The 144,179-nt window shown below is 39.5% G+C and overlaps 1 protein-coding gene across 1 annotated transcript; it reads left to right on the top strand.

Annotated features, from left to right (window-relative positions):
• Window positions 1-80,942: 80,942 nt before the first annotated feature.
• Window positions 80,943-140,410, top strand: SRD5A2 (steroid 5 alpha-reductase 2). Its single transcript, XM_061211427.1, has 5 exons — window positions 80,943-81,223; window positions 130,548-130,711; window positions 134,946-135,047; window positions 137,428-137,578; window positions 140,344-140,410. The coding sequence occupies exons 1-5, from the start codon at window positions 80,943-80,945 to the stop codon at window positions 140,408-140,410; spliced, it is 765 nt and encodes a 254-aa protein (XP_061067410.1).
• The last annotated feature ends 3,769 nt before the right edge of the window (window positions 140,411-144,179 follow it).

The raw sequence follows: 144,179 nt of genomic DNA, 5'->3' as shown, positions 1-144,179 counted from the left end.
TCGTTTCAACCCTCACACTTCTTGAAACTCCTCCTTTCCATCCTGACTTCCCTGGCTCTGTTTTGAGTTCCCATCGCCTCTCACCTGGATTAATGCAACAGCCCTCTAACTGTTCTCTGTCTCCACAGTGCTGCAGAATAATGTGTCTATGCTGCAAATTGGCCTGTCATGCTCCTGCCTAAAGTCCTCTGGTGACTCCACCGTCATCCTTGGAATGAAGCTTAATCTCTTTAACAAGGCCCTAGGGTCCTCCAGGGGCTGGCTCTGCCCTCTCTCCAACCTCATCTCATACTCTCCTTCTTGGCTTCACCATATTTCTTGCAGCTCTCCATACTCACTGACCATGTTCCTGCTTGCTCTGTGCTTTGCTCTTGTTGACTGCTCTGTCCCAGAGCCCGCCCAGGCCCCTTGCCAGCTCTTTCTTCCACCCTGGCTAACTCACCCCTTCATTCCCAAATCTGCTCAGGCTTCGTCACCTCCAGGAGTCCAGGATGGGTTTGGTAGCTTACCTCCAGGGTCCCTTAGTATCCTCCCTTGCAGCACTTGCCAATTTACAGTGATCTCCTTGTGTCTCCTAGCGTTTTCTCCCCATTCTGTGAGTGCTTCTCATTTTTTTTTAATGCCCACATGTGCTAATATGTGGAGAGGCAGTGTGTTGTAGTGGAGAGAGCACTGATCCAGGAGTCAGAAGTTTTGAGTCTCAATCTCAAATGCCAGTTATGTGTCTTTGGCCAGCATTCTGGATGACTTCATGGTTTTGATAACCATAAGAGATAATACATGGAAAATCTTTTGAAGAGCAAAGTACTAAACAGATAGAAAACCACTAGTTACTTCCTAAGTCTTACATTTAATAGCTTTTCCTCATGTCCCATCATATAAGCATTTGGCAGGCTTTTATTCATAACCTCCTCTTTTGTCTTTTATATGTTCCTATCTATTGGATGATTTTTCTCAGTTCTCTGGTTCTTGTTTTTCTGCCTGCATCCTAAATTTTCTGCCATTAGCTTCAAACTTTCCCTGGGGACCTCCGTGGCTTTAATTTCCAGATCTTTGTCTTCAGCCTTGACCTCTCCCCTAAACTTCACACCTTCCTTTCTAACTGTGTGCTTAGCATCTCCACCTATGATTTGTCCCTTAGGCACATTGAAACTAAGATGTCTCGAAAACAACTCCTCATATGCCCTCCATCTGCATCTTCTCCTCATGTTTCCATGAAAGGCACCATCCACTATGTGAGTCAAGCTAGAAACTTTGGACACATCTTTAGCTCTGTGTCTTCCTCAATGCTGTAGCAGTGTGAGGAAAAGAAGCGGGGAGAAATAGGGATGAGGAGCTTGGGAGGCAAATCCTTCAGTGAGACAATGAATACACATGGAAGCAGGGGGGTGCTGAGCGGTGAAAGAAGGTAGGCAGGGACCAGATCTCAAAGGGCCACATAAGTCATCTTAAGGAATTTGCACTTATGCTGGAGGCAACAGAGATCCATCCATTGGAGGGCTTTAAGGAGGGGGCATACGTGAGGAGCTTAATCTGACCGCAGTGTGAAGAATGGATTGTAGGGGTTCGGATTTGAGTCAGGAAGAATGTCAGGACCTGGATGCAGAAGGGGAAATGATGAGATAACAAAGAGGAGAAGATAAGGTCCTGAACAAAGGCAAGGTATAGGGGTGGCAAGATAAAGTTGGATTTTCAGTTGAAGAAAAATCATTGAAGGGTGGCTCCTTGGAGTTCCACTCCTACATCAGCTAGGGAGACAGTGAAAGGGACAGAGAGGAGAAGGCTGTGTGAGTGTGAGAACTTGGGAACAAATAAACTAGCCCATGAGAATGAGGGCAGGTCTGGGCTCTGACCCACCTTTTCCCCTTACTAGGGTTGGAGTTTATTTTGTCTGCTGAGAATATGAGAGAAATAATCAGGAGATGATGAATAAAAGTAATTTTGGAATAAACCACAAAGAACAGAACTTAATATCAAGAATTGGTGCACAACAATTGAAATAGGAACTGAAAGGAAAGGCTTACTTTCTCACAAACTATAGTTGTTGATTTTTTACAAGTTGTTAATTTCTTCAAGAAAGTGGATCAGTTTCGATTTCCAGCTGTAGTTCATGGCCCCAGTTACGCTGGTGAGTGGCTACAAGGGAGAGTAAAGAAAGCAGCAGGTTGTTTTGTGTTGCTCAAAAGTCCATCTGAATCATTCCCCAAAGATAAATGTTACCTCCAAAGAGGTAATGTTTATAAATTAACAGTGCTTGTTTCTTTATAAAAAAGTGAAAGGAGAAGCTGAAAAGTCAGGAAAGAGGAATGACTCGGATATCATGCCTCTGCTAACAGAGACTTAGAATTGTAACAACCAGGCAATGTTTGTCATTTTTTGTTGGGATTAATTAGAATAAGGGACGAGAGAAAAGCTGATTTCTTTTTCAGTGTGACCTTGGGACTGAAAAAGGGAGCTGTGATGTGGCTGACGTGTTAAGGGTCAGCTAGGTTTCCATTAAGCTCTTTTATGTTCGGAAAAATTTACCATGGGTGGAACTCAGGTGACTGGGGAAGAAACTGAAGACTCCACCCTCACACCTGTGTACTAAAGTGAAGGCTTTCCTATTATCTTGGTTAAGTAACAATAAGTCTTTCCTTAAAAAGTCAGTGTAAAACTTAGCAACTTTTTCCCTCATAAAACAGAGCTCAATGAAGATTAAACTTCATCTGAAAACTTTTCAAGTTCACATATGATCCTTGTTAGTGTATATCCAGACACACTTGTATTGTTGCATAGTTTCATGCCCTGGGCTTTAAGAATCATTCAGACACTGAGCTCTTTATGGCCGCATCTACCTTGCAGGTACAATGCAAGAAATGGATCCTTAGGTCTTAGGTGGTCACGTCATTTCAGCAGCTGGGAGTTTGCTGCTTAAATCACTCATAGATAGAAGCGTTTAAAGACAGCATGTTCATGTTCATAAGTTTGATGTAATTGTTCAGAACTAACCCTCTTGTTAAACAACCAAACTTTCTGTTTATTGACATGCCCTCCATAAATGCATCTAAGCAAACATAGAGAAATAGATCTCAAAATTGTCAAGTCAGGTGCTCTAGGGTAAGCAAAGAACACAAAGATGTCCTAATAGGCAGAAGACCTAGGCCATAACTCAGTTTAAAAGAGGATGTAATATCATTTAAAATGGGATCTTGATGGCCTTATTGAAGTACATAATGACGCTCACTTTTTTTTTTTTAACATCTTTATTGGAGTATAATTGCTTTACAATGGTGTGTTAGTTTCTGCTTTATAACAAAGTGAATCAGTTATACATATACATATGTTCCCATATCTCTTCCCTCTTGCGTCTCCCTCCCTCCCACCCTCCCTACCCACCCCTCTAGGTGGTCACAAAGTACGGAGCTGATCTCCCTGTGCTATGCGGCTGCTTCCCACTAGCTATCTATTTTACGTTTGGTAGTGTATATGTCCATGCCACTCTCTCACTTTGTCCCAGCTTACCCTTCCCCTTCCCCATATCCTCAAGTCCATTCTCTAGTAGGTCTGTGTCTTTATTCCCGTCTTGCCCCTAGGTTTTTCATGACCTTTATTTTTTTTTTCTTAGATTCCATATATATGTGTTAGCATTCGGTATTTGTTTTTCTCTTTCTGACTTACTTCACTCTGTATGACAGTCTCTAGGTCCATCTACCTCACTACAAATAACTCAGTTTCATTCCTTTTTATGGCTGAGTAATATTCCATTGTATTATGTGCCACATCTTCTTTATCCATTCATCTCTTGATGGATAAAGTGAAGGCTTAGGTTGCTTCCATGTCCTGGCTATTGTAAATAGAGCTGCAATGAACATTGTGGTACATGATTTTTTTTGAATTATGGTTTTCTCAGGGTATATGCCCAGTAGTGGGATTGCTGGGTCATATGGTAGTTCTATTTTTAGTTTTTTAAGGAACCTCCATACTGTTCTCCATAGTGGCTTTAGCAATTTACATTCCCACCAACAGTGCAAGAGTGTTCCCTTTTCTCCACACCCTCTCCAGCATTTATTGTTTCTAGATTTTTTGATGATGGCCATTCTGACCAGTGTGAGATGATATCTCATTGTAGTTTTGATTTACATTTCTCTAATGATTAGTGATGTTGAGCATCCTTTCATGTGTTTGTTGGCAATCTGTATGTCTTCTTTGGAGAAATGTCTATTTAGGTCTTCTGCTCATTTTTGGATTGGGTTGTTTGTTTTTTTGATATTGAACTGCATGAGCTGCTTGTAAATTTTGGAGTTTAATCCTTTGTCAGTTGCTTCATTTGCAAATATTTTCTCCCATTCTGAGGGTTGTCTTTTTGTCTTGTTTATGGTTTCCTTTGCTGTGCAAGAGCTTTTAAGTTTCATTAGGTCCCATTTGTTTATTTTTGTTTTTATTTCCATTTCTCTAGGAGGTGGGTCAAAAAGGATCTTGCTGTGATTTATGTCATAGAGTGTTCTGCCTATGTTTTCCTCTAAGAGTTTGATAGTGTCTGGACTTACATTTAGGTCTTTAATCCATTTTGAGTTTATTTTTGTGTATGGTGTTAGGGAGTGTGCTAATTTCATACTTTTACATGTACCTGTCCAGTTTTCCCAGCACCACTTATTGAAGAGGCTGTCTTTTCTCCACTGTATATGCTTGCCTCCTTTATCAAAGATAAGGTGACCATATGAGCGTGGGTTTATCTCTGGGCTTTCTATCCTGTTCCATTGATCTATATTTCTGTTTTTGTGCCAGTACCATACTGTCTTGATTACTGTAGGATGCTCACTTTTAAGTGAAGATTTGTTTTATAGTATTAATATTACTAATGCAGACAAAGTGTTCCAAAGATCTAGCTGTCAAGGATGGCAAGGTTCTAAATTCTAATGACTTGATCTTAAAATTCAGTTTAAAAAAATCAATGATTTTCATTAACTTTGGGAGAGCAGGCCCTCAAATGTGTCTTCTAAATTCTATTGCTGAGCAGTTGAAATTCTATTGATGTCTCATCTTGACATCAGAATTGTCCTTCATACATTTTTGTTCCTTCCCATCCTAATATACTAAAATTAATAAAAAAAAAAAAAAAAAGGAAAACTGAAGAAATGACACTGAATCAACAAGTCTGCTACGTCATGTCACTTTCTTAATTGAGAAACCAGCAGCTGGTACAATTGCCTTTCATGGGAAGATCAGGAGGCTCAGGTACAAATTTACATTCAACTATAGTCTTCTGAAATAAAAGTGTGATCATTTTTAACTTAATAAATTGTATATTGGCTGAATAAAAGGAATATTGGTAGCTAATCAGTACTTTAAATCATGCCAGTACTATGAAAAAGCTGAAGAAATAATGTGAATTTAAGAAAACCAAATTTTAACTTACGGTTTATTCCTGTAAGGATGGAAATTACTGCTGTATTTCTGAAATAAAGGAAAAGGGAATTCTCTTCCTACTTTTGGAAGAGGTAGTGGCTCCCACCAGTTGTAGGTAGTATAGACTGTCTGGTGGGTGTCAGGCATGGCACTGACTTGTTCTAGATGCTTATCGTGTTGTTCAGACTGTGTCAGAAGGTCAGACCCATGGAATCCTTTTGATCATTGTATTACTTTTGTATTGTCACTGTAACAAAATACCACCAACTTAGTGTGTTAAAACAATACACATTTATTCTCTTACATTTCTGGAGGCCAGAAGTCTGAAAGCACTTTCACTAGCCCCAAATTGAGGTGTTGGCAGGGCTGCACTCCCTCCAGAAGCTGATGGAATCTGTTTCCTTGACTTTTCCAGCTTCTAGAGTGGCATAGCTTGCATTCCTTGCCTCATGGTCCTTTCCTCCATCTTCAAAGCCCACAGAGTAGCGTCTTTAAATCTCTCTCTCTCTCTCTCTCTTTGCTGAGGTTGTCACATTGCCTTCTGTCATAGTATAATCTCCCTCTGCCTGTCTCTTGTAAGGATGCATGTGCTTATATTTAGGGCCCACCTGGATAACACAAGCTAATCTCCACATTTCAAGATTCTTATCTTAATTACATCTGCAAAGTTCCTGTTACCATATAAGGTGACATTCATAGGTTCAAGGGATTAGGGCCTGGATATCTTTGCGTGCCATTATTCCATTATTAGCCTACTATAGTCACAGATCCCCTTTTGTTCTTCCTTTCCTTGAGTGCCTATAATGTGTCCAATGCTGTGATGGTCCCTAAACGTATGTATTGGGTTGGCCAAAAAGTTCATTCGGATTTTTCTGTAACATCTTACAGAAACCCGAACAAACTTTTTGGCCAACTGAATAGATCAATGAGAATTTACCTCTACCCTCAAGAAACTCAGTTTAGATGGGGAGACATATATGCATATAATAATGACTGTAATGCATAGGCACCCCAAGAGAGGTTTACAAACAGGGTTTTCATGTTATTGAGGAGAGATGATTAATTCTTACTGAGAAACTGAGAAAACCTTAGAGATATGTCATATGAGAATATTTTAAGCTGAACATTAGCACTGCAATCAAGAGGAAAGTGATGAAGATGGTAAGGAATCTGGAAACTGCCATCTGAGGAACCATTAAGTAGCCTAGAGAGAAGAAAACTTGTTAGAGGATATTTATGGAACAAGAATTATTCTCCCTTTCAGTTGAATAGGTGAGAAGAACTAAGATTAATAGGTAGAAATAGTAGGGAAGCAGATTTGTCTCCACATAAGAAAGTGCTTCACAATACTTCTTCACAAGATAGTGCATGCCTATCACTGAGCATGGATAGACACGACAGAATGGTTGTCTGCTGGGACTGGGGCAGAGATCATTTCTGTTTCTTAAGGGACTTTGGGATAGATATCTTCCAAGGAAGATTTCTGACTTACACAAATCAAGAAGATTTCAACATAACTTGGAGAATTGATAGGAATACTAAATCAGTCATGATATTCTATTCAACGCTATGGTAACAAAATCACCACTAAATAGGTTTATTTCTTGCTCGTGTTACATATCCATTTCAGGTTGATAAGGGGCTCTGTCTTATATTGTCCCCACTGAGGAACCCAAGCTGACAGAGGCTCCATTTGGAAGTTGCCAGGTGCTGAAGCAGGGAAGGGGGTTGTATAGTGTCTCACACTGGCAAGTAATTAAATACTCCATCCCCCAAATTATTTCCCTATATTTCATATGTCCCCAAATTATTGTCTATAACCATCACATAGTCAGTTCTACCATATATCTTGAAGGAGGAAAACTAGATATATAGTTTCTTTTATAAAAATGTGCACTACAGCCCACTTTCCAGACACTACATATTTGGTTCACTCTTCTCCCCCAACATAGAATGCCTCCATCCCTTCCACAAGGGGGATGGCCCCCAAACCAAGGGTCTCTAGGTGTAGAGAATTAGAGTCTCTGCGTGTAGTCCATGTGTGGCTCTTGATTGTGAGATTTATGAACTAAAAAGACAAGTTGTCTTCCTACTGCTCCCTGCAACTCAACCTGTGTCCAATGGTGGGATGGGAATAGGATAACCACAGCAAACGTTTCCATTCTGAAAGGCGAAAAAATGGAACAGTAGACACTGATCTGTAGCAATTCTGAAATCCACCTAGCTAGATATTTTTGAAAGTCCTTTACCTGTGATGGTCCCTAAAGATACACAGATGAATGAGAATTTGCACCTACCCTCAAGAAACTCAGTTTAGATAAGGACATCCATGCATATAGATGAGTGTAATGCAAGAGAGGTTCAAAAATAATGTTTTCACAGCATCCAGGAGGGATGGTTAATTCTCAATGAGAAACTTGGGAAAGCTTTAGAGATCTGTCTTATGAGAGTATTTTAAGTGGAATATTTTTAGATTAGGCTCCCATTGGGCTCTCTGAGAGGGCTCTGTAGTCCAGTCACTGTAGTTCTATGCTTCACTCTCAGGGAAGGTTCTTCCCTTGATATTAGTCTCATTGGCCACAAATGAAGTGAAACATTGGGAAAAGGTATGAACAGTCTTCTTGGACTCTTTTCTATATGTAAATATTTACAGTCTAAGGGTTTTTTTGTTTGTTTGTTTGTTTTTTTAGTTTTGAGCAGTTGGAAACTTAGTCCAAGCCCGTGCTTCCTTTGGTAGTTCAGATATCTCAGAAACTTAGTAGCCTCTTTATCAATTTGATTAAAATCAATTTCATGTGCCAAATAGTCCTATCCAAAGTTTTTTTTAATTAAATAGTCCTCAGATTTTCTGTGTTTGCTTTCTCATCCTGATCTCTCTCTTGACTTAATTGCAATTGCATACACCTTGAGTTTATTGTATTTCAATGAGAGAACCACACTTTTAGCACCTTTTTCTATGAGTTATTTTGTCTAATTGCCTTAATCCATTCATAGGTGTTAACTCTCAGTATAATGTCTGTTGGTGCAGTTCAAGCCTGATTTTAAGTAAGTTTTGTTTCTCAAATTTATCTTTACTATTAGAGTTGAGAAACAGTTGCCTTTTCCAATCCTGCTAGACCCCATACCTTTTGTTCCAGTTTGCAAAAAACAAACACACAAACAAAAAACCCGCTCTCTTATGAGCTCATCTCTTTTTTGCAATTCTTTGACAAATGCAGCAATAAACACATACAACTTTTGTTCTGTTTTCAAATTATATATACAAGTTCAATGATAACATGATTGCCTCCCAAGTTACTGATAGCTACAGTTTTACCAAAAGATTTGCCATTAGGTAACTTGAGTTGCCATCTTTCCAGTCTCCAGTATCAGCTTCCTCACTTCCCACTGCATAATCTTTTAGCCAAGGCAACAGATTTTAGATTATTTTTTAGTAATATCCCTTATCCCTTCTGTTATCATTAACTGCACCAGTCAGAATAGGTTAGATTGTATTACAGCAATACATAACCCACAAATCTCTGTGGCTTAAATTGATAAAGATTTATTTCTTGCTCTAGCAGAGTCCATTGTGGGTTGGGAAACTCTCTGGAATATCTGTCTTCCATATGACATTTCAGCATTTTACCTCCATATCAACATTTGCTTCTATGATTATTCCAACAGTGGGACAATAGGATGGAGTATTGAGCCTCAGCAATTAAAGGCTTCTATGTGGAATTAAAATGTGTGACTTCTAATTTCTGTGGCTAGAGTAAGTCACATCTCACCTTAAGGAACTCAATAGGCCTGAAAGAAAAATAATTAGACATCCTTGATATCCACCACAGATGTTAACTTTATTTTGTCAGGTAAGGATATTACACACATACACACACACACGCATGCACACACACGCACACAGACACAGACACCAACACACGCATGCACAGCATCCTACCCTCTAAAATCACCATCATGTCTTTAAAGAAATTACATTTTAACATTATGTACAGAATCATCTGTTGAAAATTCAGTATTATTTTTTCTTTTCTATGTTCTTCCCTGTATCTCAGGGGCTGGAATGACATTTTTTCAGAATACGTGTCAGTAGGATTCTTGGTTATATTGTTTCAGTGAATGGCATTCACATGTGATTTGGAAGGCAAACAAAAGCTTTTATTGCTCCTAGGGCAGTGGTGAGCAGAGGGTAGGCTTTGGTGAACAGCAGATATGTTCTCAGAGGCCTCCTGAAAATCGTTCTACTTAGTGCTATAGACATCTGAGATTGTTAGTGGTAGCTTCCTGGGATTCCTGTACTTTCAGGACCACCATTTCTACATTTTGGAAAGGCTCTAAGTCTAAGATATATCCCTTCTTGCTTGAAATACGTAGAGGGACATTTCTGACAAAGTGTATGACACTAAGAAACACACCCTCAAATATGGGGATCAAACCTGGTTAGATTTGGATTTCATCCATTGGAGACAAACAGATACTGGTAGGCCGTGGCATATAGTGGCAAAAGAGCTACTGAAATTACCACTTACAGTTGCCCAGAATAAGAAGACCATTGAAGGTAAGGCTTTGGGGGACAAAGTGCTGCTTTAATAGAGTATTTTAACAGATATGAGGACCATAAGGACCATTGGGTGGGATAACTGCAACTGACTGCATTGGAGAAGATTCAAAAGAAAAAAAAAAAGACTCAGGACAAATTTCTTGGCTCAAAGCACAGTCAGAAATCCAGAGAGCTTTTATGACTGCCTTAAAAGAAACTTTTATGTCTTACAGTCATAGCCATAGTTGATGTATCCAAAAAATCAGACCCAAAATTTGATGTTGTAGATGGCAGAATTAGAGCAAATTTGGATTCATGGCTCACCAGAGCTTTTTGTAAAAGTTGGGACATTGACTGGAAAGAATGGGATGCTAAGAACTGGAAGAGAAACATCTAGGTGGATTTCAGTGTCTGGATTCTTGTAATAACCTCCCTTGCTTGAAGTCTCTGTAACGACCTTAACTAAGGTAATTTCAAAGGGATGCTTATTCACCCCAAGACTCATCCTAACACCTTTTATTACCTCCAGACCCATAATCAGAGTAGGCCCCAGGGGACAGGTAAAAACGTCTGACGTTGGAGGAGAATTACAAGGTTTTGCCAATTTATATCAGCCTGTAGAAGGGATGCAGTCCTGATGAAACCTTTTTTTAAAAAAAAATATTTATTTGTTTATTCGGTTGCACTGGGTCTTAGTTATGACAGGCGGCCTCCTTAGTTGTGGCATGCAAACTCTTAGCTGCTGCATGCATGTGGGATCTAGTTCCCCGACCAGGGACCGAACCCAGGCCCCCTGCATTGGGAGCATGGAATCCCATCCACTGCACCACCAGGGAAGTCCCAGTCCTGCTGAAACCTTGATTGTAGCCCTATAAAACCCATTTTCAGGCTTCTGTCCCACAGAAATATAATAAATTTGTGTTATTTTAAGCCACTAAGTTTGTGGTAATTTGTCACAGCAGCAATAGGAAACTAATACAGTGACCTACTAAGTCACTTAGTAAAGTAAAGTAAAGTTTTACTTACTCTGTATAATAAAAAATTCTAGGTCTGGTGAATAGGGAAATGTTTGAGTAGTCAATATATCACCTAAGTCTAAGACCTAAGCCAGGTCTCAGAAAGGAGCCTTTGAATGAAGTGAAGGACACATCCTCTTGAGGAAGGATCCTGTGGCCACCCACAAGTACGTACTGTAAATCTTTCTCCTAGTCTTTCCTAAAAGGTTTATGAACTGGGAAGTGGAAAATACCTAAACTTTCCTGGGGTTATTGTACAGCAACACTGACTTGACATTAATCCCTGATGACTCAAGTTGGTACCATGGTCTAACTGTCAGAGTAGGGGTTTATAGATGTCAGGTGATGCAGTTTCACCTGAGTTCAGATTACAGTGGATTTATTGATTTTCTATTGCTGCATAACAAATTACCAAAAATTTAGTAGCTTAAAACAACATCCATTGATGTTGTTTGGGCTGGCTTGGGATCTCTGCTTGGGGTCTTCCAAGGCCAAAGTCAAGTTGTCTGGTGGGCTGGACTCTTATCTAGAGCCTCTAGGGATCAATTTACTACCAAGCTCATTCAGGTTGTTGGCAGAATGCAGTTCCTTGTGGTTGTAGGATGAGGTCCCAGTTTCCTTGCTGACTATTGGTTGGGGAGGTTCTCCTCTGTTCCTAGAGGTTGCCTGCATTCCTTTGCATATGACTGCCCCACCCCCCATATTCAAAGCCAGGAATGGCATATCAAGTTCTTCTCATGCAATGAATCTATCTTTTCCTTTTTCCCTTATGCCAGCAGGTGGAGAAAGTTCTCAGCTTTTAAGGGCTCGTATGATTAGATCACACTCATACATTACTTTGCTACAAGGATTTTATGACCAGCTGGTCTAGTGATGTCCAAAGTATCTGGCGGAGATCTTGGTGCACACACACACACACCCCAACACACACAGCAAAGGGTATACATATATACATTATAATATACAATGTTAAATATTATACTGCATTATAATATATAATGTTGTTATACTACATTATAATATATACATTATATACACATTATTTTATATATATATAAAATTAGGCTTGAGCAAGCATTAAAAGTACAAATAAATTGTGCAAGCAAGTAGCTCAGACTCTTGGGGAGTTCCCACTGACCAATTAATGAATGATGGAGAAAAAACTGATTTAAAGAGTGTTCCACATGATATGCTGGCACCAGCTATGGCATCATAGCCCCACTCATGGGTGGCTCTGAAAACAGTATGGAAGGAATGGTCTATTGTTTACTTAATTATGTGCCCACTGGACGACAACTCCTGGTAGATTGGGGTGCTGTCCTACAAGATATGGTATATGCTCTGAGCCAGCAGGTTATGTAAGGTTCTTCCTTCCATTTTCTCCCATTATCCCATTCTCCACCAAGGGGAAGAGTGGCCTGGCTTCTCTCTCTACTGTACCTAATAACCCACTCACATATGTTTTGCTTCTCATTTCTGCAACTTTGGGCTCTGTTGAATTAGAAGTATTAGTTTCCAATGGAGGCTTACTTCTACTAGTGGACACAAAATGGTTCAACTAACCTGGAAGTTGAAAGTGCCACTTGGTCACTTTGGATTTCTCATGTAACTGAAAAAACAGCCAAAGAAGGGGCTTACTGTACTGTATGGAGTTGCTGATCCTGGTTTTCAAGGGGAAATAGGGCTGTTGTTACACGATGTGGGTAAGGAGGAGTATGTCAGGAACCTAAGAGATTCTCTAGAGTGTCTCCTCATGTCTCCATGACCAGTGGTAAAAGTTAATGGCATACTATAGCAACCCAATACAGCCTAGTGATTCAGACTCTTCAGGAATGAAATTTTGAATTACCCTATTAGGTCAAGAGACATTTCTAGATGAGGGGATGACTGAGGGCAATGGAACATGGAATGGGTAGTGGAAGAAGGAAGTTATAGATACCTATGATGGACCAGTTGTAGAAACAAGGATTGTAGAAGCTATGGATATTTTCTTCTGAAGAACCTCCAAAGTAGCTTCCATATCAGTTTCATTTTACAGATTAAAGAAACCAAGGTAAATAGAAGTTAAGTAACTTGCTTAAATCCACACAGCTGTCAAGTGGCAGGGCCAAGCTCAAACCAGTTCTGTCAGACTTCAAAGCTCATGTTTCTTCAATTATACTCCAAAGAAGACAAAGCAGGAATGTAATTTAAAATAAGGTAGATAAATGATTGGTATAAGGAAATGATGGTATAAGGAAAATGGTTCATGTAGAGTTTCAGTTACCTAAAAAAAAAAAAAAAAAACTCAGTAGGATAATTTTGCCATAATTTCAAATCCTGTGGCAGTGAGCACAGAAGGACTGCATGGAAAGGAGACTTTTAGTCAAGGAGCCTTCTGGTGTGAAGGGCAAGTGCACACCCACCCCCCCCAAGCAAACCATTTCTGTGCTTGTGATTGTTAGGGAGATAATACCATCATCAAGCCCAGAACTAAACGCACAGAAAAATAAAGCCATGTGTCTTTCATGCACTTTGCAATTCTCAAGTGCCATGCCATTGCTAAGTGAGTGGGAGGCTAAGTGCTTACTTAGGACATTGTGGGGCAAGACTTCAAGAGAATCTGTTAGGCTAAATTTTGAATTCTCTTCAATCTGGGATGGTGCTCGAAAGGATCCAAGACCACAAAGAGCATTTTTGGGTCTCAGCCCGCTATTGTTTGGAATCTGGGGCTACTCCTGGTGTTCTGGAGGATCTGGAGGGCACATCTGGAGGGTTGCCTAGACTGTTCAAAGTGCCCAAGAAAGCTTTTCCATTTCATCTTCTCATTGTGCTGCGGAAGGATTTCCCAAGCTTATGTGTGAATGGAGTGTTAATTCCAACCTTTATCCCTTTGGGACAGCAGAAATCTTGAAGCCCTCTTTAAAAGCACAGCATTCAGAGTGGAGGAACAGAAAAGTTTAAAAAAGGGGCAGGGGAAGTCCTCACAAAAAGTTTCTTTTGGAATGGGAGATGCTGCTTAGTAACAGTACTGAGATGACCTCGTCAAACTCCTGTTGCTCTGTGCAAGGCTGTGTTTTGATAGGTGCTCAGAGAACTGGACAGAAGGAAGACAAGTGTAAAAGGGAAAGTTCTGAGCTGGAAGAGAGTGGCACCACTGCTGTCTCCAGCTCTTCTGGGGTTTGCCTTACAAATTGCTCCTGGGTTTTCAACTGGGCGGGGGAGATGCCATCACTAAATATAGCCATCATTAGGGCAGGGTTCCTTCAGGGTTCTCTTGGATGACCTGCATCAGGGTCACTTGGAGTGACACTAAAAATGCAGATTCTTCATATCTAATCCAGACTCCCCTGACATCTGTATTTAGAGGAGATTCCCTTGGTGATTCTTATACACTGAAGTTGAGACCCACTTCTGCAGGAGCCTCTTCTTGTTACCCAGTGGTAACATCTATTGAATTCTAGTTATGTACCAGGCATTATTCTAAGAGCTTTATCTCTATTATTTCATTTAATCTTGACACTATTCCCTGAAGTAAGAACTATTATTATCTCCAGAATTTTTACAGAAGCTGGACCTGAGGCACAGGGGAAAATATATAACTTGTTCTAGGTCACAGAATAATTAGTAGAGCTAGGATTTGAGCTCAGGTAGTCTAACTACAGAAAGCATGTTCTTAGTCACTATGTTATGCCCTGTGAATTTATCCTTCTTTTTCTTACTTTGGCCAAGACAAAAGAATTTATCCTAAGAGATGAAGGGAAATTACGTTTTCAGAGGAGAATTGCTTTAACCCTACATCACAAGATGTCTGGGCATGGTTGGTTTGGTTGGCATAGCTTCCCCAGCACAAAGTCCTCATCCTCTTCCTGTCTCTAACTTGTGAGGAGTCACGTTGCCCTGACTCTGCTCCAACCTGCATTCCAACCCTACTTTCTGCTCCCTGTCAGGAACCTGGCTCCTTGTTGGCAGATCTATGTACTTCCTCATACCTACATCTTGGCCCAGTGTGGATGCTCTGGTCTTCCCCCCTGGTGAAGGACAAATGTAGTCTCATACAATCTTAAAGACCAGCCAGCTCTAATCCTCCTTTCTCAGAAACTACCAGGAAACCCACCAAGAACCTTCTTCTGCAAGGTCTCAGGCTTACTTTTCAGCCCTGGGTCAGCTTTCTGCGTTCTTTTCTTTCCTGTAGCAGGTGGCAGTACTGAGTTACCTCTCCTCTTGAAGCTTCTCTAACTGGGGGGGTTCTGTTCTGTTTATGACAAATGGAGTGTGGAACCCACTTACTTCATTGTTCTAAAGGGAGATATACAGCCTTTTTCATCTGAAGGGTTTTGATGCCGTTCATTACGCAAGCATGGCAAATTAAGCAATTTAAGGAACTTTATTTTTGTTGTTGTGCCTGGTGCACAGCTCTTTTTTCTTTAATTTAATTTCATTAAAAATTTTTTTAAAACATCTTTATTGGAGTATAATCACTTTACAATGGTGTGTTAGTTTCTGCTTTATAACAAAGTGAATCAGTTATACATATACATATATCCCCATATCTCTTCCCTCTTGTGTCTCCCTCCCTCCCACCCTCCCTATCCCACCCCTCTAGGTGGTCACAAAGCACGGAGCTGATCTCCCTGTGCTATGCGGCTGCTTCCCACTAGCTATCTATTTTACATTTGGTAGTGTATATATGTCCATGCCACTCTCTCACTTCATCCCAGCTTACCCTTCCCCCTCCCTGTGTCCTAAAGTCCATTCTCTACGTCTGCATCTTTATTCCTATCCTGCCCCTAGGTTCATCAGAACCATTTATTTTTTTAGATTCCATATATATGTGTTAGCATATGGTATTTGTTTTTCTCTTTCTGACTTACTTCACTCTGTATGACAGACTCTAGGTCCATCCACCTCACTACAAATAACTCAATTTCGTTCCTTTTTATGGCTGAGTAATATTCCATTGTATATATGTGCCACATCTTCTTTATCCATTCATCTGTCGATGGACGCTTAGGTTGCTTCCATGTCCTGGCTATTGTAAATAGTGCTGCAGTGAACATTGTGGTACATCTCTTTTTGAATTATGGTTTTCTCAGGGTATATGTCCAGTAGTGGGATTGCTGGGTCATATGATAGTTCTATTTTTAGTTTTCACAGAACTAGAACAAAAAATTTTACAGTTTATATAGAAACACAAAATACCCCAAATAGCCAAAACAATCTTGAGAAAGAAAAACGGAGCTGGAGGAATCAGGCTCCCTGACTTCAGACTATACTACAAAGCTACAGTAATCAAGATAGTATGGTATTGGCATGAAAACAGAAATATAGATCAATGGAACAGGATAGAAAGCCCAGAGATAAACCCACGCACATATGGTCACCTTATCTTTGATAAAGGAGGCAAGAATATACAATGGTGAAAAGACACCCTCTTCAATAAGTGGTGCTGGGAAAACTGGACAGCTACATGTAAAAGGATGAAATTAGAAAGACAATTTAAAACTAAAATCTAACAGCTAGATTAAGACTTTTGACTTGAAATGGAAAACTGAAAGTTATGTGTGATATCAGGGAGGTTTTTCCAGTCATCTATAACTGTTTCATTGATTGCTTGAAGAAATTTTCCATTTTACTGAGTATTTATTTAAGGGTTTACAAGCTAAATTCACAATATTATGTTTTATGGTTTCAAGTTCAGAAGACAATAGGAAAACTTTAGTGATGAGAGAAAGTGGCAACAAAAAATTGGAACAAGATACCTGGAAAAATGTGAGTTCTTGAAAAGTGAGAGTTCCAGAAAGAAGAGTGCCATTAGCAAAGGAGACATTAAATGCCTGCCACATGTATTGTGAAATTACTGAAACCTGAGCAAGCTTTAGATTTTAGCTGTGGTCTTTGAAAATCAACATTAAAATTTAAACACCAGAAAAATGACTCTAGGCATGATTTGCAAATTTGAAAATCTTGATTAATGAGGTAGCCAATTTTATCATTCAGGGACCACAGACATGTTTTTCAGAGTGATCCTGAGAACAATAGTAAGGTGAAGTGAGGTTCTACTTCAGAGAATCTCCTCTCCAAGCTCAGTATGGAGAGTTGATCCCATGAGGAAACTCGACTTTGGATCTTCTGAGGATACTTGGTTTAAACTCAATAAAGCTTAGTTGGTGTGTAGTCTCAAACTCAAGGTTTCCAAACATCATTGTCATCTTCCACTTTTTTCCCCAATTTTTTTTATTGGGTAAAATACGTAACAAAATTTACTACCTTAACCATTTTTAAGCGTGTAGTTCGTGGTATTAAGTACATTCATATTGTTGTGCAACAATTACCACCACCCATCACCAGAACTCTTCTCATCTTGCAAAACTGAAACTCTGGACCCATTAAACAACACCTCCCCATTCCCTCCTCCTCCCAGCCCCTGGCAACCACCTTTCAACTTTCTGTCTCTGTGATTTTGACTACTCTAAGTAACTCATATAAGTGGAATCATACAGTACTTTTCTTTGTGTGTCATCTTCCACTTTTAAAGCAGAGAAATTTTCTCTTATACTTTCTCTCTCTTGGGCTTTCCCCCTTACCTCTCCCTATTTCTCTATCTATATCAATATATAATATATCATGCCCTCATGTACCCTTTGTCTTACCACTCTTCTCTTTCCCCACATGCAAAACTTTTCAGAATGTTGATGCAAAAGACAGATTAAACACATTTTTGTTCTCATGAAACTGTCAGGGATTGTAAATCTTAATGCATATTTCTTAGTGGGGTGTTAATATTTTAACAGAAGCAAATTCTTAGCAAAGAAGTAAATCTCAGACATCAGTGAGTAAATGAAAGATATTTATATTGGGTGGAGAGGTATGAGTAGAAGCTTTGCATGTCCTTTTCCCTCTTGTCCCATGTCCTGCCTCTCCCCTCAAAAGTGAAAATGAATCTAGATTTTGATTTATCATGTTAATTAAATCTTTTCTGGTGTGGAAAATAACACTACTACAGAAATATGCATATATATAAGTGTACAACTTAAAAACTTATTGTAAAATAAATGTCTACGTGATCACCACATGGGCCAAGAAATAGAATATTGGAAGAACCTCAGAAACCTTCCTCTGCCCCTTCTTGGTCATATTCCTCTCTCTCCCCTAATGATAGCTATTAAATTTTATGGTAATCACCCTTTTTCTTGTTGGCTTTACCACCACAGTATGCATCCTTAAATACCATAATGTAATTTGTCTGTTTATGAAACTTATGAAAAGCAATCATAAAGTGTGTACCTTTTGGTCTGGCTTCTTTTTACCACAGATTGTTTATTTTCATTGCTGTATAGTATAACATTGTATATAATTGTTGATGGACATTTGGTTTGTGTCTCATTTTTGGATATTACATAAAATGTGGCTGGGAAGCACATGGCACACATGGGCAACTACTCCTTTATTGTGTGTAATCAAGAGTAGAATTGCTCAGTCATAAGGTGGACATATCTTCAATTTGAATAAATTATGATAAACATTTCCAAAGCAGTAAAACAAATTTAATCTCCCATTAGGAGTGTTCGAGAGTCCCATCTGCCCACAAACTTGCCAACATTTGATATTGTCACATCTTTTAATTTTATCCACTTTGAAATAATAGAAAATGTATATATCAGTCTCTGCTTCTGGTTCCTGGCACAGAGATGCTAAAACCCTTGTAATTTCCTAAGTGATAATAACCCTAGAAACATCTTTTGTTCTAATATTTGGTCTTTGACCCTGGTTACTGACACAGTGCTCCTAAATCTCTTGAAATTTCCTGGGTGATAGGATTGTCTTTTGCTCTAAGGAGGTGACTCTTGTTTGGCTCCTGAATAGCTTCATGATGGGGGCTGTCCACCAGAAAGGAAGCCATGATTAGAAAGTTGGAACTTTCAGCCCCATTCCTCATCTGCTGGGAAGCAGGGGAAGGGCTAGAAGTGGAGTTAATGATTGACCCTGACTATATGTTGAAGCCGCCACAGAAATCCCCAAAGTATGTGGTTTGAAGAGCTTCTGGGTTGGTCAACACATCTACATCCAGGGAGGGTGGAATAACCCAACTTCATGGGGACAAAAGCTTCTATGCATGTGACCTCTTGGGACCTCACACTACATATGTTTTCATCTGGCTTTTCACTCATATCCTTTAATATATCCTTTATAATAAACTGGTAAATGTAAATAAGTGTTTCCTTGAGTTCTGTAAGTCATTCTAATAAATTATCAAAGCCAAGGAGGGGGTCATGGGAATCTTGATTTGTAACTGGTTGGTCAGAAGTACAGGTGACAATCAAGAACTTGTGATTGATGTCTGAAGTTGGGATGGTCTTGTGGGACTGAGCCCTGAACCTGTGGGATATGACACTAACTCTGGATAGGTAGTGTCAGATTTGAACTGAATTATAGGACACTCAGCTGGTGTCAGAGAATTGCTTAATGTACGGAAAATCCACACATTTGGTGTAAGAAGTATTGTGTGGTAATGGTGTGAGAGTAAAGGAGAAACACAGGAGTGCTTTTCTTAGACAACCACTATGTTTTATGTGTACTGGGATCTCACAGTCTTAATTTCCCTGATTACTTAGGACATTTAGCACATTTTCATATGTTGATTGGTCATTTACATTTCCCTTCTTGTGGAGTGCGTGGTCAGGTCCCTTGCCCAATTTTGTAATGGATGAGCTGCATTTTTGTCATTGATTGGTAAAAATTTTTTACATATTCTTGTTAGAAGACCTTTGTTACTTATATGCCACTGATGTCTAAGTTCATAAATAAGACTGGCTGGGAAATTTTTCTCATACTATCTTTGTTAAACTATGGTATCAATATGATAGCCTCATAAAATAAATTTGTGAAAATACCCTCTGTTTTGAATCTCTGGAATAGTTTTTGTAAGACTGAAATGATATCTTCCTTAAAAGTATTGAAGAACTTGCCAGTGAAACCATCTGAATCTGGATTTCTTGTGTGTGCGTGTGTGTGTGTGTGTGTGTGTGTGTGTATGTTTCTTTCTTTTTTTTTTTTAACATCTTTATTGGAGTATAATTGCTTTACAATGGTGTGTTAGTTCTGCTTTATAACAAAGTGAATCAGCTATACATATACATATATCCCCATATCTCCTCCCTCTTGCATCTCCCTCCCACCCTCCCTATCCCACCCCACTAGGGGGTCACAAATTACTGAGCTGATCATCCTGTGCTATGTGACTGCTTCCCACTAGCTATCTATTTTACATTTGGTAGTATATATAAGTCCATGCCACTCTCTCATTTTGTCCCAGCTTACCCTTCCCCCTCCCCATGTCCTTAAGTCCATTCTCTACGTCTGCATCTTTATTCCTGTCCTGCCCCTAGGTTCTTCAGAACCTTTTTTTTTTTTTTTTTTTTTTTAGATTCCATATGTATGTGTTAGCATACAGTATTTGTTTTTCTCTTTCTGACTTACTTCACTCTGTATGACAGACTCTAGGTCCATCCACCTCATTACAAATAACTCAATTTCATTTCTTTTTATGGCTGAGTAATATTCCATTGTATATATGTGCCACATCTTCTTTATCCATTCATCTGTCGATGGACACTTAGGTTGCTTCCCTGTCCTGGCTACTGTAAATAGAGCTGCAATGAACATTGTGGTACATGACTCTTATTGAATTATGGTTTTCTCAGAGGATATGCCTAGTAGTGGGATTGCTGGGTTGTATGGTAGTTCTATTTTTATTATTTTAAGGAACCTCCATACTGTTCTCCATGGTGGCTGTATCAATTTACATTCCCACCAACAGTGCAAGAGGGTTCCCTTTTCTCCACACCCTCTCCAGCTTTTACTGTTTGTAGATTCTTTTAATATGGCCATTCTGACCGGTGGGAGGTGATACCTCATGGTAGTTTTGACTTGCATTTCTCTAATGATTAGAGATGTTGAACATTCTTTCATGTGTTTGTTGGCAATCTGTATATCTTCTCTGGAGAAATGTCTATTTAGGTCTTCTGCCCATTTTTGGATTGGGTTGTTTGTTTTTTTGATATTGAGCTGCATGTGTTACTTGTAAATTTTGGAGATTGATCCCTTGTCAGTTGCTTCATTTGCAACTTTGCTTCATTTTCTCCCATTCTGAGAGTTGTCTTTTCGTCTTGTTTATGGTTTCTTTTGCTGTGCAAAAGCTTTTAAGTTTCATTAGGTCCCATTTGTTTATTTGTGTTTTTATTTCCATTTCTCTAGGAGGTGGGTCAAAAAGGATCTTGCTGTGATTTATGTCATAGAGTGTTCTTCCTATGTTTTCCTCTAAGAGTTTTATAGTGTCCAGTCTTACATTTAGGTCTTTAATCCATTTTGAGTTTATTTTTGTGTATGGTGTTAGGGAGTGTTCTAATTTCATTCTTTTACATGTAGCTGTCCAGTTTTCCCAGCACCACTTATTGAAGAGGCTGTCTTTTCTCCATTGCATATTCTTGCCTCCTTTATCAAAAATAAGGTGACCATATGCATGGGTTTATCTCTAGGCCTTCTATCCTGTTACATTGATCTATATTTCTATTTTTGTGCCAGTACCATACTGTCTTGATTACTGTAGCTTTGTAGTATAATCTGAAGTCTGGGAGCCTGATTCCTCCAGCTCCATTTTTCTTTCTCAAGATTGCTTTGGCTATTCGGGGTCTTTTGTGTTTCCATACAAATTGTGAAATTTTTTGTTCTATTTTTATGAAAAATGCCTTTGGTAGTTTGATAGGGATTGCACTGAATCTGTAGATTGCTTTGGGTAGTATAGGCATTTTCACAATGTTGATTCTTCCAATCCAAGAACATGGTATATCTCTCCATCTGTTTGTATCATTTTTAATTGCTTTCTTCAGTGTCTTATAGTTTTCTGTATACAGATCTTTTGTCTCCTTGGGTAGGTTTATTCCTAGGTATTTTATTCTTTTTGTTGCAATGTAAATGGGAGTGTTTACTTAATTTCTCTTTCAGATTTTTCATCATTAGTGTATAGGAATACAAGAGATTTCTGTGCATTAATTTTGTATCCTGCAACTTTACCAAATTCATTGATTAGCTCTAGCAGTTTTCTGGTAGCATCTTTTGGATTCTCTATGTATAGTATCATGTCATCTGCAAACAGTGACAGCTTTACTTCTTCTTTTCCAATTTGTATTCCTTTTATTTCTTTTTCTTTTCTGATTGCTGTGGTTAACACTTCCAAAACTATGTTGAATAATAGTGGTGAGAGTGGACAACCTTGTCTTGTTCCTGATCTTAGTGGAAATGGTTTCAGTTTTTCACCATTGAGAATGATGTTGGCTGTGAGTTTGTCATATATGGCCTTTATTGTGTTGAGGTAAGTTCCCTTTGTGCCTACTTTCTGGAGGGTTTTTATCATAAATGGGAGTTGAATTTTGTCAAAAGCTTTTTCTGCATCTATTGAGATGATCATATGGTTCTTATTCTTCAGTTTGTTAATATGGTGTATCACATTGATTGATTTGCATATATTGAAGAATCCTTGCATTCCTGGGATAAACCCCACTTGATCATGGTGTATGATCCATTTAATGTGCTGTTGGATTCTGTTTGCTAGTATTTTGTTGAGGATGTTTGCATCTATGTTCATCAGTGTATTGGCCTGTAATTCTTTTTCATTGTGACATCTTTGTCTGGTTTTGGTATCAGGGTGATGGTGGCCTCGTAGAATGAGTTGGGGAGTGTTCCTCCCTCTGCAATATTTTGGAAGAGTTTGAGAAGGATAGGTGTTAGCTCTTCTCTAAATGTTTGATAGAATTCGCCTGTGAAGCCATCTGATCCTGGGCTTTAGTTTGTTGGAAGATTTTTCGCCACAGTCTCAGTTTCAGTGCTTTTGTTTGGTCTGTTTATTTTTTCTATTTCTTCCTGGTTCAGTCTCGGAAGATTGTACTTTTCTAAGAATTTGTCCGTTTCTTCCAGGTTGTCCATTTTATTTGCATATAGTTGCTTGTAGTAATCTCTCATGATTCATTGTATTTCTTCAGTGTCAGTTGTTACTTCTCCTTTTTCATTTCTAATTCTATTGATTTGAGTCTTCTCCCTTTTTTTCTTGATGAGTCTGGCTAATGGTTTATCAACTTTGTTTATCTTCTCAAAGAACAAGCTTTTAGTTTTATTGATCTTTGCTATTGTTTCCTTCATTTCTTTTTCATTTATTTCTGATCTGATGTTTATGATTCCTTTCCTTCTGCTAACTTTGGGGTTTTTTTGTTCTTCTTTCCCTAATTGCTTTAGGTGTAAGGTTAGATTGTTTATTTGAGATGTTTCTGGTTTCTTGAGGTAGGAGTGTACTGCTATAAACTTCCCTCTTAGAACTGCTTTTGCTGCATCCCATAGGTTTTGGGTTGTTGTGTTTTCATTGTCATTTGTTTCTAGGTATTTTTTGATTTCCTCTTTGATTTCTTCAGTGATCTCTTTGTTATTAAGTAGTGCATTGTTTAGCTTCCATGTGTTTGTATTTTTTACAGTGTTTTTTTTACTGTAATTGATATCTAGTGTCATAGCATTGTGGTCGGAAAAGATACTTGATACGATTTCAATTTTCTTAAATTTACCAAGGCTTGATTTGTGACCCAAGATATGATCTATCCTGGAGAATGTTCCATGAGCACTTGGGAAGAAAGTGTATTCTGTTGTTTTTGGATGGAATGTCCCATAAATATCAGTTAAGTCCATGTTGTTTAATGTATCATTTAAAGCTTGTGTTTCCTTATTTATTTTCATTTTGGATGATCTGTCCATTGGTGAAAGTGGGGTGTTAAAGTCCCCTACTATGATTGTGTTACTGTCGATTTCCCCTTTTATGGTTGTTAGCATTTGCCTTATATATTGAGGTGCTTCTATGTTGGGTGCATAAATATTTACAATTGTTATATCTTCTTCTTGGATTGATCCCTTGATCATTATGTAGTGTCCTTCTTTGTCTCTTGTAATAGTCTTTATTTTAAAGTCTATTCTGTCTGATATGAGAATTGCTACTCCAGCTTTGTTTTGATTTCCATTTGCATGTAATATCTTTTTCCATTCCCTCACTTTCAGTCTGTATGTGTCCCTAGGTCTGAAGTGGGTCTCTTGTAGACAGGATATATATGGGATCTTATTGTTGTATCCATTCAGCCAGCCTGTGTCTTTTGGTGGGAGCATTTAATCCATTTAAATTTAAGGTAATTATCGATATATATGTTCCTATTACCATTTTCTTAATTGTTTTGTGTTTTGTTATTGTAGGCCTTTTCTTTCTCTTGTGTTTCCTGCCTAGAGAAGTTCCTTTAGCATTTGTTGTAAAGCTGGTTTGGTGGTGCTGAATTCTCTTAGCTTTTGCTTGTCTGTAAAGGTTTTAATTTCTCTGTCGAATCTGAATGAGATCCTTGCTGGGTAGAGTAATCCTGGCTGTAGGTTTTTCCCTTTCATGACTTTAAGTATGTTCTGCCACTCCCTTCTGGCTTGCAGAATTTCTGCTGAAAGATCAGCTGTTAACCTTATGCGGATTCCCTTGTATGTTATTTTTTGTTTTTCCCTTGCTGTTTTTAATATTTTTCTTTCTATTTAATTTTTGATAGTTTGATTAATATGTGTCCTGGCATGTTTCTCCTTAGATTTATCCTGTATGGGACTCTCTGTGCCTCCTGGACTTGATTAACTATTTCCTTTCCCATATTAGGGAATTTTTCAACTATAATCTCTTCAAATATTTTCCCAATCCCTTTCTTTTTCTCTTCTTCTTCTGGGACCCCAATAATTCGAATATTGGCGTGTTTAATGTTGTCCCATGGGTCTCTGAGACTGTCCTCAACTCTTTTCATTTTTTTTTTCTTTATTCTGCTCTGCAGTAGTTATTTCCACTCTTTTGTCTTCCAGGTCACTTATCCGTTCTTCTGCCTCATTTTTTCTGCTATTGATTCCTTCTAGAGAATTTTTAATTTCATTGATTGTGTTGTTCATCCTTGTTTGTTTGCTCTTTAGTTCTTCTAGGTCCTTGCTAAACGTTTCTTGTATTTTCTCCATTCTATTTCCAAGATTTTGGATCTCTTTACTATCATTACTCTGAATTCTTTTTCGGGTAGACTGCCTATTTCCTCTGAATTTGTTTGCTCTGGTGGGTTTTTACCTTGCTCCTTCATCTGCTGTGTGTTTCTCTGTCTTCTCATTTTGCTTAACTTACTGTGTTTGGGGTTCCTTTTCTGCAGGCTGCAGGTTCGTAGTTCCTGTTGTTTTTGGTGTCTGTCCCCAGTGGCTAAGATTGTTTCAGTGGGTTGTGTAGGCTTCCTGGTTGAGGGGACTAGTGCCTGTGTTCTGGTGGATGAAGTTGAATCTTGTCTTTCTGGTGGGCAGGACCACATCCGCTGGTGTGTTTTGGTGTGTCTGTCACCTTGTTATGATTTTAGGCAGCCTCTCTGCTAATGGGTGGGGTTGTGTTCCTGTCTTGCTAGTTGTTTGGCGTAGGGTGTCCAGCACTGTAGCTTGCTGGTTGTTGAGTGGAGCTGGGTCTTAGCATTGAGATGGAGATCTCTGGGAGAGCTTTCCCCATTTGATATTACATGGAGCTGGGAGGTCTCTGGTGGACCAATGTCCTGAATTCGGCTCTCCCACCTCAGAGGCACAGGCCTGACACCCGGCCGGAGCACCAAGACCCTTTTGGAAAGTCTGAGGGCTTCTGCCTGCGTTCAGTAGGTGTTCTGTAGGGGTTGTCCACATGTAGATGTATTTCTGATGTAATTGTGGGGAGGAAGGTGATCTCTATGTCTTACTCCTCTGCCATCTTGAAGCTCTCCCCCTGGACTGTGTGTGTTTATGATTATCAATTTAATTTCTTGTGCAGTTATAGGAATATTCAGGTTTTCTATTTCTTCTTGGTTCATTTTATTTAAACTGTATATTTTTAACATATTTGTCCCTTTTATTTAAAATTTCAAACTCTTGGTGGAAAATTGTTCACAATATCTTATCTTTTAATTGTCTACACCATTTCTGACATTTTTATTTGCTCTTTCAATTTTTTTCTATCAGTCTTGTCAGAAGTTATGGCTTTTATTAAAAGTTTTTTCTTTTTAATTAACTTTTATTTTCTAACTTTCTAATTTATTTGGTGTATTTTGCTGTTTCTGTTTTTGTTTCTTGACATAAATTCGTAGCTCATTATTTTAAGACTTTCTTTTTTAAATATATGTATTTAAGATTATACATTTTTTCTACTGTTTTAGCTTCACTGTGCAAATTTTAATATGTAGTATTTTTATTATTCAAATGAAAATTATTTTGATTACTTATACTTTTACCTCTTAATTGTTTTTTTCTTTGACCCATGGTTAATTAGAAGTATATTTATTAGTTTCCAAACATATGTGGATTTTAGTATCTTTTTGTTATTGATTCAGAACCCAATTTCAAGGTCATCAGATAACAGAATTCGTATAGTTTCAATATTTAAACTTTTTTTAGATTTGCCTTATGGCTTAGTGTGCTTGAAATAATGTGTATTCTGAAGTATTCCATATGTGTTTATTAAGAACGTATTCATATCTTCTTTACAGAATTTTGTCTGCTTATTCTAACAATTACTGAAATACTGAGAGAGGTGTTAAAGTAGGTCTTTGTGATTTGAATATATTGTTTTCTCCTTGTACTATGGTCAAATATATATATATTTGGATTTGTTATATCTTCTTGGTGAATTCAACTTTCACCATTATGAGGTGATCCTTCTGATATCTAGTAATCACTGTAATATTAGAGTCTTTTTTCTCAAACAGGAAAACAGCAATGTCAGTTTCATTTTCCTCTGTATTTGCAAGGTATATATTTTCTAATTGTTTTGCTTTCAATCATTCTATATCCTCATGTTTAAATGTGGGTCTTTTAAAATCATATAATTGAGTTTTAAAACCCAGTCTGACAACTTTAGTTTTTGGAACACTTTGTCCAATTACATATTATATGATTCCTGGTATATTTTGCTAAAATTATCTTCTAACTTTTTATTTGTACTGATTGTTCTACACCTCTTTTTTTTTAATCTTCTTTTAGATTATATTTTTGTTCTTTGTATTTTTAAATAATTCTACTTTATCCTTATATTAGTTTGGAATAAGTACACTATATTCTATTCTTTTAGAAGTAACTCAACAATTCCAACATGAATTCTTGATTTATTAATGTGTAATGATAATCTTTACCTTTAAACTCTCCTCTGACAGTGTAAGGAGTTTATAACACTCAAACCTTATTTATTTCTCTTCTGTGTTATGTGATATTTTTGTGCATTTTAATCATAAATATTTTATTTTTCCATAAGACATTATTACTTTTTTTTATACAATGTTTATTTACTTTTACTCATATATTCATCACTTTCTTTGCTTTTTATTCCTTATGGCATCTCTGAACTTCCTTCTGGAATAATTTTCCCTCTGTCTGGAAGCATCTTTAGAGTTCATTTAGTGGTAGTCAACTGGATGTGAACTCTTTTGGTTTATTTATTTATTTATTTTTGTCTAAAAATATATTTATTTTATTATTTAACTTTTATTCTTCCAGAGTATTCTTGCTAGCATATAATTCTGGGTTGGAAACTATTTCCTTTCAGCACTTCGACAAAATCATTTCACTGTTTTTGACTTCCACTGATGCTGCTGAGAAGTCAGTGTAAATGAACTGTCAATCTAACTGTAACTTTTGAAAAGAATGTCTTTTTTCTCCATATGCTTTAAAAATTTTCTCTTTGTCTTTGGTTTTCTGAAGTTTCAAAGAAATGTGTCTAGTTGTGGGTTTCTTTTAATTTATCTTGCTTGGATTTGTTGGGGTCCTTGATCTGTCGATTGATGAACACATTGATGCCTTTTATCAATCCACAGATCCAAGGAGCTCAGCAAATGATACATTGTTTCATCAAATATTGTACATTCTCCATTCTCTCTTTCCTCTCCTTCTGAGAATTAAATATCTATTAGATCTTCTCACTGTATCTGTATGTCTCATATCTTTTATTTTTCATCATTTTTGTCTCACTCAGTTTTACTCTGTAAGAGTTGCTTCTAACCTATCTTCCTTTATGCTTGTTTTTATTTTTGTAATATTTAATTTGCTCTTAAACCCATTTAACTGAGTTTTTACTGTCAAGTTCAGAATTTCTATTTAATTATTTTCTAATCTACTGTATATCACTTTAAAAATATTTTCTGGTTTTATATTAGTTATCTGCTGGTACATAAGAAATTATATTTAAACTTGAACACTTAAAATGACAATTTTTATCACATAGTTTTCATACATCAGAAAACTGGGTGTAGCTTTGCTGAGTTCCTCTGCTCTATCTTCTCACAAGGTTGCAATCAACATGTTATATGGGGCTGCAGTCATCTCGAGGTTCTACTGAGAGAGGATCCCCCATTCTAAACTCACTCACGTGACTGTTACCAGCCCTTGGGTCTTGGGAGAATGTTGGCCGGAAACATCAGTTCCTTGCCACATGGGTTTCTTCATAAGGTAGTTCGTTACATGGCAGCTTGTTTCTCCAAACCAGGGGCTCTAATTGAAAAAGAGAGGGAGAGGGAGATGGGGGGGGAGAGGGAGGGAGAGGCTACTCTTCATTGCAGTGCGTGGGCTTCTCATTGTGGTGGCTTCTCTTGTTGCAGTGCATGGGCTCTAGGGCGCGTGGGCTTCAGTAGTTGTGGATCACGGGCTCTAGAGTGCAGGCTCAGTAGTTGTGGCACATGGGCTTAGTTGCTCTGGGGCATGTGGGATCTTCCAGGACCAGGGCTCGAACCCATGTCCCCTGCGCTGGCAGGCAGATGCTTAACCACTGTGCTACCAGGGAAGTCCCAGGGAGTGGGGATTTTTGAGAGCCATTTTAGAGGCTATCTATCACAAGTTCCATGCTGAAATCTGAAGCTTGACTAGCTCCATGAACATCGTAAACATGGTTATTGTATGATGTATGGTGATATTCATTTAGAATTTCTGTGGGTCTCTATAAGTTGCCTATTATTTCTACTGCTTCCATCTCATGACATCTTTTCTCCTTATTGTCTGATTATCTTTGATTACATGGATTACCCTACAATTAAAAAATATTTGTAGAAATAATTTGAGGCCCAGGAAGCTGTTGCCTTCCTCTAAATATGATTTTGAAAGATTGATTTTGTTAGATTATGGTGGTATGGAGGAGAAGTAGCAATTTGGATTCACCTTAATCCTATAGGATTCAGGGTTTGAGATTTTCTGTATTACCCAGGTAATTTAAAGCTGGTTTGCAGTCCATGTAAGGGCTTATTCATTTCTAGTTTATTCTTCCTCCTAAGATGCAGACTTTCAAGTTTTCAGTCCAAGATAGAGGGTTGTTTCCCAAAGTCCTCACTCTTTATGTTCTTGGATTCTGACATTTTTACTCCACTCTTTTTTTTTCTTGGCCATGTGGCATGTGGGATCTTAGTTCCCTGATCAGGGATCAAATCCATGCCCCTACAGTGGAAGCGCAGAGTCTTAACCACTGGACTGCCAGGGAAGTCCCTGTACTCTACTCTATAAAGGCTTCTCCAAAGCATGATTACATCTTTCACTTATCACTTCCAGATTGATAAATGTTCCCAGGACAAAAGCAGCCTGAGTTGCAGACCTCACTTTCCTGGGTTTGTTTTTTTCCTAGATCTTGGTCCAGTAATTTTTCTACCATCTTGTTAGCTCTCTGATACCTAAAGAAAAATTAAAAAAAATTTCACCACTTCTTTTTATCTGTCTTCAGTGGGAGGGATGGTCTGAATAACCCAGTCCATAATTCAAAAGCTGAAGTCCCAGTTTGTTTTTCTTTATGTTTTACCACACAGGTTTGTATTTTAAATGATATATTAAGTTCCTTTTAAAGTTCCATATAAAAACTTTTCATGTGGTATGTATTGTTCTGAAACTTGCTTTTTCACTCAACATTATGTTTCTTGGTGTCATCCATGTTGATGTGTATAGCTCTAGTTTACTCATTTCCACCCAGATATAGAATTTCATTGTATGAATATATCATTCTTTATTAGTTCTCCTGTCAATGAATATTTGGGTTATTTTCAATTTTTGCTATTATGAACAGCGTTATAATTAAATTTATCATATTTAATGAAAGTATTTGAAAGAAGATATAAGTAAATGAAGAGATATGCCATGTTTATGGATAAGGAGACTCCATATTGCAAACATGTCAGTTTTCCCTGAAATGATTTTTATAGAATTAGTTTACATCTAAAAAAAACCCCCAAAACCTCAACATATTGCATTCCAGTGAAATAATTTTTGCATTTAGTCAAAGATTATTGGTGGATATAAAACCACTATGTGAAAGTTGTTTAGTAACAGGATATTTACACAGTGCCAAGGTATCATGCCACAGCTTACTTACTAATTGCAAAGAAAAATATGTACTTTTACAATGGAGAGAACTGGCAGTCACTCTCTTAACCAGGGAGCAAACTCAGATTCATAATGATGGGATGATTTGTCATGATGTGACTTGTGATGTGACACAGTATAAAGTACCCACCATTAACTATGAAGTATTTGTGCCCAAAGTATTTAACCTGAATTTAGCCAAGTTTTCTAGCCAAATTTCCTATTTATAGGGAATACAAGAGATTGAGGATAATGTTAAGTAACGCTATCCAGAAGTAATCAGACAAATCCAGAATTTGTGGGACAGTCTATAGGACACCTAACCTGATAGCTACAAAAAGTCATGTCATGAAAAAAAATTGGTGAGGAGCCTCTTCTAGAACACAAAAGACTTAAGAGTTGTAACAATCAAATAGGATGTGTGCAGCTTGATTTGACCCTGGTACAAAAAATACTAATGTATAAACACATTCTTGGATAATTGTGGAAATTTAAGTGTGGACTGAATATGAGATGATTACAGGGAATTGTTAATTTTCTTAGATATGATAATGGCATTATAGTTATGGAGGAGGAGGCTCTTATTTTTAGAAAATTAACACAAATATTTAAGAGTAAAATGCAAAATGCCTATTATTTTTAAATGTTTAGAAATCAAGTAGCCTTTACGAATATATCCACATATATAAGTAAAGCAAATATGGCACATATTAAAAAGTACTGAACCTGGGTTGTGATTATACAGGTGATCATTATACTATTTTTCCTGTATACTTGAAAATTTCACAAAAATCACAGCAAAATACATCAAGTTAGATTATGAAAATTCCAGTGGTATTTTCATAGAATTTATCAAAATTTATATGGAAGGAATGGCCAAAAAAAAGTCTTTTTCTTGGAAAAGGGCCAAGAATAGTCAAAACTGTGTTGAGGTAGAACTAGGCGGGGGCATTTATTACGAGATATGGTAACTAGAACAGTTTGGTGTCAGCGAGTGACAGAAAAACAAACCAAAGATAAGTTTAGGGAGCACAGAACGTGGTCCTTACATTGATGTAAACTTCAGATATGACAAAGATGGCACTGCAGATCAATGGGCAAAGGGTAAACTTCAATAAATGGGCTGGGACAATTGGATACCTATATGGAGGGAAACGAAATTAGATCTCTACATCACATTACTCATACAAATCAATTCCAGATAGATTAAAAGTTTAAATGTGAAGGTCAAGCTTATAACAGGGTACAGGAGGATATATGACTTCAGGATAAGAAAGGCTTTCTTTAAAAAGATACAAAATCATTAACAAAAACAAAAGACTGAAATATGACTGTGTTATTTAGGAATCTCTGTACATAAAAAATCATTTAAAAATGAAGAGACAAAACATAAACTGGGAGAACTTATTTCCATACGTATAACAAAATTAAAGGATAACAAAAACAAAATTAAAAACATTCTAAAAATCAGTAAGAAAAAGTTCAACAATGCAACAAAAAGCAGGTGAAAGATGTGACTATTTGATAGAGAGATTGAAAGAGGTTGAATGAACATTTATTTATTCCACAAATTTTTATTGAGTATCTCTGTTCGGAGCCAACCATGAGGTTGTAGTAGTAAACAAAACAGACGAATAGCCTTGCCCTTGAGTGACTAACATTTTAGTGGGTAGCACTGGTAAAGAGAAATAAGAATTCACGACTGCAAAAGAAACTGTGAGTCAGTATAGTCTGGTGGAATGGAGCGCAGGCTCTGTAGTCCAACTCCTGAATACGATACCAGCTTTTCCTCCAACTAACTCTGGTGCCTTGGGCACGTTCTTCAATTCTCTAAGCTTCTATTTCCTCTTCTGGAAAATGGGAATAACAATAGTATCCACCCCATATGGTTGCTGAGAAAATCTAATGAGATGATGATACATGTAAAGCACTTAGCATGATGCCTGGTGAAAAGGAAAAAAAAACACAAAACCCTCAGTTTTTTTCTTTCTATGGAGGGAAAAACGCAGTTCTTCCCTACTGTGTTTCTCTCCTGTGTGTCTCCTTTATTTTTACATAGAACACTTCATTTCTGGTCACCAAATGTGTGGAAGTTTTTCTCCACATCAAGCAATTCTCTGTGACACCAGCTGGGTGTCCTGCAATTTAGCTCAGTTCTGACACTATCTACCTGGAGACAGCATCAGATCCCACAGGTTAAGGGCTCATTCCCACAAGACTGCCCTTCCCCCCAACCCTGCTTCAGACATCAGTTGCAAGCCCAGGTTATCACCTGAGCTGATTCACTGGCTATAGAACCTTTCCTCAGGTTTGATTAATTTGCTAGAGTGGCTCACAGAAGTCAGGGAAACACTTATTTACATTAACCAGTTGATTAAAGGATATGGTAAGGACACAGATGGACAGTCATATAGAGAGATACATAGGGTGAGGTCTGGGAGGGTCCTGAGCACAGGAGATTCTGTCCCCATGGAGTTGAAGTGCATCCCTCTCCTGGTGTGGACGTGTTCCCAGTGTGGAAGCTCTCTGAACCCACTACTATTGGGATTTTATAGAGGCTTCCTCACGTGGGCATGATCAATTATTGACTCCCATTCCAGCCCCTCTCCCCTCTTTTGAGGAGGTGGGGTGGAACTGAAAATTCCAAGCTTCTAATCATGGCTTGGTCCCTCTGGTGACCAGCCCCCATCCAGGAGCCATCCAAGAGCCTACCCAAGTCACCTCATTAGAGCAAAAGATGCTTCTAGTGCTCTTATCATTTTGGAATTTAGAAGGGTTTCAGGAGCCTTGTGTCAGGGATGGGGTGAAAGACAGGTGTTCGAACAATAGATGCTCCTGGTGTTCTTATCACTTAGGAAATTACAAAGATTTTAAGAGCTCTGTGCCAGCAATGGGGGGGCAGGCAGGGACCAATATATATATTTTATTTCACACCTGGTATATAATAATCACTCAATACATATTAGATCTTCTTCTTAATCTTCTATTATTATTAATAATCCACATAATGAGTAAAACTCAGTTAAATTATGAAGCCACCACTTCAGAACATTGGATCACACTTTGTACCACCAGTGCTGGCTACTCTGGACTCTGGATCCTGCCTCTGCCTTGACTGTCCCTGGAAATTCAACTGGTGCGATGTCAATTTCAGTTACTTGGGAAAAAAACCAAACATCTACTGATAGAGAAGGAAATTGATGAGCTCACTAGTGAAGACATATAGAATGAGAAGAAAACGTAGAGGAAAAAATGACTCCAAGAACGTCAAGGATGAACAGAGGCAGTGAATCCCACAGAAGACATTGAAAAACAGCAGCAAAGAGCCAGGGAGACAACTAATAGTGTAATGATTTGGAAAGTAAGGGAAGAAAGAGCTTCAAGGAGGGGGTGGTTAACAGTGCCCTGTGCTGCTGAGAGTTGAAGTAGGACACACACATGTCTTCTGGGTTTAGCAAGAAGGAGGTTGTTGGTGACGCTGCTGAAAATAGTTTGCAAGGTTGAGATGAGGGAAGAAGGGGAACAGAAGCCAAGATTACCACGGGCTGTGGAATTGGTGGGAGGCAGGATGGAGGCAATGAGTGTAGACAGCTCTCTCTACAACGATGGTCTGGAGGGGAAAGAGAGAACCAGAAGGACGTGGACTCAAGATGCCCAGGAAGTTTGTTTTCTTTTGCTTAAAGACAGGAGAGATTGGAGGATATTTAAATGCAGATGTGAAAGAACCCGAAGTAATGGAAAAGTTGAGGAATGGGTGCAAGAGAAGTTACTAAGAAAGAGGATGGAATGTTTATGGAGAATCTACTGCACTTGAGGCACCTAGAGACACACCAAAAAAGGATAGTCCCTGATGTCCACAAAATATCAAGTCAAAGCAAGTTGTTTTCTCTCTCTCTCTCTTTATCTTCCACTCTCTCCTCTTTGCCCAAAGTAGTAACTTTTTGCAATTGGAAAAAATAGAACTGAATTTAATAAATATTTTCAACTCGAAGCAGGTGTTATGCTATGAAGTATAAAGTATTAAGAATGTTCTAAACGTTCTAAATCTTGAACACTTTCATCTGAGAATTACACTCCCAATGGTAGCAAACAGTCATGAACAGAATTAGGGAGGGGCACACAGGAGACCGCAAAGCTAATAAGAATGCCGTTTTTCTGACAGTGGATGATAGGAGCAGAGAAGCTAGTTGTATCATTTTTCATTACAGTTATTCTACTGTATGTGCCCAATATTTAATGAAAGCAGTTTAAAAAACTGCTTTATAATAGAGCAGAAGATGTGTCCAGCAGATTACATTGCAGTTCTTAGGTTGGATGGTGGGCTTATGAGTGTTTGTTTTATATGCATACACATTATACTCACATCTATACTTTCGTATGTATCAAATCTTACAAAATACATCATTTAAAAATAACAGAGAAGGGCATATCTTCTGTAAACTTGGTAAAGATTATCAACCTGGAAATCTTAATTAGGAAATTCCTTGTCCTGTGTGGGGGTGGCTTTAGGGAGATCAGAAGGAACGAGTGGGAGGAGGTATTTGCTTCTGAGTCAGAGTTAAGCAGCCTTTTCATTGGCCTTTGTGCTTCACCCTTGGTTGCCACAGGTGAGGCCATGTAAGCCTTGGGTCAAGTGCTCGGGGCTTCTGTGTCCAGATGACAGGTGGGGTCAAAGGTTGATGTCACTTACATGGTTCTTACCAGGTCTCTCTCCTTGTTGTGCCCATTACCTCCCAGGAAACTTCAAGGCCCTTTTAGGCCCCAGGGTTGCTTTTTGGATGCCACCTACCTGCTCAGAGGCCCCTAGTCTTTCTTCCTGCAGACCTGGGAGACCAGCCTACTTTCTTCTTCTCTTACACAGCTCCCACCTTTTCTACTCCTTGATGTACCCTGCCCTGAAGACGGACTATGAAATGGGATGGGTTTCTCCAACTTCTTCCAAGATAACTTCCAAGTTCCCTTTTATTTTCAGCCTTTTCTTTCCTAATCACTACAGGCAAACAGGCAGGGGAGAGCCCAAATTCCAAGAATGGGAAGCGGAGAATCTCAAAATCCTGCAGCCTTCTTTTAGAGCCAGCTCCTGGTCTGTAGTTCCTGACTTCCCTCCGAAATGCTCTGTTTTCTATCTTAAGTTGAGATATGGTAGGTGGGGTTGATCTCCCACATCTTGATTCTCCATGAAGGCCCAGGTGGCTGCCATAAAAATGGCATGCGCAGATCCCCTCCTGGAGCATAAATGACTAAAGGCCCCGGCTGTTGGCCCTTAGGCCTACCGCTGCTGCAGAGCTCACGTTTCCTGCAGCCTCCTCTCTGTCAATGACTGCTTCATGGTGGGGTTACTAAGGCCAGCCCATTCTGGGGAGATGAGTCTCCATTCATGACTCTGGTTCAAGGATTCCCCACTGACTTTGCCAAATCTTTCTTGGAACTGCTCTGTAGTCTGAAACTCCTCCTACCCAGCCCTCCTCCCTTGCCTTTGTCCTTCTATGGGTGTCAGACTTGCATCTCGGCCTGAGGCTCTCCTCACCTCCTTGTGCGCCTTCCTCCCCTTACTCTCTTGCATTTCTAATCCCATCTTGATGTCTGATTCTTGGCAAACATGAATGAATGAATTAATGCAACCCTCTTTTGTAGCACAGAGGCCTATAGGATCAAGATATTTCCTCTAAAATTTAGGTCTCTGAGATGCTTCAGTGTGGGGCATACCTATCCCCATGAGCTCAGGTGGTGATGCCCTACCCTGGGGACTTTATCATACCTCTCTATGTATCTAGGCCTTAAAACTATCCCTCAACACTATCCCTCAGAGACCTTGAGACTAGAGGCTGGTGCTGGAAGTGGCACCATGGGCAGGTGTGGGAAGAAGCCCAGGCAGGTGTAGCTCCATCTCTGGGGAAGCTGGGGCATGGAGATCTGCCCAGAGAGAGGTTGGATGTGCAGGTTGCAGATAGAGGAATTCAGCAACTAAGCAGTATGCAGAGGTCTGGGCTGGTGGAAGATGGCTGAAGTGAGGGGTGTAACACACTGTGACCTCATCCTAGGGGATGGGGTCAAACCCAAGACTTTAATCTCTGAAGCCAGAGACAGGGTTGGTCCCTGGTCCCAGAGGAACTGGAGCATAACTGGAAGTAACCGGACACAGGTTGGAGCAGGATGCTGCTTGTGGTGCATCACTGGCCTTGCTGCACTAAGGCAGGGCTCCTTGCAGCCCTCCTGACTTGGACAGATGAAATCAGAGCCTAGGGTAGAAGGGAACCTGAGAGTGGGGTCAGGTGGAGAAGGGAGGGCGGGCCCCAGGAGCAGAGGGTCACTACAGGAGCAGAGAGGGTGGCCGGCTGGTTAGGTACCTGGCTGTGCTGTGAGCCATGTGAGAGGCTACAGCAGGGCCATGTACCGTGTTCATGGGGGGCACAGTGGGAGTCACTGGGCAGGCTTAATCTGGGGTATGTGCTACTTCTTGACAGTCACCCACATAAGGTCTGTGTTTGACAGGTGTGACAGGCATACGAACATTTTCCAAAGTGCAATGATTGGTTCAATCAGCCCTCTAGCAGTATTGTGAGCTGGAGAAGATTGAAGGGCCCCTGACAGTTGTTGGAATTCTCTGGTAATGGTATTAATGGAAAATGAGGAGATTTGATAACTGATTGTGTAACAGAGAAGAACAAACCTGACTCCATATTGGATCTATTCCTTTCGCTCTAACCTTTGTGCTCTGTTGCCTGCGCTCTGTACCTTTGTAAAAGAATGTTGCCTATACCCTGAAATATACATCATAGCCCATTCTCAAGGCTCTGCCTCCCAGACTTGACCTTTAAAGGTATAACACTTTTCCATTCATATAGAGATAAAAAGATGCATAACAGAGAATAACATTTGTCTTGCTGGAGGTGTATAGGAGCATCATGACCAGACCTATGTGGACAGCTGCAAGAACAAAGGATTATCACATCCTCTCTGGAATCTGGCCGGCACCAAGAAGTGTGCAACAACAAGCAGCCACACCCCCTTCCCTTTTAGTATAAAAGAAGCCTGAATTCTAACTTGGGGAAGATGGTTCTTTGGGACAGTAGTCCACCATCTTCTCAGTCTGCTGGCTTTCCAAATAAGGTCACTATTCCTTGCCTCAACACCTTGTCTCTTGATTTATTGGCCTGTCAAGCAGCGAGCAGTGTGAGCTTGAACTTGGTACCAATTGCTTTCCTTAGCCTTTAATTCCAGTCTCCTTTCCAAATCCATCTTCAACCCAAACTGCTACAAATGGGAAACTGACACGCTGAGCTTCTTCCTGGACTCAGGCTTCACAGAGGTACACACAGTCAGAAATCTCTAGAGGGGATGAAGGAGTAGCCACATCTTCATAATACAGATGCTGCAATGTCAATCCCCAAATATACAGAGCTGGCTGAGAAGCAGCAGAATTGATATAGGAACTGAGCAAACTCCAGGCAGCACACAGGTGCCAGGGGCAGGCAGCACAGCCAGCAGCCACCTCAGACCAGAGAATGAAGAAATAGGTGGCTGGGAGTTCAAGAGGAACTGTATCAAGTGCTGTTTCTCAGATTTGCCTCTTTGGAATAACCACTCCCCCAGGGTTTGGGGATGTATGTGCTAGTTAAATATTCAGATCCCCGTGTCTCTCTCCAGACTTGCTACTTTATAATCTCCAGATGATGACTTAGGTGTTTGTAACAAGCATGTTTAGGAAGCATGCACAGAGGAAGGTGCATCCTAAATCAGGGAATTTGGCCTGTTAACCTAATCCTCTATTGGCCCTCTGCTGAAAATGTTTGCTTTGATTTGTGTCTGGTGATTTCCATCCATGCTATGATTGCAGACTCTTTGGTAACATGTGGAGATCTTGCTTTGGTGGAAACATAGAACGTTATAACACAAAAGGACCATTTCAAGAGTCAGGAAACAGGGCATCAAGTACCAACTATTTTCTAGATATTGTGCTGGGCATTTTTACATGCATTATCTCATTGATTTCCTCAGAGCAACCTTAGGTAGGTAATTTTTATTCCTTTTCCATAGGAGAAAAATAACCTCGCATAGGTCAAGTAATTTGTCCCAAATTATGCATTTAAAAGGGGGCAGAGCTAAGGTTTACTTGAACACTCTTTGGTTGACACGGAAACCCTAACCTTTCCTCTAGAAAAGAAAGGTTATATTGCCTTTGAGATCAGCAAGACACCTCATTTTGAGGAGGAGGAGGCTGAAGCACAGGGGCATAAAGTGACTTGCTGAAAGTCACAAGGAGAGTTATGCATGGGCTCCCAGGCCCCCTAGGTCCTGCTCTGGGGCCCTTTCTATGAAGCCACGCAGGTGCTTGACGGTGGTCAGAAACCCCGATCCTCTGAGACCCACTAAGGTCTCCAGCACAGAGTTCAAGCTGGCAGAAGTGCCCCTTGTGGAGTTTGCACCCTGGACTGTGTTATGCACTTCTGGGCCTGCTTCACTGACCAAACTCAAGCCTGTGTCTCCAAGATCTCAGACCTTTATATTAGCTGTCTCTCATTTGCTATTTCCCATATATGAGAATAACTAAGAAAACTACATCAAAGCAAATGTTCTTAAGAGTCAGCTCTTTTAGATGAGCTTTTAAGAAAAGTTTCCCTTGAAATAGAAGGCAGGCTTTTTGTTTTAATGGTTGCCTGGGAAAACTTACCTTGTCCTCATTAATAAAGCAAAAGAGGAAGGTTGCCAGGTGGGGGCAGAGAATGTGGAGAGGTGACCACAGGTGACAAATGACTCAGTGGGCAGCAGGCTGTGTTCTTTGACCTGGTAAACAAAAGACACTCCCTCTGGGTCATGGTTTGTGCTCAGCAGCCACAAGACACAGGGGCAGGGGGCCGGGTAGCATGGACCTGCACAGTCCTTCCCCTCCTCCTCACTCCCATTCCACAGCCTCTCAATGTTCTGGGAATACGCTCTAAGCATTCTTCTTTCCACATCTTCTCTCATGAAGTTCCCTCTGTCCGGGATGCTCTTCTTTTTTTTTTTTTAAAGATTTAATTTTATTTATTTTTGGCTGTGTTGGGTCTTCATTGCTGCGCGCGGGCTTTCTCTAGTTGTGGCGAGCAGGGGCTACCCTTTGTTGCAGTGCGTGGGCTTCTCCTTGCGGTGGCTTCTCTCTCTCTTTTTTTTCTTATTTTAATTTTTGTTTATTTATTTTTGGCTGTGTTGGGTCTTCATTGCTGTGCGCGGGCTTTCTCTAGTTGTGGCGAGCAGGAGCTACTCTTCGTTGCGGTGCGTGGGCTTCTCACTGCGGTGACTTCCCTTGCAGCATGTGGGATCTTCCCAGACCAGGGCTTGAACCTGTGTCCCCTGTATTGGCAGATGGATTCTTAACCACTGTGCCACCAGGGAAGTCCTGGGATGCTCTTCTTGATTTTCTCTCTGATCAATTCCTATTCCTTCTCTAGAGCCAAGTTCAAATTCTGTCTGCTTCATAAAGTTTCTCATTCCTCACATAAAGATAACTGCTCTCCCACTTCAGACCTTTCAGTGCTTGCCGTCTCATACTGTTGCACTAAATGTTGCCCTGTTTTGCACTGACTTCCATTTCTGTCTTAGCTGCAAGATCCTTAAGGGCAGGGAATCCTGTCTTTCTCATCTTGCTCTCCTTCAGTGCCTTGCACAGTGCCTTCCAGGGCAACATCAGCGATTAAGGAACACCATACAGAACGCCCACAGACTGGATCTCCAAACATGGGGCCCACAGACAAACACCTGGATGGGCTTCCACCACCTAATTTCTGAGTGCCTTCTACCTGAAGAATCTTACAGTTACTTTTCTCACAGCCCTCAGCTTCTTCCCTTCTTTCTGTGGCTCTGCTTGGGGGAGAACCCTTTCAGCTAGTGGTCATTTTAGAACACATGGCTGGGTGTTGGGTTATAAAGAAATCCCATTTCTTTCTTGGTTAAGATCCATCTGGAATCCTGAAAGAGTATCTCCTGTCCTCTGTTGACTTCACTGGGGACTTGGATTTCACTGGGGTTGAAAGATACTGTATATTTCTGTGTCTGAAGCTGGGGAACTGGCCAACCTGAAGAGGAAGCAAAGGTAATAGAAGGAAGCCCCAGGGAGAGGGGAAAGGGAGGGTCCCTGAGAGGAAGGCTAGGTGCTTCCCCAGCTCTCCTCCCCTGATGACATCAGATGCCTTAATGGAGTCTTTGGGGAGATGGTTGCAAGGAGCTGTGAAGAAATGGAAGGGACTTTAAGAGAAATTTGGGGGCAGGCTAGGATAAAGGAGCTGACACCATAGTGGTTTTCAGAGAAGGGATAGTTTGGAGCAACCGAAACTGGAGGTTAGCAGTCAGAGATTTGATAATTTTTAGAGTGGAAAGTGGTGCAACCGCTGAGCTTGCCTTCAAAGAGAGTCACTGAGACCCAGGCAGAAAAAGCTTGACTTTCCGAGAGACAGAGAGGACTAATGAGAACATTTTGGCTTTGGACTGGAGGGTGACCTGGAAATGGGAAGCGCCATATAAGGTTATAACCTTGAACTCTGAATTTACCTAATTCAAAGTAGTTTTTACACCCGGTCATTTCCTAACAAAGCTGTAAAGTATCTTGTAGACCGCACAGTTGATTGCTGGAAAGAGCATGATGAAGGTAGAACTGAGGGAGACAAACACCCTGCAACTCTCACTGATGCAGACAGAATGTCACCCACACAGGAGGTGAAGTGACTTCAGGGCTGTCTGCATCTTGTCTCTGGGTGGGCAGCGTCAGGGCCAGAGCCGGCTGTGCTGGAATGAGATGAGCTCTTGAGGATCTGAACTGGAACCGTCACCGACCTTCCCCAATAAGGGTCCTTCTGCCCAGTGTCGTTGGAGCCAAAAGAAAGAGACGAGTTTTTCGGAAGCAAAGGGGTTTTATTCTTCCATCAAAGAATGGAGAGGTGCCAGCACACGCTCTGGAGTACAGGCTCTTTGCGGGGCGGGGCTGGGGGTGGGCGCGGCTTGGGGTGGGCGCGGCTTGGGGTGGGCGCAGACGCACTGCTCACAGCTGCAGATCCTAGAGCCTGGCGTAGCGTCTCTGTACACGGCCGGCCGTCGCCATCTTGAAAGGAGGTGTCGTTCGGAGCGCTTGTGCTCCGCGGAGCTCAGGTGTGGGTGCTGCCACTTTGCACTAGGAGGACTGGTCTGAAGTGCGGGTGCGAGGCCTCTGCACACGGTTCCCTGTGTGCAAGTGACGCTAGACTAAGCACAAAGGAAAAGGGAAAAAAAAAAGGTTAGACTTTCTTTTATTACCCGGAATCTATTTTTATTTCCCATGAATTGTTAATGGGCTTTGCCGGTGACAGAACCATCTAGTTGTGTTGCGGCCCGCACCATCCTCTTTCCCACCTTTGTCCCTGAAAATCACCTGAAATTGTCAATGGAGTTTGAAGATCAGGATTAAGGTATTTATTAGAGCTTTTTCCATGGTTTTGAGTGGATGGACCCCGCCTGTGCTTCTTTCCCCAGCAGCGCCTGATGGAGCCCAGCCCTTGTCCGGGACCCCACGGGTGGTCTGTGTGGGACCCCCTCAGCCCAGGTTACAGTCAGATTAGACCCGTGGCCTTCCACAGCCTTCTGGAGGGAAGAAAGAGGGAAGCACAGTTATCCCTGTGAGTGAGGAGGGAAAACTAGAGGTAATGGTGGAGGTGGGGCGTAGATGAGATTGTCTTTTTCATGTGTTGGAATGCCGATAGGTGTGCTTATGAAAAGTTAGCCCTAAAGCAAACGTTTGGAATTGGAAATATTTTCCTGTTAATTTTCATAATTAAACGGAATTTTTTTTAAACAGGAAAATTTAATCCTAAAATGGTTCAAATTGCATTTTCTAAAAGTAACCCCTTAAAAAAATCAGACACGAGAAGGGAAAATACGTTTTCTTTTTAAAAATTAATTAATTAATTAATTTTATTTATTTATTTTTGTCTGCGTTGGGTCTTCGTTGCTGCGGGCGGACTTTCTCTAGTTGTGGCGAGTGGGGACCACTCTTCGCTGCGGTGCGTGGGCTCCTCACTGCGGTGGCTTCTCCTGCTGCAGAGCATGGGCTCTAGGCGAGTGGGCCTCGGTAGTTGTGGTTCGCGGGCTCAGTAGTTGTGGTGCACGGGCTCAGCCGCTCCGTGACATGTGGGACCTTCCCAGACCAGGGCTCAAACCCGTGTCCCCTGCACTGGCAGGCTGATTCCCAACCACTGCGCCACCAGGGAAGTCCCAGGAAAATATGTTTTGATAAGCTATCAATGATAATTGGAAGTCAAAACCTATGCATCTGATGATGAATGGAACTCGTAGTTTTAGACTGGTCGCCAGACTCCCCAGTGATCTCATAGTGCCTTTCTTGGCATCCTGGAGAATGTAGTGAAAAGAAGGACTTATTGGGCCTGCATAATCTAAGGAAACTTAACTGACCCGGGTGTGCTAGTATAGCATGGCGCCCTCTGTGGAGTTTTCCCCTTTCTTCTTTTCAATACAATTATAATATACAGGCACTTCTCACCGTGCATGGTTCCGGTATGCACGAATTTCCATGAACGTGATTTAGTTAAATAACAGCAGCCTCCAAACACGAGTTCAAATTTCAGTTACCACGTATAGTCATTGAGAGTAATTATATAAAATACAAACTTCGGGCTAAGTATACAGTCCACAAATCATTTCATAAAAAGCAAATTCACATCAGGAGCACTGACCAATTACATCACTTTTTTCAAAGTCTGTGGATGATGGGTCACTGAGCACCTGTCACTCAGGTTATGCAAGGACAAGAGAGTATTCTGTAATTGTTCCCAATAATAAACCCATCTGCCATTATTTTTTTTAAATTGAAAAATATTAACAATTGGAATGAACTTCAATGAAAATTGAAAGACAGAATTGCCCAACAAAGATGAAAGTGCCAAAAAGAATCACGAAGTGTTAAAACTGGAAGTGAAATTTGAATTGAATATAAATGGAGTTCTAGAAGAAATAGCGGACTGTTGTTGACACTTCCACTGTTCCGGAGACTCTAGATATGAGTCATGCCTTCACCAAGGCATAGAAAAGAATCTTGCTCTGTATCAAAGTCATACAACAAGAAGGCAAGCACTGTTTGAACTACACTTGATAACGTTTTTTTAAACAAAGAAAGCACTTCTCAATGTTTCTAATATGTTAAATTAGAGTGTACTAAATAAATATTAGCGTTACTGTGTTTCATTTCCTTATACATTTATAACCAACAGTAAGAGTATTTAATGTTTTGACAACATTTTTAAAGCTCATAGAACAATTGCAATTTCCCCATTGATTATTAGAATCATTTTGCATGGTTTCAGCTTGCACAGTAATTTTTTTTTTAACATCTTTATTGGAGTATAATTGCTTTACAGTGGTGTGTTAGTTTCTGCTTTATAACAAAGTGAATCAGTTATACATATACATATGTTCCCATATCTCTTCCCTCTTGCATCTCCCTCCCTCCCACCCTCCCTATCCCACCCCTCTAGGTGGTCACAAAGCACCGAGCTGTTCTCCCTGTGCTATTGCATAGTAATTTTTAAGGTCCTATACTACTGGGCAAAGTGAGGACTGCTCATTCACACACACACACACACACACACACACACGGTTGACTTTGATTTGCTAATATTTTGGGGGGATTTTTTTGCATTTATGTATTTACATGAGAGATTGGCTTATAGGTTTTGTTGTTGTTGTAATGACCTTATTAGGTTTTATAACTCACAAGTTGGAAAATGTCTCCCCTTTTCTATTTTCTGGAAGCGATTGTGTATAAGATTGGTATTGTTTCTGAAATATTTGGAAGAATTTACCAGTGAGGCCATCTTGTCCTAGAGATTTCTCTGTGGGGAGGTTTGGAATTAACAGTTCAATTTCCTTAAGAGATACTAGATTTTCTTTTTCTTCTTGTTTCAATTGTAGTGAGTTTTGCTTTTCTAGGAGTTTTTCATGTCATCTAAAAATGTAAATTTATTGATATAAGCTTATTTATAATATCTTCTTACTATTATTTTGATATTTGTAGGAACTCCAGAGGTATTCATGGTATTGGTAACTGTGCCTTTTTTTTTTCATAAGTGTTGCTAGAGGTCTATCAATTTTATTAAATTTCTGCAAAAAAGTTTTGGCTTTATTCTTTTCCTTTGTAGGATTGTATTATATTTCATTAATGTCTAATCTTATCTTTGGAAATTTCTTTTTATTCTTTTGGTTTAAATTTGCTCTGTTTTGCTAATTTATTGAGTTTGATACTTTAATAATTTATTTTCAGCTTTTCTTCTTAAGTAACATATACATTTAATGTTATAGAGTCTCATTAAGCACTGCTTTAGCTATGTTTGCATGTTTTGATGGTACTATGTAGCTCAAAATAATTTCTAATTTCATTTGTGTTTTCTGCTTTCACCCATGGGTCATTAGAAATATTACTGCTTAAATTTCAAGCATTTGGAGGTTTTCTAGCTTCATTTCACTATAGTTAGTGTGCTGAGTAATTTCTCTGCTTTCAAATTTGTTGAGACTTGCTGTTATGGGTTGAATTGTGCCTCCCAAAAGATTTTGAAGTCCTAATCCTCAGTACCTATGAATGTGACCTTATTTTGGAAATTTTAGCAGATTGCCAAGTTAAGATGAAGTCAATGGGTGGGGCCCTAATCCAAAATGACTGTGTCCTTATAAAACGGGGAAATTTGGATACAGACACAGAAACATACCAGGACAACGCCATGTGAAGATGAAGGCAGAGATTGGGGTAATGCATCTTCATGCCAAGGGACACCAAAGATTGCCAGCAAACCACCAGATGCTAGGAGAGAGGAATGGAACAAATTCTCCCTTACAGATCACATAAGGAATCAATCCTGCCAACACCTTGATCTCAGACTTCTAACCTCCAAAACTGTGAGGTAATAAATTTCTATTGTTTAAGTCATCCAGTTTATGACACTTTGTTATGGCAGCCCTAGAAAACTAATATACTTGCTTCACAATTCAGCAAATGTTCAACTTTGCCAAATGTTCCGTGTATACTTGAAAAGTTGTGTTTAATGCCATTGTTGGCTGTAATATTCTATATACTAATGAGGTTAAATTTGTTAATTGTGTTGTGTGAGTCTTCTATAACCTTACTGATTTCTTGTATGCTTGTTTTGTCAGTTAGCAAGAGACGTATGTTAAAGTATCTCTTTATGATTTTAGATCTGTCTGCTTCTGTTTTTAATTCTGTGAATTTTTGCCTCATATATTTTAAGCTATATTATTGGGTACCTATATACTTAAGATTGTTATATCTTCTCAGTGAATATCTTCTCAGTGAATTGGTCTCCTTATCATCATGAAATGTTCCTTTTTTCTCCAGTAATATTTTTTGTCTTCCAGTATATTGCATCTGATATTAGCACTGTTACACCAACATTTTGGGGGTGTTTGCATAGTATATCTTTTCCAACCTGCCACTTTCAATCTTTCTGTGACCCTATAGATAAGAAATATCTCTTATAAGTAGTTATAGGTTTTAAAAAAATCCAGTGTTTTTTTTTTTTTTTTGTCTTTTAATTGGAGATTTAGTCAATTTACAGATAATGGAATTACGGGCAAATTTGGGTTTATGTCTACCATATCACTATTTGTTTTCTATTTGACCTACTTGTTTTCATGTTCTTTATTTCCTTTCTTGTCTTTTGGATTAATCACAAAAATTTATTATTTCACCCCCATCCTCTTTATTAATTTGTTAGTTATGTGTTCTTTTACTATTCTTTTAGTGGTTACCATAGAGATTACAACATGCATCCTTGACTTATTACACTCTAAAATAAATGATTACTTTTACCATTTTCTCAAAAAAAAATAGAGTCTTGAAATACTTAATTTGATGTAACCCCTTCCTGCTTTTGCATTGTTGTTGTCATATACCTTATTTCTCTCTATATTTTAAACCTCACAAGTTCAAATCTTAGTTAGTAAGGACTTTGTTCACTTTAGCTCCAGAAATTCTACTTTGAGAATTAAAATTTAGCAAGGATGTAGGTGTCATTTCCTTGATTTGGTACACCTCCATTGTCCTGAAAACTGGCATATAATTTTAAAATAAAGCGCTTATCAGAGACAGCAGTTGCTGGATCAGAAATGTAATATAAGCAGTCCAATGCTGTGAGTGCTTCTTTATACTTCTCCTTACTGATCATCACAAAAGTTAAGGAGTTGGAGGGCCTGGGCCACTATTTTGTTCTTGGATCACTTTCCTGAGGGATGTCCTAGTTTCTGCCCATATCACAGAAGGGCCCATATCATTGAAGGGTTTTGCTATTCTGAAATATCAAGAATTTCTTTAATCCCCTAAAATTTGGGGGGATTAACCAATTTACAAAAGTAGAGATTTGTCAAGGCCTGTGTTTATCCCGTATTATAATACTGTACATCTAATATATTTTATTGAGGGCTGAAGGAATTGTCTTTTGTCAAGGAATAATTTCCAGCCTGTGTTTTCCAGATGATCCCAAAATTTGAAGAGCTGCTATTTGTGCTTCTTCAGGGTCTCCCCAAATACAGCTCTGTCATCCAGATAAACTAGTACCTTTAGGTAATTTGTGAATCTGTCATTTCTTTCATTAGCTGCTTGGATGTTACGAGCTCACAACATGCCTAAGGACATCTGTTCAAATTGGTACAGCCACACCAGACAGATAAAATATGTTTCCTGTTTTAGCCAAAGGAATTTGATTGTGTGCTCTCTCAAATCCAGGGTTAAAGACACCTGATATTCCACTAGGCATCCTGTGCACAGACATGTAGTGTTGGTTTAGTTTAGTTCATCTATTTAGAATCAAGAATTCCACGAATTTCAATTTTTTAGACTTTTTTTTCATTATAAAAAAGAGGAAGCATGTGGACTATGGGATTCAGAGATCATGCCATTGACAAACAGTTCTTTGATGTCTCCTATAAATCATTAATCTTGTTCAGGGAATCTTAGACTACTTTCTAAATGACTTGGGACCTATGGATGTTTCTGATGCTGCTCCCCACACTTGGAGGGTGAAGACTTTACTCCATGGTTACATTGCCTCTCCAGCCTCCTCTCCCACTCTTTTGGAGAATCTCCAAAATTAAACTTTAAACTCAGATTCTCCCACAGCACTCTCAGGTTGAGGGAATGGGGCTCAGGGTTTTCCCCCTTTCCTCTCTGACTCTGTCTTCTTGAGACATTATGATATATGTAGAGATATTGTGTGATTTATCATCAAAACCAATTTTGAGAGTTACAAGAAGTCCTCTCAGTCATTAATCCAGGACAATAAGTGTAAACTGGGGATTTATTAGCATTTGGCCTCCCCAGGCACAAGGCATATGTCAGGTGAATAGCTTGAGTAACCATCTCAAGCTTCTGTGCCAAAACCTGAAAGGGACCAGACTTATTCCTAATAAAAACCAATATTCCTGACATGCCTGTACAGTGAGGAAAGGCCCCATGTGGTACCCAATTCCTCCTATATCCCTCAGCAACCATAGGGGCCCCAAATCTACCATAACAAACCCAAAATATGGCTAGAGTAAGCTTTGTTATCAAAACCACAGTGATCCAACCCTGTTAAATTTTTCAGGGGATATGTATCAGATTTTTAAATATTTGAAAATTACAGTAATTTGGTACTTACTGTTCAGAACCACAGAATATGGTCTATTATTTTGATTACACATTTTATTGAGGCTCTATTTATCACCAGATAAGGGATTGTAAGATGATGGTTAATTCTAATCCTCCCAGGAAATGGGTTGATGATTTTATTTTATTTTTATAAATTATTTATTTATTTATTTATTTATTTATTTATTTATGGCTGCATTGGGTCTTCATTGCTGCATGCGGGCTTTCTCCAGTCACAGTGAGCGGGGGCTACTCTTCGTTGCGGTGCTCGGGCTTCTCGTTGCGATGGCATCTCTCATTGTGGAGCACGGGCTCTAGGCACATGGGCTTCAGCAGTTGTGGCACGTGGGCTCAGTAGTTGTGGCTTGCGGGCTCCAGAGCGCAGGCTCAGTAGTTGTGGTGCATGGGCTTAGCCACTCCATGGCATGTGGGATCCTCCTGGACCGGGCTCGAACCTGTGTCCCCTGCATTGGCAGGTGGATTCCTAACCACTACACCACCAGGGAAATCCCGGGTTGACTATTTTATAGTCTTAGAGCTGTTGCTTTTCCCCAGCCTGACTGTAGGGCTAAACCCTGGTCACCAGAGAATGATTTCCCTAGCAGCTACACCTGGCCCCAAGTTCACAAGGTAATTTTTTGTTAGTTTGCAAAAGTAGCATTTATACCACTAGCTCCCTGACCAATTATTTCACTCTTGGAAGATTATCTCCCACCCCACAAGAGCCAAAAGGTCTAATCTCTGGAAAAATTGAATCAGAGAGTCTCTCAACTTGAAGACGTGAAGCAAAGTGGAAATTCCAAACAGAAATAAGGATGAGGAATGAGTATCTGATTCCTAAATGGTGAGACTAACATTCCTTTTGTTTTTTTTAAGTTGGCTCACAGAAAACACCCCCCGGCAAGAGTTTTGAAGATACCTCTCTGGAAATACTAATATTTTCAGAGGCAATATCTACCAGTACTGACATACTGACACATGAAAATTTTCAGTGAAAAAGTGGGCTAATTACATGATCATTTCACAGGCAGGGAAGAATTCCAACAGTCATGTCCTGCTCACACACACAAGAACTCTTATTTACATTTTCTACTGTGCCTCTCTTACGTGTAAATGGAAATAAAAGAATCACCAGACATTAAAAAAAAGAACTTAATATGAAGGAGAGCAAAACAAGAAAGTAACAACAACAAAAATAATGAACAGAAAAAGGATCTAGAGGAAAAGCGATAATGCAAGGAACAAAGTCAAAATTCAAAGAAACTATAATAAATATTATTAAAGAGATACCAGAAGATGTTGCAATAATAAGCAAGAACAGGATGCCACATAAAAGCCTAATCAGAGATCAAGAAGAGTTGCTGGAAGATAAAAATAGGATAACTAAAATAAAACATTCAGTGAAAAGGTTGGAGGATGAAATTGAGGAACTATCACATAGATAGAACAATGAGACAAAGAGAAGGAAAACATGATAGAAAAACTAAGTAAATTAGAGGATTAAATTATGAGGTCCAATATCTGATACAGGAGTTGCAGAAAATGAACCTCTAAGTTAAGTTGAGGGAGAGGAAATTATTAAAAAATGTGGGAAAGAATTTCATAATTGAAGAATATGTGTCCAGATTTAAATGACTGAATGGCCCTATAAGCAATAAAAAATGTTGGAACACGAGAAACATCATTATGAAATTTCAGAGTATTAGTCTAGGTGATGGTTCTAAAATCTTCCAGAGAAAATAAACAGTCACATGCAGGAGATAATGAATAAGAATAGCATCTTATTCTTAACCTCTTAGTCTGTTTCTTAGCCTCAACATTTGCCAGCTAGATGACAGTGGAAAAATGCAATTCTGAATGAAAATTTTTTTTAACCTAGAATTTTCTATTTGATCAAAGTGTGAAGCTAGACTGAAGTTAAAATTTTTTTAAAATTTAATTTTATATGCAAGTTCTCAAAAATTTTACCTACCATGTACATTTTATCAGTAACTTACCAGAGAATGTGCTCCACCAAAACAAAGGAACTAAACCAAGAAAAAGGGAGATATAGTATCCAGGAACAAGAGGATCCAATTTAGAATGGCACTATTGGGAACTCCCCAAAAGATAACTGTGCAGCAGTCCTAGAAAAGCAACCTCTGCAGAGAGAAAAGAGTTTGGGAGGCTCTGGAAGGGTCGGATGACCTTGAGAGAGAGTGATATATTTATAAGAAAGGCAAGGAAGAAAAACCAAACTTGAAGCAAAACTAATAAGTAAAAATTATAATTCAAGAAAAATCTCCTGAAATAAAAGAAAACACATTTACATATTGAAAGGAACACCATGACTTTGGGAAAATTTTTCCACTATAGTTATCTCTAGACATGTCCTAATAAAACTATTGTATTTTAAAAATAAAGAAAAAAAAATCCTCTGAGCCTCCAGGTAAAAAAACCAAGTCACCTATTCAATACAAAGGGAAGAATACTGGAGCTTCATCAGACTTTCCAATAGCCACATTTAACGTAGAAAGTTGTTGAGGAACTTCTACAGGATACATAAAGAGAAAATAAGCCAGTGATTTTATATCGATCCATTTTATTCTTCAAGTAGTGAGGGTACATAAAAGCTGTTTTGAATGTGCAAGTATTTGTTAGCTCATCCTTTGCAATCTACTAGAAGATAAGCTTCAGCCAACCAAGAGATGATTGGAGAAACTTAGGCCAAAGAGCGAATGGCGAGCATTGGATACATTCAAATGTAGACCTAAGACTAAATCAAAGCAGAAAATAAGTGTGGAAGAATAATATCTAAATGTAATGTATATGATAAAGTATAAAAAAATCAAAACTATAGGGACTTCCCTGGTGGTCCAGTGGGTAAGGCTCCACGCTCCCAATGCAGGGGGCCCAGGTTTGATCCTTGGTCAGGGAAGTAGATCCTGAATGCATGCCGCAACTAAGAGTCTGCATGCTGCAACTAAAGATCCCACATGCCGCAGCGAAGATCCTGTGTGCCACAACTAAGACCTGGCACAGCCAAAATAAATAAATCAAACAAACAAAAAAAAAAACTAACAGCCTTTGCTCCTAAAAAAAAAAAATCAAAACTATAAAAATAAAGAGGAAAGAAGAAAGGAGGAAGAAAATACAAGTTAAATGATTGCCACATAGGTGGAATTAAAGGATATAATGTAAAGCTGACAAATCCAGTAGTAAAAGCCAAAAAAAAGTTAAACATGCTAAGATATGTACTAAAAATATTATTTAATGACATCCTAGTAGCAGAGTACCCTTAGTGGCCAGATTTTGGTTTATCAATACCACTTCTCACAGAGAGGAACAGGACATCTAAAACTGTGGGTTAAATCTATTTCACCTGCCTTCACTAATCAAGGTCGTTTTAAGACTTGTATGTCCTCCAAGTGTGGCATAGCCTAAACAATGTTTGCCCATGTTGTTTTCTAGAAAAACATGAGTCAGCTGTGTCTAGTTCAGCTGAGCTGGTTAAGACTGGTTGAGACCACCAACTCTTCAACTGGGCATGTGTGAGTGTCCGTCGGTGACCCTTTGAATGTTCAGAGGTTAAACCTGCACAGAATGATGATTAGTGCACCTTTTCCCAGTCACCTTTCCTGACGCTCCCCATGCCTCAGACCACTCTGCTTATTTGTTATCCCATTAAATACCCCAAGCCCTCTGCCTTTGGGGAGGCGGATTTGAGATTCATTGTCCTGTGTACTCACTTGGCAGCCTTGCAAATAAATCCTTTCCTTGCTGCAAACCTTGGTGTCTCAGTGTCTTGGCTTGCTGTGTATTGGGCAAAATGAACCTGGTTAGGTAACACACTTTGGGGAAATGGCTGGTTTCAAGTCTGGGGAACAGGATGTATAAGATGAGCCTGGAATAACTTGTTTTGCAGAAGGCAAGGAAGCACTCAAAGAGGAGTGGGATCATGTCAAAAGGACACAGGAACCAGCTTGGAGGGCTCACACTGGGCAAAGGTGGGACAACCTGCGGATCAAAAAGAACAATGACTAAAGATGATTAAAACATTAAACGTATGAAAGTTAGTTAATCTCTAATGATATTGAGAAAAATCCTAAACAGAGCCAAACCTTGTTTACTAAATATTGAGGGTGACTACTACAGCAGCTTCTTACTCTTGATATTAGTAATTAAAGGGAAAGAATCAAACACACAGTAGGGACTTATATCAAGACAACTGTATTGGGGCTTCCCTGGCAGCGCAGTGGTTGGGAATCTGCCTGCCAATGCAGGGGACACGGGTTGGAGCCCTGGTCCAGGAAGATCCCACATGCCGCGGAGCAACTAAGCCCGTGCGCCACAACTACTGAGCCTGTGCTCTAGAGCTCGTGAGCCACAACTACTGAGCCCGTGTGCCGCAACTACAAAAGCCTGCGTGCCACAACTACTGAAGCCCACGCGCCTAGAGCCCGTGCTCCACAACAAGAGAAGCCACCACAACGAGAAGCCCGGGCACTGCAACGAAGAGCAGCCCCCGCTTGCCGCAACTAGAGAAAGCCCGCGCACAGCAACGAAGACCCAACACAGCCAAAAATAAATAAGTTAACTTAAAAAAAAAAGAAAAAAAAAAGACAACTGCATTGTTTTGGTTTTTAAGCAAAAGCTCTACTTTACTGAAGAATACCTGCTAAAAACAAAGAAGAGTTGGGAACTGGATAGTCACAAAATATCACTGCTCAGACCCAGAGTTGGTCCCAAGGGGAAAAATTAGAATTTACAGTGGAGAGATCTGGTAATCACCACCTTACCCCAATAATCAAATCAATATCCCAGTGGTGGGATAACCAGATGCCAAGTGCTGTCTCCAGATTGGATGCAGGGTGACACAAACAGCATCACCTACGAGGTATTCTTGCTTAAAATGTTTAACCAGAATCTAATTAAGCCTTTAGATATAACTTCAGTTTGTAAGAAATACAGAGGACACAGGAAAAAATTAAAACCACAAGGAAACAAATAGACATACCCAGAATGTGGCTGTTCTATAAGACAGTTACTTTGGTCTCTTCAGTAAGAGGGGGAAAAAAAAGGAGTGTGTGGCTGCTCTCACTGGAAAGAGACTTCAGAGGCACATTCGCCAAATGTAGGGTATGGTGTTCAGTCAGACACTGGTTTGAATAAACCCGCTATAAAAGGTATCTTGGGGAAGGGGATAACTAGGAAATTTGAATATAGACTAGGTAGTAGGTGATATTAGAAGATTATTATGAATTTTGTTAGGTGTGAAAAATGCTATTGTGATTATGTAGAAACAGATCCTTTTCAGAAGTGCAAACTAAAATATATAGGGGTGAGATATTGTAAAGTCTGATATTTACTCTAGAATACTTTAGCAGAAGAAAACTAAAAGAAGTAAATATGGCAAAATAGTAACAATTTTAAAACCTAGGTGATGGATATGAGTGTTCATGATACCATTTTTCCTGCTCTTCTATAGGTTTGAAAGTTTCAGTAATAAAAAATTTTATTTTTTATTTATTTATTTTTTTACCATTTTATTTATTTATTTTTAATTAATTAATTAATTAATTAATTACTTTTTGGCTGTGTTGGGTCTTCGTTTCTGTGCGAGGGCTTTCTCTAGTTGCGGCAAGCGAGAGCCACTCTTCATTGCAGTGCGCGGGCCTCTCAGTATCGCGGCCTCTCTTGTTGCGGAGCACAGGCTCCAGATGCGCAGGCTCAGTAGTTGTGGCTCACGGGCCTAGTTGCTCCGCGGCATGTGGGATCTTCCCAGACCAGGGCTCGAACCTGTGTCCCCTGCATTAGCAGGCAGATTCTCAACCACTGCGCCACCAGGGAAGCCCTACCATTTTATTTTTTGTAAACATCTTTATTGGAGTATAATTGCTTTACAATGTTGTGTTAGTTTCTGCTGTATAACAAAGTGAATCAGCTATATGTGTACATATAATCCTCATATCTCCTCCCTCCTGTGCCTCCTTGAGGACACGTGGAGGGGGAAGGGTAAGCTGGGACGAAGTGAGAGTAGCATTGATATATATACACTACCAAATGTAAAATAGATAGCCAGTGGGAAGCAGCCGCATAGCACAGGGAGATCAGCTCAGTGCTTTGTGACTACCTAGAGGGGTGGGATAGGGAGGGTGGGAGGGAGGCTCAATAATAAAAAATTTTAAAACGTTCTAAAGATGTCTGACAAATGAAACATCTGGCTGCCTGAGTGTGCTGCTGGTTAATCTTTGAGGGAGCTGGAAGTTATTGGCTACAGTGATAGGATTGTTCCATCACTGGTTGTGTGCTTTGAGGCCCTTAATCACAAGGTTGGAAAGTGGCCAACAGGACAACTGGCCAGGACACAGATCACAGGGTGTGACTATGTGTCTGGGGACTTCTTCCTCAGTTCTATCCTTCCCTGAGGCTTTGAGTTCTGTCTTACTTGGGGTCAAACTGTCGTGGACAGTCCTTTAAGCAGTGGAGCAGTCATTCAGATGGACTTACTATGGCCTTGTGGCCACCCCTATGACCCATTAGGGAGGTTCAGCTGGGCTCAATTATTTGTCTGTTACCTCCATCTCTGAGAATCATTTATCCACACATACTTGTGCCTCTGGCCCAGTAGAAACTTGGGGCTAAGGAGAAAGCATGAAGCTCCTCTCAGACCTAAATCATTCTATCTTTTGCTGAAAACACCAGATTTCAGGGAAATAGAGACTTTGGTATTTAAATAGTTGATATTCTAGTTTTTAACCTCAGTGGATTAAATACAGATTCACTGTAGTATATACCTAAAAATTCTAGATGATTCTAATGAGGTTCAGGCAAAGTACTGAGTTTGCCTAACACCCTACAGTTTGTTAGTGGTAGAGCTGGGACTAGAGCCCAGGTCTCATCATTCCGAGCTCATATTCTTTTCTTTTTTACTTTTGTTATTTAATTTAATTTATTTTTTAATTTGATAAATTTGACATGTTATATTTTGTACATTTAAGGTGTACAGTGTGTTACTTTGATATATTTAGATATTATAATATGATTGCCATTGAAGCAATATCACATCATTATAGAATAATGTTATTGTCTATATTAATTATACTGTGCTATGGTTTATTTACTATTTGTTACAAGTCTGTACCCTTAAACACCATCAATCTTATCCCCCACACCCCCATCCCCAGGTAACCACCATTTTACTCTGTTTTTTTTTGACAGGTTTGATAGTGATATCAAGCAGTACTTGTCTCTCTCTGTCTGACTTATCTCACTTAGCATAAGTCCATGTATGTTGTTGCAAATGGCAGAATATTCTCCTTTGCTATGGCTGAATAATATTTCATTATATATATAATCTATAATCTATTTTATCTATTCATCCATTGATGGACATTTGGGTTGTTTCCGTATCTTGGCTATTGTGAATAATGCTGCTATGAACATGGATATGTATACATATCTCATGGAAATCCTGTTTTCATTTCCTTTGGACGTATACCCAGAAGTGGAATTGCTGGATTGTGTGTTACATCTATTTTTAATTTTTTGAGGAATCTCTGTATTGTTTTCCATAGTGATTGAACTAATTTATATTCCCATCAACAGTGTATAAGTGTTCCCTTTCACCACATCCTCACCAGCACTTGTTGTCTCTTATTTTCTTGCTGATAGCCATTCTAATAAGTGTGAGGTGATACCTCATTGTGGTTCTGATTTGCATTTTCATGACGATTAGTGATGTTGAGCATCTTTTCATGTGCCTATTGGCCATTTTGATGTCCTCTTTGGAGAAATGTCTATTTAGTTCTTCTGCCCACTTTTTAATTGGATTGTTTGTTTTTTGTTGTTGTGTTCTTTGTATATGTTGGATATTAACCCTTTATCTAATATATGATTTGCAAAAATGTTCTTTCATTCTGTAGGCTGCCATTTTGTTTTGCTGATTGCTTCTTTTGCTATGCAGAGCTTTTGTGTTTGATGTAGTTCCATCTGTTGATTTTTGCTTTTGTTGTTTGTGCTTTTAGTACCATGTCCAAAAAATCCTTGCCAAGACCGATATCAATGAGCTTCTTCCTGCTGTTTCTTTCTAGGAATTTTATGGTATCTAGTCTTATGTTTAAGTCTTTGATCTATTTCATAAACTCTGTTTTAACTTATCATACTTCCTATTCAGTTGCTACAAATTCTTTGCCTCTATCCAGACCCTTCCCTGGTGCAACGATAAATTTTTTAGATGTCCCTACTCTATGCATACTCTATGCACTGTGCAACCTACTTCAATTAAAGGACCAGTTTGTGCTTTACTTGGAAAGTCAGGGTTGTCACAGCACTAAACAGTAACACAGGGCAGCATATGCAGAGAGCAAATGGTCATGACTGCTGATATGTGAGGATGCTTCTGGAAAAAGACGAGGCTGGTTGAGCCTTCAGGTGGTTTTTTGGTGTGATCCTCAAATTGTAGTCAGTATTCTGGTGCAAGAAACTAGTTTTGTCTGTGTTTCCAGAGAGCACAAGACTTTCTAGGCCCAATCCACCCAAGTTAAATTCACAAGAGATTTCTATGTAAACCAGAAAGCCAATTTTTTTAGTTTTAGAGGAGGACATGCTTGTCCAGAGGCCTAAGTATTTGTGTCTGTATTGAGGGCATGCTCTTCCTGAGGGACAGAGAATCAAAACCATCCCAGCATTTTTCCTGGTGAATTTTGAATCAGAGCAAAGGATGTTGGGTATTGGAGGGAAGATTACCTTAACGTGACCAAAGCATCAACCCATCCAGTTCAGTGTCTTCATTCTATCTCCTTTGGACCAGGTGGGATTAACATTTGCCAAAGCTTGTTCTTTGATTCCTTTTGTTCACATATGTTATTACAATCAATTAGATAACAGGTTTTTTTCCCCCTTAAGTTTATTCATACCTTGATTTGATTCCTAGGTCATTCTTCCTACTTTGATCAAGCAATCATCATGCCCCTTTAGGTAAAGATATCATTCATTTCATGAGACTTTTCCTAGTTCAGCTTCTAGATGGTAACTTAGTTCAAAGTCCCAAGGGCATTCCACTGTAGTTACCAGCTAGGAGCCAAACAAATGGGAAGGGCTCTAGGCCAGTGGTTCCTAGACAGGGAACCCAACTGGAGCTATAACTGTAAGAAAGTTTTCCCTGGTCAGAAGTCACATAGGAAGCTCTGCTTAAGGCTATGATAGCTCTGTCAGTCATTTCTCCATAGCATTGCCAGTTCCTCTATCTCTGAAAGACCATTTTGAATAGGATTCCCATGTCACCCATCATCTTGGTGTTGTCTTCTTTCTAGGAGACTATGTGGAGTAAAACATCCATAAAAGGCACATATAATGGCATGCACACTTGGAGCAAGTGTGATGACTTTGAGCCCTCACTAGTGGGCTAGCCCACTAGTGAGTTGAGCCCACAAGTGGGCTTCTAGGGTTATTACTCCTATCTCCCAGACAGCAAACTTGAGGCACATGATGTGAGGTGAGGTGAGATGATGGGAGGTGATAATACCCAAATATATCACAAATCAGTGGAAGAGCTTACACTAGAATTTAGAAACATATGCTAGCACGTTTTCAGCTCCAAATCACATTCCCAGAAGCTGAAAATAGGTTAGAACTTCTTACGGTTATGTTATATTCAGGACCACCAAGTTGAGGGCCAAAGGAGACCCATGTGAACTCAACTAAATAAACACCTGGGGAAGAGGTAAAACACCTTGACTGTGGCTCTACAGTGGGTCCCCCTTGTCTTTCCCATCCTGGTGCCCAGTACCATGGTCCACCTGGCCTCACAGAGGTATGCTGAAACCTCTGTTGGCCTGACTGGCTCTCAAGCAGGTACAATGAGATGCCTAAGTGTGTTTGAAACCCAGCAACAGCTTGTGGCCTCCATAGATGCTCTCCCTGACTTGTCTCTCCCACCAGTCCACTGGCTACAGTTTGAAATCTTGTTTCCTGAGAGAAATACACTATGAAACAGTAGCTGCCTTTGTGCTTTGTACATACATTTCCCCTGGGTCTAAGCCACGCTCTGTCTTTGGGGATAGGAGGAGAGTGTGAGTTACTTTCTAGGTAAGAACCATCTGATGTCAAGCCCTTCTCTGTCAGGTTCTGCTTGAGGTTTGAACTCACCTTGGCACCACAAGTTCTGATTAACATCAAAGGTAGGAGGGAGGTTTAAGGAAAGGTTTATTAGAGAAACAATGAGGCTCACTGTTGAGGTCCAAAATAGCCACAGGCTTTTGTTGAAGAAGTCATAAAGACCTCATCTGATGAGAAAGCTCATCCAGATTTCCTGTGTCTAACATGGCCCTGGGGCAATGAGCCCAGAGTTGAACTTGGTTCTGGAACAGAGGTTCCAGCCGCTCACTCCCAGGACTGTGCTGCCAGCCCATGGCAATGTTTTCACTGCGGTTCATGCGGTGTCAGTGTCAGGTCATCAGCTGTTCTTTACAGAATGGGAAAGACTCGCTTTTATTCTGTAATTATATTTTTCTACTATTTTGATATCAAAATATTTTCTTGTATGAAATTAATATAATGGCACACACTAGTTTAAAAAATTGTATTCAATCAGCAAAGTAAAAGGTTGGCAGTTCTTGGGTCCCAGTTTTTAGAAATTAAGTGTAGTCTGTGAAATTTCAAAGTGTAGGAACCACTGTTTTCGGTGTTCCAAGGAAAAATAGGTTTCCCAGAGGCATGGGACTGGGAAGGAGTATTTTTTTAGAATAGGTGTGTTTAAAGCTCCTTGCTTCTAGATTCATTCAGTTCCTACTCCCCACATGCACTGTTCCTTTTTAGACCTCATCTGCCCTTAGATTGACCCAGTTTTCTCCTTATGTGGACCTGCTTCTCCAAGAACACAGTGAACTTGGCCCAGCAGAGCTGTGGTCTGTGTCCATCCTCATAGCTTATGTCCTTTGATGTTTGCACTTCCTCCAGACTAATGGCCTGTCCATTCTCCTTCAAGACACAGAAGGGATATCTCCTGTTCTTCCTAATGATATTTTTGGCTGAGTAGTAGGGAAAAGGATCACATTAATACATAAAGTGTCCCGTGGAACAGATTCTAATTTGGTGATGTGATTTGACAACACTGTGCAACACTCAGATATCTTCCAGAAGGACCTACAACTATCCTTTAAAAGTCCTCAGTAAGTCATTATTAAGGGGTTTTCCAGAAAAAAATTTAGTCAAGGCTTGGTATCACCTGGGAATGGTAGCACACTGGCATAGTTTAATAGAGCTGAATAGCCCACTATCATAAAAGAATTTATTTGCTCATATCTTTCTTATCTCATCAAGCATATCACAGGATCCTGAGGGAATGGGACAGGGGCAGGACATTTACAGTATTTATTGATAGGTATGTGCTTATTGCCATTTTGTTAATTTTTCTCTGGCTGTTTTTGTAGTTCCTCTCTGTTCCTTTCTTGTGCTCTTTCTCTCTTCCATTGAGTTATGGTGGTTTTCTTTAGTGTTATGTTTAGACTCCTTTCTCATTTTCTTTTGTGTATTTACTATAAATTTTTCCTTGTGGTTACATGAGGTTCACTTATGACATCCTATTTAAGTAGTAGTTTGTTTTAAATTGGTAGAAACTTAAATTTGAACACATTCCAAAGCTTTATCTTTTTATGCCACCTCCCTTTTGATGACACAGTTTATATCTTTATATTATGTATCCCTTAGTTAATTATTATAATTTTAGTTACTTGTACTAGTTTTCTCTTTTATCTTTATACTTGCTTTATAAGGGATTGATCCACTGCCTTTATCATATCTTTACTTTTTCCAGTGAGATTTTTAGTTTTGTATGTTTTCTTATTATTAATTAGTGCTATTTCTTTTCAGCTTAAAGAAGTCTTTAAGGCTGGTTTGTAGGGCTGGTTTAGTGGTGGTGAACTCCTTATAGGGCTGGTTTAGTGGTGGTGAACTCCTTGTAGGGCTGGTTTAGTGGTGGTGAACTCCTTAAGCTTTTACTTACCTGGGAAATTCTTGATCTTCCTTCACTTTTGAATGATAACCTTGCTGGGTAGAGAATTCTTGGTTGGAAGTTTATTCCTTTCAGCACTTTGACTATGTCATGCCACTCTCTTCTGTCCTATAACATTTCTTCTAAAAAAATCTACTAATAGCCTTATGGGTTTTCGCCTGTATGTAACTGGTTTGTTTTTCTCTTGCTGCTTTTAGGATTCTCTATTTATCCTTAACTTTTACCATTTTAAATATAACGTGTCTTGGTGTGTGTCTTTTTGGGTTCATCTTTTTCTGAACTCTCTAGGCTTCCTGGACCTGGATGTTTGTTTTCTTCCCTAGATTAGGGAGATTTTTCAGCCACTATTTCTTCAATTTTTCTGGTGCCCTTTCTCTATCACCTCCTTCTGGGACCCCTATAATGTGAATGTTATTCCACTTGATGTTGTCCCCAGAGTCCCTTAAAATATCCTCACTTAAATTTTTTTTTTCATTTTTTTTTTCTTTTTCTTTTTCTTTTTTTTTTTTTTCATTTTGTTGCTCTGTCTGGGTGAGTTCCTTTGTTTTGTTTTCCACCTCACTGATTCATTTTTCTACATCATCTGGTCTGCTGTTAAACCCTTCTGGTGTATTTTTCAGTTCACTTATAAGCTCTGTTTAGTATTTTCTTATATTTTCTATCTCTTTATTGAAATTATCACAATGTTCATCAATTCTTCTTTAGAGTACAGTGAGTATTTTTATGACCATTACTTTGAACACTTTATCAGGTAGATTTCTTACCTCCATTTCATTTACCCCTTTTTCTGAGGTTTTGTCTTATTCTTTTTAATGGAACATATGTCTCTGTATTCTCATTTTGTCAGATTCTCTGTGTTTGTTTCTGTGTATTAAGTATATCAGCTTTTCTCTCGGTCTTAAAGCAGTAGCCTTATTTAGGAGATGTATTGTGGGGCTCAGAGGTGCAGTGCCGCCTGGCCACCAGAGCCAGGTGCTCAAGGGGTGTCCCTTACATGTGCTGCATGTGCCCTTATGTTGTGTTGGGGCATGGCTGCTGCTGTGGTGCATTGGTGGGGCTGTTCCCAGGATGGCTGTTGGGGCGCACAGTCACAGCTGCTGTGATGTACTCGTGGGTGGAGCTCTCCCCTGGACCAGGTGCAGGACTTGGTCATGGCTGCTGCATTGTGCTGGTGGGTGGGGCTGGCCCCTGGACTAGCTGTGGGGCCTGTGCTTGACTGCTGTGTGTGCTGGTGGGCCTATCAATTGGCTTGCTGTAACATACAAACAAGGCCCAGATGTGGGCAGGGCTCTCAGTGGGGTGCACCCACTCACACTGACAGGTTAGAGGGAGAATGAATGTTCTATCGTTAGCAGAATAGCCTGAGATTGCAAACATGGCTCCTGTCAGTGTCTCAGTCTCCAAGGATCATTTCAACTGATTTCTACCACCCTGGCTGATGTTTCAAGATTACTAAGTGGGTGTCCTTTACCTATGGTCCATGTGCTTTTCAATCAGGTGTTATTGCACTGGTTTTGGGGTTGAGTGAGTTTGCATATGAGCCATTTAAGAGTGGGCTTTTCCATTCCCTGCAATTTTCTAATTTTCCTGGGTGCATTCCCCATTGGTTTTGAAAGCCAAGTGTTTTGGGGGCTTGTCTCTCCTGTGCATGCTGTAGAGGTTAGGGTGCATGATGTGGAGCTTGAATCCCTCACTCCTCAGGGAAGAGATCCATACCTTTGTGATCACTTTGATTGTCAATAACCACAGCTGGGGTAAGCCTTTTCCTTGGTGAGACCATCCCTCTGCTTCTCCTACCTGTCTCAGATCTGTCCTTTTACACTTTGTGGAGGAAGCTCTCTGTTCATCCAGTTTTCACGTCTACTTCCAAGGGAATTATTCCATATGTAGTTGTAGATTGGTTGTGTCCATGGAAGGAGGTGAGTTCAGGATCTTCCTACATTGCCATCTTGAGCCCTCCCCTTAGTGATTCTTTTCTTGGAAATAATCCAGTCTAAGTATAAGCCTGTCAAAACAATTCTTCATTTCTATTTTGTGTGTTTTATTTCTAGCATTTCCATTTAACTTTCTTGTAGTTTTTATCTCTCTTCTGATATTTCCCTATTCATGCATATTGTTCACCTTTTCCACTACAGTTGTTAGTATATTAATTATAGTTGTTAAATTCCTTGCCTGTTCCTTCCAACGTCCGAGTCATCTCTGGGTCTGTTTCTGTTGATTGCTGTATCTCTTGTCATGTGTTGTTTATATCTTGCTTTTTTGTGTCTCACATTTTTGAATCAATGCTTGACATTGTATATAGAATAGTAGAAACTGAGGTAAATAGTATTTATTTCTGGAAATCAGAATATATCTTATTCTGGTTGAGTGTTCGTGTGTATGGCATTGAGTCATCTAGTCAAAAATTGAGATTCCTTTAGTGCATTACTGTTTTCAATTTCCTCTGTGTTATACTGTTTTGGGTGAAGGCTAGGATGTGAGCAAGTTTATTTCAGTATTTCTGGTCCAGTCTAAGCTTTTGGACTTTCCCATATGCTTGTACCACAGAGCGTATTTCTTTATACACTCTTGCCCTTTCTTCATTAGTAGACTGCTATTGCTTATTATTCAATGTTTGCTAGATTGGTGTTGGCAGCAATGTTGTCTTCTACTGTCCTGGCCCAGCATCAGTCTAGCTTAAAGTTTCACAATATGGTTTTTAATTTGATTTTAAACTGGGAGTGGAATATCACACATTTAAGAACTGTATATAATTTAAAATTTGAGACTAATTATTTAATACTAATAAATCCCTTGTTATGTATCAAGCCCAGTTCTAAGTGCTTTACATATGTTAATTCATTTAATTTTTAATGTGATCCTATGAGCCTAAGGTCCTTCTCTCAATGCAAGTAAATTTACTGAATTTATGTACTTTAGATTTTTCAAGTATAGACTTACCTGACATAACAACTGTTCAGTTAAGGACCTTGGGACATAACTGTTGAAAAAATATATCACTTTTTGGACATTTTTTGGTATAGCTTTTCACCATGAAACAAATTAAATAAATGCCACAAAGAAGTAATACTTTAACATTATGATTTTAGGCAAAGACTCATCAATTTACTTGACAGAACAGTTTTTAATCAGAAAATAGCACATGGAACAGATTTGAACTGTACAATATGTTTGGATGAGCCTCAGATATTTTTCTTTCTGTACATATACTAAGCAAGAGTAGCAAGAAGAGGTAGCATGATTCTTTAGTCTGATGTATGTGTGCATGATTCCATATGTTTCAAAATGTTCTTATACTGAGCTTCTATTTTGTTCCAATTATTTTTTTCTTTTCACTGTTGAGTGCATTTTGAATGTAAGATAGCCACAATCCACCAAATGTTGAAATATTTATGAACATAATGGTGCAGAAAGAAAACCGTGCCTTCCAAACTACACCAACTACCAGCTACACCAACTGCCACGTATTATCAGTTTTTCTTTCTCTTCTTTAGTGAGTACAATAAACTTTCTTTAAATTACATTGTAAGGGGGCTTCCCTGGTGGCGCAGTGGTTGAGAGTCTGCCTGCCAATGCAGGGGACACGGGTTCGAGCCCTGGTCTGGGAAGATCCCACATGCCGCGGAGCAACTGGGCCCGTGAGCCACAATTACTGAACCTGCGCGTGTGGAGCCTGTGCTCCGCAACAAGAGAGGCCACGATAGTGAGAGGCCCGTGCACCACGATGAAGAGTGGCCCCCGCTCGCCGCAACTAGAGAAAACCCTCGCACAGAAACGAAGACCCAACACAGCCAAAAAATAAATAAATACAATTAAAAAAAAAAAAATTACATTGTAAGTACAAATTTTATTTATTTGTTCTTTTAAAAATTGCTATAGGGCTTCCCTTGCGGCACAGTGGTTAAGAATCCACCTGCCAATGCAGGAGACATAGGTTTGAGCCCTGGTCTGGGAAGGTCCCACATGCCGCGGTGCAACTAAGCCTGTGTGCCATAACTACTGAGCCTGTGCTCTAAGCCCATGAGCCACAACTACTGAGCCCACATGCCACAACTACTGAAGCCCATGCACCTAGAGCCTGTGTTCCGCAACAAAGAGAAGCCACCACAATGAGAAGCACGTGCACCGTAATGAAGAGTAGCCCTCACTTGCCATAACTAGAGAAAGCCCGTGCACAGCAATGAAGACCCAACGCAGCCAAAAATAAATAAATAAATTTTAAAAATTGCTATATATTATGTATATGAAATTATTTCAGTGTTAATTGACACTTTTTTGTAAAATTGTTTGGGTATTTTGAAATTCATCTTGATTTTTCTCATTGAACTTAATGGAATGTCTACCCATTTAACATTTTTTCACTTAGCAGGTTTTTGAGGAATGAATTAAAGTTGTTAGGTCCCCAGTGTTCATTGCAGCACTATTTACAATAGCCAGGTCATGGAAGCAACCTAAGTGTCCAACGACAGATGAATGGATAAAGAAGATATGGTACATATATACAATGGAGTATTAATCAGCCATAAAAAGGAACGAAATTGGATCATTTGTAGAGACGTGGATGGATCTAGAGACTGTCATACAGAGTGAAGTAAGTCAGAAAGAGAAGAACAAATATCGTATATTAACACATATATGTGGAATCTAGAAAAATGGTACGGATGAACCGGTTTGCAGGGCAGAAATAGAGACACAGATGTATAGAACAAACGTATGGACACCAAGGGGGGAAAGTTGGGGGTGGCGGTGGTGGGATGAATTGGGAGATGGGGATTGACATATATACACTAACGTGTATTTAATAGATAACTAACAAGAACCTGCTGTATAAAAAATAAAAATAAATAAAAATAAAAATAAAGTTGTTAGGTGACAGATAGATACTGTAGAACAATAATCATGGGAACTAAGAAGCGAACTCGTCCCTTGACCTGTAAATACTTAAAGAAGTTAGAATTACACGTGGAAAAAATTGGTAGTTATGATTTATATGTCAGTTGGTCCAGTGTAAAACTGCAAAATGTGTATTAAAATAGATATTTAAAACCAGTTATCTGATTTGTTAGTTTTGGTTGCCAGTGTTCAATATTGTTTGTTGGTGGTCAACATCCAAATCCCTCCCTTCTATGATCTCCTTGCATTCCCAGGACTAGCCTGAGTAACACTCCCTTGCAGTTAGGGTTCTGGACATGATTTAGGTTCTGCCAGTGACATACTCTCCCTTGAGGCTTAGAATGTGAAAGGCAGATGGAGGCTAGCCTACTTGCCCTCGTGGTGGCTATGTGAGGGCTCTGCAAAAGTGAGCTTCAGCAGTTGCCAGAGCCTACTTTCCACTGTGTGTTTACCAGCTTCATGGGACATATTAAAATGCTGACAGCAGTTTCTAGACTTCTACATCTCAGTTGCAGTGGTATGACTATGAAGTCAATAGTGAGATGATTTTGAAGCCCAGCAGCAGTGTTTTGACTTTAACTACTCCAGCGCCTTTGGTAATTCCCTGCATGACAAACCTTTCTGCTCGAAATAGTTTGAGTAGTTTCTATTTTTTGCACTAAACTGTGACTAACTTCCATCCCTGTGTGTGCATACACATACACACACCCCATGTGAATTTGAAGTTTTATGGGATTATCAATGAAAACTTCCTGGCCACAGGGTAGGCACATGATGTACCCCATGAAGTGTACATGATGTACCTTTGGACAGTGTTTCTTCCAAGAATATGACTTAATCAGGGATAGAGTTCTTTTAGGAGAATGATATCTTCATAGAGGAATCTACTTCTTAGATTGCAAGAACTAAGGCCTGGCTAAACCTGGAGCTGCTGGAATACACTGCCTGAGGATGAAGCAGAAGAAGTCACAGTTATTAGATGATGAGTGGGAGAGTCTAGTGATGATGTTTGAACCCCTGGATCCAGCTTTGCCTTGAAGCCACCTTTTGGGCTTCCCAACATGAATGAATGTATATATATATATATTATATATATATATATATATTATATATATATATATATATATAATATATATATATACTTGCTTAGGCCAGTTTGAGATTGGTTTCTATCCCTTATATCTTAAAAACTACTGCCCATTACAGTATTATCATACCCATTTTACCGATGTAGAAAATCAGGCTCAGAAATGTTATCAGATGTTCAAGGTCATACAACTATTAATAGTAGAGGAGAGAACCAATGTTTAGATGCAAGCCTATTATCTTAATAGTTATTCTATACAGCTTTTAAGGAGTTCACATTCTAACAGAAGAAATGGCTATGTGAACAGAAACTTGTGAGAACTGTGGCAAGTGATATAGTACAGGCATGCAGAAAGTACCATGAACACATGGAACAGAGAGTAATTCTTTCCGGGAAAGATTCATAGGCGAGGTCAGTGTGAGCTAGGTTTTGAAGAATGCTTAGGAGTTTTCCAAGCAGATAAGATGAATTTTGGTGTTATATAAATAAGAACCCCTGAATCTAAAAATTTAGATATTTATGCCATTCATCTATTGGTGTAATCTGCTTTTAAAAAATCCCTCTCTCATAAAAACCCAAATAACAATAATAACAACAAAAAATCAAAACATTAGTTTCATTGGTAAAGCTTCCTTGGAGAACACAACCTTGAAGTATTAGACTAATACTTTTCTCTTGAATTGAATTGGCTTACACAAACTAAGATGGAGGAGCTAAAATACCTCAAGTCTTCCCCTCGTTCAACTGCGGTGCCAGAGCCTATTTCTATAAGCAACACTTAGAAGAGAGAAGACAGCTAGCATCACTGTGAGGGCTGCTCTGAAAACAAGAGAGGGGACCCCAGGCTACATATGCATTTATCCTTCTCCAAATCTCCCCATCAGACATATCACCACCACCCCCACCCCCACTTTATGCACCTACCCTGTAGGGAGAATGAGTGAAGGGAGAGGAAAGAAGCTCTCTTCTCTCTTCTCTATACTTCCTAAAACTTTCTATTTTATGGACTAAAATAGAAATTTAGGGAGAGAAAGAACGTTGTTTTTCCTAGCCTGGAGTGTTCAAAAATAGAGATTAGTTAATGAGGGGTATGAGTAATGTTTCTAAAGTTTCATGAGAAATGAAGTAGCAGGGAAGACCCAGAGAGAACAAAATCGAATCTGTGCTATATACATGTCTCTGTCTAGGAAACTTCTATAGAGCATGTCTTATGGGCCAGAAGTTATTCTAAATTTGAGGGTTTGAAAGGTGAATAAGATGTGGTTCTGAGGGAAACTCATGAACAGTTGTTTTCAATATGATGCATTGTCATTTAGGGATCTTTGGATGCAAGCAACAGAAACTGACTAAAAATTTTATTGGTGAAGCTACTAACATGAATAATTCCAGGGCTTCCCTGGTGGCGCAGCGGTTGAGAGTCTGCCTGCCAATGCAGGGGACACGGGTTCGAGCCCTGGTCTGGGAGGATCCCACATGCCTCAGAGCAACTGGGCCTGTGAGCCACAACTACTGAGCCTGCGCGTCTGGAGCCTGTGCTCCGCAACAAGAGAGGCCGCGACGGTGAGAGGCCCGCGCACCGCGATTAAGAGTGGCCCCCCCTCGCCGCAACTGGAGAAAGCCCTCGCACAGAAACGAAGACCTAACACAGCCAAAAATAAAATAAATTTAAAAAAATAATAAAATAAACAGGAACTACTTAAAAAAATTCCAGATAAATGTTTCTTTAGAAATTTCTAATTAAGGCTAAAGAAAGAAGGTTGTCACTATTGTAAGGGATTTGGGCACTGAAAAAAGAAAACTGATTTCCTGCTAAATTCAGAAGAAAAATTTTAAAAACTCAGATTTTATAATGATTCTCCTTTGAGAGACCTAGAGTTGCTTAAAATATGTTTTGTTTCTTTAACTGATTAATATTCTTTATAGATACTGCCTCTCTATTTCTACTTTAGACACTGCTGCTTTATCACAACTTGCTCTTCTGGTTTGCACAAGAGTTGATAAAATCTATCTATTGATCTACCTACATATCAGTCAATCATCTATCCATCCATCAGCAAATAAATTGGTATAACTTATCTTTCACCAAAGTGGATGAAATATTCAGATTTAATATCTCCTTAATTAAATGGAGCAAGCTTATAGAGACAATATTAAATGTTTATATATATGTTGAGTACAAAAAACTCAAATATGTCTAAACTACTGATTCTCAACTGGGAGCAATTTTGTCTCCCCAGAGGACATCTGGTAATATCTGGACATATTTTTGGTTGTCACAACTGGATGTGTGTATGCTACTGATATGTGTTACCTAATATTTTGTGCTTGACTTCTTATCATAATGTTGTTGAGATTCACCCATATTATTGTATGTATTTTATTTGTATTGATGAGTAGTGGTCCATGGTATAGTTATACCACAGTTTTTTACCCATTCACCTCTTGGTGAACATTTGGGTTGCTTCCAGTTTTGGGCTATTATGAATAATGTTGCTTTGAACATTCAATTACCTGTTTTTTGTGGACATAAATTTCCTTTCTTCTTGGGTAAATACTCAGATGAGAAGAATTACTGGATCACATGGTAAATGTGTGTTTAACTTTATAAGGTACTGCATAGTGTTTTCCAAATTGGTTGTACTATTTTACATCTCAAGGTACAAAATTTCAAGTTGTTACACATCCTTGTCAACACCTAGGATTTTCACTATTTTAAATTTTAACCACTCTTTTGGGTATGTAGTTGTATCACATTGTGTTTTAGCTTACATTTTTCTGATGACTAATAATGTGGAACGTATTTTTATGTGCTTATTGGCTATTTGTAGATCTTCTTTGTGAAATGTCTATTAAAATATTTTGCCCATTTTGATTTGATTGTAGGTCATCTAATTATTGAATTGTAAAAGTTATTTACATATTCTGGATACAATTCCTTTGTTGAATATATGTGTGGCAAAAATGTTTTCCAAATGTATGGATTGCCATTTAGTCTTTTTAAAAAAAATTTATTTATTTAATTTATTTATTTTTGGCTGTGTTGGGTCTTCGTTGCTCTGCATGGGCTTTCTCTAGTTGTGGTGAGCAGGGGCTACTTGTCATTGCAGTGCGCGGGCTTCTCATTGTGATGTCTACTCTTGTTGCAGTTGCAGAGCACAGGCTATAGTCACATGGGCTTCAGTAGTTGTGGTGCATGGGCTCAGTAGTTGTGGCTCATGGGCTCTAGAGTGCAGGCTCAGTAGTTGTGGCGCACAGGCTTAGTTGCTCCATGCATGTGGGATCTTCCTGGACCAGGGCTCGAACCCATGTCCCCTGCATTGGCAGGCGGATTCTTAACCACTGCACCACCAGGGAAGCCCGCCATTTAGTCTTCTTAAGTGTGTCTTTGGAAAAAGAAAAACGTTTTTAATCTTGATGAAGTTGATATTTATCATTTTTTCTTTTATACTTTGTTCTTTAGAATGTCTTGTTTAAGAAATCTTTAACTCAATGTCACAAAGATTTTATGCTATGTTCTCTTCTATAATTTTAATAGTTTTAACTCATACATTTAGATCTATGATCTATTTTTAAAGTTGATTTTGTATGTAATGGAAGAGTTAGGGTTTATTTTTTCCATAGAGAGATCTAATTTTTCCACACCATTTTTTTCTCCATTGGATTGCTTTGGCAACTTCTATTGAAAATCAAACTATACTACAAATCTACAGTAATTCAAAAAGTATGGTACTGGCATTAGAATAGACAAATAGACCAATCAAATGGAACAGAGAGCCCAGAAATAATCCCCTGCATATACAGTCAACTAATATTTGAAAAGGGTGCCAGAACACTCAATTGGGAAAGGACAGTCTCTTTAATAAACCTTGCTGGTAAAGCTGGATATGCAGAAAAATAAAATTAGACCTCTACCTTACACTGCTCACAAAAATTAACTCGCAGTGGATTAAAGACTTTAACGTAAGACCTGATACCATAATTCCTAAATGAAAACAGGGAGGAAACTTCTTGATATCAGTCTTGGCAATTATCTTTTTGATATGACATCCAAAGCACAAGCAACAAAGGAAAAAATTAACAAGTGAGACTACATCAAACTAAAAAGCTTCTGCACAGCAAAAGGAACAATCAACAAAATGAAGGCAATGTATGGAATGGAGAAAATATTTGCAAGTCATATATTGGATAAGAGGTTAATATCCAAAATATGTAAAGAACTCATACAACTTAACAACAACACCACCAACAAACAACCCAAATAAAGAATGGGCAGAGGAACTGGATAGATATTTTTCCAAAGAAGAAATACAAATGGCTAATAGGTACATGAGAAAATGCTCAACATCACTAATCATCAGGGAAATGCAAATCAAAACTATGATGAGATATAACCTCACGTCTGCTAGAATGGCTGTCATCAAGAAAAGAAGAACCCTGAGAAAACCATAATTCAAAAAGAGTCATGTACCAAAATGTTCATTGCAGCTCTATTTACAATAGCCAGGACATGGAAGCAACCTAAGTGTCCATCAACAGATGAATGGATAAAGAAGATGTGACACATATATACAATGGAGTATTACTCAGCCATAAAAAGGAACGAAACTGAGTTATTTGTAGTGAGGTGGATGGACCTAGAGACTGTCATACAGAGTGAAGTAAGTCAGAAAGAGAAAAACAAATACCGTATATGGAATCTAAAAAAAAAAAAGGTCAGAAGAACCTAGGCGCAAGACAGGAATAAAGATGCAGACCTACTAGAGAATGCACTTGAGGATACGGAGAGGGGGAAGGGTAAGCTGGGACAAAGTGAGAGAGTGGCATGGACATATATACACTACCAAATGTAAAATAGCTAGTGGGAAGCAGCTGCATAGCAGAGGGAGATCAGCTCGGTGCTTTGTGACCACCTAGAGGGGTGGGATAGGGAGGGTGGGAGGGAGGGAGATGCAAGAGGGAAGAAATATGGGGACATATGTATGTGTATAACTGATTCACTTTGTTATAAAGCAGAAACTAACACACCATTGTAAAGCAATTATACTCTAATAAAGATGTTAAAAAAAAAGAAAGAAAGAAAAGAAGAGATAATAAGTGTTGGCAAAGATGTGGAGGAAAGGGAACACTTGTACACTGTTGGTGGGAATGTAAATTAGTTTAGCCACTATGGAAGACTGTATAGAAGTTCCTCAAAAAATTAAAAATAGAGCTACCATAAGATCCAGCTTTTGGGTATATATCCAAAGAGTATGGAAACAGGATATCAAAAAGATATCTGTACTCCTGTATTTATTGCAGCATTATTTTACAGTAGCCAAGATATGAAAACAACCTAAGTGTCTATCAGTGGATGAATGGATTAGGAAGATGTAGTATACATATACAATAGAATATTATTCTGCCACTTGTGACAACATGGATGGACCTTGAGGGTATTATGCTGAGTAAGATAACTGAGACAGAGAAAGACAAATGTTGCATGATATCACTTATATGTGAAATGTAAAAAGCTGAACTCATAGGAATGGAGAGTAGAATGGTGGATACCAGGGTCTGGGGTGTGGGGGAATCGGGGAGAAGGTGTTAAAGGGTACAAATGTACAACTAGTAAATAAATAAGTTCTGGAGATCTAATGCACAACATAGTGACTTATCTTTTCCCTTTCTTGATGGTATTACTTACAGAAAAGGTTTTAGTCTCAATGAAGCCAATTTATCTGTTTTTCTTTTGTCACTTGTACTTTGTGTCATAGCTAAGAAATCATTGTCTAATATAAGGTCATGAAGATGTACACCTCTGTTTTCTTCTAAGAGTTTTATAGTTTTAACTCTCTTTCATGTGTTTGATCAATTTTGAGTTAATTTTTGTGTATGGTGTAAAGTAGGGGTCCAATTTCATTCTTTTGCATGTAGATATCCATTTGTACCAAGACCAGTTGAAAAGGCTACTCCTTTCCCATTGAATGATCTTGGCACTCTTGTTGAAAACCAATTGACCATAGAGGGTACGAACTGATATTTGGACTCTCAGTTCTATTCCATTGGTCTATATGTTATTATGCTGGTACCACACTGTCGTGATAATTGTTTCTTGGTAGTAAGTTTTGAAGTTGGGAAATACTAGTCCTTCCATTTTTTTTCCTCTTTTTAAAGATTGTTTTGTCTATTCTGGGTCCCTTGCATTTCCACGTGGATTTTAGGCTTAACTTAACCATTTCTGAAAAAATCAGTTAAGATTTTGATAGGAACTGAGCCAAATATGTAGATCAGTTTAGAGAGTGTATTAGTCTGCTCAGGTTGCCATAACAAAATATCGTTGACTGGGTGTGTTAAACAGGAATTTGTTTTCACAATTATGAAGATTAGACAGCAAAGATGAAGGTACTAGCAGGGTTGGTGTCTGGCAAGACATCTCTCCCTGGGTTGCAGATGACTGCCTTCTCAATGTGTCCTCACATAGGGTTGTAGGGGGGGGAGAGAGAGAGAGAGAGAGAGAGAGAGAGAGAGAGAGAGAGAGAGAGAGAGAGAGAGAGAGAGAGACTGAGAGATCTTCTTCTCAAAAGGTCACAGTCCTATATCTGATTAGAGCTCCATACTTATGACCTCATTTAACCTTATCACCTCCTAAAGACCCTATCTTCAGATACAATCACATTGGGGGTTAGGGTTTCAACATATGAATTTTGTGAAAGCACAATTTACTCTATAGCAGAGAGCATGACATCTAAATAATGTTAAGTCTTTCAATCCATGAACTTGGGATATCTTTCCATTTATTTAAATGTTCTTTAATATCTTTCAACAATGTTTGTAGTTTTCAGTGTACAAGTCCTATTCTTCATTTGTTAAAATTTTACCTTAGTATTTTTTTTTTTGGTGCTATTGTAAAAGAATTGTTTTAGTAATTTCATTTCAGGTTTTCATTGCTAGTTTATAGAAATACAATTGATTTTTGTATACTGATCCTGTATCCTGCAACCTTGCTGAACTCACTTATTCTAATAGTTTTTAGTAGATTGCTTATCATTTTTATATAAAAGATCATGTCATTTGTGAATATAGTTTTACTTCTTTCTTTCCAAACTGTTCCCACCATCTACCTCTTCTGTGTTTTGTTCTTGTCATTCCTTTCCTGTTCCCTTCCTTTAGAATTATTTGATTTTTTAAAGATTTTATTTTAATTTTCCTGTTGAATTTATAGCTTTTTAAAATTGAGGTATAGTTGACATATAACATTATATTAGTCTCAGGTATACAACATAGTGATTTGATATTTGTATATATTGTGAAATGATCACCACAATAAGTCTAGTTAGCATCCATGCCCATATATAGTAGTTATTCTTTATTGCATTTTTATAGGGTTGCCCTGTGGACTTCAATTACATTCATAATTTTCACAGTATAGTTATAGTTCTAGAACTACATATGGTTATATAGAACTATAGTGCAGTTATATGCTTCACTTAAAAGATAGAAATATTATAGATAAACAACTTATTGAATATAATTCCCTGTGCTGCACAGGGAACTATATTTAATATCCTGTAATAAACCATAATGGAGAAGAATATGAAAAAGAATATATATATATATATATATAACTGAATCACTTTGCTATACACCAGAAACTAACACAACATTGTAAATCAACTATATACTTCAATAAAAAAATTTAAAAAAAGAAATCTTGCAAACTTATAAACTCATATCTCTTCACCCTTTATGTTATGATTGTTATGTGTGGTATAACAACATACATTAAAACTTCATAAAATAGTGTAATACTTTTAGCTTTTAAACAGTTATATGGATTAAAGAATACTAAGAAGAAAAAGGCAAAAATAGTTTTTTTTTGTTACATTTATCCAGATGTCCATTTCTTTCTTTCTTTCTTTTTCATCAGTGATGTGTTTATTGCTGTGGAAAAATAAAGCTCAGGTTGGGCAAAGAGAACAGGAATTTATCACCAGGGCAAGTATCAGTTCACATAAGAAAGACACTTTTATTTGTCCAGAATGAATTTCCCTGGAAGCCACAGCTAGAAATCAGGTGGTGTTAGTCAAGGAAGCAGTGATAAATTGTTCACTGTTTTCAGTAAAGCTGCTTGGTTCAAACATTAGAGGAAATATGGTTTCCCAAACATGCATTTCAGAAAATTACATTTACCCTCCTGATTAACACACAATCATGTATTCATCACAGATGTCTTTGTTTTCATTCAGTTTCTTTTTTTAAATTAATTTTTATTGGAGTATAGTTGATTTACAATGTTGTATAGATGTCCATTTCTGATGCTCTACATTTTTTTCTGAAGATCCATATTTTAATCAAGTATGTTTTCCCTTCAGCCAAAAGAACTTTCTTTACCATTTATTGTAGTGAAGTTATGAATCTTCATAGTTTTTGTTTATCTGAAAATATTTTACCCTCATTATTGAATAATATTTTTGCTGGATATAGTATTCTGGGCAGATATTATTTTCTTTCAGCATTTTAAAGATCTCTTCTGATTTACATGTGTTCTGATGGGAAGTTAGCTGTTAATCAGATTGTTGCTCTCCTCTCTATAATGTTATTTTTATATTGCTGCTTTTACTATTTGTTCTTTATTTTTGACCTTAATAAGTTAAATATGATTTGCTTCAGCATGGGTTTCTTTGTGTTTTTCTGTTTGTTGCTCATTGAATACCTTGAATCTGTCAATTTCTGTCTTTTATCAATTTTGGGAATATTTCAGCCATTATTTCTTTGCATACTTTTAATGCCCCAATCTGTGTATCTTGTCCTTGTCTGTTAAGTTGTATAGATTATGGGTTGTATTATTTTTCTCTCATGAATATTATTTCCTTTGTTTTAGATGGTAATTTCCCTGGCTGGTCTTGAACTTCAAACTTTCTTTTGTTTTATTCAGAACTTTTGTCTTAAGCTGAATTGCTTTGAGTCTGTTCTGCATGTGTGCAGATGCGGGTAGACAGAGTTTGGGGATTCCCTCTCTGGCTCTTTCCTTTCCAGGAATATGGTAGGTTTTTTTCCCATGTGTCTATGTTGCTTCTGTGTAGACGATTCAGACTGCACTTAGGCCAGACTAAGAGTCTCAGAAAAGAGGAACTTATACCTATAGCTGTCCACATCCCCCTTCCATGTGAACATAAACTCCCCATCAGTATCTGTCTGCTGCTGTTTATTCTCCAGTACCTTCAGGTAGGTTTTCCTCCTCTTAGGTTTTTTTTTTCTTTTATTTACTTATTTATTTATTTTATTTATTTTTTGGCTACGTTGGGTCTTCATTGCTGCGCGTGGGCTTTCTCTAGTTGCGGCGAGTAGGGGCTACTTTCTGGTGCCGTGCGCGGGCTTCTCATTGCAGCGGCTTTTCTTGTTGAGGAGCACGGGCTCTAGGTGTGTGGGCTTCAGTAGTTGTGGCTCGCAGGCTCTAGAGCGCAGGCTCAGTAATTGTGGCACACAGGCTTAGTTGCTCCATGGCATGTGGGATATTCCCGGACCAGGGCTCGAACCCGTGTCCCCTGCATTGGCAGGCAGATTCCCAACCACTGTGCCACCAGGGAAGTCCTGCTCTTAGGTTTTATCATTGCTTTCTGGCGTGTGTGTTTGTGTTTGTGTGTCTGGCAGAATATTAGTCCATCATGATACCTGGTAGCAAATCTCCTTACCTTCATAAAAATGAAGGATATTTTCAATGGATATGAAATTCTTGGTTGAAAAAAACTTTTTCTTTCAGCATTTTAAATATTTCATTGTCCTCTGACTTACATATTTTCTGAGAAATCTATTGTACTTATTGCCTTTGTTCCTCTACGTCTTTTTTTTCTGGCTACTTAAGATTTTCCCTTTTATCACTGGTTCTCAGCAATTTGGTTATGAAATACCTTGGTGTGATTTGAGTGTGTGTGTTTATCTTGCTTGACGTTTTATCAAGGTTCTTGAATTTGTAAGATGGAGTTCTCATCATATCTGGAAAGTCTTCAAATATTATTTCTTCATTTTTTTTCTGTCACTGTTCCTTCTTTTTATGGGATTCTATCTATTGTTAGACTTTTTGATATTGTCCAACAGGTCACTGAGTCTCCATTCATTTCCTCCTCCCCCTACAACCCCAATCTCATTTTTCTCTGTGAGAAATCTCATAATTCTTTTAGATTATTTTTATTATGATGTCTTCAAATTTACTAATCTTTTCTTGTGAAATGTCTAGCCTATTTTTAATCACATCCAGAGAATTTTTCACTTCCAACTTTTTCATTGTTGTAAATTCCATTCTTATATTTTCTGTTTATCTCATTATGTTAATTTAAAAAAATCCTTAAGCATATTGAGTATACTTAAAATAGATATTTTAGAGTATTTGTCTGTTAATCCAGCATCTCTGTCATTTCTAGGTCTGTTTCTATTGACCGATTTTCCTCTTGGTTATGTGACACATTTTTTTGCTTCTTGATGTGTGTAGTGAAGAATTAAATTTATCCAAAGAGAGGTCTGGTCTTTGTGCCAGTTCCTTGGGGATAGCCTCTAAACCCTTGGGATAAAGAATTTGGTTGGCCCTTTCCCCAGTTCTGGGAAGTGGCCCCTAAATCCTTGGAATTTCCTTAGTGATAGGAGTATCTTTGCTGTTCATGGGGGCCCTGATAGTTTATACTAAGTAGATGACTCAGAATGGGGGCTGGCCATGCCGGAATGACCAACTATGTGATTAGAGGGTTGGGATTTGAGCCACGTGATATCAGCCTGACCTCTGAGGAGCAGAGCAGGGCTGGAGATTGAGTTCAACCACATAGCCGGTGATCAATCAATTGTGAATGAAACCTTAATAAAAAATATGGACACTGAAGCTTGGATGAGCTTTCCTGGTAGGCAAGCCACTGCAGTTGTCACACATTGATGTGCTGAGAAGGTAGTGGATCCTGACTCCATGGGGAGAGGACAAGAAAACTTCATGTTTGGGACCCCCCTCGACCTAATCTCTTCTTTTGGCTAGTTCTGATTTATGTCTTTTTGCTATAGTAAAGCTGTAATCATCAATATATTACTTTCCTGAGTTCTGTGAGTTGCTCTAGAGAATTATTGAACCTGAAGGTTTAGTGGGAACCCTCATATTTGTAGTGAGCTGTTCAGAAGTATGTGTGGCCTGGAGACCCCTGAAGTTACTTGCATCTGAAGTGAGGGCAGTCTTGTGGAGGACTGTGTCCTAAACCTGTGAAGTTTGGCTCAACTTGAGTAGTTGGTGTCAGAAGTCAACACAACATGTCTAGTAACTTGGGGGATGTTGGATATTGTGAAGGCTACATTGTTACTTGTCTGTATGTAATTGTCTTCCTTTAAAGAGGGTTGGACATTGTTAAATTACTTGTGAATCATCTTGATCTTTTGGGGGGATTGATTGAACATTTTGTTAGGAAGGTAGTCTTCACTCTAAAAATAAATTATTCCTACCACGAAAGCATGACCTTCTGTGATCACTACTGAATTTCCCAGGTGATCTCTTTCTCTCCCTGACACACACACACACACACATGCACACACCAGCCATACCCCGATCATCTCTTACGTCAAGCTTTTATACTCTGGACCACTATTCGCCTGCCTTAATCACCCCAGTGCCAGGTACCAGACAACTAGAAATAGCCCCTACAACCAACAGCCCACTGAAAATGTTCAAACTAGCCAATCCTAAGTCTGCTTACCTTACCTTGTCCATTCCTTCCTGCAGAAACCACAATAAAGCTCTTGTCCATGATTTCCTGTCACTCCCTCTGCCTACTGACTGATCCTGATTCTTCCCTGTGTGGTCTTGTGTGGCTTGCTGTGTCTTCCGTTTCTGGGGATCTGTGAGTATAAACTTCCTTCATGATGGTCATTTCCATGTCTGCATGCCTCACCATACTGATTAAAATAAATTTCCAGTACCATTAAAACACACACAAAAAGTAAATACTGTATGATTATATTATGTAAAGTTCAAAAGCTGGCATAACTAATTATGATGTCAGAAGTCAGGTGGTGGTTATTCTGGGAGGGGATGTAAGGAGGCCTGAGGAGAGCTTCTGGTATGCTAGCAATCAGTTTCTTGACTTAGGTGCTGGTTGCAAGAATGTGTTCAGGTTGTGCAAATCAATCAAGTTGTATATTTCCAATCTGAGCACTTTCTTTATGCGTGTAATTCGGAGCAGTTGCATTACCGGTTCCAATTCTCTACCTCTCCCTGTATCCCTGTCCTTTGCCATGTAACTTTGCAATACTTTCCTATTCTGACTCTGGAATCCACGATGTGACTTGATTTGGACAACGGAAAAAGTACAAAGTAAGAGTGTACTAGTTCTTGGCCTGAGCCTCAAGAGGTCTTTTGTGTTTCTTGTCCTCTTGTGCTTCTGTTATTGAGACGGTATAGATATGGTGGGGCTAGCTCACTTATGCTAGGACCAGAGCCATGTGGAACAGAGCTGTCTCAGCTAAGGTTCTCCATCCAAACCCAGCCTGGAGCAGGCCTCTCAGTTGCTCAACAGATGAATGAGTGAGCATAGTCAAGATCAGCCAAGCCTAGCCTAGGACAGCTGACCTCCATCTGACTCACAGATGCGTAATCTGAAGATAACTGACTTTTAGGGTAGTTTGTTATGCAGCAAAAGCTAACTGATACAGTAGTGGAAAAAAGATGATGAGGACCAAAATTGGGCACAGTTGTAAGAAAAGAGAGGAGAGAATTGAGACAGGAGAAATTTCATTAAAAAAAAAAGTATTCCATCAAGTTGGGTTTGAAATGTCACACTGCCTATTATCCTGATACTGTATGTTATCAAGAAATATAGGGACTTCCCTGGCAGTCCAGTGGTTAAGACTTCACCTTCCAATGCAGGGGGTGCGGGTTCGATCCCTGGTCTGGGAGCTAAGATCCCACATGTCTCATGGCCAAAAACCAAAACATAAAATAAAAGAAGCAATATTGTAACAAATTCAGTAAAAACTTTAGAAATGGTCCACATCAAAAAAATCTTAAAAAAAAAAAAAAAGAAATCTAGAATTTCCTGAGTCTGCAAGCCAGCCTCCCAGGGAGGCTATGGCTATTTCGGACAGAGAAGAGGTAACCAAGAACACACAGGGAGGATCTGGGTGTGGGTGGAGGAGAGTGGAGGGGAAGATAAATGGGTTTAGTTTTGGGTAGGGTTGAATTTGAGGTCTCTGAAGGACATCCAAGTAGAGTTGTCCAGCAGGGAGGAAATGCAGATGAGAAGCTCCAGTCTTTGCTGGAGATCTAGATTTGGGTGTTCTCAACTAGCAAATAGTAAATAAGGAATCTGGGACTGGATCTGGAAAGCCAGTGCAAATACAGCTCTAGGTAGCTGTGAGAGCTGAGCCTGGCCACTCCATGGAGGGTGCTTCAGCCAATATGGGTGGTTCCTACAGGGTGGTCAACTGAAAACTGAAGCCTATTTACAATTTAATTTTTAACCCAATAGGAAAGTGGTGAATACCTCTTCAGCAAGCAGAGGGCATCACCATACACCACCGTGTCCCAGGAATCAGGAAACAACCTCAAACTGGGCAGATGAAACACTATGTACCTTTCATTGGAATAGCCGGTAGGACAGGGCAGGAGTGGATGGAGTAATACTGAGTGGGGCTCCTGAGCGGCAGTTAGTGGGAGCAAAGGGGGAAGGATGAAGAAAGCGCCCAAGAAAGGGGAGGGAGAGCAAGGGAAAGATGGCTGGAGCCTGAAGTAGGGACAAGAGAAGAAAATTAACAGGGATGAAGCAATCAAGGGAGGTGGGACAAGAAGACGAGGAGGCTAAACAGCAGGTGGGAAGAGGAGGCCAACCTGGGAGGAGGAAACTGGATTAAAGAAAGAAGAGGAAAAAAGGGGTACAAAATATATGAAGAAGGCAGTTAAGGAAGTCTGGATACTGAATCAGAGAAGGGAAGAGGAAACATAATGAACGAGGGGGTGAAGAATGACAGGAGGGCAGCAAACAGAAGGGAGAGAGAAAGAACCGCATCTTAGGTGTTCTAGAGCCCAGCTGCACTTCGAAGGGCAACATCATATGGAACTCGATTCATCCGCTCCAGGAGATGGGAGAGGGCGTCCCGCGGCTGAAGCCCTAGACATGAGCCTGAATCTGGGCCAGCTCGGGAAGTCCCGCGGAAGAGGAGAGGCTAGGGCAGACAGACAGGATCACTACTCAGGGTCGAAATCCGTGCTTCCACGCCCACGCTCAGTCGACTCGTCTCTTCAAAGCAGAGAGAAAGCGGAGGAAATAAGGATGGGGAGAGGCTGGTACCTGCCTGGGGGCGAGGTGGTGCGGAGGGGCCACTAATGCCGAAAGTGGCCAAGGAGAGCGGCGCCCCAGCGCAGAAGGCCTGGGGGACGCGGGAAGTGGCTGGAGGCTGGGTCCAGGGTCGAGTGGAAGCTGGCGGAGAGTGAAGGAGCACAGGGAACCGGAGGGGTTGGGGAGATTCTGGCTGCGGATGGTCAGAGGGTGGGGACTGAGTGGCGACCACACAGAGGGTGTGTGTTAGGGCGGGAGAACTACCCTGGCTAAGTCGTACCTGTAGTTTTCTATTTCCTAGTCCCAGAGGTTGCAGCATCAGAGGTTGATCGGTGAAGAACAAATCTTCGAAGGGCAGTTAGAAGGAGACAACAGTGGCAGGCTGTGGAGAGGGGCGGACGCGGGGGCGAAGGCGCGAATATGGGCTAAAGGAAGGGCGCAGGACACGAAGTTGGCTCCGCGAAAGCCTTCATCCACTCTCCGCCTGGCTGCTTTCCGAAGTGCCAGCCCTGCGAAAGGGGCATCGCTGTTGAGCCTAGACAGGGCTGGCCGCACTGAGATGGGACGTAGGATGGAGGGGCGGGAGCCAAAGCCGAAGGGGCGGACACGGGGTGGTGTCTAGCTCTCCATAAAGGGGCGGCGGGGGCCGCGCTCTCTTCTGCGCTGGCAGCGGCCACCAGCGGGGAACAGGGCGCAATGTCCGTTCGCTGCCAGGAGAGTCCGGTGCTGGCAGGCAGCGCCACTTTGGCCGCCCTGGGGGCACTGGTTCTGTGCCTCGCGGAGCCCGCCGGCTACGGGAAGTACACGGAGAGCCGGATGCCCGTGGCTACCCGCCTGTCCGCCCGCGCCGCCTGGTTCCTGCAGGAGCTGCCCTCCTTCGCGGTGCCCGCGGGGATCCTCGCCGGGCAGCCCCGCTCTCTCTTCGGCCAGCCTGCGACTGTTCTTCTGGGCCTCTTCTGCGCACATTACTTCCACAGGTAGCGTTTTCCCTTGAGGGTGCGGAGCGCAGCGCACTGCCAGGCTCCCGGCGTCCAGGAGCGCAGCGCGCGGCGCGCACTGAGGATCGCGGAGGGGCGGCGCGAGCCGCTGCAAGGAGCGCGGAGCGCGGCGCGAGGGGAGCACCTGGCTGGGACGGGGCCGCGGGCCAGACGCGGGCTAGTGGAGGAGCGATCGCGGGCAGACGCCGCCTTCACTCTCCACGGCCCCGCGCGCGTCTCGGGTCCACTTCGAATCCTTGGACTGCTCCGGGGAAAGCGGTGGAGCGGGGCGGGAGGCAAGCTGGAAAGCTCAAGCTGGGCAGAGCTCTTGGCTCAGACAGTTACCTCTCCAGCTCCGCGCCGTCCCGTGTCACCTGTGGCGTCTTGCCCACCACCCCTTCTCGTTCTTCCTTCACCTTTCCTTTGCAAGGTGGGGGCGGGCTGGTTCTGAGATCTTGAGGGAGTCTAAGTATTGGCATCTCCCGAAGGAAACTCGTCTCAGAGGGACTGGATCAACGTATCTCCGCAGGGAGATGGGCAGACCCAGACCCTGGACTTCAACGGTGAGAAAGAGAACGTGATGGGAACCCACTGACCTGAGCAAGAGTCTCACTTCTCAGGACCCACCGAAAAGGGACCGCGCTCACCGCCAACTCGTTTCAGGTTCCCCTGGCACTTAAGTGTGGATGGGTTGAAGTTAACTTAGAGCTGAAATGTTCTTCTGAATTAAAAATCCCAAATTCAGGAGAACTTTACCTTCTGCTCTGAGAAGGAAAGACAGGAAAGAAACCAAGGGCTTTCAGGATTCGGAGAATAGATGCTCAAAAGAGACTCATAGGGGAAGAGAAGAGCGCAAGATTCAGTTGCCTACCATGCCTAGTCATTTACCTTCTGTCGTCCCATGTAGCCCCATTGTAACCTTGTGAGATATGTATTTACTGTGCCCACTTTATAGACAAAGGAACTGAGGCTGTGTAAGGTTAAGTGACTGAATGAAGATGATACAGCTAGTGCCCAGCCAAATTCAGATCTAAGCCTGTGAAACTCCATGGTTTAAGACCTTTCCACCATGTTAAGCAGGCGGATACTCTGCAAGGAGAAAACAGAATCCACGGACAGAGAAAAGTTGCCAAGCCAAGTCAAGAACTGGAACAGAGGCACAGCCTTATTTTGCATAGAGAATTTATGGGGTAAAAAAAATCAAGGAAATCTAGATTAGAAATTAGGGTAAAGAATTCCTCTGGAAGCTGAAAGGCATGATCCTCTCTCATAAGGATCATAAGGGAAAAGTGATGCTTCATTTTGGGAAAAGAAGTGTAGAGAAACAAGTTTTAACCTCTCTTTCCATATAATCCCTTCTTATCCTCTGGATCTTTTTTATTGGTCAAGATTTAATATTTATGCAATTTTAACTGGATTCTCACTCTTTTAATAATTATTGCCTAGCAACCATTTCATAAATGGGTGTCCTTTCTGGAGCTATTTACTAACCATTTTATTTTATCCAGATTTAGGTGGTTTAATTTGCACAGAAAGAAGGATGTTGGGTGTAGGAGATAAGAGAACAGCTTTTGATTTCACTGTTATTGGAAAAGACATTTGACAGAAAAATGTGATTTTATCAGGCAATTACTTTTAACTTCTAATTAACTACTGTCTGTTAGCACCATAAACAATATTTTTATGAGTTCATTTCATCTTACAGTATTGATTAGTGCTTTCTGACAATCCTATTAACATAAGTTTTAGACTTTTTTTTAAAGCCAAACGGTAATTTGCCTTAATAAATTATGACAAGTACATTTAAAAAACCAAGGAAATAATTACTTATAAAATGAATATCAACATACTGTTCACCTTCTTCAGGGGAAAAGTTAAAATGTAAAATTTAGAGGATTTGGGGATTGATTCTGCCTGAGGGAAAATTCCCCACAGAAAACACAACTCAGGGTGAGTGAGTTGTCCCTAAGGAATGAAGATGTGATGTTTGTCCACCATTCGCTTTGTGTGAACTCTTTCTTTGTGGCCACTGGACTGTTGAATCTATTATCATTTTGAGTGCTTACAATGGGTTACGCTCTGTGCTAAACACTATGTGAGTTCTCTACTAATCCTCATACCAGCCCATTGAGGAAGCAATATTATCACCCCCATTTTGCAGGTGGGAAATTGGGGCGAGAAAAGCTTTAAATAACTTGCCCAAGGTCACAAAGTAACCAGGGAGCCAGGGTTCAGACCCAGGGAATTTGAATCCAGATCTCAGGCTCTTAGCTACCATGATAAACTGTTTTATATTTGTTCTTGCTGCCTTGTTCTTGCCTTTTAAAAACTATATTTAAGCTTAAAATTATTTTTTAATTATAAAAATAATGAATGTTTACTAAAGAAAAAATGAAAAGTACAAAAGTAGAAAAATTCCCATAATTTCAACACTTAAGTACATTAATTGTTAATGTTTTGGAACATTTCCATCAAGGTTCTAATTTTTCTTGGTCAGTTTTTATACATGCTTGCTATATTGAATATATATAGGTTTTAGTTCTGCTTGATTACTGTCTATAATAAATATTTTTCCACATTATCATAGAACCTTTGTAAATATCATCTTAGTGGCTGCTTGTTATTTCATCCAAAAACAATAATTTATCCATTAATCTATAGTTTTTTGATAATTTTAATATTTTAAAAATATAATTTATATTAAATTGGACATTTAATTTGTCTTTTTATTTTGGCTAAATAAGGTTAAATAAGGTTGTGATGTACATTTTTGCACCTAAATTTTTTTTCAGAAGTCACCACTATTCTCTTAGCCAGGATTCCCAGAAGTGGTTCAAAGTTATGAGCATTTTTGCCTTGAGGTTTTAGGAGTCATTAGGCTTGATAGTGAGGGCACATTAAGGAAAAAGCTCCAGGATGCCTTGGCTTTACCCTGTGCTGTGCGTAGCTATGACACAGAGAATACGATGGAGGAACAGGGGTTCAGGAGAAAGCTGGCTCAGCTGTGGCTTAGACTCTGTTGCAAAATGTCCCTTGGGGGCTATTCAGAAAAGCAATATGTCCCATTGGATAGAAGGTGAAACTCTTTGCACTTTTCTCCATACGAGGGTGACATGCTAGAATGTGAGTCCCACAAGGGCAAGGATTTTTATCTCATTTGTTCATGGCTGTGTCCTCAGTGTATAGAAAAGTGCCAGTACATATTTGGTACTCATTAAAAATTTGTTGAATGCATGAATGAACTCTACTTCTGACATCAGTACAGGCAGTCAGAATTGTGGGAGAGCTAGCAATTACTTAGGAATCATTGCTGAGATTGCATGGCTAGGTCAACTCAGATCATTCTCTTCCCTTCAGAATCTATTGTTGTGGATATTTGGTTGGCTTAGCTACATGAAAATGACTGCTGTGTAAGCATGTTGCCTAATCCCACATCTAGAGTTGTTTGAAGTCAGAGTTATCTCACCTCTTGTTGACCTTGACTATGACCTGGAATGATCCTTTGCCCCCACTCTCTGATTGATCATTTTCTCAAGATGCCTTGGTGTCTCACGCAATGGTCATCGCAACACCTATGCCTGTGGAAGCTTATGTTTTTTCAAGACTTGGGTGTGACCTTGGTATTTAGATGAAAAAGAAAACTCTCTTTTCAAATAAAGGTGACTATTCTGTAAAACGTTGCTGGCAGTGTGACCTTCCTTGATGCACATGCAGAAGCAGAGGGCAATGCACACATTAGAGTCTGTTTGAATTTAGAAAGAACTTTCCTGGGGTTTAGATGCTGAAAATAATGACATTTTCTATTCAGCCAAATAAAATGATGGCTTAAATGGGAGGCCTTTTTTTTCTTTCTTTGAATTTTGAATTTTGTTTTATTTATTTTTTTATACAGCAGGTTATTATTAGTCATCCATTTTATACATATCAGTGTATATATGTCAATCCCAATCTCCCAATTCATCACACCACCCTCCCCCCACTTTCCCCCCTTGTTGTCCATACATTTGTTCTCTACATCTGTGTCTCTATTTCTGCCCTGCAAACAGGTTCATCTGTACCATTTTTCTAGGTTCCACATATATGCGTTAATATATGATATTTGTTTTTCTCTTTCTGACATACTTCACTCTGTATGACAGTCTCTAGATCCATCCACGTCTCTACAAATGACCCAATTTCGTTCCTTTTTTTGGCTGAGTAATATTCCACTGTATATATGTACCACATCTTCTTTATCCATTTGTCCATTGATGGGGATTTAGGTTGCTTCCATGACCTGGCTATTGTGCATGGTGCTGCAATGAATATTGGTGTACATGTGTCTTTTTGAATTATGGTTTTCTCTGAGTATATGCCCAGTAGTGGGTTTGCTGGGTGATATGGTACTTCTATTTTTAGTTATTCAAGGAACATCAATACTGTTCTACATAGTGGCTGTATCAATTTACATGCCTGCCAACAGTACAAGAGAGTTCCCTTTTCTCCACACCCTCTCCAGCATTTGTTGTTTGTAGATTTTCTGATGACACCCATTCTAACTGGTATGAGGTGACAACTTGTAGTTTTGATGTGCATTTCTCTAATAATTAGTGATGTTGAGCAGCTTTTCATGTGCTTCTTGGCCATCTGTATGTCTTCTTTGGAGAAATGTCTATTTAGGTCTTCTGCCCAATTTTTGATTGGGTTGTTTTCTTAATATTGAGCTGCATGAGCTGTTTATATATTTTTGTGATTAATCCTTTGTCTGATGATTCATTTGCAAATACTTTCTCCCATTCTGAGGGTTGTCTTTTCATCTTGTTTGTAGTTTCCTTTGCTGTGCAAAAGCTTTTAAGTTTCATTAGGTCCCATTTGTTTATTTTTGTTTTTATCTCCATTACTCTAGGAGGTGGATCAAAAAAGATCTTGCTGTGATGTATGTCAAAGAGTGTTCTTCCTTTGTTTTCCTGTAAGAGTTTTATAGTGTCTGGTCTTACATTTAGGTCTCTAATCCATTTTGAGTTTATTTTTGTGTATGGTGTTAGGGAGTGTTCTAATTTCATTCTTTTACATGTAGCTGTCCAGTTTTCCCAGCACCACTTATTGAAGAGACTGTCTTTTCTCCATTGTATATCCTTGCCTTCATTGTCATAGATTAGTTGACCATAGGTGCATGGGTTTACCTCTGGGCTTTCTATCCTGTTCCATTGATCTATATTTCTGTTTTTTGTGTTGTGTACCATATTGTCTTGATTACTGTAGCTTTGTAGTATAGTCTGAAGTCAGGGAGTCTGATTCGTCCAGCTCCGTTTTTTTCCCTCAAGACTGCTTTGGCTATTTGGGGTTTTTTGTGTCTACATACAAATTTTAAGATTTTTTTGTTCTAGTTCTGTAAAAAATGCCATTGGTAATTTGATAGGGATTGCATTGAATCTGTAGATTGCTTTGGGTAGTATAGTCATTTTCACAATATTGATTCTTGCAATCCAAGAACATGGTATATCTCTCCATCTGTTTCTATCATCTTTAATTTCTATCAACGGTGTCTTATAGTTTTCTGCATACAGGTATTTTGTCTCCCTAGGTAGGTTTGTTCCTAGGTATTTCATTCTTTTTGTTGCAGTGGTAAATGGGAGTGTTTCCTTAATATCTCTTTCAGATTTTTCATTATTAGTGTATAGGAATGCAAGGGATTTCTGTGCATTAATTTTGTATCCTGCAACTTTACCAAATTCATTGATTAGTTCTAGTAGTTTTCTCGTAGCATCTTTAGGATTCTCTATGTATAGTATCATGTCATCTGCAAACAGTGACAGTTTTACTTCTTCTTTTCCAATTTGTATTCCTTTTATTTCTTTTTCTTCTCTGATTGCCATGGCTAAGACTTCCAAAACTATGTTGAATAATAGTGGCAAGAGTGGACATCCTTGTCTTGTTCCTGATCTTAGAGGAAATGCATTCAGTTTTTCACCATTGAGAATGATGTTTGCTGTGGGTTTGTCGTATATGGCCTTTATTATGTTGAGGTAGGTTCCCTCTATGCCCACTCTCTGGAGAGTTTTTATCATAAATTGGTGTTGAATTTTGTCAAAAGCTTTTTCTGCATCTATTGAGATGATCATATGGTTTTTTTTTTTTTTTTTAAATAAATTTATTTATTTATTTTTGGCTGTGTTGGGTCTTCGTTTCTGTGCGAGGGCTTTCTCTAGTTGTGGCAAGCGGGGGCCACTCTTCATTGCGGTGCGCGGGCCTTTCACTGTCGTGGCCTCTCTTGTTGCGGAGCACAGGCTCCAGACGCGCAGGCTCAGTAGTTGTGGCTCACGGGCCTAGTTGCTCCGCGTCATGTGGGATCCTCCCAGACCAGGGCTCGAACCCGTGTCCCCTGCATTGGCAGGCGGATTCTCAACCACTGCGCCACCAGGGAAGCCCCGATCATATGGTTTTTATTCTTCAATTTGTTAATATGATGTATCACATTGATTGATTTGAGTATATTGAAGAATCCTTGTATCCCTGGGATAAATCCCACTTAATCATGGTGTATGATCCTTTTAATGTGTTGTTGGATTCTGTTTGCTAGTATTTCGTTGAGGATTTTTGCATCTATATTCATCAGTGATATTGGTCTGTAATTTTCTTTTTTTCTAGTATCTTTGTCTGGTTTTGGTATCAGGGTGATGGTGGCCTCATACAATGAGTTTGGGAGCATTCCTTCCTCTGCAGTTTTTTGGAAGAGTTTGAGAAGGATGGGTGTTAGCTCTTCTCTAAATATTTGATAGAATTCACCTGTGAAGCCATCTGGTCCTGGACTTTTGTTTGTTGGAAGATTTTTAATCACAGTTTGAATTTCATTACTTGTGATTGGTTTGTTCATAATTTGTATTTCTTCCTGGTTCAGTCTTGGAAGGTTATACCTTTCTAAGAATTTGTCCATTTCTTCCAGGTTGTCCATTTTATTGGCATAGAGTTGCTTGTAGTAGTCTCTTAGGATGCTTTGTATTTCTGCGGTGTCTTTTGTAACTTCTCCTTTTTCATTTCTAATTTTATAGATTTGTGTCCTCTCCCTCTTTTTCTTGATGAGTCTGGCTAATTGTTTATCAATTTTGTTTATCTTCTCAAAGAACCAGCTTTTAGTTTTATTGATCTTTGCTGTTGTTTTCTTTGTTTCTATTTCATTTATTTCCGCTCTGATCTTTATGATTTCTTTCCTTCTGCTAACTTTGGGTTTTGTTTGTTCTTCTTTTTCTGGTTCCTTTAGGTGTAAGGTTAGATTGTTTATTTGAGATTTTTCTTGTTTCTTGAGGTAGGCTTGTAGAACTGTAAACTTCCCTTTAGAACTGCTTTTGCTGCATCCCATAGGTTTTGGATTGTCGTGTTTTCATTGTCATTTGTCTCTAGGTATTTTTTGATTTCCTCTTTGATTTCTTCAGTGATCTCTTGGTTATTCAGTAACGTAGTGTTTAGCCTCCATGTGTTTGTGTTTTTTACATTTTTTCCCCTGTAATTCATTTCTAATCTCATAGCGTTGTGGTCAGAAAAGATGCTTGATATGATTTCAGTTTTCTTCAATTTACTGATGCTTGATTTGTGACCCAAGATGTGATCTATTCTGGTGAATGTTCCATGCGCACTTGAGAAGAAAGTGTAATCTGCTGTTTTTGGATGGAATGTCCTATAAATATCAATTAAATGTATCTGGTCTGTTGTGTCATTTATAGCTTCTGTTTCCTTATTTATTTTCATTTTCAATGATCTGTCCATTGGTGTAAGTGAGGTGTTAAAGTCCCCCACTGTTATTGTGTTACTGTCGATTTCCTCTTTTACAGCTGTTAGCAGTTGCCTTATGTATTGAGGAGCTCCTATGTTGGGTGCATATATATTTATAATTGTTATACCTTCTTCTTGGATTGATCCCTTGATCATTATATAGTGTCCTTCCTTGTCTCTTGTAACATTCTTTATTTTAAAGTCTATTTTATCTGATATGAGTATTGCTACTCCAGCTTTCTTTTGATTTCCATTTGCATGTAATATCTTTTTCCATCCCCTCACTTTCAGTCTGTATGTGTCCCTAGGTCTGAAGTGGGTCTCTTGTAGAAAGCGTATATATGGGTCTTGTTTTTGTATCCATTCAGCAAGCCTGTGTCGTTTGGTTGGAGCATTATTCCATTCACGTTTAAGGTAATTATCAATATGTATGTTCCTATGACCATTTTCTTAATTGTTTTGGGTTTGTTTTTGTAGGTCCTTTTCTTCCCTTGTTTTTTCCACTTAGAGAAGTTCCTTTAGCATTTGTTGTAGAGCTGGTTTGGTGGTGCTGATTTCTCTTAGCTTTTGCTTGTCTGTAAAGCTTTTGATTTCTCTATCGAATCTGAATGAGATCCTTGCCAGGTAGAGTAATCTTGGTTGTAGGTTCTTCCCTTTCATCACTTTAAGTGTATCATGCCACTCCCTTCTGGCTTGTGGAGTTTCTGCTGAGAAATCAGCTGTTAACCTTATGGGAGTTCCCTTGTACGTTATTTGTCATTTTTCCCTTGCTGCTTTCAATAATTTTTCTTTGTCTTTAATTTTTGCCAATTTGATTACTATGTGTCTCGGTGTGTTTCTCCTTGGGTTTATCCTGTATGGGACTCGCTGCGCTTCCTGGACTTGGGTGGCTATTTCCTTTCCCATGTTAGGGAAGTTTTCGACTATAATCTCTTCAAATATTTTCTCGGGTCCTTTCTCTCTCTCTTCTCCTTCTGGGACCCCTGTAATGCGAATGTTGTTGCATTTAATGTTGTCCCAGAGGTCTCTTAGGCTGTCTTCATTTCTTTTCATTCTTTTTTCATTATTCTGTTCTGCAGCAGTGAATTCCACCATTCTGTCTTCCAGGTCACTTATCTGTTCTTCTGCCTCAGTTATTCTGCTATTGATTCCTTCTAGTGTAGTTGTCATTTCAGTTATTGTATTGTTCATCTCTGTTTGTTTGTTCTTTAATTCTTCTAGGTCTTTGTTAAACATTTCTTGCATCTTCTCCATCTTTGCCTCCATTCTTTTTCTGAGGTCCTGGATCATCTTCACTATCATTATTCTGAATTCTTTTTCTGGAAGGTTGCCTATCTCTACTTCATTTAGTTGTTGTTCTGGGGTTTTATCTTGTTCCTTCATGTGGTACATAGCCCTCTGCCATTTCATCTTGTCTATCTTTCTGTGAATGTGGTTTTTGTTCCACAGGCTGCAGGATTGTAGTTCTTATTGCTTCTGCTGTCTGTCCTCTGGTGGATGAGGCTATCTAAGAGGCTTGTGCAGGTTTCCTGATGGGAGGGACTGGTGGTGGGTAGAGCTGGGTGTTGCTCTGGTGGGCAGAGCTCAGTAGAACTTTAAAATCAGCTTGACTGCTGATGGGTGGGGCTGGGTTCCCTCCCTTTTGGTTGTTTGGCCTGAGACAACCCAACACTGGAGCCTACCTGGGCTCTTTGGTGGGGCTAATGGCAGACTCTGGGAGGGCTCACGCCAAGGAGTACTTCCCAGAACTTCTGCTGCCAGTATCCTTGTCCCCACGGTGAGCCACAGCCACCCTCCGCCTCTGCAGGAGACCCTCCAACACTCGCAGGTAGGTCTGGTTCAGTCTCCTATGGGGTCACTGCTCCTTCCCCTGGGTCCCGATGTGCACACTATTTTGTGTGTGCCCTCCAAGAGTGGAGTCTCTGTTTCCCCCAGTCCTGTCAAAGTCCTGCAGTCAAATCCCACTAGCCTTCAAAGTCTGATTCTCTAGGAATTCCTCCTCCCATTGCCGGACCCCCAGGCTGGGACGCCTGACGTGGGGCTCAGAACCTTTACTCCAGTGGGTGGACTTCTGTGGTATAAGTGTTCTCCAGTTTGTGAGTCACCCACGCAGCCATTATGAGATTTGATTTTATTGTGATTGCACCCCTCCTACCGTCTCATTGTGGCTTCTCCTTTGGCTTTGGATGTGGGGTATCTTTTTTGGTGAGTTCCAGTGCCTTCCTGTCAATGATTGTTCAGAAGTTAGTTGTGATTCCAGTGCTCTCCCAAGAGGGAGTGCACGTACATCCTTCTACTCCGTCATGTTGAACCAATGTCTCAATAAGAGGCCTTTTTGCTCGATTGCTCAGTTCATTCTCCAGCAGCATGAATTCTTCCCCATCCTTCAAGACTCAGATCGGGCATCACTTCCTAGAAGAAGGCTTGTCTGTGTCCTTTCTCCTTTTGTAAGTCAAGGTGTGGTTTTCATAGCAGGCAGTGTGGCCTTCCATGAGACATTTCACACACTGGATCATAATTCTCTATTTTAAGGAAACGTCATATCTGTCCAGCCTCCTCATTTTATAGAAGCAGAGCACCACAAAGTTAAGACAATTAGGGGCAAAGAGGGCACTGGAACTTGAGTCTCATCATGTGCCCTGTCAATGCTTCTCCAATCTCATAAGACCTGCAGATGTGTCAAATATTCAGAAGTAATCAAACCTCATGAAGGAAATTACTCATTGGCTGAGAATCAGAATGATGATTAATGTGGACTTTGGAAACCACCTAGAAAAATCTCTCCTTTTACACACTGAGAAGAAAGTCCCAGGCAGAATAAACTGAATTCTTGTGGTCACTTAATCATGTGTTAAGGACATTCATGAGGCATAATTTGGATCAATTAAAATGGGGGTCAGCAAACTTTTTCTGTAGAAAAGCCAGATAGTAGCTGTTTTAGGCTTTGACAGTCTCTGTCACAACTACTCAACTCTGCTCTTGTAGCATGAAAACAGCACAGACAATATGTAGACAAATGAGTGAGGTAATGTTCCAATAAAACTTTATTTATAAAAACAGGTCGCGGGCTGTATTTGACCTGTGGGTCATAGTTTGCTAGCCTCTCCTTAAGAAAACCGTGTGTGGCATAGCTTTACATTCAGTGCCCTGGTAATTCTATTATAAAATTTTGTTAAATCCTATAGCAAAGAACTGGGCATAGTCTAGAAAATTTCTGCTACATTTAAATAGGAATTTGGTAGTAAATCTCATTTTCTGTGAATTCCTGGGTTGCAAGTCCTTTATTTGAACCTTTGTGGGAAATAGTAGGAGTCTTGGAGTTTGCATTCTAAATGGGATGACATCATAAGCACATCTGAAACATATACAGCTATGTTTGCCAAAAATGTAAACAAGATTTAGAGATCTTGACCACTTTTACCACATTGAAGAAAGGTCCAACTTCTTGCTCATTTTACATCTAATTTAATGTCACTTAACAAATAAGATAAGGAAACAGTGATCCAAGCTGGTTAAGTGATGTGTATGAAGTTACATGGTGAGGAGGGGGCAGAGTGGGGCTTGAACTTAGGTGTCCTAATTCTTTCTCAGAGTTCCACATGCTCAGAACTGTGCTGGGTCCTAGGGGAGGACACAAAAGAAACACAAAGCTGGTGCTTGCCCTCCAGGAGAAAGGCAGGAAAACGCATCATAGTGTGTCTGACATTCTTTCTGGTGTGAAAGTTTGGTGGTGGCAATGTCAGTGTGAGAGGCCCAGGACAGGTGGGAAAATGCAAATTGAGGGACATGTGGACCATGGTCCACAAGGGGCACCATGGTCATGCCACTGAACATGCTGAGGTCTCTGGTGCCTGCCTGTGTTTGAGTGTGCATGGAATAGTGGGCAGATGGGTGGGTGGGTTTTGAGGGAACCCAGTAAATGGCACCCTTCTTCCCCACCCAAGTTCATAATCAACTGAGAGACAGATCCAGGAATTAGGCAACTAGAGACAAATTACTACCCTTATTAGTGGTAAAGCTGGTTTGGGGCAACATGGCTTCCATTTTGGATCCTAACACTGTCCCTCAGAAAAACTCAGTGACAACGATGGCTGAATACCACGGGCCTTACCCAGTGGTGCCTGTTCTGGAAAGACAGCAGAACGGAAGAAGGGCTGAGCTGCACACACCCCTTGAGAGGTCCTGCTTTCAAATTTACCAACTGGGTAATTTACCTCTCCTTTCCTGAGGAGCCATGAGTGAGGGAGGGTGGAAAGGCAAGGAGGTATACTCAGATGAAGGGTCCTCGGCCAGCAGGAGGGAGAACATTAATGTCTTCTGTTACAAGATAGAATATGAAAGTTGTCTACCTGTTGATTTTTGCCAGAGCCTGGCAGCTTGGTTCTGGAACCTGGGGCACTTCCCTTTCTGCTTTTTGACTCCTTGCCACATATGGCAATGGAGACATTAAAGGCTGGACTCAAGATGTTTAAAAAGTTGCTGTGCTCAACCCAGCAGCCTTTAAGGAGACTCATCATAGGAGCTCTAAATCTTAAAACCCTCTGAACCAGGGCCAACAGTGCAATTTACCTTCCATTTGCTTATGGAAGGGGGATATGGGAAGGAGGAACCAATATTTATTGAGCTCTGGGTGTTCCAGGAATTATGTTACGTGTTTTACATCAGTTATCTCATTTTATCCTTGAGACAATCGCTGTTATTAATGCAATTTCACAAATAATTGCACTCTGTCTGATTGCAGTGATTGGTGGGAGTGAGGGGGAGTGATGAGTAAGCACTTAGCTGGTCCTCGAAAGATGGTCTATGTGGGTGGGAATGAGATGTTCAGTCAGGAAAAGGGGTCTGTTTGGTGACCTATGACTTAAAATTGCCCTGTGCGCCATATGTACTCCGTCTTAGAATACCTTTTTAATACCAAATATCTTTTGTTTCTTTTAACGTCTTTATTGGAGTATAATTGCTTTACAATGGTGTGTTAGTTTCTGCTTTATAACAAAGTGAATCAGCTATACATATACATATATCCCCATATCTCCTCCCTCTTGCCTCTCCCTCCCACCCTCCCTATCCCATGCTTCTAGATGGTCACAAAGCACAGAGCTGATCTCCCTGTGCTATGCAGCTGCTTCCCACAATACCAAATATCTTTTGTATCTATGCCATAATATCTGATCCTACTATCCAAGCCTTAAATCAGGTCTGGGCCATTTTCAAAATTCTTCCATTTACTTGCTTCATGTTGTCAAGGCTGATCCTAAAAGTTACTGTGAAGAAAATAAGGCAGTTTGCTTTTGACATTTTTCCTATTTGACCATGAAAAATCCCCAACTCCCTTTCTGTGTACAGTCTCTGTTTCTCTCTCCTGCCTCTATCTGTCCTCTTTCAACAGCAGTACTTGGTCTCACTTCAGTCTCCTGGTGAATGTTCTTTACTTACCCAAAGTTACCTATCTGATAAAGAAATCTAAATACTAGTGTTTTGGGTCCTTTGTTTTCTTATTATTGAGTTTTGAAAGTTCTTTATATATTCTAGATACAAATTCTTTACCAGATATATACTTTGCAAATAATTTCTCCTACTCTGTGTGGCTTGTCTTTTTCATTCTTTTAACCATATCTTTTGAAAAGCAGAGGTTTTTAATTTTGATGAAGTCCGATTTTTCTATTTGTTTTCATGCAATTAAATCTAAGAAATCTTTGCCTAGTCTAAAGTCACACGGGTTTTTTTCTTATGTTTTCTTATAAAAGGTTTATTATTTTAGGTTTTACATTTATGTCTATGATCTATTTTGAGTTAATTCTTATATAGGGTTAGAAATATGAATCAAAGTTCTTTCTTTTGCCTATAGATAGCCAATTGTTCCAGTACCATTTGTTGAAAATACTTTTCTTTCTCTAACGAAATTGCTCCTGCACCTCATGATATGAACAGATACTTTGCTAAAGAAAACATATGAATGGCAAATAAAAACGGGGAAAGATGCTCAACATCATTAGTCATTAGGGAAATGCTAATAAAACCACAGTGGGATACTACTATGCCTCCATTAGAATGGCTAGAATAAAAAGACTGAACATACCAAGTGCTACTGAGGATGTGGAAGACTAGAATTCTTATACGTTGTTGATAGGAATGTAAAATGACGACCACTTTGGAAAACATTTTGAAGTCTCTTAAAAAGTTAAACATAAACATACGATGTGACCTACCCATTCCATTGCTAGCTCTTTTCCAAGCAAAATAAAAGCACATGTAGACACAAAGACTTCTATACAGATATTTTTAGCAGGTTTATTTGTAGCAGCCAAAAACCAGAAACAACCCAAATGTCCATCAAAAAGTGAATGAGTAAACAAATTGTGGTATAATCATATAATAGAATACTACTCAGCAATAAAAATGAGTGAACTATTGATGTGAACTACACTAAGATGAAAGTCAAAATAATTATTCTGGGTAAAGAAGCCAAGCAAAAAAAATAGTGCATGCTTTTTTTTTTAAAATAAATTTATTTATTTATTTATTTTTGGCTGCATTGTGTCTTCATTGCTGCGCACGGGCTTTCTCTAGTTGCGGCAAGCAGGGGCTACTCTTCTTTGCAGTGTGTGGGCTTCTCATTGTGGTGGCTTCTCTTGTTGCAGAGTACGGGCTCTAGGCGCGTGGGCTTCAGTTGTTGTGGCACGTAGCCTCAGTTGTTGTGGCTTGTGGGCTCTAGAGCACAGGCTCAGTAGTTGTGGCACATTGGCTTAGTTGCTCTGCGGCACTTGGGATCTTCCCGGACCAGGGCTCGAACCGGCATCCCCTGCATTGGCAGGCAGATTCTTAACCACTGCGCCACCAGGGAAGCCCAGTACATGCTTTATGACTCCATTTGTATAAAATTCTATGAAATTCAAACTAACGTATGGTACATGAAGTACATCAGTGGTTTCCTGGGGACAAAGGGAGAGACAGAAGGATGAGATCATGAAGAGTATGAGCAAAATTTTGGTGGAGATGGATATGTTCGTTATTTTGATATCATGATGGTTTTAAAATTTATCAAATTGCATACTTTAAATACATGCAGTTGATTGTTAATTATACCTCAATAAAGATTAAAAAAAAAACTATAGGTAGGCCTTTGAAAAAATTGCTGTATGTGTGGCCCTGTGTCACTGAGAATTGTTCAAACTTTCTGTGAAGCTAATCTGGCAATGTTTAACAATAGCTGAAAAGCAGTTCACTTTTTTCCCCCAGGAATTTCACTTAGGGAGAATACTCAAGGGAAATAGTCCAAAAGAAAGAAATCAATTTACACAAAGTTATACTGTTACTATTCACAACTGTAGAACACTGGAAGTTACTTAAATGCTCTACTATTAAGGGCTGATTGTAATCCGTATGATTGAATATTATGTATAATTCAAAAATATTACCTTCTTGGATCTATATCTGTGATGGAAATAAGAATATAATGTCATTTAGTGAAAAAATAGCACACAATGAGTATGCTCTAAAGTCCACATCAACACATATGAATTAATATAATGATTAGAATATAAAGTGATGTGAATAACTGATACTTTTGGTTTATAGATTTTTTAAAATAAATTTTTTTATTTATTTTTCTCTACGTTGGGTCTTCATTGCTGCGAGCGAGCTTTCTCTTATTGCAGCAAGTGGGGGCTACTCTTCGCTGTGGTGCGCATGCTTCTCATTGCAGTGGCTTCTCTTGTTGCAGAGCACGGGCTCTAGGCACGTGGGCTTCAGTTGTTGCAGCTCGTGGGCTCAGTAGTTGTGGCTCGTGGGCTCTAGAGTGCAGGCTCATTAGTTGTGGTGCACGGGCTTAGTTGCTCTGCAGCATGTGGGATCTTCCTGGACCAGGGCTCGAACCCGTGTCCCCTGCATTGGCAGGCGGATTCTTAACCACTGTGCCACCAGGGAACTCCCTGGTTTATAGATTTTTATGTAATATTTTCAAAGTGTTTAATGGCATAACTCCCACTATACCTAATAGAAGAAATAATACTGACATTACAAGATTTTAAGAATTACCTCGCAAACTGAGCATGCAATTAAATACCAATAGAGATCAAGATATTTCTACAAATAAGCATTGCCTTGAGGGAAAAGTCACCATTAATGTGTAAGATCTCTCCCACTAAGCCACTATGACATCACTAACTACTGAAATTGTCATCTTTCATATTGATCCTTTGAGTTAGGATGTTGAAGATCCCTTAAAAGGCAGTCATGTTACCTGGTAAAGTATCAATACACAAATATCCTTTTAATATGTATAGAATACATGGGGATGTCACCTATCTCATTCTTGATAATGGTAATATATGTCTTCTCACTTTTTCCCCTACTCTGTCTACCTAGAGTTTTATCAACTTTATTGATATTTTCAAGGAGCCAGATTTTGGTTTCATTGAGTTTCTCTATTGATTTTTATGTTTCCTATTTGTTTTCTGATTTGATCTTTATTATTTCCTTCCTTCTTCTTACTTTGGGTTTAATTTGCTCTCCTTTTTCTAGTTTTTCCAGGCAGAAGCTGAGGTTATACATTGAGACCTCCTTTTTCTAATTTGGCATATATTGCTATGAAAATCAGAAAATACTGCTTATGGCACCTCACAAATTCTAATATGTTGTTTTTGTTTTAATTCATTTCAAAATACTGATATTTCTCTTTTGATTTCTTCTCTGATCCATGGGTTATTTGGAATGGTACTATTTAGTTTCCAAATGTTTAGGGATTTTCCAGATATATTCTGTTATCAATTTCTAATATAATTTCATCATGGACAGAGAACATACTTTATATGACTTAAAGCCTTTTACTTGTTGAATTAAAACTTGTTTTATGGCCCAGAATTTGGTCTGTCTTGGTAAATGTGCTCTTTAAACTTGAAAAGAATAGGTTTTCTGCTGTAAGGAGGTGTGTTCTAAAAATGTCCATAGGTTAATTTGATTGAAAGTGCTTTTCAAATCTTCTATATCCTGATGATTTTCTGTCTACTTTTTCTATAAGTACTGAGAGAGGAGTATTGATTTATGTCTGATTAAAATAGGACTTCCTTATTTCTCCTCAAAGTTCTATCAGTTTTTCTTCATGTATTTTGAAGCTCTGTTATTAGATGCATGAGCATTTAGGATTGCTATGTCCTTGATGAATTGATCCTTTTTATCATTATTCCTTTATTATCACTACTTCATTATCATTACCCTTATTCCTGATAACATTCTTTGCTCTGAAATCTACTTTTATCTAATATTAATGTAGTCACTATGGCTTTCTTTTTATGAGGGTTGGCATGGCATATTTTTTCAACATTTTACTTTCAATCTGTCTCTGTGTTTAAATTCACTGTATGTTTCTTGAAGGCAGCATATGGTCAAGTCTTGCTTTTTGCTCAATACTGACAATCTCTGCTTTTTAATTGGGACTTTTAGAATGTTTATAGCTTATGGGATTATTTATGTAGTTTGGTTTAAATCTATCACATTGCTATTTGTGTCTTTTTGTCTCTCTGTTATTTGTTTTCATTTTCCCTTTATCTTCCATCTTTTGAATTGAGTGTTATTTTATTCCATTTTATAGCTTTTGTTGGATTATTAGCTATAACTCTTTCTTTTGTTAGTTTGATTAAAGCTTTAAAGCATGTATCTTAAATTTATCACTATTTATTTTCAAGTGATATCATACCACTTCATGTATAGTGTAGGAATGTGAAATAATATACTTCCATTTCTTCCCTCTTGACCTTTATGCTGTTGTTGTTATTTGTTTTACTTATACACATGCCATAAGAAGCTTCAACATATTGCTGTTATTTTTGTTTAAACAATTATCTTTTAAAGAGATTCAAATAATAAAAAACATGTATTTGCCCATGTATTTGCCATTTCTGATGCTCTTTACTTTTGAAATTTACTACAGAAATTTATCTTTACTACAGAAATTTTTTCTCTCATCATGCTGGAGACCAGAAGTCTGAAATTTTTTCTCTCGTCATTCTGGAGGCCAGAAGGTGCCAGCAGGGCTCCCTGTGGAAGCTCTAAAGGAAGATCTGTTCCTTGCCTCATCCAGCTTCTGGTAGCTGTCTGCATTCCTTGGCTTGTGGTTACATGTCTATGTTCTGTCTTCACATTGCCTTTTTCTCTGTGTATCTTTCTTTTCTTCTGCTCCTTTCTTGTATAAGGATACATGTGATTGCATTTAGGGTCTATCCAGATTATCCAGGATAACTCCATCTTCTCAAGATCCTTAATTTAAACTCATCTTTTGCCATGTAAGAATATTCGCTCTTTTGCTATAATGAAGTAGTATTCACAAGTTCTGGGGATTAGGGCATAAACATATTTTGGGGGCCACCATTCAAACCACAACACAAGGGCCATAGTAAAACATAAACTTGGATGGGATGCACCACTGACTCATTCTGTATTTAGTCACCTTTGCATTTGGCCTGCACTTCCCACTTTCTAATATGTCCAAAACCATTACTTACAATGACAGGTATCATCTGAGTATATAGACAAGTGACTGTTCATTGTCACTGTTTGTTATATCTTGGGAAGGACTTGGGGAAGTGGGCCAAGGGCTCAGAGGACGGGTTGGCCTAATGCCCTTTGGCATACATAGAGGCTCCAACAAGGAAAGACCTCTTGGTGAGTTCTGCTCCAAGAAAATAATTTTGGGGAAACTCTGTTTTATGATTAAATGCAACTCAAAACCTTCACCAAGTCTGGTTTCAAACTTGGAAAAGTTTGATGCTTATTTCAAAAGAGAACAGTGTAGTGGTGCATTAATCAGGACTCTTTCAGTTCCAAGTGACAGAAAATTCAAGTAGGTTTAAGTAAAACCTGAATTTATTAATTCTCATGACTGGAAAATTCTAACTTAAGGTCCAGATTGATGTAGTGGTTCCAAAGATACCATCAAGACCTGGTTTCTCTCTCCAGCTCTTGGCTCTACTTCTTTTACTGGCTCTGTTTTCAGAAAGGCTGTCCTTTGGTGGTGGCAAGACAACTGTAACATCTAAGAGTATATGTACTCTCAGATCCAAGGCATGTGGCAAAAAACAGTTCTAGAAAAAAACATAAGAAAAACCTTGTTGGGGTTTGTTGGGTCATATGCCCATCTCTGAAACAACCAGTGTAATAGGGCTGTCACTGTTCTGATTGACTGAGGATGAACCCTCTCATGGGCTAAGATGGAAAGAGAGTGGAGAACCAAGGTAGTTACCTAAAAAGGAAGAATGAATGCTGGGTAGCAAATACAACAAATGACTACCAGAGATGCAACAAGATCCTTGGACTAAAATGACTGAAAACCAAACATGGATTCTTTTGAAGGGCATGTGAGATTTCTTTTTCCAATTGTATGTTTTGATCTGAATTTTTCTTTCCAACTGGAAATGAGTGAGTTGTTTTGAAGCAGGAGACCCTCATTTAAATCTCATCTCTGCTGCCCCTTTGTAGCTGTGTGGCCCTAGGAAAATTACCACACCTCTGTGAGTTTCATATTCTTCACTGGCCCAGTAGTAGTAACACACACACACACACACACTCAGGATAGATGCCTTCTTATCAGGACAGCAGGGTGCATAAACAGAATAAGCCTACCTGAACACAATCTGATCGGTACCAGAAAACCATCTGCCCCTACAACTCTTTTCTGTGGCCCTGAAACATGTCTGAAATTCCTACCATTCAAGTGTTTTCTTTGGTTTAAAGCAATGTGTCTCCAGGGAGCCAGGTAAAAAATGCAAAAAAACCCCAAGGAGAGGTAACAGGAAATCTTGCATCACTGACTACTCTTTATCTGCCGTCTTGGAGGGGATGAACCAGAGAAAGTCACCTTGTGAGATGATTTTTATTGCCACATGCAAGGCAACCATTAAGACCTGGAGAAAAATGCTTTCTCTTCCTTCCTCATCTATTTTAGGATTCTTCTCTCACTATTTCTCCTTTCACTCAGGCAGGGCCTTCATGTTCCCTAGCGATACCCAAAGCCATAGGGAACCTCCACAAGGAAAAACTCTGTCTAGTGTTCTCCTTTCCCCAAGTGTCTCTAGTTGTGAAATGACTCTCTTCTCCATAATCACAATTCTCATTTTCACACTGGAACTGATGTTCGGTAGGGTGAGTGCCATCTGATTACTATTTGATTAAAGTATTTATGCAAAGCATAAATGAGGGACAGGCTCAACTTTCTTTCAGGGGATAAACAATATTTATCTTCAATCTTCTATTTTGGCGTAAGAGTTTTTTTTTAATTAATTTATTTTATTTATTTATTTTTGGCTGCTTTGTGTCTTTGTTGTTGTGCGCGGACTTTTTCTAGTTGCGGTGAGCGGGGGCTACTCTTTGTTGCGGCGAGCGAGCTTCTCATTTTGCTGGCTTCTCTTGTTGCAGAGCATGGGCTCCAGGTGCGCGGGCTTCAGTAGTTGTGGCTCACAGGCTCTAGAGTGCAGGCTCAGTAGTTGTGGTGCACGGGCTTAGTTGCTCCGCGGCATGTGGGATCTTCCCGGACCAGGGCTCCAACCCGTGTCCCCTGCATTGGCAGGCAGATTCTTAACCACTGCGCCACCAGGGAAGCCCTGGTGTAAGAGTTTTTGAGAAGGATACTTAGGTCTCTTTCCTAGTCACCAAAGATCAGTTACAAATGTGCTTATAGCAGGTGCTAACTCCACTTCTGAGAGATTATTGCCCATAGGTTTTAGGTGTTGCTTAGAAGATAATAGGAAGTAGAGCATCCTGAGGGATTAGGACAAAGGAATGGTAGGTTTCAATAAAAGAACTGGAAAGAAAAGATTTGAAGACTGGGAAATTTCCAGGAAAAATAAACATTTTGGGGAACGGTCATGCATGTCTGTGTCAGGCATGTCTGGGATCCTGAGAACCTAGGAAAAAGAGGGAAGCAGTGGGAGAGAGCCCCACAGGGGATATGATCTGAGCAGACCCAAAGACTAGGGCACAGAGACCATTTTCACCATTGGTCTTAGGCTGACCCTCGGCTTTATACAGAGAAACTCTAACGATATATTTCCTTGGTTGGGGAAAGAAACACTTAGTCATTAAGTTTTAATATGTGCCAGTTACATTAATAATGCCATTTAATTCTTTCAACAACCTTCTGAGGTTGGTTATTATTCTCCTCCTTTTACCAATGGGAAACTGAGGTTCAGAGGAGTTAAGTTGCCAAGGTCATTGTGACAGTTAAAAAATACATATTTTTTGATATGATTTCCTTGAAAAGATGGTACTAAGAGAGAGTTAAGAGAGCTCTTTATGCATTCTAAACTTCTAATTCTTTGTAAGATATGTGGTTTCCAGATATTTTTCCCAATGTGTAGCTTGTCTTTTCATTCTCTTAACAGGGTCTTACCAAAAGCAAAAGTTTAAAAAATTTTGGTTAAGTCTAATTTATGGATTTTTCCTTTTATGGATGGTTCTTTGGGATTTTCTGTAGAGACAATCATGTCATTTTCAAACAGGAACAGTTTTCTTATTTCTGTTCCTTTTCTTATTTCTTATTTCTTATCTGTATGCTTTTAATTTTTTTCTTGCCTTGTTGCACTGACTAGAATTTCCAGCACTTTCTTAAATGAGAGTGGTGAGAAAAGACATCTTGTCTTGCTCATGATCTTAGAGGGAAAACATTCAGTCATTGACCATTAAGTATAATGTTAGCTGTAGGTGTGCTTTATCAAGTTCAGAAAGTTTTCCTTTATTCCTGTTTTCTCAGAGCTTTTATCATTAATAGGGGTTGAATTTCATCATTTTTTTTTTACAATGATTGATATGATCATAATATTTCTTTTTTTATTCTGTTAAAATGTTGGGTTGCATTGATTGATTTTTGAATATTGAACCAATCTTGCAGCCCTGGAATAAACCTCACTTGGTCATGCTGTATAATTCTTTTTATATATTGCTGAATTCTATTTGTTAACAGTTTGTTAAAAATTTTTGTGTCTATAATCATTGGCATTAGTGGCTTGTAGTTTTTTTTCTTTGTACTGTGTTTGTCTGGTTTTTGTATCAGAGTAATATTAGCTTTATGAAGTGAAGAGATTGTGCAGAATTAGTGTTAATTCTTCTTTAAATGTTAAGTAGAATTCTCCAGTGAAACCATCTGGACCTGGAGATTTCATTTTTGAGGAGTTTTAAAATTATGAATTAAATTTCCTTAATAGTTATAAGGCTAGTCAAATGATCTGTTTCATTAGGAAGAGTTATGATTGCTTGTGTTTTTCAAGGAATTAGTCCATTTCATCTAAACTGTCAAATTTACGCATGTATAGTTGTTCATAGTATTTCATTAATATCCTTTTGTTATTTGCAGGTTCTGTAATGTTATGCCCTGTTTCTTTCCTGATTATGTTTTCTCTTTTTTCTTTATTATTCTAATTAAAGGTAAATTTTATTAATCTTTTCAAAGAATTAGTTTTATTATTGTTTTACTATTTTGAATTTTATTGATTTTTTTTAAATCAGTCATCAATTTTATTTTATTGATTTTTTGCTCTTATCTTTTTTATTGCCTCCTTTGGATTTATTATTCTCTCTCTCTTTTTTTTTTCTAGGTTCTTAAGGTAGAGGTTTTGAGACCCTTCCTATTTTCTATTGTATGTATTTAGTGCTACAAAATTTTCTATGAGCACTGATTTAGCTGTGTCCCACGAATTTTGATATATTGTATTTTTCATTTTCATTGAGTTCAATATAGTTTTAAAATTTCCCTTGAGGCTTCCTCTTTGAAACGTAAATTATTTGGAAGTGTGATGTTAAGTTTCCAAGTTTTGGAGATTTTCTTATCATCTTTCTGTTTGATTGATATGGTGAGAGGTGGCCAGATTCTGGAAATATTTTGAAGGTAGAGCTGACAGGATTTGCTAACAGATTCTATGTGGATTATGAGAGAGAGAGAGAGAGAGAGAGAGAGAGAGGAGAAGAAGAAGAAGAAGGGGAGACAGAAGAGGGAGAAGTCAGTGAGGGTTCAAGTCCTCAGTCTGAGCAAGCAGAAGAATGAGCTGAGATGGGGCAGACTCAGGGAGGTGCAGGTTTTGGGAAGAGTAGGGAATCAGGGGTTTGGGTTTGGATGTATTAAGTCTGAGATGTCCTTTCAATTAGATGTCTAGTAGGAAGTTGGCTACATGAGTCTGAGTTCAAGGACAGCAGACATCCTGCCTGGAGGCGTAAATTTGGGGAGTTGTCATTCTACAGATGATATTAAAAGGTATGAGACTAGATGTGATCACATCTACAGTGGCTGTAAAGAAAGAAAGAAAGAGTCCGGAGCCCTGGGGTACTGCCATATTTAGAGGTCAAGGAGATGAAGAGAAACCAGCAATCGAAAATGAAGAGAAATCAGTGAGGTAGGAGAAGAATCAAGAGAAAGTGGTGTGCTGGAAGCTGAGTAAAGACAGTGTTTCCAGAAGGATGGAGTGATTAACTTGTCAAATAAGAAGAGAGCTGAAAATTGGCTCTTGGATTTGGAAATGTGGAGGTCTGTGGTGGTCTCGCCAAGATCAGTTTCTATTGGGGGGGAGGGAGGAAATGAGGAGGAAAAGACACAGATGGAAAGTATAGACAACTCTTTGGAGGAGTTCTGCTGTAAAGGAAAGCATAAAAATGAAGTAGTGGATGAAGAGGGAGATGGGGTTGAGGAAGGAGTTATTACTATACATAACAAGTAAATGTATACATGGAAGACTTGTATTTATATATAGAACTTGAATTTATTTTGATTGACAATGAAGTCTAAAATTTAATATAGTGAGAAGTCTTCAATAGGCTTGATAATCTCAGCAATAGCATTTATATTTGAAGAAGACTTAGTTAAATATGAGATAGTCTACGCAAGATGTGTAATTTTAAAGGTTTTCCCTTTAGTTTAATTTGGATTTGCAATTTCAGTTAACCCTTTCCAATAAGCATCCCCCCAAATGAATATTTACTTAGCTGTGATAGAAAACTTTATATTTACATAGTGCTTATCAGGCTCTGTATCAGAACAAACACAAAAGAATGAAAGTGTACATTAGATGTGTAGGAGGGAATTAAAGGGAAGTGGTTCCAAACCCCAGGGAAACTGAGTCTCAGGCCACATTGGGATCTGAAGGTGAAACTCACCTGCAACCCCCCACAGCACTAATGGTTATTAGCCTCTTGGGTGGACTCTCCTCCTCTTCCTTTCCATTGTTTTTATCACTTTCTACACGGAAACACTTATTTTAAACGTCTCCCAGCTTTCCAATAGCAAAGTTTTTCCGATCAGAAGAATCTTATTTGTTCTCCAGGACTCCTGGCTTTCCAGAGTCTTTTGCCTGTGCAGCTAGGCTGCATTTCCCAGTCACTATTGCAGTTGGGTGGCGCCAAAGGAATGAAAGTGGGAGTTATATGTGCTACTTGTAGTCCGCAGCCTGGCCCTTAAGAAAACCTTTACACGATCCTCCACGCTGTCTTTGTCTGTTGGCCAGAGGAGGAAGATGCACTGAAAGAGCCTGGATCCTCAATGATTATAGAGCAGAGCATCACCCCTGAACAGCATTGTGCTGCTCTTGACACAAGCAAGAAATGAGCTTTTATTACATGGAAACTCTCTGGAGTTGTTTATTATAGTAGCGAGCCTGTCCTGATGAACATACTCTTTGGATGAGAAGTGATTGAGTACTGACTTTGCATTCAGACTTAGACAGTCTGGGGACTTTCCTCGTGATCCAGTGGCTAAGGCTCTGTTCTCCAAATGCAGGGGGCCAGGGTTCGATCCCTGGTCAGGGAACTAGATCCCACATGCCGCAACTAAAGTTCTATTAAAAAAATAAATTAATTAGTTAAAAAAAAAGAATTACAAAAAAAAAAAAAAAAACCCAGAAAAACAACAACTTATAACGTCCAGGAGGTAGAGGTTGGATGGATACATGATTTAATTTGGAAAATGGCTACATGCACTATGTCCTGGGTTTTCAAAAGGCAAGGACTTTGCCTTTGGGCTTGTTTTGAGAGGATTGTTGGCACTGACAGGGCCGCATTGGGAGGCCAACAGCTATCTTTTAATAGGCTTTCTTTAGCCTTCTAGCCTTTCCCTCTAAGAACTTAAGCCACCTTCACACCCTCAAAGCTTCATAACCTATATAAATAGGAGGAGAAACAAATTGTTTAACAATTATCCTGTGTCAGGCAATTTTTCTTACACCATCTTATTTAATTTTTGTAAGAATCCAGTGAGGTAGTAATGATTAACCTCCATTTACATATGTTTATAATCAACTATGGTCATTATTCTTTTTGATACCCAGTTGGTCACAAATTTGGCCAGTGGTATTCCTTTCCAGTTGGCATCTATGTAATTTTGACAACTCCTGTCTCCCGTTTAATCTTCAATTGTTTCCTTGTTTTCCAACACAAAAAAACATTTCTGACTCAACCTTGTACTTTTCCTGACTTTGATCTAGAATGCGCTACTTCTCCGCGGTGCCCTGCTTCCTTTAGGTAATGGTATTTACAAATGAAGACCCAGTTGCTTAGTGTGTTTTTGTTGCTGGTGTGCCATTTCTCCTAGATCTTCGAGTGGGCCAGTTTTAAAAGTCATGGATCCATACTGATATTTTCAATTCAAATTTAACATTACAACTTTTCATTTAATTTTATATTTGTGTCTTCTACACTGAAAATCTTAGTTCTTAGTCACATAGCATATTTCCTTGTTTTCTCTATCTGACAATATTCATAAAATAATTTATAAGCTACAATGCCATTATTATTGGTAAAAATAGAATAAATTAAAATTTATTACATATTTGCCATTCTTTCTGTGCTTAGAATGAATATAGCCCACTAAGGCTATATGGTCAGAGCACTATGTTCAAATGTCACTTGAAATTATTCTTTTTGTGTGTGTGTTACTGGTTTTATATACAATTGGGTTCATATCGATATTTTGGTTTGTTTTCAGTTTTACAATTTGCTTTCTTCACTTTTTGATATTTGATATTTGATATCTTTTTTTGTATTTAAAGGCATTTACATGGTCAAAAGTTCAAAACTATATGAAGAAGGTAAATTCAGCAATGTTTCACTTCATGTCAATCCCTTCCACTCTTTATCCCCTCCCATCCTTCTGCCCTTTATAGGTAAGTATCTTTTAAAATTACTTTCTCATTTATCCTTTTAGGGTTTTTTTGGGGGGGGGGGAAGTAAGCAAATATGGTCACTTTGGTAACATTTTTTCAATTCCTCAAAATGTTAACCATAAGACCCCCAAATTCCACTCCTAGGTATCTATCTGAGAAAAATGAAAACATACATACACATAAAACTTAGATGTGAATATTCATAGCAGCATTATTCATAGTAGTTAAAAAGTGGAAACAGGGAGGGACCTTCAAGATAGTGGAGGAGTAAGACGTGGAGATCACCTTCCTCCCCACAAATACATCAAAAATACATTTACATGTGGAACAACTCCTACAGAACACCTACAGAACACTGGCAGAAGACCTCAGACTTCCCAAAAAGCAAGAAACTCCCCACATACCTGGGAAGAGCAAAAGAAAAAAGAAAAAACAGAGATAAAAGAATAGGGAAGGGACCTGCACCTCGGGGAGGGAGCTGTGAAGGAGGAAAAGTTTCCACACACTAGGAAGCCCCTTCACTGGCAGAGATGGGGGGTGGGTGGGGTGGGGGAAGCTTTGGAGCCACAGAGGAGAGCGCAGCAACAGGGGTGCAGAGGGCAAAGCGGAGAGATTCCCACACAGAGGATTGGTGCCAACCAGCACTCACCAGCCCGAGAGGCTTGTCTGCTCACCCTTCGTGGTGGGTGCAGGGTGGGAGCTGAGGCTTGGGCTTCAGAGATCAGACTCCAGGGAGAGGACTGGAGTTGGCTGTGTGAAGACAGCCTGAGGGGGCTAGTGCACCACAGCTAGCCGGGAGGGAGTCTGGGGAAAAGTCTGGACCTGCCAAAGAGGCAAGAGACCATGGTTTTGAGGTGCACGAGGAGAGAGGATTCCTTCTCCATGTGCCCACAGAAGGCAGAGCACTGCCTAAGCGAGCTCCAGAGATGGGCGTGAGCCGTGGCTATCAGCTTGGACCCCAGAGACGGGCATGAAACGCTAACGCTGCTGCTGCTGCCACCAAGAATCCTGTGTGCAAGCACAGGTCACTATCCACACCCCCCTGGAGCCTGTGCAGCCCGCCACTGCCAGGGTCCCGTGATCTAGAGACAACAACCCCCGGAGAATACACGGCATGCCTCAGGCGGTTGCAACGTCATGTCAGCCTCTGATGCTGCAGGCTTGCCCCACATTCCAATTAAGACTACCATACCCCTCCCTCTCCCCGGCCTGAGTGAGCAAGAGCAACATAATCAGCAGCTGCTTTAACCCCGTCCTGTCTGGGTGGGGAACAGATGCCTGAGGGCAACCTACACGCAGAGTTGGGGCCAAAACCAAAACTGAACACCAGGAGCTGTGTGAACAAAGAAGAGAAAGGGAAATTTCTCCGTGCAGCCTCAGGAGCAGGGGTTAAATCCCCACAATCAACTTGATGAACGCTGCATCTGTGGAATACCTGAATAGACAAAGAATTGTCCCAAAATTGAGGTGGTGGACTTTGGGAGCAACTGTAGACTTGGGGTTTGCTGTCTGCTACTGATTTGTTTCTGATTTTAATGCTAATCTTAGTTTACATTTTTAGCACTTGTTATCATTGGTGGATTTGTTTATTGGTTTGGTTGCTCTTTTTTTTTAATTTAATTTTTTTATTTTAATAATTTAAAAATTTTTATTTTATTTTTTAAATTTTTTTTTTCTTTTTTTTTTTTTTTCCTGCCTTTCCTCTGAGCCATGTGGCTGACAGAGTCTTGGTGCTCTGGCCTGGTGTCAGGCCTGAGCCTCCGAGGTGGGAGAGCTGAGTTCAGGACATTGGACAACCAGAGACCTCCCAGCCCCATGTAATATCAATTGGCAAGAGCTCTCCCAGAGATCTCCACCTAAACGCTAAGACCTGGCTTCACCCAACAGCCAGCAAGCTCCAGTGCTGGACGCCCCATGCCAAACAGCTAACAAGACAGAAACACAACCTCACCCATTAGCAGAGAGGCTTCCTAAAATCATACTAAGTTCACAGACATCCCAAAACACACCACCGGATGTGGCCCTGCGCAACAGAAAGACAAGATCCAGCCCCACCCACCAGACCACAGGCACCAATCCCTTCCACCAGGAAGCCTTCACAAGCCACTGAACCAACCTTGCCCACTGGGGGCAGGCACAAAAAACAACAGGAACTATGAACCTGCAGCCTGCGAAAAGGAGACCCCAAACACAGTAAGTTAAAGAAAATGAGAAGACAGAGAAATATGCAGCAGATGAAGGGGCAAAATAAAAACCCACCAGACCAAACAAAATGAAGAGGAAATAGGCAGTCTACCTGAAAAACAACTCAGAGTAATGATAGTAGAGATGATCCAAAATCTCAGAAACAGAATGGAGAAAATACAAGAAACATTTAACAAGGACCTAGAAGGACTAAAGAGCAAACAAACAATAATGAACAACACAATAAATGAAATTAAAAATTCTCTAGAAGGAATCAATAACAGAATAACTGAGGCAGAAGAATGGATAAGTGACCTGGAAGATAAAATAGTGGAAATAACGACCATAGAGTAGAATAAAAGAAGGATGAAAAGAATTTAGGACGGTCTCAGAGACCTCTGGGACGACATTAAATGCAGCAACATTCGAATTATAGGGGTCCCAGAAGAAGAAGAGGAAAAGAAAGGGTCTGAGAAAATATTTGAAAAGATTATACTTGAAAACTTCCCTAACATGGGAAAGGAAATAGTCAATCAAGTCCAGGAAGTGCAGAGACTCCCATACAGGATAATAAATTCAAGGAGAAACATGCCAAGACACATATTAATTAAACTATCAAAAATTAAATACAAAGAAAAAATATTAAAAGCAGCAAGGGAAAAGCAACAAATAACATACAAAAGAATCCCCATAAAGTTAACAGCTGATCTTTCAGCAGAAACTCTGCAAGCCAGAAGGGAGTGGCAGGACATATTTAAAGTGAGGAAAGGGAAAAACCTTCAACCAAGATTACTCTACCCAGCATGGATCTCATTCAGATTCAATGCAGAAATTAAAAACTTTACAGACAAGCAAAAGTTAAGAGGAATCAGCACCACCAAACCTGTTTTACAACAAATGCTAAAGGAACTTCTCTAGGCAGGAAACACAAGAGAAGGAAAAGACATACAGAAACGAACCCAAAACAATTAAGAAAATGATAATAGGAACATATATATCGATAGTTACCTTAAATGTAAATGGATTAAATGCTCCTGCCAAGAGACATAGACTGGCTGAATGGATACAAAAACAAGACCGTATGTATGCTGCTGTCTCTGTCTACAAGAGACCCACTTCACACCTAGGGACACATACAGACTGAAAGTGAGGGGATTGAAAAAAGATATTCCATGCAAATGGATATCAAAAGAAAACTGGAATAGTAATTCTCATATCAAATAAAATAGACTTTAAAATAAAGAATGTTACAAGAGACAAGGAAGGACACTACATAATGATCAAGGGATCAATCCAAGAAGAAGATATAACAATTGCAAATATTTATGCACCCATCATAGGAGTACCTCAATACATAAGGCAAATGCTAACAGCCATAAAAGGGAAATCGACAGTAACACAATAATAGTAAGGGGCTTTAATACCCCACTTTTACCAATGAACAAATCATCCACAATGAAAACACATAAGGAAACACAAGCTTTAAATGACACATTAGACAAGATGGACTTAATTGATATTTATAGGACATTCCATCCAAAAACAACAGAATACACTTTCTTCTCAAGTGCTCATGGAACATTCTCCAGGATAGGTCATGTCTAGGGTCACAAATCAAGCCTTGGTAAATTTAAGAAAATTGAAATCATATCAAGTATCTTTTCCGACCACAACACTTTGACAGTAGATATCAATTACAGGAAAAAAACTGTAAAAAAAAAAAAACAAAACACATGAAGGCTAAACAATACACTACTAAATAACTAAGAAATCACTGAAAAAATCAAAGAGGAAATCAAAAAATACCTAGAAGCAAATGACAATGAAAGCACAATGGCCCAAAACCAATGGGATGTAGCAAAAGGAGTTCTAAGTGGGAACTTTATAGCAATACAATCCTACCTCAAGGAACAAGAAACATCTCAAATAAACAACCTAACCTTACACCTAAAGCAATTAGAGAAGAAGAACAAAACCCCCCCAAAATAAGCAGAAGGAAAGAAATCATAAACATCAGATCAGAAATAAATGAAAAAGAAATGAAGGAAACAATAACAAAGATCAATAAAACTAAAAGCTGGTTCTTTGAGAAGATAAACAAAATTGATAAACCATTGGCCAGACTCATCAAGAAAAAAAAGGAGAAGACTCAAATCAATAGAATTAGAAATGAAAAAGGAGAAGTAACAACTGGCACTGCAGAAATAAAAGGATCATGAGAGATTACTACAAGCAACTCTATGCCAATAAAATGGACAACCTGGAAGAAATGGACAAATTCTTAGCAAAGCACAACCTTCCAAGACTGAACCAGGAAGAAATACAAAATATAAACAGACCAATCACAAGCACTGAAATTGAAACTGTAATTAAAAATCTTTCAAAAAGCAAAAGCCCAGGACGAGATGACTTCATGGGCGAATTCTATCAAACATTTACAGAAGAGCTAACACCTATCCTTCTCAAACTCTTCCAAAATTAGCAGAGGGAGGAACACTCCCAAACTCATTCTACGAGGCCACCATCACCCTGATACCAAAACCAGACAAAGATGTCCCAAAAAAGAAAAGTACAGGCTAATATCACTGACGAACATAGATGCAACAATCCTCAACAAAATATTAGCAAACAGAATCCAACAGCACATTAAAAGGATCATACACCATGATCAAGTGGGGTTTATCCCAGGAATGCAAGGATTCTTCAATATACACAAATCAATCAATGTGATACACCATATTGACATATTGAAGGATAAAAACCGTATGATAATCTCAATAGACGCAGAAAAAGTTTTCGACAAAATTCAACACCCATTTATGATAAAAACTCTCTAGAAAGTAGGCATGGGGGAACATACCTCAACATCATAAAGGCCATATATGACAAACCCACAGCCAACATTGTTCTCAATGGTGAAAAACTGAAACCATTTCCTCTAAGATCAGGAACAAGACAAGTTCGCGCACTCTCACTACTATTATTCAACATATTTTTGGAAGTTTTAGCCACAGCAATCAGAGAAGAAAAAGAAATAAAAGGAATCCAAATCAGAAAAGAAGTAAAACTGTCCTTGTTTGCAGATGACATGATACTATACATAGAGAATCCTAAAAATGCTACCAGATAACTACTTGAACTAATCAATGAATTTGGTAAAGTAGCAGGATACAAAATTAATGCACAGAAATCTCTTGCATTCCTATACACTGATGATGAAAAATCTGAAAGAGAAATTAAGGAAAGATTCCCATTTACCATTGCAACAAAAAGAGTAAAATACCTAGGAATAAACCTACCTAAGGAGACAAAAGACCTGTATGCAGAAAACTATAAGACACTGATGAAAGAAATTAAAGATGATACAAACTGATGGAGATATATACCATGTTCTTGAATTGGAAGAATCAATATTGTGAAAATGACTATACTACCCAAAGCAATCTACAGATTCAATGCAATCCCTATCAAACTACCACTGGCATTTTTCACAGAACTAGAACAAAAAATTTCACAATTCATATGGAAACACAAAAGTCCCCGAATAGCCAAAGCAGTCTTGAGGGAAAAAAATGGAGCTGGAAGAATCAGACTCCCTGACTTCAGACTATACTACAAAGCTACAGTATTCAAGACAGTATGGTACTGACACAACAACAGATATAGAGATCAATGGAACAGGATAGAAAGCCCAGAGATAATCCCATGCATATATGGTCACCTTATCTTTGATAAAGGAGGCAAGAATATACAATGGAGAAAAGACAGCCTCTTCAATAAGTGGTGCTGGGAAAAGTGGACAGCTACATGTAAAAGAATGAAATTAGAACACTTCCTAACACCATAGACAAAAATAAACTCAAAATGGATTAAAGACCTTAATGTAAGGCCAGACACTATAAGACTCTTAGAGGTAAACAAAGGCAGAACACTCTATGACATAAATCACAGCAAGATCCTTTTTGACCCACCTCCGAGAGAAATGGAAATAAAAACAAAAATAAACAAATGCGACCTAATGAAACTTAAAAGCTTTTGCACAGCAAAGGAAACCATAAACAAGACCAAAAGACAACCCTCAGAATGGGAGAAAATATTTGCAAATGAAGCAACTGACAGAGGATTAATCTCCAAAATTTACAAGCAGCTCATGCAGCTCAATAATAAAAAAACAAACAACCCAATCCAAAAATGGGAGAAGACCTAAATAGACATTTCTCCAAAGAAGATATACAGATTGCCAACAAACACATGAAAGAAAACCATAAACAAGATGAAAAGACAACCCTCAGAATGGGAGAAAATATTTCCAAACGGAGCAACTGACAGATGATTAATCTCCAAAATACACAAGCAGCTCATGCAGCTCAATATCAAAAAAACAAACAACCCAATCCGAAAATGGGCAGAAGACCTAAAAAGTCATTTCTCCAAAGAAGATATACAGATTGCCAAGAAACACATGAAAGGATGCTCAACATCAGTAATCATTAGAGAAATGCAAATCAAAACTACAATGAGGTATCACCTCACACCAGTCAGAATGGCCATCATCAAAAAATCTACAAACAATAAGTGCCGGAGAGGGCGTGGAGAAAAGGGAACCCTCTTGCACTGTTGGTGGGAATGTAAATTGCTAAAGCCACTATGGAGAACAGTATGAAAGTTCTTTAAAAAATGAAAAATAGAACTACCATATGACCCAGCAATTCCACTACTGGGCATACACCCTGAGAAAACCATAATTCAAAAAGAGACATGTACCACAATGTTCATTGCAGCACTATTTACAATAGCCAGGACATGGAATCAACCTAAGTTCCATTGACAGGTGAATGGGTAAAGAAGATGTGACACATATACACAATGGACTATTACTCAACCATAAAATGAAACGAAATTGAGTTATTTGTAGTGAGGTGGATGGACCTAGAGTCTGTCATACAGAGTGAAGTAAGTCGGAAAGAGAAAACAAATACCGTATGCTAACACATATATATATGGAATCTAAAAAAAAAAGAAAAAGTTCTGATGAACCTAGGGGCAGGATAGGAATAAAGACGCAGATGTAGAGAATGCACTTGAGGACATGGGGAGGGGGAAGGGTAAGCTGGGACAAAGTAAGAGAGAGAGTAGCATAGAGATATATACACTACCAAATGTAAAATAGATAGCTAGTGGGAAGCAGCTGCACAGCACAGGGAGATCAGCTCGGTGCTTTGTGACCACCTAGAGGGGTGGGATAGGGAGGGTAGGCGGGAGATGCAAGAGGGCGGGGATATGGGGATATATGTATACATATAGCTGATTCACTTTGTTATACAGCAGAAAGTAACACAACATTGTAAAGCAATTATACTCCAATAAAGATGTTAAAAAAAAAAGTGGAAACAACCCAAATTTCTATCAGCTGACAAATGGGTAAACAAAATGTCATATATCCATACAATTAACTATTATTTGGCTATAAAAATGAAATTAAGTAGTGATACAACATGGATGACCCTTGAAAATATTATGCTAAATGAAAGAAGTCAGTCACAAAAGACCACATATTATATGATTCCATTTATATGAAATATTCAGAACAGGCAAATCCTTTCAGACAGATATTAGCAATAGATTGCTGGTTTCCAGGGGCTAGGGAGGGGGGGAAATTGGGATTGACTGCCACTAGGTATGGAATCTCTTTTTGTGGTAATGAAGATGTTCTGGAATTAAATAGTGGTGATGGCTGCACACCTTTGTGAATATACTAAAAAACACTGAATTGTGCACTTTAAAAGCGTGAATTTTAGGTATGTTAATTTTATCTCAATAAAGCTTTTATAAAAATAAGCAAATGTGTATATATATTCTTATTTCCCTTTCTTGATTATGAAAAGGTGGCAAATTTTAGATACTATTTTACAGCTTTCTTTTTTCACTAACAAATATGTCTTAGGGCTTGGATGAATCTCGAGGGAGATATGCTGAGTGAAGAAAGCTGATTTCAAAGGTTACATATGTATGAGTCCATTTACGTAATATTCTTGAAATGACAAAACTATGGAAAGGGAGAACAGATTAGTGGTTACCAGGGGTCGGAAGAGGGTAGGCATACATCTGTGGCTATGAAAAGACAGCATATAGAATCCTTGTGGTGATGGAGTAATAAGCAAATATACTGAAGTTTAAAAGTGTCATAAAATACTATCTTAGTTTTTTACAGATGCATTCAAAAACTTGAATAATATGCATGATTTTCTATGAAAATATAAATTTTCCAGAATTTATTAGGATGCCCCAGAAGGCATAGATAATCTAAACAAACTGATTACCATGAGAGAAATAGAAATATGATCAATAATATTAACAACTCCTCCTCCCAATAATACAGTCCAAGGTAGATTTCACAAAGGGCTTCTACCAAATATTTAAATATGGGTAATTCTGGTGCTATTTATGTCATTCCAGAGCATGGTCAAAGAACAAATGCTTCCAGATTCTTTTTAAAGAGAGGAGTGTAACATTATTTGCAGATGCTGATAGACCTGGAAAATATACTGAAAAACTATTATAAATAATAAGGGAGTTCAGGATGTGGCTGGAAACAAAATTAACAAAATGTTAAAAAATCAAAGGCCTTCTTGTATATGTAAAACAGTTACAGATGTAAATGGAAAATCCTATTTACAGTAATACAATTTAAAAAAGAAAAAAACCTTTTTAAAACCCCTTGGGTTTAAACATTAAAAATGTGCAAAATATATATGAAAAAACTTTAAAACCTACTGAGGGACGCACAAAAAAAGACCCAAATATGTGGAAAGGAACATCCGGTACCTGAATAGAAGAGTAATGTCAACAACAACCTAATAAAGATAATGTTTACAAAAATAACATATTTACTCAGCTTTTATTATTTGTCCTGTTCTAAGCACTTTGAGTATATTAATTCACTTAATCCTTACAACGCTATGAAATGAGCAGAGGAAGAAACAGGCGTAGTGAAGTTAAGTGACGGTCATCCATCTGGTAAGTGGAAGAGGCCCTACAATTTAACCTCTGTGCTCCACTGCCAGAATTTTCTCTTACATAACCTAAAAAATGGAGATGTAACTCACATATCATAAAATGCACCATGTTAACTGTACAATTCACTGGTTTTTAGTATATCCAAAAAATTGTGCAATCATTACCACTATCTAATTCCGGAATATTTTCTTCACCCCAAGAAGAAGTCCTGTACCTGGTAACAGTCACTCCCCATTCCTTAATTCCCCATCCCCTGCCAACCTTCAATCTACTTTCTGTCTCTAAGGACTTGCCTATTTTGGATATTTCATATAAATGGAATCATAAAATATGTTGCTCTTGTGCTAGCTTCTTTCACCTAAGATACTGTTTTCAAGGTTCATCCATGTGGTTTATAGTTTAATAATACGCCATCAGTATGGATTTATAACATTTTTGTTTTTCTATTCATCAGTTGATGGACATTGTTTCTATTTTTTGGCTACTATGAATAATGCTGCTATGAACATTTGTGTTGTATTAACATACATTTTCATTTATCTAGGGTAGATACCTAGGAGTGGAATTTCTGGGTCATATGGTAACTCTGTTTAACTTTCTGAGGAACTGTCAGGCTGTTTGTTTTGAAGTGGCTACACCATTTTACATTCCCGCCAACAATGTATAATAGCTCTAATTTCTCCTCACCAACACTTGTTCTTTTCTTTTTTGTTTAAATTATAGCCCTCCTAGTTGCCTTAAAGTGGTATATCATTATGGTTTTGGTTGACATTTTCCTAATCTCTAAAGATGTTGAGTATCCTTTCATGTGCTTATTGAACATTTGTTTATCTTTTTCGGAGTAATGTCTATTCAAATCCGTTGCCCTTTTAATTGAGTTGTTTGTCTTTGTTGTTGTGTTGTAGTTCTTTATATATCTGGATATAAAACCATAATCAGATATTGCTTTGGAAACATTTTCTCCCATTCTGTAGATTGTCAATTTACTTTCTTAATAATGTTCTTTGCTGTACAAAAGTTCTTAATTTTGATGAAGTCCAATGTATCTATTTTTTTCTCCTTAGCCTTTTTTTTGAATTTTATTTTATTTATTATTTTTTTACACAGCAGGTTCTTATTAGTTATCTATTTTATCCATATTAATATATATATGTCAATCCCAAACTTCCAATTCATCCCACACACACCCCCACACACACCCGCTTTCTCCATTAGTGTCCATACATTTGTTCTCTACATCTGTGTCTTTATTTCTGCCTTGCAAACGAGTTCAACTGTTCCACTTTTCTGGATTCCACATATATGAGTTAGCATACGGTATTTGTTTTTCTCTTTCTGACTTACTTCACTCTGTATGACAGTCTCAGGTCCATCCACGTATCTACAAATGACCCAATTTCGTTCCTTTTTATGGCTGAGTAATATTCCATTGTATATATTTACCACGTCTTCTTTATCTGTTTGTCGGTCGATGGGCATTTAGGTTGTTTCCATGACCTGGCTATTGTAAAGAGTGCTGCAATGAACATTGGGGTGCATGTGTCTTTTTGAATTATGGTTTTCTCAGGATATATGCCGAGTAGTGGGATTGCTGGATCGTATGTTAGTTCTATTTTTAGTTTTTTAAGGAACCTCCATACTGTTCTCCATAGTGGCTGTATCAATTTACATTCCCACCAACAGTGCAAGAGGGTTCCCTTTTCTTTACACCCTCTCTAGCATTTGTTGTTTGTAGATTTTCTGATGATGCCCATTCTAACTGGTGTGAGGTGATACCTCATAGTCGTTTTGATTTGCATTTCTCTAATACTTAGTGACGTTGAGAAGCTTTTCATATGCCTCTTGGCCATCTGTATGTCTTCTTTGGAGAAATGTCTATTTAGGTCTTCTGACCATTTTTGAATTGGGTTATTTGTTTTTGTAATACTGAGCTGCATGAGCTGTTTATATTCTTCCTTAGCTTTTTTTTAAAAACATCTTTATTGTAGTATAATTGCTTTACAATGGTGTGTTAGTTTCTGCTTTATAACAAAGTGAAGCAGTTATACGTATACATATGTCCCCGTATCTCTTCCCTCATGCGTCTCCCCCCCTCCCCCCTCCCTATGCCACCCCTCTAGGTGGTCACAAAACACCGAGCTGATCTCCCTGTGCTATGCAGCTGCTTCCCACTAGTGATCTGTTTTACGTTTGGTAGTGTATATATGTCCATGCCACTCTCTCACTTTGTCCCAGCTTACCCTTCCCCCTCCCCATATCCTCAAGTCCATTCTCTAGTACGTCTGTGTCTTTATTCCCATCTTGCCCCTAGGTTCTCCATGACCATTTTTTTTTTATATTCCGTATATGTGTGTTAGCATACGGTATTTATTTTTGTCTTTCTGACTTACTTCACTCTGTATGACAGACTCTAGGTCCATCCACCTCACTACAAATAACTCAATTTCATTTCTTTTTATGGCTGAGTAATATTCCATTGTATATATGTGCCACATCTTCTTTATCCATTCATCTCCTGATAGACACTTAGGTTGCTTCCATGTCCTGGCTGTTGTAAAAAGAGCTGCAATGAACATTTTGGTACATGACTCTTTTTGAATTATGGTTTTCTCAGGGTATATGCCCAGTAGTGGGATTGCTGGGTCGTATGGTAGTTCTATTTTTTGCTCTTTAAGGAACGTCCATAATGTTCTCTGTAGTGGCTGTATCAATTTACAGTGCAACAGTGCACCACCCACCAACAGTGCAAGAGGGTTCCCTTTTCTCCACACCTTCTCCAGCATTTATTGTTTGTAGATTTTTTGATGATGGCCATTCTAACTGGGGTGAGATGATATCTCATTGTAGTTTTGATTTGCTTTTCTCTAATGATTAATGATGTTGAGCATTCTTTCATGTGTTTGTTGGCAATCTGTATATCTTCTTTGGAGAAATGTCTATTTAGGTCTTCTCCCATTTTTGGATTGGGTTGTTTGTTTTTTTGATATTGAGCTGCATGAGCTGCTTGTAAATTTTGGAGATTAATCCTTTGTTAGTTGCTTCGTTTGCAAATATTTTCTCCCATTCTGAGGGTTGTCTTTGTGTCTTGTTTATGGTTTCCTTTGCTGTGCAAAAGCTTTTAAGTTTCATTAGGTCGCATTTGTTTATTTTTGTTTTTATTTCCATTTCTCTAGGAGGTGGGTCAAAAAGGATCTTGCTGTGATTTATGTCATAGAGTGTTCTGCCTACGTTTTCCTCTAAGAATTTGATAGTGTCTGGCCTTACATTTAGGTCTTTAATCCATTTTGAGTTTATTTTTGTGTATGGGGTTAGGGAGTGTGCTAATTGCATTCTTTTACATGTAGCTGTCCAGTTTTCCCAGCACCACTTATTGAAGAGGCTGTCTTTTCTCCACTGTATATGCTTGCCTCCTTTATCAAAGATAAGGTGACCATATGTGCGTGGGTTTATCTCTGGGCTTTCTATCCTGTTCCATTGATCTATATTTCTGTTTTTGTGCCAGTACCATCCTGTCTTGATTACTGTAGCTTTGTAGTATAGTCTGAAGTCAGGGAGCCTGATTCCTCCAGCTCCGTTTTTCTTTCTCAAGATTGCTTTGGCTATTCGGGGTCTTTTGTGTTTCCATACAAATTGTGAAATTTTTTGTTCTAGTTCTGTGAAAAATGCCAGTGGTAGTTTGATAGGGATTGCATTGAATCTGTAGATTGCTTTGGGTAGTATAGTCATTCTCACAATGTTGATTCTTCTAGTCCAAGAACATGGTCTATCTCTCCATCTGCTGGTATCATCTTTAAGTTCTTTCAACAGTGTCTTATAGTTTTCCGCATACAGGTATTTTGTCTCCTTAGGTAGGTTTATTCCTAGATATTTTATTCTTTTTGTTGCAGTGGTAAATGGGAATGTTTTCTTAATTTCACTTTCAGATTTTTCATCATTCGTGTATAGGAATGCAAGAGATTTCTGTGCATTAATTTTGTATCCTGCTGCTTCACCAAATTCATTGATTAGCTCTAGCAGTTTTCTGGTAGCATCTTTAGGATTCTCTATGTATAGTATCATGTCATCTGCAAACAGTGACAGCTTTACTTCTTCTTTTCCAATTTGGATTCCTTTTATTTTTTTCTTCTCTGATTGCTGTGGCTAAAACTTCCAAAACTATGTTGAATAATAGTGGTGAGAGTGGGCAACCTTGTCTTGTTCCTGATCTTAGTGGAAATGGTTTCAGTTTTTCACCATTGAGGACGATGTTGGCTGTGGGTTTGTCATATATGGCCTTTATTATGTTGAGGATAGTTCCCTCTATGCCAACTTTCTGGAGGGTTTTTTATCATAAATGGGTGTTGACTTTTGTCAAATGCTTTCTCTCCATCTATTGAGATGATCATATGGTTTTTCGCCTTCAGTTTGTTAATATGGTGTATCACATTGATTGATTTGCACATATTGAAGAATCCTTGCATTCCTGGGATAAACCCCACTTGATCATGGTGTATGATCCTTTTAATGTGCTGTTGGATTCTGTTTGCTAGTATTTTGTTGAGGATTTTGCATCTATGTTCATCAGTGATATTGGCCTGTAGTTTTCTTTCTTTGTGACATCTTTGTCTGATTTTGGTATCAGGGTGATGGTGGCCTCATAGAATGAGTTTGAGAGTGTTCCTCCCTCTGCTATATTTTGGAAGAGTTTGAGAAGGATAGGTGTTAGCTCTTCTCTAAATGTTTGATAGAATTTGCCTGTGAAGCCATCTGGTCCTGGGCTTTTGTTTGTTGGAAGATTTTTAATCACAGTTTCAATTTCAGTGCTTGTGATTGGTCTGTTCATATTTTCTATTTCTTCCTGCTTCAGTCTTGGAAGGGTGTGCATTTCTAAGAATTTGTTCATTTCTTCCAGGTTTTCCATTTTATTGGCATATAGTTGCTTGTAGTAATCTCTCATGATCCTTTGTATTTCTGCAGTGCCAGTTGTTACTTCTCCTTTTTCATTTCTAATTCTATTGATTTCAGTCTTCTCCCTTTTTTTCTTGATGAGTCTGGCTAATGGTTTATCAATTTTGTTTATCTTCTCAAAGAACCAGCTTTTAGTTTTGTTGATCTTTGCCATCGTTTCCTTCATTTCTTTTTCATTTATTTCTGATCTGATCTTTATGATTTCTTTCCGTTTGCTAACTTTGGGGTTTTTTTGTTTTTCTTTCTGTAATTGCTTTAGGTGTAAGGTTAGGTTGTTTATTTGAGATGTTTCTTGTTTCTTAAGGTAGGATTTTATTGCTATAAACTTCCCTCTTAGAACTGCTTTTGCTGCATCCCATAGGTTTTGGGTCGTCGTGTTTTCATTGTCATTTGTTTCTAGGTATTTTTTTATTTCCTCTTTGATTTCTTCAGTGATCTCTTGGTTATTAAGTTGTGTATTGTTTAGCCTCCATGTGTTTGTATTTTTTACAGATTTTTTTTCCTGTAATTGATATGTAGGCTCATAGCGTTGTGGTCAGAAAAGATACTTGATACAATTTCAATTTTCTTAAATTTACCAAAGCTTGATTTGTGACCCAAGATATGATCTTTCCTGGAGAATGTTCCATGAGCACTTGAGAAAAATGTGTATTTTGTTGTTTTTGGATAGAATGTCCTATAAATATCAATTAAGTCCATCTTGTTTAATGTATCATTTAAAGCTTGTGTTTCCTTATTTATTTTCATTTTGGATGATCTGTCCATTGGTGAAAGTGGGGTGTTAAAGTCCCCTACTATGATTGTGTTACTGTCGATTTCTCCTTTTATGGCTGTTAGCATTTGCCTTATGTATTGAGGTGCTCCTATGTTGGGTGCATAAATATTAACAATTGTTATATCTTCTTCTTGGATTGATACCTTGATCGTTATGTAGTGTCCTTCTTTGTCTCTTGTAATAGTGTTTATTTTAAAGTCTATTTTGTCTTATATGAGAATTGCTACTCCAGCTTTCTTTTGATTTCCATTTGCATGGAATATCTTTTTCCATCCCCTCACTTTCAGTCTGTATGTGTCCCTAGGTCTGAAGTGGGTCTCTTGTAGACAGCATATATACGGGTCTTGTTTTTGTATCCATTCAGCCAGTCTATGTCTTTTGGTTGGAGCCTTTAATCTATTTACATTTAAGGTAATTATCGATATGTATGTTCCTATTACCATTTTCTTAATTGTTTTGTGTTTGTTATTGTAGGTCTTTTCCTTCTCTTGTGTTTCCTGCCTAGAGAAGTTCCTTTAGCATTTGTTGTAAAGCTGGTTTGGTGGCGCTGAATTCTCTTAGCTTTTGCTTGGAGAAGATTTTAATTTCTCTGTCAAATCTGAATGAGATCCTTGCTAGGTAGAGTAATCTTGGTTGTAGGTTTTTCTCCTTCATCACTTTAAATATGTCCTGCCACTCACTTCTGGCTTGCAGAATTTCTGCTGAAAGATCAGCTGTTAACCTTATGGGGATTCCCTTGTGTGTTATTTGTTGTTTTTCCCTTGCTGCTTTTAATATTTTTTCTTTGTATTTAATTTTTGATAGTTTGATTAATATGTGTCTTGGCATGTTTTTCCTTGGATTTATCCTGTATGGGACTCTCAGTGCTTCCTGGACTTGATTAACTATTTCCTTTCCCATATTAGGGAAGTTTTCAATTATAATCTCTTCAAATATTTTCTCATTTCCTTTCTTTTTCTCTTCTTCTTCTGGGACCCCTATAATTCAAATATTGATGCGTTAATGTTGTCCCAGAGGTCTCTGAGACTGTCCTCAATTCTTTTCATTCTTTTTTCTTTATTCTGCTCTGCAGTAGTTATTTCCACCATTTTATCTTCCAGGTCACTTATCTGTTCTTCTACGTCAGTTATTCTGCTATTGATCTCTTTTAGAGAATTTTAATTTCATTTATTCTGTTGTTCATCACTGTTTGTTTGCTCTTTAGTTCTTCTAGGTCCTTGTTATACGGTTCTTGTATTTTCTCCATTCTATTTCCAAGATTTTGGATCATGTTTACTATCATTATTCTGAATTCTTTTTTAGGTAGACTGCCTATTTCCTCTTCATTTGTTAGGTCTGGTGGGCTTTTGCCTTGCTCCTTCATCTGCTGTGTGGTTCTCTGTCTTCTCATTTGCTTAACTTACTGTGTTTGGGGTCTCCTTTTCACAGGCTGCAAGTTCGTAGTTCCCGTTGTTTTTGGTGTCTGTCCCCAGTGGCTAAGGTTGGTTCAATGGGTTGTGTAGGCTTCCTGGTGTAGGGGAGTAGTGCCTGTGTTCTGGTGGATGAGGCTGGATCTTGTCTTTCTGTTGGGCAGGTCCACATCTGGTGGTGTGTTTTGGGGTGTCTGTGGCCTTATTATGATTTTAGGCAGCCTCTCTACTAATGGATGGGGTTGTGTTCCTGTCTTGCTAGTTGTTTGGCATAGGGTGTCCAGCACTGTAGCTTGCTGGTTGTTGAGTGGAGCTGGGTCTTGGCATTGAGATGGAGATCTCTGGGAGATTTTCACCGTTTGATATTACGTGGAGCTTGGAGGTGTCTTGTGCATCAGTGTCCTGAACTTGGCTCTCCCACCTCAGAGGCACAGCCCTGACACCTGGCTGGAGCACCAAGAGCCTGTCATCCATATGGCTCAGAATAAAAGGGAGATAAAGAAAGAAAGAAAGAAGAAGATAAAATAAAATAAAGTAAAATAAAATAAAATAAAGTTATTAAAATAAAAAATAATTATTAAACAAAATTTTAAAAAGAAAGAAAGGAAGCAACCAAACCAAAAAACAAATCCACCAATGATAACAAGTGCTAAAAAGTATACAAACAAAGCAAAAGAAAACAAAACAAAAAACAAAAAACGGACAGACAGAACCCTAGGACAAATTGTAAAAGCAAAGCTATACCGACAATATCACACACAGAAGCATACACATACACACTCACAAAAAGAGAAAAAGGGAAAAATATATATATATTGTTGCTCCCAAAGTCCACCTCCTCAATTTGGGAGGATTCGTTGTCTATTCAGGTATTCCACAGATGCAGGGTACATCAAGTTGATTGTGGAGCTTTAATCCACTGCTCCTGAGGCTGCTGGGAGAAATTTCTGTTTCTCTTCTTTGTTGGCACAGCTCCTGGGATTCAGCTTTGGATTTTGCCCCGCCTCTGTGTGTAGGTCACCTGAGGGCGTCTGTTCTTCTCTCAGACAGGGCGGGGTTAAAGTATCAGCTGATTAGTGGGCTCTGGCTCACTCAGGCCGGGGGGAGGGAGGAGTATGGATGCGGGGCGAGCCTGCAGCAGCAGAGGTCGGGGTGACGTTGCACCAGCCTGAGGCGCATCGTGTTTTCTCCCTGGGAGGTTGTTCCTGGATCACGGGACCCTGGCAGTGGTGGGCTGCATAGGCTTCCAGGAGGGGAGGTGTGGATAGTGACCTGTGCTTGCTCACAGGCTTTTTGGTGGCTGGAGCAACAACCTTAGCATCTCATGCCCGTCTCTGGGGTCCGTGCTGACAGCCGCGGCTCGTGCCCATCTCTGGAGCTCCTTTAAGCGGTGCTCTTAATCCCATCTCCTCGCGCACCAGGAAACAAAGAGGCAAAAAAAAGTCTCTTGCCTCTTTGGCAGCTCCAGACTTTTTCCCGGACTCCCTCCTGGCTAGCTGTGGTGCACTAACCCCTTCAGGCTGTGTTCACGCAGCCAACCCCAGTCCTCTCCCTGCGATCCGACCGAAGCCCGAGCCTCAGCTCCCAGCCACCGCCCGCCCCGGCGGGTGAGCAGACAAGCCTCTTGTGCTGGTGAGTGCTGGTTGGCACCGATCCTCTGTGCAGGAATCTCTCCACTTTGCCCTCCGCACCCCTGTTGCTGTGCTCTCCTCCATGGCCCCGAAGCTCCCCGCTCTGCCACCTGCAGTCTCCGCCCACGAAGGGGCTTCCTAGTGTGTGGAAACCTTTCCTCCTTCACAGCTCCCTCCCACTGGAGCAGGTCCTGTCCCTATTCTTTTGTCTCTGTTTTTTCTTTTTTCTTTTGTCCTACCCAGGTACGTGGGGAGTTTCTTGCCTTTTGGGAGGTCTGAGGTCTTCTGCCAGCATTCAGTAGGTGTTCTGTAGGAGTTGTTCCACATGTAGGTGTATTTTTGATGTATTTGTGGGGAGGAAGGTGATCTCCACGTCTTACTCTTCCGCCATCTTGAAGCTCCCCCCCTCCTTTGCTTTTGAAGGGTCATTTTCCCAGATAAAAAATTATTGTTTGACATTTTTTTTTGTCAGCATACTGAATATGTCATTCCACTGCCTGCTTGCCTCCATGGTTTCTGATGAGATATCAGCTAGTATTCTATTGCATGTGGTGAGTTGCTTCTCTCTTGCTGTTTTCAAGACTCTCTCTTTGTCTTTGTCTTTCATCAGTTTGATCATGATGTATCTACATTTGGATATCTGTGAGTCTATCTACGTGGAGTTCACTGAGCTTCTTGGATGTGTTGATTAATGTTTGTCATCAAGTTCTGAAGTTTTTGGACATTATTTCTGCACATATTCTTTCTGTCCCTTTGTCATTATCTCTGTGTCCTACAGACTTCTGAACCTCTGTTTATTTTTCTCCATTCTTTTTTCTCTCTATTCCTCAGACTAGAATAATTCAATTAACCTATCTTCAATTTCATTGATTGTTTCTTCTGCCTGCTCAAGTCTACTGCTAAGTCCCTCTAGTGAAATTTTCATTTCAGTTGTTATACTTTTCAACTCCAGATTTTTATTTGGTTCCTTTTTATAATTTTGATCTCTACTGATATTCTTTATTTGATAGTCTCTCATTCTTATAAATTCATTTAGTTCTTTAGACATGGTTTCCTTAGCCCTTTGAACTTATTTAAAATAGTCAATTTAAAGTTTTTGCCCAGTAAGTCCAATGTCTGGGTTTCTCAGAGACAGTGTCAATTGGTTGCATTTTTCCCTATGTATGGGTCATAGTTTCTTGTTTCTTTGCATGTTCCATACTTTATTGTTGAAAACTAAGCATTTCAAATAATACTGTGTAGCAACTCTGGAAATCAGATTCTCTCTACCTCCCAGGGTTTGTTGTTGCTGTTTGCCTAGTAGCTTTTCTGAACTCATTCTATGAAGCCTTCTTCTTGGTTGGTGTGGGCACTGAAGTCACTACTTGGTTTTCTTAATGACCAGTTAATGATCAGGCAGAGATTTCCTTAAACACCTGGGACCAATAAGTCTCCCAGTCTTTGCCAAGGGCCTCTGTGTGCATCTTAGAGAAGTCCTTCAGCAACCACTCATGTAGATTACAACTCTGCTTTGGCCTCACTTGCTACTTGCACAGACCTCAAGGTCAATCAGAGGTGAGAGCTTAGGACATTTTCCGGTCTTCCTTTGAGTATGTGCATGGCCCTATGTCTAGATTCTAGAAATATGTATGAGATTTTCAAAGCCCCTATGGGCATCTTATTCCTCAGTCTTTCCTTTTAAGCTTTTTGATTAGTCTAATATTTGCCCCACCTGTTATCCATTACCTCAGGCCACTGTGCTGCTAAAACATTCAAAAACATCCCCCCATCCCCAGAAAGTTTTAGCACTAGGTAGGTTTGAGTGAGGTGGACTAAAGACATGCCGTTTGAGTGGAGTCTTTCAGGGAACTACCAGACAGGTAAAATAATGACTTCTCTTTGGAAATGGGGCTTTGAAAGAGCTCAAGCCCTGTTTTGCTCCCTCCAATCCTGGGAATGGAAGCTGTTACTTTTCAACGCTGTGCAGAACTGGAAAGTGGGAGATGGGATTAAGGTTAGTTGAAAATGCCACAAAACTTGCTGTCCTTCCTGAGATTTAGCCTTTTTCTTGCCTAAATGCTCCTGGGTTGCTGCAAGCCTTGGTTGGTTCCCAGAGGTCTGACTTTTTTGTCAGTTTTTTTGTTTTTCTTTTATGGAGGAGTGCTCTTGGAGGTTCCCCTTCTGCAGTTTTGCTCTTTTAATTAATTTTTAAATTTAAGAGTACAGTTGACCCTTGAACAGTATGGGTGTTAGGGGAACTGACCCTCCAAGCAATTGAAAAATCCATGTGTACCTCATAGTCAGTCCTCCATATCTGTGGTTCCTCAGTCAATGCCATTCCTCCTTATCTGAGGTTCTGCATCCCTGCATTCAACCAACCCTGTATAGTGTAGTACTGTAGTATTTACTATTGAAAAAAATTCGTGGATAAGTTGACCTGGGCAGTTCAAACCCCCATTGTTCAAAGGTCAATGGTGTTTCTAACATTTGTGAGATTTGGGAGTGGGTGTTTCACAAGTTAGTTTTAAAGTTCACATGAAAAATAAACAGTGAAGCGTAACTTGAAAATCCTTAAAAAAAGTAATGATGTAAGAACAGCCCCACCTAGTATTAAGACATATTTTAAAAGTACAATTATTAAAATAACATAGTACTGACAATAAATAGATCAATGGAACGGAAACAAGAGTCTAGAAGACAAACCAATATGTATGATAATTTAGTGTATAATATCAATGGCAATGTGTGTCAGTGAGGAAGAGATATTTAGTAAATTTACTAACATTAGGAAAAAATTATGTTGGATTCTTATCTAATTTCTTGCAGCAAAATAAATTCCAAATGTATCAAAGGTTTAAACATAAAATGAAAAATCATTAAAATAATGGGAAAATATTCTTTTCTATTTTAACATCTTTATTGGAGTATAATTGCTTTACAATGGTGTGTTAGCTTCTGCTTTATATCAAAGTGAATCAGCTATGCGTATACATATATCCCCATATCTCCTCCCTCTTGCGTCTGCCTCCCAGCTTCCCTATCCCACCCCTCTAGGTGGTCACAAAGCACCGAGCTGACCTCCCTGTGCTATGCGGCTGCTTCCCACTAGCTATCTATTTTACATTTGGTAGTGTGTATATCCATGCCACTCTCTCACTTCGTCCCAGCTTACCCTTCCCCTTCCCTGTGTCCTCAAGCCCATTCTCTACGTCTGCATCTTTATTCCCATCCTGCCCCTAGGTTCATCAAAACCATATATTTTGTTTTTTTTAGATTACATATATATGTGTTAGCATATGGTATTTGTTTTTCTCTTTCGGACTTACTTCACTCTGTATGACAGACTCTATGTACATCCACCTCACTACAAATAACTCAATTTCGTTTCTTTTTATGGCTGAGTAATATTCCATTGTATATATGTGCCACATCTTCTTTATCCACTCATCTGTCGATGGACACTTAGGTTGCTTCCATGCCCTGGCTATTGTAAATAGTGCTGCAATGAACATTGTGGTACGTGACTCTTTTTGAATTATGGTTTTCTCAGGGTATATGCCCAGTAGTGGGATTGCTGGGTCGTATGGTAGTTCTATTTTTAGTTTTTTAAGGAACCTCCATACTGTTCTCCATAGTGGCTGTATCAATTTACATTCCCACCAACAGTGCAAGAGTGTTCCCTTATCTCCACACCCTCTCCAGCATTTGTTGTTTATAGATTTTCTGATGATGCCCATTCTAACTGGTGTGAGGTGATACCTCATTGTAGTTTTGATTTGCATTTCTCTAATGATTAGTGATGTTGAGCATTCTTTCATGTGTTTCTTGGCAATCTGTATATCTTCTTTGGAGAAATGTCTATTTAGGTCTTCTGCCCATTTTTGGATTGGGTTGTTTGTTTTTTTGATATTGAGCTGCATGAGCTACTTGTAAATTTTGGAGATTAATCCTTTGTCAGTTGCTTCATTTGCAAATATTTTCTCCCATTCTGAGGGTTGTCTTTTTGTCTTGTTTATGGTTTCCTTTGCTGTGCAAAAGCTTTTAAGTTTCATTAGGTCCCATTTGTTTATTTTTGTTTTTATTTCCATTTCTCTCGGAGGTGGGTCAAAAAGGATCCTGCTGTGATTTATGTCATAGAGTGTTCTGCCTATGTTTTCCTCTAAGAGTTTTACAGTGTCTGGCCTTACATTTAGGTCTTTAATCCATTTTGAGTTTATTTTTATGTATGGTGTTAGAGAGTGTTCTAATTTCATTCTTTTACATGTAGCTGTCCAGTTTTCCCAGCACCACTTATTGAAGAGGCTGTCTTTTCTCCATTGTATATTCTTGCCTCCTTTATCAAAAATAAGGCGACCATATGTGTGTGGGTTGGGAAAATTATCTTTGAGTAAGTAAAACACTATGGAAGGAACTCAAATATTCATCAAAGTAAAATAGATAAGCACATGTGGTATATTCATACATGACAATAATATACAACAATGAAAATAAATGAACTATAGCCATCCACAACAACATGCTTGAGTCTTAGAAACATAATGATGAGTCTCCTTTCATATGGAATTAAATATGAGCAAAATAAACTATATTTTTAGGGATGCATACAAATGAGGTAAAATTGTAAAGAAGCAAAAGGAAATGATTATTACAGGAATCAAGATGGTGGTTACCTCTGGGGTAATGGTGGTACTGTGAACAGGAGGGACCCATAGGAGGCTTCTGGGTGATGGCAATATTCCGTTTCTTGACTTGGGTTAGTGACTTTATGGGTGTTTATTTGATAGTAATTCATTAAACTATTCACATAGGTTTATGAACTTTCCTGTATGATGGTTATATTGCACCATAAAAGAAGAAAAATCAAAAACAGGACATAGTTTGCTGTCTAGTATTTAGCATTATATCTTGGGCAAATTTTAATTTTGACATTATTTATATTTTTTAACGTCTTCCTAGATTCCTCTATATTCATAGTTCCTAGTATTTAAAGGACTCTCTCACTTTTCTCAAGGGGTTCTGCAGCCCACTTTCTAGGGAATGCTACAATATCAGTAATTAAATTATATTAGAGAGACATATGGAAAGCCACATATGTCTGAACGACTCCTATCACAATTCCATTCCACTGCTACGTGGGATAAGCCTGGCTTTAACTTTCTTCCAGTATAATCTGGATTTCACTTCTAGATCCATATAAAGCTGATCTCCAGTCCTGTGTTTATAGGATTGAATTTATTCACTTAATTTATAAGGATGAAATTTACCTTTCACGGCTGTTGTGGCTTGAAATGCATGGTGGCTACTATGCATTTTAATGAAACAAGACAAATAATAGCCTAAATGATTGCTCTAGAACCAGATAATAATGTTCTTTCATTGCATACATTTAAGGGAAATGGTTTTTAAAAATGGGTTTGATGTGATTGCCTGTTGCTTCATCTCATTGATTGATTTTTTTTTTTTTTTTTTAACAATGGATCCTGACCTTTCTTCCATATACCCTAGGACATTTGTTTACTCACTGCTCACTAGAGGGAGGCCGTTTCCAGTTGTATTCCTTTTCAGAGGCTTTGTCTTCTGCATGGGAAATGGACTCCTCCAAGGCTACTATCTGGTTTACTGTGCTGAATACCCTGCTGAGTGGTACACAGACATACGGTTTAGTTTGGGTAAGTGAATCTGACTGCTTCTCACCCATACCCCAGTTAACACCCCTTCCCACAGGCTAAATCACCATTACCTCTCCCTATCCTATTGCAATAACCTTCCAAGGATTCCATTCCCCCCACCCCCACCCCACGACCACCTCCACCCTGGTCTTTTCTCTGTATAGCAGCCTGAGAGATCTTTGAAAAACATCATGTCATTACCCATCTCAAAACCCTCCAATGCATTTCTGTTACTCTCAGGATAAGATACAAATTTCTTACCACTGCCTATGAAACCCAAATGTTCTTGGTCCTGCCCCATTTCCTGACTTCATTTCCTATCTCCATCCATCTCACTGTGCTGTAGCCTCAGTGGCTTTCCTGCTGGACCTGGAATACTCAAGTTTGTCCTGCTCCAGAGCTGTTGTACAGACTACACCCTCTGTGTAGAATGCTCAGTCCCTGTATACTCGGGGAGCTTGCTCCCTCCCTTTATTTAGGTCTCTATTAATTCACACCTCCTCAGAGAGACTTTTCCTGACCACCTATCCAAAACAGTAGAAAACACTGATCATTGAATTTTTTTCATTATCTGCAAGAGGAACTAAAGTTCTTTACTAAAGTAAAGGTTCAACTGTTTGTACATTATTTTGGCTCAAAGGAAAAAGGCAGAGATTATCCTTAATCCCTCTCTTTACATCACATATCACGTTCTCTCCATCAGCTTAGTACAGCTGCCTCTAGTTTTAAAACATGTGCCGACTGAGCTCAGCTCTCCATGACCGCACTAACTTCATCCTGGTCTGAGCCAGGATGACCTCTTGCCTGGACTGCCATGGTGACCTTTAGGCTAAACTTCCTACTTCCAGTCCTGACCTTCAGTAGCTCCTTCTCCACACAGCAGTCAGAGGGAACATTTGAACACACGAATGGCCAGAGGATTAGTTGTACGAATGCTGGTACATGCACCCAATGGAGTATTCTGGAGCCACAAAAACAATCAAACAAAGCAAAACAAAAGCAAGGAATGTCTCTGTGCTCATTTGGAGACATCTCTAGAACATGTGGTTAAATAAAAATAAAGTGTGCACAGTGTGTATAGTATGCTGCTTTTTGTGTAAAAAATTGGAGGAGGAACTATTGGATTGATAAAAAAGAAACTTTTTAAAAAGGGTATCTGTAGGGCTTGGGGTAAAGAGAATGGAATGGTGGGCAGAAATTTGCTTTTAATATAGTTTTGTCCTTTGAATCATGAAACTTCATAACTTAATTAAAAATCCAAATGAAAGTCGCTCAACGCTGAGAACAGATAAATAAATGTACCTAACTGTATAGTTATTAAACTGATCCCATAACCACACAAGAAAATGATTTATGCCAGTTTACAGGAAATACAAAGAATAAAATAAGTTAGATGCCACCATGAGGAAGTAAGCCAGTCTTATCTAGAAAGGGGGGCTTTCTGAGGGACCACTGTCTGGTCTTTTTAAGAAGTCAGTGTCCTAAAAAAAAAAAAAAGACAGGGGTCTGGGCTAGATGAAAATGGCCTTAAAGGATGTAATGACCAGATGTCAGATGTGGTCCTATATTGGACTTTGGTTTACACGAACCAGCTAGAAGTGGTATTCTGGGGACATTTGAGGAAATTGGAATATGCCTAGATGTTACGTAAGATGAAGATCTGGAAGGACATGCACCAAAGTGTTTAATGGTGGTAGTTCCTGGGTGGTAGGAACAAAGTGTCTTGGTTTTCTTATTTCTGCTAATTAGCATTTCATCTTCCACAAAACATATATACTTCTTTTGTAATGATAATAAACTGACATCAGATCCTATTCTCCCCTGCTTAAAACCTGCCATCGGCTTCCTGTTGCAGTTAAAAATCCACACTCCTCACCATATCCTGTGGAGCTTGATGGGATTTTGAAAGTTACCATCCTCTTCTCATCTCCTCATTACCAACCCCCCGCCAACCCCCCCCCCCCCCCCCCCCCCCCCCCCGTCTATGTTAAACCATTAACTGTAGCACCTTCCTTCTGTTTCTTAGACATGCTAAACCTATACTAGCCTCAGGACCTTTGCATCTATTAGTCCCTCTACCAGAATGCTCTTCCTCAGATCTTTGTATTCTCATTATTCAAATCATAGGACAGATGCCAGATCTTCAGAAAAGCTTTCCCTATTGACCTCATCTAAAGTAGAGATACTTCCTCCCCACCCCAATTCACTCCTTATCTCCTTATCCTACTTTGATTTTCTGCTTTGTAGTGATATTATGTGATTTAAAATTTTTCATTATTTTAATTCATTTCTGTGTTTCTCCACTGAAATGTAAGCTCTATGAGAACAGACACCTTGACTGTTTTTCTCACTACTATATCCCTGGTGTTTAGGACAGTGCTTGGTACATAGTAAGACCTCAACACATGTTATCTGAATAAATGAATGAAAGAATCAACACATGAATGAGTCTCATACCATCCTTGTAAGATAGGTACTGTTAGAATCTACATTTTACAGATAAGAAAACTGAGGCTGAGAGAGGTTAAGTGACTTGTCCAAGGACACACAGACATCGAATCTAAGGTGCCTGCTTTTCCACTGCTGTGCATGCTATCTCCCCTCCCTCTCCCACCCCCTTGTCCTCCCTCCACCGGTGTCCCTTCCCAGGTTTCCTTTCTTCCAGGCTAATAATCTTTTGACAAGACAACATTATCAATCATTGTTTCATATCATAGCAAATGAGGTGAGAGTAGATGTGACTGTTTTTAATTCAACTGTTCTTGCTTTTTGCCTGATGTATTTTGTTTTTTTAGATTTATTTTATTATATTTTTATTTTTGTCTGCGTTGGGTCTTTGTTGCTGCGTGTGTGCTTTCTCTAGTTGCGGCAAACGGGGGCTACTCTTTGTTGCGGTGCATGGGCTTCTCATTGTGGTGCCTTCTCTTGTTGCAGAGCACGGGCTCTAGGTGCACAGGCTTCAGTAGTTGCAGCATGTGGGCTCAGTAGTTGCGGCACACAGGCTTCAGTAGTTGTGGTGAGCGGGCTCAGTAGTTGTGGCTTGCGGGCTTAGTTGCTCCGTGGCATGTTGGATCTTCCTGGACCAGGGATCGAACCTATGTCCCCTACACTAGCAGGCAGATTCTTAACCACTGTGCCACCAGGGAAGTCCCCTGCCTGATGTATTTTGATCAGCACAAATACACTTGGCTGAGAGCTGGGGTTGGGCGTCTATGTGGAACAGTGAGTGATTCTGGGCCCATTGGGACGTAATACATAGCATCCCTGACCCCAGCTCTCCTCATCTCAGACCAGGGCCCTTTCTGTACCTGTGAATGGGGAAGGGGAGTGTGTGTGTGAACTGGCCGTGGTGGAAACCAGTTTGCTAGGTGCCAAGCTCTCCAATTACTTCCATGAGCGTGGGTATATCAATCAGTAGTGCTCTCAGCAATAAGTCACAGAAACCCAACTCTTAGTGACTTAAATAATTAAGAATTTATATTTCTTACGTAACAAGGTTGTCCGAAGGTAGGTGGCTTCGGCATTCCTTCAGCTGCTTGCTGGTGTCCTTAAGATCCCAGGCACTTTCTGCTCCACTGTTGTGAGCATATTTACTTCTAGTCCTCATCACAGTCACTTCATGGTTGCAAGACGTTTCCTGTAGCTCAAGGCATCGCATCTGGCAACCAAGGAAGAGGGAGGCCATAGAGGCACTGGTCCCATTTGGCCCCCTTTATCAGAAAAGCAAAAGATTTCCAAGGAAACCTCCAGAAGACGTCCCTTTACATCCTCTTGGCAGAACTAGGTCACAAGACCGTCTCTCAGCCTCTGTAGTGGGGGTGGCAAAGGAGAAGGGATTAGAGTTGGCTGTTGAGTTTACTGACCATGGTTTGATTATCTGTGAATGGGCTGAAAGCTTGCTATTTATTCATTCATTTATTTGTTTATTTACTTATTTAAGTATTGCATGATGGTAGGGCCTCCCTCTCTCCTTTCCCACTTGCCTCTATCACGTGACACTGTGCATTTTCAGCCCTTTGGTTTATGAAACAGCACAGCCCCTTCATTCAAGTTTAGGACCAGGGTTAGTTGCCCCCTCCTCCCCTTTTTGCCTTAGTTTCATTCTTAAAATTCAAAGTCAAATGCCCTTCCCTTCATTTTTAGAAAAACAACAACAACAACAAAAACTTTAGATTGTGAGAAAAACACCAAAAACAGGATACATTTTTAACTTCTCCCTCTCTTCTTTGCCAAGGTGTCTTCTTATTTATTTTGGGAATGGGAATCAACATTCATAGTGACTATATATTGCGCCAGCTCAGGAAGCCTGGAGAAATCATCTATAGGATTCCACAAGGTAATGTCTCCCCTGCCCTCCAGATTCCCACTCCTCCTTGAGAGCCTGTCTCAGGAATTACACTATGAGTAACAAAGGGACAGGGGGCAGAGAGGGCACAGATGACACAATATATCCCAATATGTTCCTGACTTCTCCTCCACATCCCATCCTACCCCACAGCACATTTGCAGTCCTCATCTGAACCTGGAAGTTCAAGAGAAGAGCCCCCAGGATGGTTCATGATCACAATACCCTGAAGGTGGGGGGAGGGGGGGGTTTGGGGTAGGGTGAAAGTAGGCTGCCTCTTAGTTGCAGTAGGTAAGATTATTATGTGCTGTACTGGGGTTCTCCAGAGAAATAGAACCAATAGAATATAGATATAGATATTGATAAATAAAGAGATTTATTATGAGGAATTGGCTCACATGACTATGGAGGCTGAGAAATCCCATGATCTTCCATCTACAAGGTGGAGCCCGCAGAGAGTAGGCAGTGTAATTTCCAGTCTGAGTCCCAAGGCCTGAGAACTGGGAGAGCTTCCGTGTAAGTTCCAGTCTGAATGCAGGAGAAGACCAATGTCCCAGCTCAAAAACAGAGAGTGAATTCTCCCTTACCCTGTTTTTTGTTCTATTCAGGCCTCCAGTGGATTGGATGCCCATCAACCCTGGGGAGGACAATCTGCTTTACTCTGTCTGTTGATTCAAATGTTAATCTTATCCAGAAACACCCTCACGGGCACACCCAGAAATAATGGTCAACCAAATATCTGGGCACCCCATGGCCAGTCAACTTGACACAAAAAATTAACAATCGTATGTACGGGGTGTCCATCCTTCCTAGGTTAGCAAATGAAGCCTAATCATGCATGACCAACAAATTTGTCCTCTTCAATAAGTCTTACTAGACTTAACCTAGTGAGTAGTCAGGGGGTAGTATTTGTTTATTTCCTGCCACTCGTATGTTCTAAAAGGTGTAGAGAACCATATTTACTTAATCAAAAATTAGGATGGGAAGTCTAACAAGTGCAAGTGCATTTTCAGAGATAAAGGTGCAGAATATTTGAAGTCCTAACTGTTCCCAAGTAACCAAGGTGTGAGGTTGACAAGTATAAGCAGGTGGGAGTGAATTCGTCCAAGTCATCCTTCAACATTTTTAGGTGGGTATTTGTGTAGGTCAATGGCTCTCACCCTTTTTGATGTAAATACAACTCTTTATTTACATTTAAAAATTACTGAATTACAACATGATGTTGGCACAGACTAATATCCACTGATTAAAAAAATAATGACAAAGCTACTTTGAATTCGGTAACACTTAAATGAATTTGAATGTTGCTAACATCCTTTCAGTACCTACATCAAACAAAAATAATACTGTACGTTGAGATACACCATTTGCTATATTCACAGACTATTTATAGACCCTTTGCAGTAGGCCAGTGTTTCCTCCTGGGGAATTACAGATCAGGAACTGCTGATGCAATATCATCTTAAGGAAGATAACTTTAAGGAGCTTTGATTTTTTAAGTCTTCATTCAGTAACTAGAAAAATAGAGAAGAGCAGAGAAAGCTCTTAAAAGTTAAATTGCCAAGGTTAGTCTCCAACTATTAAGTTATGTTAGATAATGACTTAAAAACAAAATATTCTTTGTATAAGTATGGAAAGAAAAAATTGTTTGGGGTGAAACTTTCCCAGTTTAGTGTGGGGCAGAAATATTGAGTGTAGATATATTTCCTAACATTATAAATGTGTTGATTTCTAGATACAGTTTTGAGGTCAGACATAGAGGTTGGATAGAAAAGGAAATCTTTAAAATCAATAGAAACAGACTTCACCAGCCTCCAGTAGGGCAAAACCCCTGCAGCTCCCACTCTGTACTTTAAACTTGAACGGAGTGTACTGCTTTGCAGAAGTGGGAGGGCAAATGCCAAAGGAGAATCTAATTCTCACATCAGTTCAGGTTTGTATTATTTTCACGTGCTGTGTTCTTTTAATTTGTGTGCGGTGGACGTGCTGTGTGGGTGTCCAGGGAAGGAGTGAGGAGGTGAGTGGTAGCTGGAAATGTTACTTAATAGAACGAAACAATCCCCAACCTCCTGCACCTCATCCTTGTCCTGTCCGGAACCAGTAGTCCAGCAGCTGTTGGAGATTTGGATGGAGCCCATCCAGCAGTTGGGGCCACTCCTCACGATTCCAGGATGTTCTGAGGGCTACAGGATGCTGATGCTGTTTTCCCTTCTCCCCAAGAGGATTCCACCAAACTCCCATTACTCTGAAGGCAGTCTCCAGCCCCACATTCATCCTAGGTTCCCTTATGTATTTTGGAACAAAGCACAGGGGTTTTAATGCGGCAATGATCTAGCACTGATGATTGACTTGTTGATTCTTCTGCACGCAGGTGGCTTGTTCACGTACGTTTCTGGAGCCAATTTCCTTGGCGAGATCATTGAATGGATTGGCTATGCCCTGGCCACTTGGTCCCTCCCAGCACTTGCATTTGCATTTTTCTCACTTTGTTTCCTTGGGCTGAGAGCTTTTCACCACCATAGGTAAACTTTTCAATCAAGGTGGCAGCGTCCACGTAGCTTTCTTCTCCAAATAGGATTTTATTAACACACGGAGTCAGATACAGACACCGAAGAGATTTTTTTTTTTTTTTTTTTACAAGGTAAGGTTGATACAGTTATCCAGATGGATAAATTCTGACTTTTTGGATTTTCACTGAAGTTGGAATTTAGCTGGATGACAGTAACAGTAACAATTTTTTTTCTTCCTATAAGCAAAAACAAACCCAGGTAGACAGGAGCATCAAAGTGACTTGGGAAGCCACATGCCTCCTTGTTGAAGAAGGCTTCCCAGAGAGAAGCACTCAGTGTCCACATGAGTTAGTTGACCCAGGCTCTGTGCCCTCCTATCAGGCTTATCTGGTAATGGCTGCTGTTTGGCAGTGGGCTACAGGTAAGAGGAGGTACAAGACGTAGATTCCATTTCCGTGCTTCAATTCACTTCCGCCACATCTCTCCAAGTGTGTTCCATAGGTGGGAGCCCAGGTTGCACTTTCCAAAGCTTCACAGGTAATTCTGAGGTACAGCCAGGATGGGTAACCACTGGGGAAAAGTACTAGCCCTGTACCTAGTGTGCCTACTATTTTTAATTCTAGGTTTGGTGCTAACTGTTCAGGTAATCACAGAGCCCTGGAAACTCTAGGATTATTTTCTTGGAATCTGTGTAATACCAGGGCTTATTTGGGTACTCTCCTCCTTCCTCTACCTCCACCCTCCATAAATCATTACCAAGGTCATTGCTGGCTTCCTGGAAAGATAGGGTCAACAATTATGTACTTGTGTGGTGCAGTTTCAGGACTGTGCCATCTGTTGGGGAATGCTGGGAATTGCAGGGGTTTAGACCCATTCCCCTGTAGGTCTAGCCTAAAGCTTTACTAACTCCTACCTCCCTCCCAATCCCTGAACCTGGGATGGGGTGAGGACAAAAGAGTTAAGGAAAAGTATCACCGGAAGGGAAAGGATTACATACTAAGTTGCTATCAGGCTGTAAAGGCAAATGTCAGATCCCTTCGCTGTAATGGGGCTGGAGGAAAGAGAAAGCCTGTGGTTACTGGTGACAGAGGGGATGGATGCCCAAAGAGAGAATGGGCTTGGAACCAGGACCCTGAAGGAACCCCTTATACTCCTGCATAGGTGTTTCAGTCCCGCTAATGATTAATTTCAAAGTTTTGAAGGTTTAAGTAAGAATGTGTTCTTTTCCTTGGAGTGGAATTTATGCAGAGACCTGTGAGAAATGAATGAAACAGCAACTCTCCTCATGACCTATTCTTACCCCCTCCTTTGCTTGGTGGGGAAGGGCGCCAGAGGGTCCCCAGCCTGAAAGGGAGTCAGTGTAATAGTTCTCCCGCATTCAGGTAGGCCTGTTGCCCACCAGAGTCAGAAGGGCGGGGGAGAGGACAGGGCATCAGCCAACAGTTGGAGGGGCCTTGAGAAGGGTGGCCTGTGCTGGGCTTGGTCAGGGGAGGGATAGCAATCCCACGAGAGGGTTCTAGCTAGTACAACAGCAAAATCCAAACTGAGGCCCTGTCCTATTATGTCAGCCTGCTTCAGAGGGAAGGGCGGAGGGCATCTTTTTACAGGGCTTACTGGGGTTTGTGAGAGGCAGCTCAGCAGACCTCAAATCACAGCACGGAAAACAAGCCACCTCCTGTGACATATTAATACTATTTGTCCCCCAGTTCAAACTATGGTACTTGAACAGAGTGTACCATCTTAATTATAACTTGAGAGCTGCCAGCTTCAACTAGGTAAGAGAACAGCCCGGTCACTTAAAGGGAAAGCCTTTTTACAAGAAGTATTAGTCTCCCCGGGCTGCCGAAACAGATGACCACAAACCAAGTGGCTTAAAGAACAGAAATTTATTCTCTCACAGTTCTGAAGGCAGAAGTCTGAAATCAAGGTGTGGGCAGGGCCACGCTCTCTCTGAAGGCTCGAGGGAAGAACCCTTCCTTGCCTCTTCCTAGCTTCTGGCAGTGGCCGGCAATCTTTGGTGTTCATGGCTTATAGCTGCATCACTCTAATCCCTGCCTCTGTCTTCACGTGGCCTTCTCCCATGTGTGTCTGTTTCTGTGTCTCTTCTTCCCCTTCTCATGAGGACACCAGTCATATTGGATTAAGGGTCCACCCTGCTCCAGTATGACCTCATCTTAATAAATTATATTTGCAGCGACCCTATTTCCAAAATAAGGTCACATTCTCAGGAACTGGGGATTAGAACGTCAGCATATATTTGGGGGGAACACAATTCAACCCATAATACAAGGTAACATTTTCTTGGCCTCCCAGGCCTCATGAAGGGATATTTTTCCTGGGAACATGACCAGTTCTCTAGGGTTAACGTTGCCCATGCTCTTTGGGGTCTCTGGTTCCCTGTATTTCTCAGTTGAATCCACTGAGTACTTCTTTCTGGCTATGATGTATTTTTCATTGGGTAAAACATACATCACATAAAATTTACCATTTTAACAATTTTAAGTGTATAATCCAGTGGCATCAGGTACACTCATCATATTGTGCAGCCACCACTGCTGTCCTCTGGCTATTACTTTTTATTTCTCAACATGAGAAGCTTCAACATCTACAAGAGATAGGATGCAGGAGGGAGGAAGAAGATAGATAGATGCCCATCTGGAAGAGTCAGACCCTGAACAACTGCAGGCTGATTTGTAACAGGGATTCCAAACAGATCAAACCTCAGTCGTTGACCACTGCTTGGTTGTATTTATAATTATTCCTCTCTTGTCTTTTAGATTCTACCTCAAGATGTTTGAGGACTACCCCAAGTCTCGGAAAGCCCTCATTCCAGTCGTCTTTTAAAGAAACCAAATAAAAAGGGAACAAAGCTCCCACAATCCTGTTGAAAACCATCAAGCTGCTGAACCTGTAACTTTTTAAAGTCCCATTGTGTATATGTAATAGTAGGCCTCTGGTGTTCCGGCAGCTGGCCTGAGGATTCTGCATGGGCCCCCTTAGTGTTTCCTCCCATCCTCCCTGTCCTGATCTCCTACTGAAGCTTCAACAAGGCCCTTTGTTTTACGCAAAGACATCTACTTCTTAGCTATTCCTCCTAGAAAGTGTAAAGTTCCCTATGTATTTTTTTCTTTGAAAGACCCAAGTACAGGTGGCTTTATACCTGTTCTGTATCAGTGTAAGACAGCTCTGTAGTCGAAAAAGTTTTGAGTTGAGGGCAGTGCTTATAGAATTTATTAAAGGTGCACATTTGACACGTATACAAATCCGCAGCGATTTAAATTCTGAAGCTGCACGGACCCAGAGCAATTTTTCTTCCAAATGAAAACCCACTCACCTGGCTTTTCCTTACTTAACTGTGAAAAATGTGAAATGATTAAGTAGACTTTTAATAGGGGAGCTCTGTCTTCATATTGCTGAAAATGCAACGACGCATTGACCCCATTTCAAATTTGTGCGTTGTCTTAGTGCCTCTGTCTTCCTGCAGAGTCCACAATCCCTGTTAGAGATACCACAGGCTAATCCAGAAAGCTGGTGTGGGTTTTATTGAAGGTCAGATTTTAATGACCACAAAGAAGAAGAGATGACTCTGGTTGACTACCAAGAGCAAAAAAGTGTTTTACAATAGATGGCAAATTCTTACATTCTTAGAAACTGGTGGGAATATCCAAATAATGAGTGTCAGATAAGGAAATCACCGAATAAGAGCATATGTTGTTTGCCTGGACAAGACATGTACAATGATGGTAAAGCATCTCAGAAGCACCCAACAACTCTTCCCTTCTGGAGTTTCTGCGTCACAGTCCTCAGGATCTGATCAAGAAGGCGTTCCCTAGGGGTGCCTTGAACATCAGTTCTCAAAAGTCCTGGGAGCAGAGGCTGAAAATTGCAACCGGAGGGACGCCTCTAGGCAGAAAACCTGCTTTGTTTGGTTCCGACAGTGTTTCTCACAGAGTCTGGTTTTCTTTTTTTGTTTACATTCAAAGTTTCCAAAATTAAAAATTAGGAGGTTTCTGCATTCTCTAGTGTCCTTTAAAAAGTTGGAGGATCTGGACCCATGGAGCCAGCTAAGAGCTGGGACTGATCAGCTGGTAGACATCAGAATTTGCAGCCTCGGTGGAGGGGTCACCCTTGCATGGGTGCTGAGACTTTGGGCTCTTTAAGGAAGGGGCTGAACATTCATAATTAGAATGTACGACGATATTTGTCTATGTAGGTCTAGGTTTGTAGTCAGAATTGGTAATATTTAGCAAACCCCTTTGAGAATGAGAACCAGTTTTATCAGATGTAGTGCTAAGTGCAGAAATTCACTAGGATAAAACACACAGGACACTCAGAAGACCTGAAGATGATGTAGATTACTGAAAAATATAAATTGTAATCATACATATACATGTTTTGCTGTTTAAGTGCCTCTCGAATCATGGATGTTAAGTAATTTTTTTGAATTAAAAGATCCCCAGACTCATGAAGATTTTCATAAAGTGTTGAGCTGTGTTTGTTCCCCCTTTATTCTTTTTTTTTTCCCTCCAAGTGTTGCTTCCTTTTTTTCTCTTCTCTCTTCATTTTGCTAACTTGAAACTCAGGGCTCTGAGCTGAAAATAAAAGAGAAATATGACTTATAGAGCTTGTCACACAGCTAAGAAGTCCAAGCAGGTGCAATAAAGGCGCAGGAGAATGTGCTAAGGCTGGATGCCCCTCCTAGTGTTCAGGGATACACGGGGGAGTGGGAGAAACACAGTGAAATAAATCTTAAAGTGTAGCTTGGCCTCTGTGAAATAAAAGACTCCCTGTTCTCTCCGTGACATTGAAAACTGCCCTTATTAAATCCTTTATCTTATTACCATGTAAAACATCCAGACCAGTCCTTGAAATGTAATAAGTGCTCAACAAATGATAGCTACTCTTTGCCCAGTGTGTGCAATCTCAGGACGAAACTGCTATTCAGCAATTGCATGTTTTTGCCACTAGAGGGTGCTCTCTAGAATTTTATTTAGGCCAACCCTGATTTACTTAGGAAACGCATGTCTGGAAATTTAAGAAATTCTACTGTCATTTCAAGTTAACATGATCGTGGACCTTCTTAATTTAAAAATAGGGTAGAATAACCTTTATGTAATTTTAAATATTTTCTTGATAACTGAGGTATTCTCTGCTGTAGGGCTATTCAACTCGATTTCTCTGTTTAGGTCTAGAATATGTATGCAGAAGGAATACAATAAAGGTCTGAAGCCTTGCTCATCCCTAAACATATTTCCCTTTTCTCCTAAAACTGGAGTGCAACAAAAATATGGTTAATTTAGGCTTCTGTGGAGTGGTTTTTGAAATTAGGGGCTAAAATATGACAGTGGCTTTTCCTGGTGGGAATGTTTTCCTACTGGCCTGTAGGAGGTGCTGTAACGTTTTGTTTTCAGAATTAAAGAGCCAAAGCACATTTAAGACATCAGCTAAGATTGGGATTGACATATACACACTACTACATATAAAATAACTAATAAGGACCTACTGTATAGCACAGGGAATTCTACTCGATACTCTGTAATGGCCTATATGGGAAAAGAATCTAAAAAATAGTGGATATATGTACATGTATAACTGACTCACTTCGCTGTACACCTGAAACTAACGCAACATTGTAAATCATACTCCAATAAAAATTTTAAAAAAATAAAGTAATAAAATTATAAAAAATAAAAAATAAAAACAAGCAAAAAAATGTAAAATAAAACAATCTAAACAAAATAAAATAGTTAAAAAAAAAGACATCAGCTAGGTCCACCCCTTTGTATCACAGATGCAGACACTAAGACCCAGTGTTAAATGCCTTCCAAGGTGTTGCATAGCTGGTCTTAACTTGTCCCTTTAAGGATCAGAAGTCTTTTTTTCTTCGTAAAGCACAGCAGACTTTTACAAGAGAGACCCAGCAGAGCCTACCCAGACAGGTGTGAATTTGAGGGCTGAACACACTCATTCACTCAGCAATCATTTTTGAGTATTTATGATATGAAAAATGGTAAGGGTGGGAGGATATTGTTGAATTAGACATGACTCTTGCCATTTAGGGGCTGCCATTTGGATTTCTGAAGAACTCATGCAGGAGAAAAATAGCCAGAGCTTAAGTGCTGTGTCACAATTCAGATACACACTGATTGTCCTGGGCATTGGGTGGAAACTGTTTTTTTCACTCTGTCGGGGAGGATCTGGCTGATGCCCTTATCTTGAACCTATTTGATAAAATGAAGGTGTAGTAGAGATGACATTTGTGTTCAGCATGGAAAAGATGTTAAGTCACAACTTCCCCTCATCCCAAACACTTATCTTCATACAGAGCAACATTGGTTCTGCCATGTTCAGAAGGAGAAAAGACTGCTAATGAGAAATTTGCAATTAAATAGTGACTTAGATGGTTTAAACTCTTTCAAAAGCCAATAAATAAATCTATGATTTTACTGTCCTGTAGTTTTGCAATAGCCATCTTGACTTCTTGTGGTAACCTCATGGCAATCTCACCAAGAGAAAGCTCTTGGCATGTGAAGGAATGGACTTGTGAAGAGTCATTTCCGTTCTTGCCTGGCTTTTTGATTCTCTAATAGGCTGTGGGCTGAGGTCCGGGCAT

This window comes from Eubalaena glacialis, chromosome 14, assembly GCF_028564815.1.
Source record: "Eubalaena glacialis isolate mEubGla1 chromosome 14, mEubGla1.1.hap2.+ XY, whole genome shotgun sequence".
Lineage (NCBI taxonomy): Eukaryota > Metazoa > Chordata > Mammalia > Artiodactyla > Balaenidae > Eubalaena > Eubalaena glacialis.
This window is presented reverse-complemented; position numbering and strand designations above follow the sequence as displayed.

What these genes read in the sequence shown, in the direction of transcription:
- SRD5A2 (XM_061211427.1), top strand. Translation starts at nt 80,943, where the DNA reads ATGTCCGTTCGCTGCCAGGAGAGTCCGGTGCTGGCAGGCAGCGCCACT. An exon ending in TGCGCACATTACTTCCACAG is followed by an intron (nt 81,224 to 130,547) that starts GTAGCGTTTTCC and finishes CATATACCCTAG; the next exon opens with GACATTTGTTTACTCACTGC. An exon ending in AGAGCTTTTCACCACCATAG is followed by an intron (nt 137,579 to 140,343) that starts GTAAACTTTTCA and finishes CTTGTCTTTTAG; the next exon opens with ATTCTACCTCAAGATGTTTG.